The sequence below is a fragment of the Chlorocebus sabaeus genome, chromosome 23 (assembly GCF_047675955.1).
Source record: "Chlorocebus sabaeus isolate Y175 chromosome 23, mChlSab1.0.hap1, whole genome shotgun sequence".
In the NCBI taxonomy this organism is placed as follows: domain Eukaryota; kingdom Metazoa; phylum Chordata; class Mammalia; order Primates; family Cercopithecidae; genus Chlorocebus; species Chlorocebus sabaeus.
This window is the reverse complement of record NC_132926.1, coordinates 31,518,139-31,647,017: the sequence shown is the minus strand read 5'-3', so window position 1 is coordinate 31,647,017 and position 128,879 is coordinate 31,518,139. Positions and strand designations below refer to the sequence as shown.

Here is a 128,879-nt window from a genome sequence, read left to right as displayed (position 1 = left end):
CCGCCTCGGCCAGGGCAGGTACACGTGGAGGATGGAGGGTGGGCGGAAGGCGCAGGGTGAGGCGTCTCGGTTTCGAAGCCCAGAAGATGGTTGGAACGTCCTAGGATGTGGTTGTGATGTGGCGACGGCCTTGATGTACATTCTCCCTTTGTGTCCCATTACACCCTGGGAGCTCAGATTGTTATTCACATTTTACTAAGCGAGAAGCTTTAAGTGGGAGGTCAGGGCTGCGCCCAGGTCACTCAGCTGGTTCAGGGTGCAGTAAGTGGACAAAGATGGCACCCGGCCTCCGTGCGCCCTGCCTGCCGCAGGCCAGCTCGCAGAGGACCTGTACTTAGTCCATCCAAAGGGAAGGGCAGGACCCGATGGGCTGGCAGTGCCAGGGCATGGATCCCGAGTCATTTATTCGTTCAGCGGGTTTAGGGAGCACCTACTGTGTGCAAGGCACTAGTGAGCGATAAAGCAATGGATAACACAGACATGGGTCTCCTTCCCCACAGAAGGGACAACCTAATGGGGAGACAGCCAGGCATTGTACAAATAAGCCCGCCAACAACTTTATTATTAGAGATTGTGGTAAGGGCTATGAAGGAAATATGCACACCTGAGAAGGTTCCAAGGTAGGCTCACTATCGAGGTGGGCAGGGCTCAGGCGCAGGGAGGGCTCAAGAGGAGATATAGAAGCTGAGACCTGAAGTTTGAGAGGTGCAGTCATGAGGAGGGCTGGAGGAGCAGCCTTCGGGGCAGAGAGGACAGCCGTGCACAGGCTGCCAAGATTGGGAGGACCCTGAGGAACTGCAAGGAGGCGGGGCTGGGGCCAGGAGCGAGGAGGTGGTAGGGCTGTCCCTGAGGGTAGGGGCCAGATCCTCTAGGACTGCTAAGGCCTGCCTTGTCAAGGAGTGTAGATTTATTATTATTGTTGTTGTTATTATTTTGAGACAGGTCTGCTCTGTCACCCAGGCTGGAGTGCAGTGGTGCGATCTCGGCTCACTGCAACCTCTGCCTCCCGGGTAGTTAGGATTGCAGGCACGTGCCACCACACCCGGCCAATTTTTGCATTTTTAGTAGAGACAGGGTTTCACCATGTTGGCCAGGCTGGTCTCAAACTCCTGACCTCAAAGGATCCACCCTCCCCGGCCTCCCAAAATGTTGGGATTACAGGTGTGAGCTACTGTGCCCCGCCCAGTGTAGATTATATTCTAATTGCATGGGAAGGCAGTGAAGAGCTTTAAGCAGGGAGCCACATGTTCTGATTTGTCTTTAGAAGTCCACTCTGGGCCAGACATGATGGCTTGCACCTGTAATCCCAGCACTTTGGGAGGCTGAGGTGGGAGGATCGCTTGAGCCCAAGGGTTTGAGTCCAGACTGGGCAACATAGCAAGCAAGACCTTGTCTTTACAAAAAAATAAAATAAAATAAATGAAAGTCTACTCTAGCTTTAGAGAATCGGCTGAAGGTGAGCAAGAGGGAGCAGGAGGAGGTGGAGATGGTCATGCTGGTGAGAGGTGACCGGGGGGCTCATACTGGGATGGCAGCTGTGCAGATGGAGAACAATGGTCAGATCTGAGAGATACTTTGGAAGCAGAATCTGTAGAATTTTCAGATGAATTGGATGCAGGGGTGAGGATGATTGTAGGTTCTAGGTTTGAGCAACGGGTGGATGATGGGGCTATTAACCAAGGTGGGGAGGGCCAGGGGAGGTCACAACTTGGGTGGAGGCTGGAATCAGGCTCAGGCCCTGCTATTTTTGGAGCCTTCTGTGTGATATCTTAGTAGAAGGATGGGGCAAGCAGTTGGAGCTCATTGGAAAGCTCAGGACTGCTGATGCAACTTCAGAAGCCTCTAGGTTGCATTTCATGTCCAGGGATTGGATGAGATCCCTTCACGCAGCCCACAGTCTGGGAGGTAGTGAAGGCCCCATCACTGGAGGTATGCGGGACAGGTTGGCTGATGCCAGTCATGGCCACTAGAGAGAGGAGGCCTCTGTGAGGGGAGGTGGAACAAAATAGACCCTGAGGATGCCAGAGACCAGGACTCAGTGCCCCTGGGGCCACACAGAGGAGCTGGACATGCTGGCTCTCTCTTTGTCTGATTGAAGCCTCCTCTCCCTTTGGCACCCTTCCCCCACTACCATCTGGCAGGGCCCAGAGACACACAGACCCTGGGGTGGGGTGAGGGGCAGCCTCAGGGATGGGGCTGTAATTTCAGCTGGGGGCAGGGCTCCTGAGTCTCAGCCACCTGGTGTGAGGTTCCTCTTTCCGGCCCCTCCCCATGACTGTCTCGGCTGACAGCCCCACCCCCCACAACTGCAGCTACTCAGTACCTCTCAGGAGGAGGCCCAGCCCAGGGAGCAGCTCCCTGCTGTGTCCCACCTGGAAAGGCATTGAGTCAGGTGGCCCAGCATCCCTGGGGGTGGGGGAGGGAACTGGAGGGGCTGCCAAGCTTAATTAGTAGTTGTGAATCCCCGAAACCTGCATCTAGAGAGGCCCCCCAGACTTTCATCTTCAAAACCTCCCCACCAGCCTGGATGAAAGGGCCAGGGAGGGCCCAGTAAAGTATTAATGGTAATTATTAGTTTCACTAATAAGAAATGGGATTATCACCACGCTCAACAAGTTCTCCCCTCTTTGTCTACCTCTTCTCTCCTTCCTGTGGACTCCTTTTTTCTTTCCTCTCTTCCTCCTCCTTTTTTATTTTTCTCTTTTTTAATTTGTAGAGATGTGGTTTCGCCATGTTGCCCAGGCTGATCTTGAACTCCTGGGCTCAAGCAATCCTGCCTCAGCTTCCCAAAGTGCTGGGATTACAGGCATGAGCCACTGGGCCCGACCCTTCTTTCTTTTCTTTCTTTTTCTCCTCTTCTCTAGGCCTTGCCACTTCCATCTGTCCTTGTTTCAAGGCCTGCCCCTCTCGGTTCCCTTGCTGTCTGTTGGGGTGTCGTAGGTACCAGGACATTCGGGGAACACCTGTGCTCGTCTGGGTTGCCAAGGGAGAGACATAAGGGTGAGAGAATATTGTTAGGATGTTGATGTCCATTCATTCATTCATTTACTCATTCACTGTTTTATAAATAATAATTATTATTTTATTTATTTTTTGAGACAGAGTCTCTATCCCCCAGGCTGGAGTCCAGTGATGCAATCTTGGCTCACTGCAACCTCCAACTTCCAGGTTCAAGTGATTCTTCTGCTTCAGCCTCCTGAGTAGCTGGGACTGCAGGTGCCTGCCACTACTGGCTAATTTTTGTATTTTTATTAGAGGTGGGGTTTCACCATGTTGGCTAGGCTGGTCTTGAACTCCTGACCTCAAATGATCCACCCACCTCGGCCTCCCAAAGTGCTAGGATTGCAGGTGTGAGCCACCGTGCCTGGCCACAAATAATTATTGAATACATACTGTGAGCCAAGCACTGGGTTGGGCGCTGAGGATTCGGTGCTGAATAGGACAGATAGCAGGGAAGTTGGACAGTAAACAGTAAACTGACAAATAGACATAAGGTCACAGATTGTGGTGCAGACTATAAAGGGAATAAATTGCAGACAGGATGGAGAGCTATGTGAGTGGCTACTTTAGCCTGGGGCAGCAGGAAGGTGACATTTCAGCAGAGACCTGAATCATAAGGACTCAGTTATGAGGGAAGATTGGGAAAGGGTTCCTGACAGGAAGAACAGTCTTCGCAAAAGCCCTGAGCTTAGCATGAGGATGTGAAAGGAGGAGAAAGTGGCTGGGGGTAAGGGGGAGAACCAGGGGGAGAAGGAATGAGATGAGCTGGGGACAGGGCTGGCACCACGGGCCTGTGACCTTTACAGTTGCACAGGGCCCATGCTTGGTTGAATGCACTGTAGTTGCTGTCCTGAAATTCTGTTTTTTTTTTTTTTTTTTTTTTGAGATGGAGTCTCGCTGTGTCGCCCAGGCTGGTGAGTGCAGTGGCATGATCTCTACTCACTGCAACCTCCACCCACAGGTTTGAGTGATTCTCCTGCTTCAGCCTTCTGAGTAGCTGGGACTACAGGTGCATGCCACCATGTCCAGTTTTGTATTTTTTGTAGAGATGGGGTTTCAGTATGTTGGCCAGGCTGGTCTTGAACTCCAGACCTCAGGTGATCTGCCTGCCTTGGCCTCCCAAAGTGCTGGGATTACAGGTGTGAGCCACTGTACTAGGCCCTGAAATTCTTAATAATGATGGAACAAAGGCTTCTACATTTTTATTTTGCACTTGGGCCCTGCAAATTATGTAGCTTGCCGTGGTTGGGAGGTTGGCAAAATAACTGGGTGTCTGTGTGTAGAGATGTGAAGGCTGCTTGGCTGGTATTGAGTGAATGAATGAATCTGCTTTTGCAGAGTTCATCTGTGAGGCTGTTGGAGGGCCACCTTTGCCTAGACCAGGGGCTGCTGCTGTGCAGAGAGGGGTCACACTCAGACATGGCCCCAGAGTGTCCCCCAAATCCTGCAGTAGCTGTTAGATTCTCCAGGGCCCACTGCCTGCAGGGTTCCCAGGGCTGTGTGCACCAGGCCTAAAGCAGCACCACGAACAGGTGGGTGAAGTCAGGCTTACCCCATCCCCTGCACTGGGAAACAGTAACTCCTCCACCTGAGGTGGAATCTGGCCTGTGAAGCCTCAGACTTTAGAGCCAGACAAACTTGAGTTCAAATCTGGCTTTCACATTCTGATTAGTGGATGTGACAAGTGTACTTTGTGCGGGTAATTTGCTTCTCTGAGCCTCAGTTTCCTCATCTGTAAAATAGAGATCACTACTACTTAGAGTTGTTGAGAGGATTAAATGAGGTAATAAGAGGAAAGCTTTTGGCACAGTCAGAACTTAGAAAATATTTGCAATAATAATAGTATTATGGTGGCGCACGCCTGTAATCCCAGCACTTTGGGAGGTCGAGGTGGGTGGATCACCTGAGGTCAGGAGTTCAAGACCAGCCTGGCCAACATGGTGAAACCCCATCTCTACTAAAAATACAAAAATTAGCCAGGTGTGGTGGCAGGATTAGCTGAGATTGTGCCACTACACTCCAGCCTGGGCAATAGTGCAAGACTCTGCAAAAAAAAAAAAAAAGTATTCTTATACAATCTTTGCAGAATTGGATAAACATTTGCTTTTGCCCCTAAATGTCTACATAGTCATGAACAGGTCACTAAATGCTCCTGAGCCTGTTTCCTCTTCTGTTCAATTGGGATGATAACAAGCTAACCCCTCTCTAACAGGCATGGTTGGGGATGAACCAACTGTATCACTGTGGAGCTTCTTTGTAAATTGATGTGCAGGTGTGGGCTACTTACACATTCCAGACCCACCCATCTCTCTCCCATCTTAGGGCAGGCTTTCTCCAAATCTGCCCACCCGGAAAGAAAAGCACCCTTCAGTTCTTGGCAGTCTCCGGATTCCCAGCCCTGAGTTGCTGCTGTCACACTGGGAAGTCAGCCTGGAAGTGAAATTAAGTTCAAGGTCCCTGGTTAGGCAAAAAAGAGGCTGGTCCAGAAGTTGGAGTAGGGGAGGGGGAGGATGAGCTGAGTGAGGACAAAGGAGCTGGAGCCAAAATCCCTGTTGGCCTTGCTTCCTGCCTCAGAGTGAGGCAGGAAGCAACCAGAAAGCTGCAGAGAATTAGTCTCTGACAAAGGACCTGAGAAACAGTCTCAGGCTGGGCAGAGCCTCCACTTCATCTGCCACATATACTCCCCAAGGCTGATTTGCAGGAGCCTGTAAGACCACTGGGAAGCCCTAAGCAGCACCAACCTGAGAAAGGGAGTCTCACCCCACAGGAGTCCTTGGCGGAGAAACAGGGGAGCCAGGAAGGGGAGGCTAAAAGCCCCCAGAGCTGGGGGGTGGTGGCTCATGCCTGTAATCCCAGCACTTTGGGAGGCCGAGGCTGGTGGATCTCTTGAGGTCAGAGTTCAAGACCAGCCTGGCTAACATGGTAAAACCTCGTCTCTACTAAAAATTACAAAAATTAACCAGGCATGGTAATGGGTGCCTGTAATCCCAGCTAGGGGGGCTGAGGCAGGAGAATTGCTTGAACCCAGGAGGCGGAGGTTGCAGTGAGCTAAGATCATGCCTCTGCACTCAAGCCTCAGCAAGAGAGTAAGACTCCATTTTAAATAAAAGTAAAAGCCCCAAGAGCCATCCCAGAGCAAGGAAAAGGGACTCTGGGGTCAGGCTGCTTGGGTCCAAGTCTAGGCTCTGCCACAACTAGCAGTGTGACCTCAGGGCTCTGTGGCCTCTCCATGCCTCAGTGTTCCTCATCTGTAGTCTGGGGATAATAGTCATAGCTCCTCAGAGTGCTGCTGGGAAAACCGAGTGCTCTGCAGTTCCCAGCAAAGCCTGATGCGTAGTGAGTGCTTTAGAGAGGTTAATTACGGAGCACCAGGCGCAGTGGCTCACACCTGTAATCCCAGCCCTTTGGGAGGCTGAGGCGGGTGGATCATGAGGTCAGGAGATCAAGACTATCCTGGATAACATGGTGAAACCCCATCTCTACTAAATATACAAAAAAACCAGCTGGGCGTGGTGGCGGGCGCCTGTAGTCCCAGATACTCAGGAGGCTGAGGCAGAAGAATGGCATGAACCCGGGAGGCGGAGCTTGCAGTGAGCTGAGATAGTACCACTGCACTCCAGCCTGGGCGACAGAGCGAGATTCCATCTCAAAAAAAAAAAAAGGCCACCCAACAAGTTGTGTCAGTCTGCTGGGTCTCCTGATAGATGGGTTCAAAGCCTTTCCTTATGTTATGGGCTGGCAGCATTCATTCATTCATTTGTTTATTCAATAATCATTTATGGAGCATATTTATGACAGCAAAGAGTGGCAGATGGGGGGCCCTAGGACCTGATTGGTTCCCAGAGGGGCATTTGAGTGAGAACTAGCATTTATTCAGCAACTATAGGCTTAGCTTATATGCACTGAGATTCTCACCAGAAATGGGCATTGCCCATGTAGAGGGGGGAGCCCAGGTGGAGCCACAGACACGGGGCCACATAGCCACTTAGTAGCAACCCTGGTGACTTGAGTCCAGGCCATCTCACTCCAAAGCTTGTGCTTTTTCAAATCTGGATTCCAGACCTGTCTTCCTGCTGTGCCCCCCATCTCCCTTCCCAAACCAGACTTTGGCTGAGCTAGATCCCTAGAGGCCAAAGGCCAGGCTGTTTTCTGTTGCCCTCTGTGGCAGGATCTCTGTCATTTCCTTCCCAGTTCTCCTGACCATGTGGAACAACCTTGGGGCTTTCCTCTGAGGGGAAACCCAGCCTGGAAGCATCCCATGGAAAATGTGGCTGTCACTGACCTCTGATGTTTGTCTCTTCGGCCGCCAAGGGTCTGGGTGCCTGGGAGCACAGCAAGGTGGAGGGCTTCCTCAATGGGCAATGCCCACGACTCTCAGGAGCTTAGACTCGGCCTCCCTCTGGCTCTGTAGCCTGGAACAAGTCATAGCCCCTCTCTGGGCCTCAGTTTCCCCACCTGTAAAAAGGGGACTAGGCCAGGCATGGTGGTTCATGCCTATAATCCCAACACTTTGGGAGGCTGAGACAGGAGCATTGCTGAAGCCCAGGAGTTCAAGACCAGCCTGGGCAACATAGTGAGACCCTGTCTCTACAAAAATTTTCAAAATTAGCTGGGTGTGGTGGCTTACACCTATAGTCCAAATTACTTGGGAGGCTGAGGTGGGAGGATCGCTTGAGCCTAGGAGGTCGAGGCTGCAGTGAGCTATGATGGCACCACTGTACTTCAGTCTGGGTGACAGAGTGAGACCCTGTCTAAAAAAAAAAAAAGAAGAGGGATGGCATGGAGTTGAGCAGTAGCAAAGTTCTCACACTTGCCCTCTGCCCTCTGGCTGGGAGTTTATGTGCTGATGTCAGGTCCCCCTGCCTTCTTTTCCTCTTGGGTGCTTGTGAAGTTAAAATGGGACTGTGGCTACAAAAGGGTTTTGGAATGGAATCCAGAGCTGGAGAGCACAGCAGATGTAGAAGGAAGCTGATGATTGTTGACTGAGACCCTCAGCACTCAGCTCCAGCTTCATCACACCTCACCCAGGCTGCTGCCTGTGGCCCAGCACCCATTCCCCAGACCGTCTGCAGGACCCATGGTTCCGGGCCAAGGGAGAGCCTGGGGCAAGGTTCTAACCAGGAGGTTTCTGAGCCTGGCATGAGCATCCTGCTATGGTATGAATCTTTGTGTGCCTCCCAAATCCATGTTAAAATCCTAACTCCCAAGGTGATGATGTTAAAAGGTGGGATCTTTGGGAGGTGATTAGGTCACAAGGGCAGAGCCCTCGTAAGTGGGATTAGTGCCTTTATGGAATAGGCCCAGGAGAACTCATTCACCCTTTCCACCACGTGAGGATGCAGTGCGAGGGTGCCGTCTGCAAATGGGGAAGCCAGCCCTCACCAGACACCGAATCTGCCATAGCCTTCATCTCGGACTTCCCAGCCTTCAGAATGGTGAGAAACAGGCTGGGTGCAGTGGCTTACACTTGTAATCCCAGCACTTTGGGAGGCCGAGGTAGGCAGATCACTTGAGGTCAGGAGTTGAGACCAGCCTGACCAACATGGCAAAAACCTGTCTCCACTAAAAATACAAAAAAAAATTTAGGTGTGGTGGTGCATACCTGTAATCCCAGCTACTCGGAAGGCTGAGGCACAAGAATCGCTTGAACCCAGGAGGTGGAGGTTGTAGTGAGCTGAGATTGCACCACTGCACTCCAGCCTGGGTGACCGAGCAATACTCTGTCTCAAAAGCAGAAGAAAAGAAAAAAGAATAGTGAGAAACGATGTCTGTTGTTTGAAAACGACCCAGTCTATTTTGTTATAGCAGCCCAAACCATAAGACACGAAGACATATCCCAAAGCCGAGAAGTCACCCGCCTGGACACAACAGCTATGGGGGGTCTTCCTGCAGCCTCCCTGACGTCCACCATGCTGGGTTTGTGCCTCTACTTCCTCACAAGTGGGGATGGGAGAGGGAGCTTGGGAGTAGGAAGAGAAGCCTGCGGCTACCTGGGGGACATTTCCTTCTGGCAGAGCACGACACTCACCTTGTGCCTAACTCAGGAAACCCCTTCTGTTCTTGGGTCTCAGTTTCCCCATCTGCACTGTGAAAGGAGCCATCACATGCCCCCACAGAGCCCTTCTGGCTCTCCAAGCCCCAGGCTGCGGGCCTCTGACTTCTGCCCTCCCCAGGCTCCTGAGGGATCCAGCCTTAAGCAAATGGAGATCAGTTCCAACCTCAGGAGATTCCATCTGGGGTTTCGACTCCCCTGCTCCATCTGCTACTGCTGCCCCCAGATGCCCCAGAGTGTACAGAAACCAAGGCAAGGAGGCAGGGGCACACCCCCTCCCCAGGAGGACTGGAAGGCAGGAGCCTCACTTCCAGGCACACATGGATGGAGAGGTGCCATGCTAGAGGGATGGCGGGAGAGGTAGTTCTGCAAGGATCATGCCCATCCCCTCTCCCACAGGCTGGCCAGATGGTGGGGGCAGCCAAGGAGGGCTCCTTGCTCCTGCCCCACCCCATGGGCTCTATAGGGATCTGGATTTCTTTCCATACAAAACATGTGTGGGTGGAAGCCTTTAAATGCAGATTTGGGGCTCATGAAACATTTTATTATTTCTAATTTTTTTTTGTTGTTTATTTTTACTTTAAGTTCTGGGATACATGTGTAGAATATGTATACCTGTGTAACCTGGTTTGTTACATAGGTATACGTGTGCCATGGTGGTTTGCTGCACCTATCAACCTGTCACCTAGGTTTTAAGCTCCATAGGCATTAGCAATTTGTCCTGATGCTCTCCCTCCCCCTACTCCCCACCTCCCAACCCCCAACTACAGGTCCCAGTGTGTGTTTTTCCCCTCCTTGTGTTCATGTGTTCTCATCGTTCAACTCCCACTTATGAGAACATGTGGTGTTTGGTTTTCTGTTCCTGTATTAGTTTGCTGAGGATGATGGCTTCCAGCTCCATCCATGTCCCTGCAAAGGACATGATCTCATAATGCTTTTACACTGCTGGTGGGAATGTAAATTAGTTCAACCATTGTGGAATACAGGAATCATCCTCAAGGATCTAGAACCAGAAATACCATTTGAGCCAGCAATCCCATTACTGGGTATATACCCAAAGGAATATAAATGATTCTATTATAGGCCAGGCACGATGGCTCATGCCTGTAATCCCAACACTTTGGGAGGCCTAGGCAGGTGGATCACCTGAGGTCAGGAGTTCAAGACTGGCCTGGTCAACATGGTGAAACCCCATCTCTAATAAAAATACAAAAATTAGCCAGGCCTGGTGGTGTGCGTCTGTAATCCCAACTACTTGGGAGACTAACGCAGAAGAATCACTTGAACCCAGGAGGTAGAGGTTGCAGTGAGCCGAGACTGCACCATTGCATTCCAGCCTGGGTGACAGAGCGAGACTCCATCTCAAAAAAAAAAAAAAAAAAAAAAAAAAATTTTTTTTAAAAATCATTCTATTTTAAAGATCCACGCACACATATGTTTATTGCAGCACTATTCACAATGACAAAGACATGGAATCAACCCAAATGCCCATCACCGATAGACTGGATAAAGAAGATGTGGTTCATGAAACTTTTTTTTTTTGAGACAGAGTTTCACTCTTGTTGCCCAGGCTGGAGTGCAGGGATGCAATCTCGGCTCACAGCAACCTCCGCCTCCCAGGTTCAAGCGATTCTCCTGCCTCTGCCTCCCTAGTAGCTGGGATTACAGGCATGTGCCACCACGCCCGGCTAATTTTGTATTTTTAGTAGAGACAGGGTTTCTCCATGTTGGTCAGGCTGGTCTCAAACTCCTGACCTCGTGATCCGCCTGCCTCAGCCTCCCAAAGTGCTGGGATTACAGGCATGAGCCATTGCGCCCGGCTGGTTCATGAAACATTTTAATCTGGTGGAAGCACAGTTGTAGCATTTCAGAACCTCGGTATGCTGCAGAATTCGAAAATCTCAGAGGCATAGCATCCTAGAATTTTACAAAAGTGAGTCATAGGATTTAAGGTTTCTAAACTATGCTGTCCAGCACTGTAGCCGCTAGCCACATGTGGCCACAGAGCACTGAGAACGTGACTAGTCCACATTGAGATGTGCTTTAAGTAGAATACACAGTGGATTTGGAAGACTCAGCACAAAAAGAATTTAAACATCTCATTAATCATTTTGTTATATCAATTACATGTCAAAATGATATTTTGGGTATGTTGGTTTAATACAATATATTTCTTATTTTTAAAATTTTATTTATGTATTTTTCTGTTGAGATGGGGTCTCGCTCTGTCACCCAGGAATGTTGTGGCACAATCTTGGCTTATTGCAGCCTTGACCTCTGGTTCTCCAGCAGTCCTCCCACCTCAGTTTCCTAAGTAGCTGAGACCACAAGCACACACCACCACACACCACTAATTTTATTTATTTTTTGTGGAGACAATGTCTCACTATATTGCCCAGGCTGGTCTCAAACTCCTGGGCTCAAGTGGTCCTCTTTCCTCGGCCTCCCGAAGTGCTGGGATTACAGGCATGAACCACTGCACCTGGCCTTTTTTAAATGATGAAAGAAATCATTATTTAAAATAATGAGGCTATATATCAACATATAACCTCACTATGTTGCCCAGAGTTTCAAACTCCTGGGCTCAAGTGATCCTTCTGCCTCAGCCTCCCAAAGGGCTGAAATTACAGGCATGGGTCATGGTACCCAGCCCGTATTTATTTATCTTTTTAGAGACAGGGTTTTGATCTGTCACCGAGGTTGGAATGCAGTGACACAATCACAGCTCACTGCAGCCTCAAACTCCTGGGCTCATGTGATCCTCCTGCCTCAGCCTCCAAATAGCTGGAACTACAAATGCTCACCACCATGCTGGGCTAATTTTTTTTAATTAATTTTTTTGTAGAGACAGTGTCTTGCTATGTTGCCCAGGTTGGTCTCAAACTCCTGGGCTCAAGCAAACTTCTCCCAAAGTGCTGGGATTACAAATGTTGGCCACCTTGCCCAGCCAAAATATGTTTCTAAATTTAATTTCACTTGTTTCTTTTTACTTTTTAAAATGTGGCTACTAGAAAATGTGACTGTTCATACGTGGCTTGCATTATATTTCTTTTTTTTTCTCGAGATGGAGTCTTGCTCTGTTGCCCAGGCTGGCGTTCAGTGGTGCAATCTTGGCTCACTGCAACCTCCACCTCAGGGGTTCAAGCGATTCTTCTGCCTCAGCCTTCCAAGTAGCTGGGATTACAGGTGCCCACCACCACACCGGCTACTTTTTGTATTTTTAGTAGAGACAGGGTTTTGCCATGTTGGCCAGGCTGGTCTTGAACTCCTGACCTCGTCATCCACCCGCCTCGGCCTCCCAAAGTGCTGAGATTACAGGCATGAGCCACTGCGCCCGGCTGACATTTCTAATGAACTAAGCAGTTCTAGAAAATTAGAATCATATTTAAAATCTCAGAATCATGAAAAAATTGTGGCATTTCAGAACTTTAATGTGACAGAATTTTAGAACCAGATTTCTAGATCATGACATTGCTGACTGTGAATTTTAGCACTGACTCTCAGAGCCTGGAAGAACTTGAGAAGAATCCTGGTCCCTTGCCCACCCAAGGCAGGGATCCTCCTAGCCCACCCTAAGCAGCGGTGATCCAGCCTCTGCCTACCCCTCTCCTTTGCTGGGTAGAGAACTCCCCGCTGACAAGGCCACTGGGTGTTTTGAATGGCTAGGGAGATTTTCCCAATGCCAGGTGGTGCCTGCTTCCCTCAGCTTCTCCCATGCTCTCGGTGGGTTCCCATACCACCTGTGGGGGCTCATAGGACAAGCCTGCATCTTCCTTCCCAGCAAAGGCAGGAGTGCTGGGTCCTGCCTCTCCCATTCCCCAGGTCACTGCCCTACAGGCTGCAAGGCCTCCCTTGACACCAGTCTCTGCAGGTGGGCTTCAGGGACCCACTCCAGGACTCTCAGCTCCTGGCAGGCCTCTCTGCTTCCCCATCCCTCAGCAAAGCTATTCCTGGGACCCCAGTAGCGCAGAGGTCCCGCCAGCCTCTCCAGATTGGTAGATTACCCTTTCTTTCCATCTGTGTGACTGGCCCTTACCTCCTGGTCTCTCAGTCCTGCCTGTTCCCAGCCCTGGGGAGACGTGGGATGATTGACTACAGGTGCTGGGGTGAGGGGTGGCACAGGAATCTCAGGAGGCACAGGAGCCCCAGGTCTGCCTGAAAAATGCTTTCTTTTTTTTTCTTTTCCAACTGTAAGAGACTGAGGAGGAAGAAGGAAGAGGCTTTCTCACTGACAGAGTTAGGAATTCCAAGGCAGCACTGAGGGGCAGTGACTCACCCAGAGATCTCCACACAGAGCAGAAAGGCTGGAATCAGTCAGGCGGGGTCCTGGCAGAGTAAAACTAGAGCTGGGACTTGAAGGAAAGGGGTGCTGGGACTGTGATGAGGTGGAAGGGAGGGCATTCTGGGCAGAAGGAATGCTGGACACATGACCCAGTCCCAGCCTGCCTGGATAGAGGGTCAGAGGGTGACAGGACGGCCACATAGGTCAGTGACTGAGAGCAGCCTGGGAGTTAGCCTCAGGGGTGTGTGTGTGTGTGAGAGAGAGAGAGACAGAGACAGAGACAGAAAGAGACAGACAGACAGGATGAGAATATCCCAGTGAGCTATAGGGGAGCATTAGGTAAAAGTAACAGTAACAACTATAGTTTGGCTGGATGTGGTGGCTCACACCTGTAATCCCAGCACTTTGGGAGGCCAAGGTGGGTGGATCACCTGAGGTCAGGAGTTACAGACCAGCCTGGCCAACATGCCAAAACTCCATCTCTACTAAAAATACAAAAAAGAATTAGCCAGGCGTGGTGGTGTGTGCCTGTAATCCCAGCTACTCAGGAGGCTGAGGTGGGAGAATTGCTTGAACCCGGGAGGCGGAGGTTGTAATTGTGCCATTGTACTCCAGCCTGGGCGACAAAAATGAAACTCATCTCAAAAAAACAAAAAACAAAACAACAACAAAAAACTCTAGCTATGCCAGGCATAGTGCTAAGCAATTTCCTAATATCTCATTTAATCCTCTCAACAACCTTACAAGGTAAATACTATTATCCTCCTTCTGCAAATAAACAATCAAAGCCAAGTTAAATGGTTAAATGACAGTAAGTGAGGGCTGATCATTGATTCTAACACAAGACAGTCTGACGTCAGAGCCCAAGCACTGGATGGAGGGTGAGTTGCAGAAGGGAGGTGGGATTTGCATGGTGCGTGCAGAGTCTGAGTGTGAGTGAGTGTGACCGCATGCTTTGTATGCTATGGGGCGTATCCCTGCCATTCCCCTCACTCTTCCCACCCCCAGCCCCAGCTCCATCTCACCCAGACACAGCCCAGACAGGTTGGAGTGAAAAGAGGGCCTTGGAATGATAAGAATGTCCATGCCTGTTGGAGCAGAGAGCCCCAGACAAGGGCTGACCACCACACGGGTCCCAGAGCTGCCTTCTCATAGGGTCAGCACTGCTCCCCCACCCCCTGCTGGCTATGTCTATAAGCACCTAGGAATGGTATCTGGGCTCAACCCTGGGGGTCCTTACCAGCTTCTGAGATGTACAGGATAGGCAGAGGGAAATGCTGATAGACACACTTTCAGGGCTAATCCCAGCTCACCTGCTGGCCACCCCTGGTCTAGGCAGGCCCCTCTGACTCCCTGGGTCTCAGTTTCTCCATTTCTATAAGGAGAATTGGATGTGTTTGGGGACAGGAGAATAATGCAGAGAAACAAAGTGAGCTGTGTGTGTATATGGAGTGATGGGCATGGAGAACTGCAGACAACCTCCAGGCCGGGCAACTTCAACCACCCCTTCCTGCTTCACTCGTTGGAAGTATTTTTGAATTCTACTGTGGAGACACTGGAATCCTGAGCCAGCCACTTAACCTTTCAGTGTCCGTTTGAACCCTTCCCCTCTTTTGGGGGTTAATCTCATGTTTTGATTTGAATGATGTCAAAAGTGTTAGTTCTAAAGTGAAGAGAATCAGAATCGCAGAATGAGGAGGTCAGATGGTGGAGGAGTGGATGACAAATAGCCTGTGGTGAGGGCAAGTCCAGGGCAGAGCCCCTCTGACCAGCGGCTGAGAGGATGGGTAAGAACAATCACTGAACAGCCCTTCACACCTACCGCCCTGACGGCACCTGAGCCTAGCACTCTGCTCGCCAGGCCTGTACTCAGCCCGGGGCCCTGGACTAGGCCTTATCCTCAAGAGACTTTGAACCTCTAGATGATAAGGTCCTTTAAAGACCGCTTGTGCTTGGGAGTGTTTTACTTTTGTCAGGTTGTAATTGGTGCATTACAATGAACACAGTCAAAGGGAAAATGAACTAATTGACATTTATTTGTAGAAGCTGTCATCTTCTCTGTGTGAGGATTTTGTAGATCTTTTGGCCTCCATTCCTGTTCTCCTAGTCAAGCTAAATGGTTCAGGGACTGAAGATCCCAGTTTAGCCACAACTTGGTTCTTTTGCAAGGTAAGGGGATCTCCTGCGGGTAGGCCAAAGCTTCATTTTCTCTTCTGCACAATGTGGGTGAAAAAAATCTCAGCTGTGTCTACCTCTCAGGGCTGCTGTGGGGCACTGAGGAATTGATGTACAGAATGAGAAAGTCCTTCCTTTCCTTCTCTTTCCTCCTCTTTTCTTTCCTTCCTTCCTTCCTTCCTTCCTTCCTTCCTTCCTTCCTTCCTTCCTTCCTTCCTTCCCTTCTTTCCTTCTTTCTTTTCTTTCTTTTTTTTTTTTTTTTTTGAGACGGAGTCTCGCTCTGTCGCCCAGGTTGGAGTGCTGTGGCCGGATCTCAGCTCACTGCAAGCTCCGCCTCCCGGGTTCACGCCATTCTCCTGCCTCAGCCTCCCGAGTAGCTGGGACTACAGGCGCCCGCCACGGCGCCCGGCTAGTTTTTTGTATTTTTTTAGTAGAGACGGGGTTTCACCGTGTTAGCCAGGATGGTCTCGATCTCCTGACCTTGTGATCCACCCGTCTCGGCCTCCCAAAGTGCTGGGATTACAGGCTTGAGCCACCGCGCCCGGCCTCTTTTCTTTCTTTTCTTTCTTTCTTGTCTCGCTCTCTTGCCCAGGCTAGAGTGCAGTGGCACAATCTTGGCTCACTGCAACCTCCGCCTCCCAGGTTCAGGCTATTCTCCTGCCTCATCCTCCCAAGTAGCTGAGACTAAAGGTGCCCGCCACCATGCCCAGCTAATTTTTGTATTTTTAGTAGAGATGGGGTTTCACCATATTGGTCAGGCTGGTCTTGAACTCCTGACCTCATGATCCACCCACCTCGGGCTCCCAAAGTGCTGGGATTACAGGCATAAGCCACTGTGCCTGGCTTCTTCCTGGTTTTTAGAAAAACCACTTTCTGTCCAGGCACTGTGGCTCACGCCTGTAATCCTAGCACTTTGGGAGGCCAAGGCTTGCAGATCACCTGAGGTCAGGAGTTCGAGACCAGCCTGGCCAACATGGTGAAACCCGTGTCTACCCCCCTGCAAAAAAAAACAAAAAAACTAGCTGGGCATGATAGTGCATGCCTGCAATACCAGCTACTCAGAAGGCGAAGGCAGGATAACTGCTTCAACCCGGGAGGCTGAGGTTGCAGTGAGCTGAGATTGCACCACTGTACTCCAGCCTAGGCAACGAGAGTGAAACTTCGTCACAAAAAAACAGAAAAACTAGGAAGAAAGTGCTGATGTGAAATGGATTGTGCTAGCAGCTCCCAGGAGTGAGGGATGAAGGTCTGGGGAAGGCATGACATGCATCTTTAGGCTCTGCCTGAAACAGGAAACCTGGACCCCAAGACAGGACTGCTTTGGGAACCCACTGAAAGTGCTCTTCAAACAGGAGCAGCACTGATGAAAGTGGTGTGTAGAAGGAAAGGGCATGAGGGAATCTCGTGGAAGTGAGGGAGGAGGCACACAGACCAGGTAGTCTTGGCCAGTTTGGGGGCTTATGGCCCCTGGTACTGGGAGGTAGCATAAGTAGTGACAAGAACTTCATCTTTTAGTTGGATGGACCCAGATTTGAAATGTCTTCTGCCACCCCTGCCTGTGTGTCCTGGGAGAAGTTGCTGTACCTCTCTGGGTTGCTGAAGTAACAGATACAAGAAAGCAGGTGGCATGCATCAGAGTCAGTAATTAATTGCTGTGAATTACCCACATCCCCTATATCAGATAGTCTTCGGTTTCCACATTTTATATCCATTGTGTGGCTGAAGCATGGCCTGCCCATTTTACAGATTTTCTCTGCTCTTTAACAGATATCAAGGTCTGCCAGGAAGCAAATAATCCTAGCACTTGAAAAGTTCACTGTATGTGTGTGTTGGGGGAAGGGCGGGCACAGTAGGGGGCGGAGGGAAAGAGAGAGGAAACTGTTACAGCATGTGGTCAATGCTGTAATTATGGTGACCATGTTCTCCAAACCACAGATCAGGTCACGTGGTCTGACAGAGGCTATTTTCTGCCTCCCCTGAAGTCCAAACATGAAATCACATGTAGTTACACATTCATTGAATCACCTTTTCTTTTTTTAAAGAAGCAAATGACATGAAATTTGGATTGTCCTTGACAAATCCTGCTATATTCCCAGAAAATCACTAGAGCTGTGACCGGGGCCCATACAGACCTCTAGCAGGAGCAAGAAGGTTTCCTGGACCAAGTGCTACTTAAGTAGCACCTTGAAGGCTGAATAGGTTTCCAGGCAGAGAAAAAGGTGGTGGCCTGGATGCCCTTGGGACAGGACTTACTCTTCCTGCTCTAAAGACAGCCCTGGCCGGGTGTGGTGGCTTACGCCTATAATCCCAGCACTTTGGGAGGCTGAGGTAGGAGGATCACTTGAGCTCGGGAGCTCAAGACCAGCCTGGGCAACATAGGGAGACCCTGTATCTATAATTCTTTTCTTTTTTTTTTTTTTTTTGAGACAGAGTTTCGCTCTTGTTGTCCAGGCTGGAGTGCAGCAGCGTGAATTTGGCTCACTGCAACCTCCGCCTCCCGGGTTCAAGCGATTCTCCTGCCTCAACCTCCAAAGTAGCTGGGATTACAGGTACCCACCACCACGCCTGGCTGATTTTTTTGTGTGTTTTTAGTAGAGACAGGGTTTCACCATGTTGGCCAGGCTGGTCTTGAACTCCTGACCTCATGATCTGCCCACCTCAGCCTCCCAAAGAGCTGGGATTATGGGCGTGAGCCACCGCGCCTGGGTTTTTTTTTTTTTTTTTTTTTTGGAGATGGACGGAGTCTTGCTCTGTCACCCAAGCTAGAGTGCAGTGGTGTAATCTCAGCTCACCACAACCTCCTCTTCCTAGGTTCAAGCGATCCTCTTGCCTCAGCCTCCTGAGTAGCTGGGATTACATACGTGCATCACCATGACCGGCTAATTTTTGTATTTTTAATACAGACCAGGTTTCACCATGTTGACCAGGCTGGTCTTGACCTCCTGACTTCACGTGATCCACCCGCCTTGGCCTCCCAAAGTTCTGGGATTACAGGCATGAGTCACTGCGCCTGGCAATTTTTTTTTTTTTTTTTTAAGAGACAAGATGTCACCCTGTTACCCAGGCTAGAGTGCAGTGGTGTCATCATGGCTCACTGCAGCCTCGATCTCCCAGGCTCAGGTGATCCTCCTACCTCAGCCTCTCAAGTACGTGGGACTACAGGTACACAACACTATGCTTAGAGTGTGTATGTATGAAGAGACGGGATCTCCCTATGTTACCCAGGCTGGTCTTGAACTCCTGGACTCAAGTGATCCTCTCGCCTCACATGAGCCACTGTGCCCAGCCTCTGCAAAATTTTTCTTTTTAAATTAGGTGGCATGTGCCTGTAGTTCCAGCTACTCAAAAGGCTGAATTGGGAGGATTGCTTGAGCCTGGGATGTCAAGGCTGCGGTGGGCCATGATCACTCCACTGCACTCCAACCTTGGCCACAGAACAAGACCCTGTTAAAAAAGAAAGAAAGGGACCGGGCATGGTGGCTCATGCCTGTAATTCCAGCACTTTGGGAGGCCGAGATGGATGGATCATGAGGTCAGGAGTTCGAGACAAGCCTGACCAACATGGTGAAACCCAGTTTCTACTAAAAATACAAAAATTAGCCGGGCCTGGTGGCACGCCTGTAATCCCAGCTACTTGGGAGGCTGAGACAGGAGAATTGCTTGAACCTGGGAGGTGGAGGTTGCAGGAATAGAGATGGCCCCATTGCACACCAGCCTGGGCAACAGAGTGGGACTCCATCTCAAAAAAACAAAAAAAAAAAAAAACAAAAAAAAAAAGGAAGAAGGGAGGGAGGGAGGGAAGGAGGGAGAGAGACAGAAAAGTAGCTTGCTGGGAACTGGTGGTGCTGGCTAAAGCAGGAAACGTATTTGTTTTCAGTTACTTTTCACTTTCACTGTTCCAAAGACCAGCCCCAGCCTCCTAGGAAACAAAACTGTTATAGACTAGAACAATGTGACTGCACTGCACTGTATCTTCCTATGTATTACAGCACCTTCTCACGTGGACTGTAGAGTCTTTGAGGACAGGAACCACATCTGCCTTATTCATCTCTGTGTTTCCCTATTTCCCTTCTGCCACCAGGATGGTGTGAGGAAGACTATAGAAGAGGCACTAATAATTGTTGAATGAATGAGTGAAGTACCATTGATGGGCATTTTGTTAGGTAGACAGTGTCCTCTGTTTCATGATGAACCTGTGAACTTTCACTTCATCTGTTTATTCAGCAAGTATGTGCTGGTTGCCTACAATGTGCCTGGTGCTGTTTGGGGCACTGGGGCTCAGGGCGTCTGAGACAAACACAGTTCTGCCCCCATGGAGCTCACAATCTAGAGGGAGAGAGTGGCAGCTGACGGGTAACTATGGGGGTGATAAAGAGGGAAATGTGAAGTGTATACAGGAAGCCTGGTTTGGATTAGGGTCTGAGGGAAAGCCCAGGAGGAAATGAAGTTTACTCTGAGACCTATAGCTGGGTATGGTGACATGCACCTGTAGTCCCAGCTACTAGGCATGTTGAGATGGGAGGAATGCTTGAATGCAAGAGTTCGAGGCTGCAGCAAGCTGTGACCTTGCTCACTGTACTTCAGTCCGGATGACACAGCGAGACCTCGACACATTAAAAAGAAAAAAAAAGGCTGGTAATCCTGAACTTCGGGAGGCTGAGGCAGGCAGAGACAGGCAGATTGCTTGAGCCCAGGAGTTCAAGACCAGCCTGGGCAACATGGTGAAACTCTGTCTCTATACAAAATTTAAAAATTAGCTGGGCTTGGTGGCATATGCCTGAAGTCCCAGCTACTTGGGAGGCTGAGGTGGGAGGATTGCTTGAGCCTGGAAGGTAAGGCTGCAGGGAGCTGTGATCATACCACTGCACTCCAGCCTGCAGGAAAAAAAGAAAAAAGAAAAAAAGAAAAAAAGATATCAGACCTAAAGGATCACAATGAATCATTCATCTAACATTTAAACAGTCAACCCTCTGTACCCACAGATTCTGCATCTGTGGATTCAACCGACCATGGATCGAAAATCTATTTTTAAAAATTGTATTGAACATGTATAGACTTTTTTTGGGTCATTATTCTCTAAACAATATAGCAACTCTTTGCATACAATTTAAATTGTATTAGGTATTATAAGTAATCTAGAGATGATCTATAGTATATGGGAGGATGTTCATAGGTTATATGAAAATACTAAGCCATTTTATATCAGGGATATCCATGCATTTTGATATCCATGAAAGGTCCTGGAATCATTCCCCCATGGATTCTGAGGGATAACTGTAACTGTACAGTGCTTGTCCTGTAACAGATAACACACTGAGGGCTTTACATATTTAACTCATTTAATTCTCACAACAGCCCTGGGAGGTATGTTGTACTATTATTATCCACACTTTAGAGAGGAGGACTGAGCACAGAAAGCTTGAAAAACTGACCCAAGATCACATAGTTTATATGTGGCAGAGTCGGGATTCAAACCCAGGAAGACTAGCTTGAGTCCATACTCTATTTTATTTATTTATTTTTATTTTAAACTCTAATCTTATGGCATATTATGCCATCCATACTCTACATGGGAAATTAGGTAAAGGGGAAGGTGGAGTATATTGCTGAGAGTGGTGGAGCCAATAAGGCAGGACAAGGCAGATAATTTATCCTGGGAACTATGGGCCATTCTTGTGGTTTTAATTAGGAAATGGTCATGATGAGGTTGCAATAGAGTCAGAGAGAGGGACAGACACAGTGAGGAGGCTGTAAATATGGTCAGGGCAGACACCTGTGCAGCTTGGACTAGGGTGGTAGTGATAAACAAAAGGGCCGGGTGCAGTGACTCACACCTGTAATCCCAGCACTTTGGGAGGCCGAGGCGGATGGATCACGAGGTAAGGAGTTCAAGACCAGCCTGGCTAAGATGGTGGAACCCCATCTCTACTAAAAATATAAACAAATTAGCTGGGCGTGATGGCAGGCGCCTATAGTCCCAGCTACTCGGGAGGCTGAAGCAGAGAATTGCTTGAACGCAGGAGGCGGAGGTTGCAGTGAATTGAGATCACAGCACTGCACTCCAGGCTGGGCAACAGAGCAAGACTTCATCTCAAAAGAAAAGAAAAGATGGGGTTGGGTTAGAGAAAAAAACTGGACACAGGACCTATGGGACTGGCTCATGGATGGGATGTGGGGACGAGTGGAGTGTCAGGTTTTAGGACTGAACATGTGAATTGGACACACTGGGGAAGAGGAGAAGCAGGTTGGTGAGTTCAGCCTTTGACTTATTGGGTTGGAGCTGACTTTGGGACAGCCCCAGTGGGGGTGTAAGTGGGTAGTGGGAGCCACCTGGGGTCGAGGATGGAGTCTAGGCAGGGGATGGTCCTATGGAGAGGGAGGAGCCAGGCCCTCAAGAGCAGTCTTCCTCAGAACCTCCCAGGGTGTGGCTAGAAATGTACGTCCCACGCTTCACCTGGACCCATGGCAACCAGCTCCCTGGGTGGGGCCTGGGCCTCGCCTCCTTATAGGCTCTCCGGGTGACAGCGAGTTGGAAGGATTTGGGCCCAGCTCAGTGATGAGCAACTCAGAAGTCCTGAGAAGAGGAGCAAGGGCTGCCAGAGACATGAAGTCACCCCAACTCACAGGCTGCCTCCAAAAGCTGTGGATCTGCCCCTCCCCTGGTGAACCAGGGAGCTCGGCTCCCTGACCTGACTGACCTGTTGGCTTCCAGCCCTTCCCTTCCCCTCTACATTCCCACAGGTTACTCTTATCACCTCTTTCACCTGCCCACAGTCTGCTCATTCTGCCAGGCCCTCAGGATAAGGTCCAGTCCGTGGACCTTGTCACACACAAGGTCACCCATCATCTGCTCCTGACCACCTCTCCAGTTTTCTTGCTCATTTTTTTCCTTCTTGCTTCCTCCATCCCCTTCCCCCATGCAACACTCTGTTTTTCCTGAGCCTTCCACGTGGCCTTTGTACAAATTGTTCCTTGTGCTGGGAATGTCCATCTCCCCACCCTGATCCCATCCATTCTTGCTGACCCTGCTCAGAAGCTGCCTCCCATAAAAATCTTCCTCAATATGCTCCCCTCTGGCCAGGCACAGTGGCTCCTGCTTGTAATCCCAGCACTTTGGGAGGCCGAGGTGGGTGGATCACTTGAGGTCAGGAGTTTGAGACCAGCCCGACCAACATGGTGAAACCCTGTCTCTACTGAAAAACAAACAAACAAAAAAAACCCACAAAAATTAGCCAGGTGTGGAGGTACATGCCTGTAATTCCAGTCACTTGGGAGGCTGAGGCAGGATAATTGCTTGAACTCAGGAGACAGGGGTTGCAGTGAGCTGAGATCATGCCATTGCACTCCAGCCTGGGGGACAAGAGCAAAACTCCATTTAAAAAAAAAAAAGGAAGGCCAGGTGAGGTGGCTCATGCCTGTAATCCCAGCACTTTGGGAGGCTGAGGCAGGTGGATTGCTTGAGGTCAGGAGTTCAAGACCAGCCTGACCAACATGGTGAAACCACATCTCTAATAAAAATACAAAAATTAGCCAGGCCTGGTGGCAGGCATCTGTGATCCCACCTACTCTGGAGGCTGAGGCAGGAGAATCACTTGAACCTGGGAGGCAGATGTTGCAGTAAGCTGAGATCTCATCATTGCACTCCAACCTGGGTGACAAAGTGAGACTCTATCTCAAAAAAAAAAAAAAAAAAAAAAAAAGAAACCGGGCTCCCCTCTTTTCCCTAAGCCACAGCATTGCACTATATCTCACCAGCAGGCACTCAGCTCCCCCAGCCTCTGGACATAAGGAGGGACATGCAGGTCATCTCCAAACAAATATGGACAGTTATTGAGAGTGCAAGCTCCAGTCTCTTTCAACTCTGCATCCGCCTTACCAGGATCACAGTGCCTGGCACAGAGAAGATGCTCAGAGGGCCTCAAGCAGCTGGAAGGGGCCCTCTAAGGCAGAAATTAGCATGAGAAAGACCCAGACCATCTTCAAGGATTTTAGACTGCTGAGCACAGGAACACAGATCACCAAGGAGAATTTGCTGGTCTATGCTAATTTCCCTCACCAAACTGGTAGAGTGACAGGACCACGTTCTAGGAAGTCACAAGCATATCTCTGTATGTGGCCTGCAGTTTGGGTTCATGGCCATCACCATCAGGTCCAGTCCTATCTGACTATACCCAGTCCAAAGGTGTCACATGGTCACATATGGAAGTCAGAAGCTTGGTCCCATCCCCCAGCATCTCACTTTGTTAAGGCCTCCACTTCTTTCCCCCTCTGAGATATGAGTAGGCTGACAGAAAGCCCTTTTCCTCAACACAAGGAGGTTGGCTTTTGGAGGAAACAGGAGTCTGTCCCACCTTCACGTGTCTGACGTGGCTTCTCTGTCCTCCTCTGCTTTGCTCTGGTGGCTTGTATATTTTTTGAGCTTTGTTCCTACAATTAGATAATCTTGAGCCTCTGAAGGTCCTTAGGATTCCACTGATCCACTGTTTTCCAAATTTGCCCCAGCCTTACCTCAGACCCAGAGACTCAGGGACTCCAGGGACCTGGCGATCTGCATCCTTAGCAAGCCCCTTAAGGGATTCACTCATCCAACCCCACCCAGTCTTTTTTTTTTGAGACGGAGTCTCACTCTGTCACACAGGCTGGAGTGCAGTGGTGTGATCTCAGCTCACTGCAACGGCAAGCTCGCCTCCCGGTTTCACACCATTCTCCTGCCTCAGCCTCCCGAGCAGCTGGGACTACAGGCGCCCGCCACCACACCAGGCTAATTTTTTGTATTTTTAGTAGAGACGAGGTTTCACTGTGTTAGCCAGGATGCTCTCGATCTCCTGACCTCGTGATCTGCCCGCCTCGGCCTCCCAAAGTGCTGGGATTACAGGTGTGGGTCACCGTGCCCGGTATTTTTTGTTTTTTTTTGAGATGGAGTCTCACTCTGTTGCCCAGGCTGGAGTGCAATGGCGTGATCTCTGCCCACTGCAACTTCTGCCCACTGCGACCTCTGCCTCCCAGGTTCAAGTGATTCTCCTGCCTCAGGCTCCTGAGTGGCTGGGATTATAGGTATGTATCACCACACCTGGCTAATGTTTGTATTTTTAGTAGAAACAGTTTCACCATGTTGGCCAGGCTAGTCTCGAACTCCTGACCTCGTGATCCACCCACCTTGGCCTCCCAAAGTGCTGGGATTACAGGCGTGAGCCACCACACCCAGACTTTTTTTTTTTTTGAGACAGAGTCTTGCTCTGTCACCCAGGATGGAGTGCTGTGGCACGGCTCACTGCAACCTACACCTCCTGGGTTCAAGCGATTCTCTTGCTTCAGCCTCCAGAGTAGCTGGGATTACAGGCACCTGCCACCATGCCCAGCTAATTTTTTTTTTTTTTTTTTTGAGACGGAGTCTCGCTCTGTCACCCAGGCTGGAGTGCAGTGGCCGGATCTCAGCTCACTGCAAGCTCCACCTCCCGGGTTTATGCCATTCTCCTGCCTCAGCCTCCCCAGTAGCTGGAACTACAGACGCCTGCCACCTCGCCCGGCTAGTTTTTTGTATTAGTAGAGATGGGGTTTCACCGTGTTAGCCAGGATGGTCTCGATCTCCTGACCTCTTGATCCGCCTGTCTCGACCTCCCAAAGTGCTGGGATTACAGGCTTGAGCCACTGCGCCCGGCCTTTTTTTTTTGTATTTTTAGTAGAGACAGGTTTCACCATGTTGGCCAGGCTGGTCTCCAACTCCTGACCTCAAGTGATCTGCCCACCTCAACCTCCCAAAGTGTTGGGGTTACAGGCATGAGCCACCACACCCGGCCTTGTATATTATTTGAGCTTTGTTCCTACAGTTGGATAATCTAAAATTTTTTTTTTTTTGGATACGGAGTCTTGCTCTGTCACCCAGGCTGGGGTGCAGTGGCACGATCTCAGCTCACTGCAACCTCCACCTCCAGGGTTCAAGCGATTTTCTCCTGCCTCAGCCTCCTGAGTACCTGGGATTATGGACGTGCGCCACCACCCCCAGCTAACTTTTGTATTTTTAGTAGAGAGGAGGTTTCACCATGTTGGTCAGGCTGGTCTTGAACTCCTGACCTTGTGATCCACCCAAGTCAGCCTCCCAAAGTGCTGGGATTACAGGCGTGAGCCACTGCGCCCGGCCCAGTTGGATAATCTTGAGCCTCTAAAGGTCCTTAGGAATCCACCAATCCATTGTTTCCCAGATCAGGATCTCCAGGGGCCTGGTGATCTGCATCCTTAGCAAGCTCCTTAAGGAATTCACTCATCCAACCCCACCCTGCTCATTTTACAGGCTGGCTCATGGGATGGCAGAAAGCCATCCACTGGGAGCAGGCCGATCCGAGTGCCAGCCTAGGCTCTCATTAACCTGCCAAGCCATCTCATCTCTCTGAGCCTCATTGTTCCCATCTGTTTAATGGAGACAACCACTGTCATCCTGCCTAATTTGCAGAGTCCTTGGGATGGTTAGAATAACAAGGGGGGTGGGAGACAGGCTCGGCGGGAGAAGAGATTAGCACAAGGTCATTTACCTCTTCATCTGCTTGTTTTGTGCCAGGAGAGGGGATTCTGCTGGGAACAACTTGTTGGGAGAGATGACATTCTAGTAAACAATGAAACCAATAAATGAACCAGATAATCACGATAAAGGGGTTTTCGAGAGTCAGGGCAAAGGTATGTGTTGAGGGAGGGAGGGTCTGCCCAAGAGGGGTCACTCTGGCAGAGCACTGGTGGTCCGGGAGCTGTCCCAGGAGGTCCTGAGAGCTGTCACAAGCCCAGCGGTGGAAGAGCCTGGAGGCCCTCTCGAGCCTAGCCAGAGCGCTCCCAGGGCCCTCGGAGCCGCGGCGGGCGCGGGTCTTTGTCTCCCACATTCTCTCTGCCGCCTCTCCCGACCCCCAGCGCTGTTTCGTCTCTGACCCCGAATAAGTTGTTGGTTTCCCCCCGGGCTTTGTTTCCCGGGGTCACCACCTCGGGGACGCCGGGCAGCCGCCCCGGCCCTCGTGGGTCCTGCATCTGACACCCCCTCCGGCCCCCGCCCCCTACCCGCTCGGAGATAGGGGTCAAAGGCAGCCCGCGTCACGTGGTCGCCGAGCAGCACCGAATCGGCCGGGAGGGCCGAGGGAGAATCCGGGTGGAAGTCGAGAAATCCAGCCCCGATAGCAGCGCCCGGTCCCGCCCCAGCCCCCGCCCCGGGGCGCTCACCGCACGCCCGCTGGCCGTCCCGGCCCCCGGAACCCTTCTCTGGCCAGCACCCACGCGGCATCACGGAATCGAACCCCGCTCCCGGAGGCCGCGATTCGGGGAGGTAGGTGCTGGGCCGAGGAGGTAAGGGGAGACGGGCTGGGGAGCTCTCGGCGCACGGGTACGCCCCTCTGGGCTAGGGGGCGAGGCAGCGCGCCCCAACCTCCAGTCTCCAGGGAGACCCCTCCCCGCCGCGGGACTAGGGGGAGGCTGCGAGCTGCCCCGGCGCAGCGCCGGGCCGGGACTGGGGGCTGGGCACCGGGAGGGAGCGGGAGGGGGAGGAGAGCGGGCGGGAGGAGGAGGCGGCGGCGGCAGCGTGGAGCGGGGGTGGGAGCGGCAGGAGGCGGCTGCGAAGGGGTTAACCCTGGCCCGGGCCGGAGCCCGGAGGCGCACGCACGGCCCAGGGGAACCAGGCGTCCCGCTTTTCTCCGGGAGCGCCCCTTCCCCCGAGTGGCGCCCCAGCCGTGGCAGGTAAGAGGCCGGGAGGGCCCGGGCCTGCCAGTCCCCTGTCGCCGAGCCGGCGGGGCCCGAGCCCGGCGTGCAGGCCGCGCGGGGCCCCAGCGGCCGCCGGCGCAAGTTTGGTGCGGGCGGGCGCCGGGCGGGCGGGTGGAGTCGGCCGGGCCCCGCTTGCGGGGGTGGGAGGACAAAGGGGTGGGGGGCCGCGCGGGGCCGAGGGCAGGCTGGGGTGCGGGCGAGGGCAGCGCGGCAGCTGTAGGTCACGGATAATGTCACTCACGAGGAATGCCCCCTCCCCCTCCCCTGCTCCCGAACAGGGGAAACTTTTGTCTAGCGAGGGAGGGGGTTAGAGGCCGGGTCCTGCTTCGCGAAGGCTAAGGCAGCCGGACCGGTTTTCTGCGGGCTCTGAGCGGCCTGGTCTCTAACTCCCCTCCTTCCTCAGGGTCTCTGGAGCAAGAAGTTCTCCCTTTGCACGCAGCTCTTTAACGCCCTGGGACAGGGGTGAGGAGGGGGCACCCGTGGGACGGGTGGGCTCTGGGACCGGCCGGGATTCCGGGGACTGGCCACTTGGCTCTTTGCAGACTCGAGTACCCCAGTGTGCCCTGTGAAGCTCAGGGAATACAGAGCCCCACCCCCTGAACTCCCCATTGTCGCCCTCCCCACCTGGAGAGCTTTCAGAATGGCCTGCAGGCGGTTTTGCCCCCTGGTCTGTTCAGAGCAACCTGGCTGTTTGTCAAGTTTCCAGCGGTGTGACCTTGAGTGGGTTCCCTACCTTCCCCTAGCCTCAGTTTCTTCACCTGTAAAATGGGGAGAATAGTATTTGCTAGAGTAAGGATGAGAGGAGTGTGTGGTACCTCAGCAAATGGTGGCATGCTTATATTCAACAAGTACATTTCACGTTTACTGTGTGTTAGGCGCTGGACGAATTCATTGCTTTACATACATTCGCATTTAATTCTCCCACATTACTGTTAACCACATTTTATGGAGGGGGAAACTGAGGCACAGGGTTGTAAAGGTCACACAGATAGAAAGTGGTGGAGCTGGGATTTTACCTCCGTCTCTCAGCCTGTGAGCTCAACCACAGATCCCTACAATGTCTTGCTGTGACAGCTCACAGTTTATTTCTCCCTTTTTTTTTTTTGACTTTGACCTTGTACAGTTTCATTTTCAGTTGAAATTATGGGGACATCTGTCCTCTTCACCATTTCCCCCACCCGCAGGTAATGCTCCCTTCTGCCTGGTACTTGTTCCAAGTGAGGTCTTATGCCCTGGCTCTTGTTAGCATAGGCAGCTGGAGCAGGAGGGAGGTCAGTTGGAGACTGGGCCTGGAGCTCCGTAATGGTCCAAGTGCTGTTGCTGACTACTGGGTCTATGGTAGTGCCAGTGGTGCAGGGAGAAGCCGGTCTCCCTGGCTCTGACTGGAGACAGCTGGTGGCTTTGTCAACAGGCCTCTCTCCCTAGCACCCAGGGACAGCCGAATCTTTACTTTTCATTCAGACCAGGTTACTTTCAGATCAGCGGGGGGCAGAGGTGGGGCAAGGGTGTTCTTGTGTAACTTGGCCATGGCAGGGGTCCTCACTGCTAACTAATGGATGCCCCAGCCCCAAAGTCCTTGAGGGTAGTAATAGTGTCAGGATTGCAGAACCCTAATGGAGAATGCATGTGTGTACAGGTTCCTGAGCCTAGCTAGCTCAGTACTGGGCACCCTGCAGGCCCTCAGTAAATATCCCACAAGTGAATGTGTGAGGTGGCTTAGACTTCTGCTGGCTTTCACACCCTGGGCTGGCCCAATCATTTGGTGAGGGTGACATCTTATGAATACTGATCAGGCTCTGATTGAGGTCCTTGAGTGATTACTTTAAAAATGGAAAACAAATTGCAATTTAATTAACAACATCTTAAATCTCGGGCTGAGAGACAGTGTGGTGGGTGGGGGTAGATAATGAGAGAAGTTCTTGGGTAAGGGAAGTTGTGCATTTCAGCCTGCTCCGAGGGCTGTTCCGGCACTGTGTCTGGTTTTGCAGGGTTTGTAGGCTTTTTGAGGGCCCTGGGAATAGGGAACCCTGCTGGACCGATAGCTTGTAGGAATAAATGTGGAAATTTCATTGCTTTACTGGACATTGAGGGGACTCAGAAAAGCAGGGCATTGAATGGAGGAGTTGGAAGGCTGACTTGTCATATGGTCAGACTGTCCCTTTCCTAGTGGTCAGAGCAAGAAGAAAGGCCTCTGGGGGAATCAACAAGTAGACCCCAGCAAGCAAGAGAAAATGGATAGTGAGCCTCCTGTCACAAGGAGGTATGTGAGGAACAGTTTTGTAATCACAAGTTGAGGATGTGGTCAAGAATTTAAGATCACAGGCTGGGGGTTGGCATCTGAGAAACTCACAGATGGGCTCTGGTCTAGGCAGCCCAGAGCTCTCTCTGCCCTGGGCTTTGGACCTGCTTGGCTGTGCTTTTTTCACCCTTCCATGCTTCGGGACCAAAGCCAGGCCTGCACGTCTCTAGAGGCTGGGCAGACTTCTACTGGCCTGGAATTTGGATTTGAATATGGCTTGAAATATCTGGACTGTTTGGAGGACTTGGACATTCTTTACTTGAAATGGAACATTAGGGTAATTTGTGAAATGTGTATGGAAAATGTCTGTGGCTGAGGGTGACAGGGGACATGAAATGGGGTGCAGTCCTGCTGGATTCTGGAGAGGCTGTTCTGATGGGGGACAAAAGACAAGGATTCAAATGATGGCTATGGGGCAGGATCTGATCAGTTATAGATTGGTTTTGGAAGGTGAGTGGAAGGAAACGCTCTCTGCTTATTCATGTCAGCAAGGCTTCCTGGAGGAGGAAGTATTTTCGAGGGTGCAGACTGGGAAATGGGACGATAGGAGACAAGATTAGGTCATGGGGAGCCTGCAGTGCCCTGCTCAGGAGTTTGGATTTTACTCTGGAGCCTATAGAGAGGACAGAGGGTTGTAAGTAGCTTATTGACTCGATGCCTGTTCCTGTGCCTTGTGTCAGGCACCATGCCAGGCTCTTTACAGACACTCCATTGAAATCTCACAATACCCTGCAAAGTAGCTGCTGCTGCTCCTGCTGCTGCTGGTAACCCCTACCCCTGCCCCATTTTCAGATGGGGAAATAGAGGCTCAGACGGGTAGAGTCACTTGTAGAGCTGGAATTTGAACCCAGGCCTGAATTATTTCTGCCTTGCTGTGTTGCTTCTCAGGCGTCTTTTGACCCAAGATGGTAGCAAGACTGGCAGGGTTAAGACCAGGCCAGAGATGGCACTCATCATGGTCCTGCAGAAAGCTGACCACAGGCTGACGCAGGCAGTGGACTGAGAGGAAAGGAGGGGGAAGCTGCAGGACTTTGTAGCTGTCTTGGCGTTTGGGGTCGTCACAGGTGGTCTTAAGGTTTGGTGAATAACCCTTAAGGGGCAGTATTACTGCTTTCAAATCCCTGAAAGGCCCTCTACAGGTAGGGGCCATAGTCTTGTCCTTCAGGGTTCCTGAGGATGGAGAAAGCAACAAGGGTGACAGCTCCAAGGAAGCTAGCCAGGAAGTAAGCTGCCCAGAAAGAAGGCGAGAACAGCATGGCTGAAGGTATGCAAAGAGCCTGGAGAGCTGCAGAGGTGGCAGCAGGATGCACCAGCAGGGGCAGGCCTGGGTGGCCACTCTCAGTTCCCTTTTCACCCAAGAATCTCAGCATTTGAATGGTGCCCGGCCCACTTCCACCCCCTGCTTTTCTCATAGCTTTGGAGCTGCCCTTCCTGCACGTCCTGGGGAGTTCCATTTGGCCTGGCCTGCAGAGCTCCGCTGGGAGAGTCCTTGCCCTTTGGAATACACTCAGTCCAGCTGACTGTCAAGGGGCCCCTTGGGGATGTCTGGAGCAGTGGCCAGAGCTAGGCTAAGGACTGTGCTTTCACAGAGGATTTGAACCCTCTGCTTCCATTTCTCATCTGTGAAATGGGGTCAGTCTCTCTTTCCTCACCTGTGAAGAAATAAGGCTACATCATGAATCAGGCTGAATCAGTAGGGCTTAGGGCAAAAGGGCTGGTGAGTTTGTGGATTTGAAAGTGAAGATGGGGCGGAGGGGAGGGGTTGTTCCCCTCCTTCCCTGCAGTGAAGGTTAAAGGAGGCTCTCTTGGTTTCTGGGGGTCACCAGCAAAGCTGCTTTCTGTGTCTGTGGGGCTCTTACAAAGCTCTGCCTAGCAGCTTCTGTCTTGGAGATGTGGAGCGCAGTGGAAGGGGTGGATGTTTGGGGCGCAGAGGTCCTGGACCCTGTGGCCTCAGGGCTAAAGCCAATTTGCCGTCAAAATCCTTATCTAGATGGAGGAGAGTTTGTGCTAAGTTGCCTCCTGGCCCTTTTTATTTCTACTCACCTTATTTCTTTAATACAGATTGGATTAATCTAATTTTAAAATGTGCATGGTGAATGAGCATTTGTTTATTTGAGGGCAATGTATGGGAAGTGCCTGCTGTGTGACTGCAGTGCCCCCTCTCCCACTCCCCCTCAACCCTCAAGCAGAACTGGCCTCTTTCCCTCTCCCTGGCTATGCTCCTGGCCCCTCCTGCCTCTACACATCTGCTCATGGTGAACATGCTGCACTCCAGTCACTTCCCCTTACTCACCCCAAAATCCTCCCTACCAGTACCCAGCTCCAGGGTCACCTCTTCCATGCAGCCATCCCTAATTCTCCAGAGCCGGCATTGCCTGCTCCCTCCTTTACATGTGGAGAACCTGTTACCTGGACCTCTCATGGGCCCTTCGGCTCCTAGCTTTGAACTCTAGCTTCCTAAAGACAGTCTCCTCTCCTCTGGGCTCTGTGCTCTGGAGGCAGGGGCTACACGTGACTGATTTCCAGTGGGGGTGGGCATTGTTGTAGAGTGGAATCAAAAGTCCTGGGTTCAAATCCCCATTCTGTCACTATTAACTGCATGATCTGGGGTAAATTACCTAAATCTCCATGGACATCAGTTTCCTTAACTTCACAATGGGGGTAATAATAGTTCTGTTTTGTTAGGGAGGTTACGGAAATCAGTGCTTTGACATAGTAAGTGTGCAGTAAGTAGAAGCTGTTCAAAGATAACAGTTGTTGTGATCATTGTTTGTAGCTAGAGGGGATCTGTCCTTTTAGAGATGAGAGAAAGAATCCCTGGAATTTGAGTTTCTGAACTTTCTACCTAATGGCCCGAGATGGCATGTGCAGATGAGGAAACTGAGGCCTGGAGAGATAGAGCAATTTGCATGGCATGTGGGAACATCTGGTCTCCTCTAGGAAGCTGGACTGGATTTCTTTGTTATGCCTCTGTTTTTCCTCTTGCTTCCTGTCATCAAGCCTAAGGTGCTCAAATTCCACGGGCTCAATCTCCTCCCTGGTGACCATGTTGAAGGATGTCTAAAGCTTACACCAGATAAATTGGTCTGGCTGGGAAGGTGCCACAGGGCTGGCAGCCCTGTGGCTGTCCTTGTAACCAGGGAACCGTGCCCCAGACTGCATGGGCTGGAGCTTTTTGAGGCCTCCCACCCGGTCTCACTTTGCTTGGGAAGGGGAAGAGGATGGTGGCAGAGACAGGTGACATGGGCTTGGTCTTGGGGCAGGTGACTAGGAGATCCAGACAGAGCAAAGGTTGAGAGCCAGGCTCTGGAGCCAGGTGGCCTCTGTTCAGGTCCCTGCTGGGCTGCTTCCTATGTGTGAGAACGTGGGCAAGCTGTTTAGCTCTTCCTCTGTACAAAGGGGATGATAATTGTCCCCATCTGACAGCATTTAGAAAGATAACACACTGTGAGCCCAATCTATGTGAGTTATCATTATTATTGTAGTTGATATTATTGACTAAAGAGCTCATTTAATCCTCACGACAGCAGTAAGAGATAGGCACTATTATTATTCCCTTTTAGCAGATGTAAAAACCAAGGCTAAGAGAGGTAGGTGGCTAGCCTGGAGAAGTTTAGTCCCAGGGGATGACAGTCAGGGCCCGCTGCTGGGGTTGCTCTGGCCAGAAGAAGTAGACTTGTTGTGTGAGGTGCTGGAAGGCATATCCAGTGGGTAGATGGGCCAGGAGAGGCTGACTTCAACTCAGTGTAATGAGAAGACCTAAAAAAAAAAAAAAAAAAAAATTAGAGCAAGCCAAGATGGAAGGGATTGTGTCTGCAGGGAGCGAGCTCCCTGTTTCTGGAGGTGGGAGCAGAATCCTGGAGCTCATGTGATTAAGATGTGGTGTGGATTCTGGCCTCGTTCAGACCTGAGGTCTGGCTTCACGAGGGAGGACTTGGATTCTTATCATCCCAGTCTGTCCAAGGGATTGGCCTGTCTGGGCAGGTCCCAGGGTGGCATTAGGTAGAGGTTTGCTATAGTCATTGCTGCACGGCAGCCACCTCTGGTTTACACTACCAGCCTTGCAAATATGACCTGCCCAGGCAGAGGCCAGATGAGGAGAAATGAGTGTTGTCATAGCAGGGCCTTTACTCATGCTGCATCCTCTGCCTGCATTCATTCCCTCCCCCTCTCCTTATGCCTGGGCAGCTCCTGTTCATGCTTCTATGAGTGTAAGCACCATCTATTCACGGAAGCTCTCCCTGATCCACCTGCAGGCTAAGTCAGTGGTTCTGAAAGTTTGTTTCTGGGCCAGTAGCGTCAGCATTACCTGGGAACTTGTTAGAAGTGCAAATTATCTAGCTCTATACTGGACCTACTGAATTAGATACCGTGGAGGGTGGGATTCAGCAATCTGTTTTAGGAACTCTCCCAGTGATTCTAATGCATGCTGATTTTTTTTTTTTTTTTTTTTTTTTTTAGGCAGAGTTTCGTTCTTGTTACCCAGGCTGGGGTGCGGTGGTGCGATCTCAGCTCACTGCAACCTCTGCCTCCCGGGTTCAAGTGATTCTCCCGTCTCAGCCTCCCAAGTAACTGGGATTACAGGTACTTGCCACATGCCCGTCTAATTTTTGTATTTTTAGTAGAGACAGGGTTCCACCATGTTGGCCAGGCTGGTTTTGAACTCCTAACCTCAGGTGATCCGCCCGCCTCAGCCTCCCAAAGTGCTGGGATTATAGGCGTGAGCCACCGCGCCTTGCTGCGTGCTGAATTTCGAGAAACACTAGGATAGGTCGTTAAAAAAAAACCCTGATGCCTGTTTCCTTGGGCTCTCTTGTTTTCAGCATATTCAGTCACCCAGCAGATGTGGGGGACCCAGAGTAAAGCCCAGCTTCTCACCACCCTGTCTTCAAGGAGCCCCCATCTTGTAACAGCTCCCTATCCCCCAGGAAACAATCTCGTGACACAATGATGGCATACAACAGAACCCCAGCATGATTACAGGAGCCAGTACTGGGGCAACATGAGGAAGGCAGGATTGGGGAGCTGGAAGAGCAGGGGAGATTTTGTGGGTGGCAAGCATGGGTGCCAGGGCAGCTGTTTTCTGGGGCTGGGGCCAGGGCAGGGGTTGGGCAGAGAGCATGGGCTCTGCCTTAAAGAATAGTGTACTTAGAGCCAGGCGTGATGGCTCATACCTGTAATCCCAGCACTTTGGGAGGCTGAGATGGGTGGATCACCTGAGGTCAGGAGTTTGAGACCAGCTTGGCCGACATGGTGAAACCCCATCTCTACTAAAATACAACAATTAGCTGGGCGTGGTGATGGGTGCCTGTTATCCCAGCTACTTGGGAAGCTGAGGCAGGAGAATCCCTTGAACCCACGAGGCAGAGGTTGCAGTGAGCCGTGATTGTGCCACTGCACTCCAGCCTGGGCAACAGAGCAAGACTCCATCTAAAAAAAAAAAAAAATAGTGTGCTTAGGTGTATATATGCAAACGTGTGTGTGTGGGATACACACATGTGCGATTACAATGGTCATATGTGGTCTGAGAGGGCTGAGGGGACTTAGCTGCTATCAATCCAGTGGTTTTAAACATCTCAATAATTTTTTTCCTTTTTTTTTTTGAGACAGGGTTTTACTCTGTCACTGAGGCTGGAATGCAGTGGTGCGATCTTGGCTTGCTGCAACCTCTGCCTCCCAGGTTCAAGGGATCCTCCCACTTCACTACTACTGAGTAGCTGGGATTATAGGTGTGCACCACCAGACTCAGCTATTTATTTTCGTGCATTTTTTGTAGAGATGGGGTTTTACCATGTGCAGGCTGGTCTCTAACTCCTGAGCTCGAGTGATCCTCCCACCTGGGCCTCCCAAAGTGTTGGGATTACAGGCATGAGCCACCATATCCGGTCAGCATCTCAATAATTTCTTTCTTTCTTTCCTCCCCTCCCCTCCCCTCCCCTCCCCTCCCCTCCCCCTTTCTTTTTTGACAGAGTCTCACTCTGTTGCCCAGGCTGGAGTGCAGTGGTATGATCTTGGCTCACTACAACCTCTGCCTCTCTGGTTCAGGTGATTCTCCTGCCTCGGCCTCACGAGTAGCTGATATTACAGATGTGTGCCACCATACCTGGCTAATTTTTGTATTTTTAGTAGAGATGGGGTTTCACCATGTTGGCCAGGCTGGTCTCAAACTCCTGATCTCAAGTGATCCACCTGCTTTGGCCTCCCAAAGTGCTGGGATTACAGACGTGAGCTACTGCACCTGGCCTCAATAATTTTTTTTTTTTTTTTTTTTTTGAGATGGAGTCTTGCTCTGTCTCTGTAGAGTGCAGTGGCATGATCTCAGCTCACTGCAACTTCTGCCTACGGGGTTCAAGTGATTGTTCTGTCTCAGCCTCCTGAGTAGCTGGGATTATAGGCACACGCCACCACGCCCAGCTAATTTTTGTATGTTTACTATAGACAGCGTTTCATCATATTGACCAGGCTGGTCTGGAACTCCTGACCTCATGATCCACCCGCCTCGGCCTCCCAAAGTGTTGGGATTACAGGCGTGAGCCACCGCGCCCAGCCTAATAATTTTAATCATGATGATCATAATTGCTGCTCACATTTATTGACAACTTATAAATGCTTGCTAGGCACTTCCATGTCACCTTATTGGAAGTAATCCCCAGGATAATCCTATAGGTAGGCTCTATTATCACCATTATTGTCCCCGCTTAATAGATGAAAATACTGAGGCCACACAAGAGGGTAGATCTAAGAATTCTATGGAGATATATAGAGGTGCTTAAAGGCGTGATCTCATTGGAAGAAGAGCAGTAGGGGATTGTCATGGAGTGTTTGTATCGCAGGCACAACTTATGGCGGTTTTCTAAAGATGTCTCCAAATGTGTGTGTTGTCAAATGAGTGAGTCAGCCTTTGGAGGAAGGTGGATGGGATTGTGTTGGGTGGTTAGGGCTCCAGCCTCCAAGCTGGGGCTTCCACTGCTGATGTTGTTGTTCTGTTTTGTGGATGGGCTATCTGAGGCCCAAAGAAATTCAGTGGTGAGTTCAAGGTTCCACTGCTAGGGCAAAAGAACAAATCAGAGAGAAAAATAGATCTCTAGCTGGGCATGGTGGCACGTGCCAGAAATCCCAGCTACCCTACTGAGGTAGGGGGTTCGCTTAAGCCCAGGAGTTCAAGACCAGCCTGGACAACATAGTGAGACCCCACCTCAAACAGCAAAAAGAGTGGCTCTCCTTTGGTTCTAACAAGAGGGGGTGTGAGATTCAAGATCAGAGCCCACTGTCCACTCTGCTGTCTTTTCCTGCCTCAGTGTCCCCAAGCTGCTGCCCAGTAGCCCAAGGGTGGGCAGTCTTTCTCTGACACAGGAACCCCTTCACTTCACATTTAGGAGATTGAAGCCTAGTGGAGCAGGGACTCACCCATGGCCACACAGGGGGTCAGAATTACTGTTGAGGCCAGAACCCAGGATTGTCTCGGTTACAACCAGGAAGGGTTTTGTTTCCCAAAACCTGTCCCTTCCCCACCCCTTCTTTGGCAGGCTGAGTAGCCGTTGCCCTCAGGGTGGCCCAGAGCAGTGCTGGAGGTAGAGATGAAGGTGCCTTGTGAAGAGGCTGCCAAGAAAGGGTGGGGCAGCCTCCAAGAGGAAGAGCACCAAGAAGCCCAAACCCCAGACGGAAACCAAATGTATTTTCTGGGCCCTAAGAGGATATTTGGAACAATGGAGGTGGGATGAGGGAAGTTAAAAAGGGCTTCTTGATATCCTTAGAAAAAAAAAAAAAATAGAGGCTTTAGGTTTGACTTTTGTTTCTCTGAAGGATGTTTGTGTAACTTTCTGAAGGCAGGATCCCAGCATTCTGTGAGGCTTGTCAGGTACTGGTTGTTTTTTTTTTTTTTTTTTTTTGAGATGGAGTCTCGCTCTGTCGCCCAGGCTGGAGTACAGTGGCACAGTCTCGGCTCACTGCAAGCTCCACCTCCTGGGTTCGTGCCATTCTCCTGCCTCAGCCTCCTGAGTAGCTGGGACTACGGGCGCCCGCCACCACACCCGGCTAATTTTTTGTATTTTTAGTAGATGGTGATTCACCGTGTTAGCCAGGATGGTCTCGATCTCCTGACCTCGTGATCCTCCTGCCTCGGCTTCCCAAAGTGCTGGGATTACGGGCGTGAGCCACCGCGCCCAGCCTTTTTTTTCTTTTTTTTAAAATTTTTATTTTTTTTTTGAGACGGAGTCTCATTCTGTCGCCCAGGCTGGAGTGCAGCAGTGCGATCTTGGCTCACTGCAACCTCCATCTCCCGGGTTCAGGTGATTCTCCTGCCTCGGCCTCTCGAATAGCTGGGATTACAGGCGTGTGCCCCCACACCCAGCTACATTTTTTTTTTTTTTTCTGAGATGGAGTTTCACTCTTGCTGCCTAGGCTGGAGTGCAATGGCGCGATCTCGGCTCACCGCAACCTCCGCCTCCTGAGTTCAAGCCATTCTCCTGCCTCAGCCTCCCAAGTAGCTGGGATTATAGGCAAGCACTACCATGCCCGGCTGATTTTGTATTTTTAGTAGAGATAGGGTTTCACCATGTTGGTCAGGCTGGTCTCAAACTCCCGACCTCATGTGATTTGCTCACCTCAGCCTCCCAAAGTGCTGGGATTACAGGTGTGAGCCACTGCACCCGGCCTTACTTTTTTTTTTTTTTTTTGTATTTTTAGTAGAGATGGGGTTTCACCATGTTGACCAGGCTGGTCTCAAACTCCTGACCTCAGGTGATCCGCCTGCTTTGGGATCCCAAAATGTTGGGATTACAGGCATGAGCCACCATGCCCAGCCATCAGGTGCTGTTTTTATAGATTCAGGACTTTGGAGCTGGGAAGGACTCAATCAAGTAGTCTGCTCACTTTATAGTTGGTGAAATGGAGGCTAAGAGGTGGGGGGCCTGCTTTAGGTCACACAGTGAGGTAACCGAGGTCTTGGATCTTCTCATGTGTTGCAAGAGGCTGTCCATCTTGACTTACCACCTCCTGGGATGAGGCTGGCGTGGGGGCTGAGCAGTCGCTGATGAGGGGTTCCCTTTGAAATGCTCATTGCTGCTGGGGACGGGGTAAGGCCAGGTCTAGTCTTGGGCGAGATGAGCCCACTGGTGGGGAGAAGACTGAGATGGTGCGCCTGGTAATGCCACCCCCGTCCAGATGCCAGGCCCAGCTGTGCACCGTCTGCCCAGCAGCTGGGAGCTGTGAGTCACACCCAGTGTATACAGAGGCGCAGGCCATTGTGTGCCGTGATTCATTCTGTTCTCCCAGCCCCGAAGGGATGACGAGGCCCTGAGCACGGCTCCATGCCCATGCCTGTGGATGAAAGTTGATATGGGGAGGCCCAGGGGACCTGAGGGGGTCAGCTCCCTCTGCTACCTCCTGTCTCTTGAGTATCCTGTGATTGTGACCTGTCCATTCCCACCGGTTCAGGGGTCCATGAGCCCCCAAAGGTGCAGTGTGTTGTAGGCATTTCTGTGCTTTCTTTTTCTAAAGAAAGAGTTTGTTGGTTTCGTCAGATCATCAGAAGGCTGGGTGTCCCTGTGGAGTGCTGACAGGGGGCTGTGCGCACTGCAGGCTTGAGAAGCAGTGGCAGGCAGCGTGGCGCAAGGAGAAAGTAGCCTGGTGGAGTGTGGCATCGTGGCTCAGGGTGTGGTCTTGGAGACAGGCTGTTGGCTTCTGAGCTGGCTCCTCCACTTAGGAGCTGTGTGACATTGGGTAAGTTACTTTGTCTGTACTTCCTCTGTAAAATGGCAATAACAGTATTTCATGATGTTACAGTGAGACTTTTAGTTAAGATAATGTGTGTAAAGGACTTACCTCGTGCTTGGTACAAAGTAATCATTTGGTAAAAGTTTGCTGTTGGTAGTTCTAGCTCTGCTATGAATTTGCTGAGTGATCTTGTAAGTACCTGACCCTGGGGTCTTAGTCTCCACCCCTGGCTCCGCACTCTGTGTTGGGCTTTCTAGGAGCTGCAGGACCAGCTTGGAGAGCAGGGGTGGGCAGGGGAGGCGGGGGAAACCCTTTCTGCATTTGGGGACTCCCTAGCCCAGGCCCTCCCTGGCTTTGCCCTGAGGTAGGGTTATGTAACCAGCCAGGTCTGGCCAGGCAGGGTGTGATTCTCAACCTCCTTTTGTCCCTCCATTGTGTCTTCCTCTCCCTTCCCCCCACGGAGCTGTTGTTAGCTGACCTGTTCCTCAGGCTCCGAGGATGAAATTGGACCCTTACTATTCTGCCACCAATTGATTTAGTTGAGTCCAGAGGTTTGCTGGGCTGGCGGCCCCCTCCTCCCGCTACCTGGGGACAGAACTAGACTGATGCCTCTATGCCTGCTTCATGCCTCCTTTTTGGGGAGGAAATGCAGGAGTCTAGATGGCTTGGGCTCTTGGTCCAGCCTGCCGGGTTGTGGGGCCAGGATGTTCCTGCCCATGGCCTCTGCAGTTCCACAGGTACGCCCCATGCCCTACCCAGGATTCCTTCCCCAGAAGAGCCTTCTCCATCCTTGCAGCCCAGCACCAATGCCTCCTGTTCCAGGAAGCCTTCCCAGGTACCTCAGCTGCAGGGAAGTTGGCCTCTACTGAGCTCCACAGTGTGTTCTCTGTCCATTTTAAGAAAACAGGGGTCACAAACTGGCAGGCCACATTTGCCCTATGGGCAGATTTTGTTTGGCTCATGCCAAATATTGAGCTGGTTGCCAACCAGAGGTTTTACATAAAAACTCAGACTTCTGGCTTTATTTCAAAAATTGGAAGATAGGAAAACCTTGAGCCTATATTCTCCAGGGGTCATTGCTGGAGGTGAGGCGTGTACACTTCACCCCATCCCTAGCCAGCCATTTCATATGCTTACATGATCTTTCTGGTCACCGGAGGCATCTGAGTTTGCAACCCTGTCCTTAAGCCATGAACCACTTTGTCTCCTACATTGTTCCTTTGTGGGCTCTTCTAAGGCAGGGGGTGAATCACCTTTGTGTCCCTTGAAGCATGAAGCATTGGAGCATCATGCTTAGGCTCAGGACGGTGTCCCCAGTAGGAGCGTAACAAGTGCTTCCTGTGTGAAAGCAGGCGTGGCCATGGTCTGTCCCTGCCAGCTGTGAAGGTTCCATTTGCTAGAGGCCTCCGGGTCAGCCTCTTCTGTGGCCCTCGAACCCTCCCCCAAGATAAGCTCTGCCTGCTTAGCCACTGACCCAGGCGGCTTCTTAAGCTTCGGATAACAGTCCCTGAAAGGGCGGGCCCCAACCTGCAGTGTAACCAAGGAGAGGAGCATCCACCTGCAGCTGTCCCCAGGTCTCACTCTCATGGTGGGCTTGGAGGAGTTTAGGGAAGGGAGGATTGTGCTCAGCAGCCTTCAGAGGGTACCAGGTCCAGACCTCTGTGTGCTGAGGCCGGCAGGGTGAAGAGGGGTGTGGACCAGTTCAGATGTTTACTGGCCTGAGCTTCCTCTCCACTGGGCCTCTCTGTGCTTTCTCCTCCTAGAGTATGTTACTTTATCTGACAGCTCCCTTGTCCAACTGTCTGTCCAGTCAAAGTTTATTTGACTCTTTCAATTGAAAGCTTAAGTATTCCCTAGGGCCTGCTAAGATGACTTCTTCTGGAAGAGGTCTTAGCTGAGAGGTTGCAGTTGTTCTGGCTACAAGAAAAACCTGGGAAGCTTGCAGAAATGAATGCAGATTGCTGCCCCCACCCCCTGCCTCCTGCTCTGATTCTTTCATTCTAGGGTGTATCCTTCCCCTCCTGAGAACATTCAGACCAGGGGGTCTATAGACCACTCTTCAAGGACTCTGTCTTAGTGCATGGAGCCCAGGGCAGGTAGGAAGGAGCCCTGGGTGACTGTTGCGCTGGGCGACGTCAATCATGCCCCTTTCTCTCTCTGGGCTACTCTTTTGCCCCCTGTGCCTATGTTCTGGGCTTCCCCAGTTGTCGTGGCTGAGTGCAATGTGAGCTATCCTTGGAGAGGATAACACAGAGTGGATCGGGGCAGGTGCCAGTGTCTGGGTGTGGTGAGGGCTCCCAGTCCTGGCCCCACCCTAGCCAAGCCCAGAGGAGTTTCACATTCACATTAGGGAACAGATCAGGAGAGGAGGCAGGCTGGAAGCCTGGCTGAAAGTGGGCAAGTGCTGTGCCCCTGGTATCAGGCCCCACAGGGAAAACCTGGCCTGGGTGGCCCAGTGACCTGGCCACAGGCTGAGGGGCTCTCCTGCTATGTGGTCCTGTGGCAGGCAGGCTGAAACATCACGTGCAGGCATGAACAAGCCATTTACAGCTGGGTAAACTGAGGTACATAGCGGGAAGACACTCTCCTAATGTCACATGAGTGGGTGGAAAGCTGGGCTGGGACCCCAGGTCTTCCAATGCCAGGCAAGGCCACACTCTTCCATCTCCACCTCCCTCTGCAGGGCCAGTGGCAGATCACCTAGCTGGGACAATCATCTGATTGTCTATGACGACCTAGTTAGAGCCTGGAAAAATGAACCATCGTCACAGCCACCCCGGAGGCATGAAACCGGTTGGGTGTGCAAATTACCCCTCAAACATCCTCCATCCCATTTTTTTTGTTGTTGTTTTGTCTTTCCTTAAACTGTCTGATGGGCCAGCTGCCTCTGTGCCCGCTTCTGCCTGGCACTGGGCTTCATGCTCTTCATTCTGAGAACAAAGCTTCCTTCTGACCGTCCTCCTGCTGACCACAGGAAAAGGGCAGGCGTAGCACCAGCCTCCCTCCTCTGCCTCCTCTTGCTGGGAGCATGAGGTAGGCAGCCTTGGGTGGATGCTGGAAGGGTCCTGAAGGTGGGTGGTGGCAGTCCAGTCCACATTCCCTCTGGCAGCCCAACTGTCAGGACTCAGAAGTTCTCCCTCATGGCCAAAAGGAGAGGCCAAGGCACTGAACAGGGACAGACGTAAAGTCTTGTCGTCCGTTGGTCCAAGCAGTCAATTGAACTAGAACAGGACTGGGGATTTGGCTGGGAACTGGCCAAATTGCTCAGGGTTTTAGCTGGCCCAGGTAGAGTCTCGTATCGGCCTCTAACCCCTGGTCTGTAGGGGCTGTGTAAGCCTAAAGGTGTGTTCAGATGAGGGAGACAATAGTCCCTCATTCAGCATATTTGTATTAAACATCTGCTTTGGTCCAGGCTCTTTTGTGGAACTGGGATGCAGCGGTGAACCAAACACATGGAGACCCTGTTTCAGACGTGGGGCTGACATTGAAGTGGTGGGATGAAGTGAACAGCCCAGCAAGCTCACTGCCAGGTGGTGGGATGTGCCTGGAAGAAAAAGAAAGCTGGCTTGTAGGTCAAGAGTGTGACTTGAGGGAGTGACCTTGCCATGTTAGGTGGTCAGGATGGTCCCTTGGTGAGGGGCAGTAGACTCCGGGAGGGCAGCCCACGGGAAATTGAGGGAAGAACTTTCCAGGCAGAGGGAGCTGCAGAGCAAAGGCTCTGGAACTGGAGGGCACAGGTGACCAGAGGCAGGGCTGGAAGAATGAGAGGATGGTGGAGGAGAGGGGCCAGAGGGCGTGTGGAGACAGGTAGGGCCTCTTGGCCATGGGGAGGACTTTGTTGTTTGAGTCTGAGTGGAGGAGAAGCTGCTGGCATCCCGGTGTGAGGACTGACTGGTTTGGGTACACATTTTAGAGAGACTGCTGGGGGTGAGGGGTGGACACAGGATGACTGGTTGGGAGGCTGCTGCAGTCTTGCCATGAGAGAGGTCGGCCAGGTCAGTGGTGGGTGGGGACAGTGTGGGAGCAACCAGGGGTTGGTTCTGGATTTATTTTGCAGGATGAGCTGATGGGATTTGCTGATGGATTAGATGTGGGGTGTGAGAAGAGAGTGTTGACCACAAGGTTTCTGGCTTGAGGAACTGGAAGGACAGTTGGACAGTATTGCTATTTACCAAGACAGAGAAGGCTGCGGGACAAGCAGGTTTGGGGAGAGCAATTAAGATTTGGGGTCAGCTGTGCTGGGTTGGGGCCTATGCTGGTGGGGGTGGGGCATGGTGCACATGGGTCCTGGGACCTGCATGTTCCTGTTGCTGTCAGGAATAGCAACAGGGGTTGTGTGAGGGGACCCCAACGCTAGGAGTCTGTTCTCTAAGAACAAGTGTTTCGTGGTCCCTTCACGTCCTTTTCTCTCTCTGCAAACCTCGCTCTGCTTTTCTCTTCCTTTTGGACAGAGGAAAAAGGCAGATTCTGAAGCCTCGTTGTCACTGTGATGGTCCCAGCCTTTCTGCCTGGCACGCCTTCTGGCAGGGAATTCCTTCCTGGGTAGGCGAGGTTGGGGGCAGAAGGTGGGGTAGAAGTTCAGGCCTTATCCTGGCTTTGCTATCAACAGAGCTCTTTGCCTTGGTTTCCCCTCCTGTATGGAGAAGGGTTGAGGTGGCCCCAGGGTTCTGAGGGTGGCAGGGAGTATTTGAGGAGGCCACATGGCACAGTGGTTAAAAATCTGGGCTTGGGGTCAGGCAGGCGTGGGCATGAATCCTTGCCTGCTGCTTGGCTGTGAGACTGGACAAGTAACATAACCTCTCTGAGCCTCAATTTTCTCATCTGTAGAAAGGGGCCAATGATAGTACCTGCCTCACAGGGTTACTGTGAGGTTGAATGAGGAAATGTCCATAAAGCACTTAGTGCCGGGTGTGGTGGCTCACGCCTGTAATCCCAGCACTTTGGGAGGCTGAGGCAGGCGGATCACCTGAGTTCAAGACCAACCTGACCAATATGGAGAAACCCTGTTTCTACTAAAAATACAAATTAGCCAGGCATGGTGGCGCATGCCTATAATCCCGGCTACTCAGGAGGCTGAGGCAGGAGAATCGCCTGAACCTGGGAGACGGAGGTTGCTTGTGGTGAGCCGAGATCGCGCTATTACACTCCAGCCTGGGCAACAAGAGCTAAATTCTGTCTCAAAAAAATAAACAAAACAAACAAAAAAAGCACTTAGCAAGGCCCTGGCATATAGCACACCTGGTTAACAAAGGCCTCTGCTCACAGTGACCCATGCAGGCAGGCAGGTAAGGAGCTTGGCCTAGTGAGTGGGAGGAACTGTGGGAGGTTATTGAACAGGAGCATGCCAGGCATGTGGTTTGATGGGGCAGCTGTGAGTGTGGAGACTTGGGCTGAGTTTTCTTAGCAAGTCCAAGAGCCGCTTCCATTTTCCAGAGTGAGAGCTGCGGGCCGGCCCTAAGGGACCATCTTCCTTTCCCTAGCCAAGGGTCTTCATTGGCTTGGCATGGGTAGCCTCTGTTTTGCACAGGTCCCTTGGGGTGAGGCAGTCATTTTCCTTAAGGCCTCCTATAGGACCTCTTGTCTCTATATCCCAGTGGGCAGACTTGGGGAAATGTGAGGGAAGGGCTTTGCAGGTGAGTGACATCAAAGGGACTTAATTTACATGTAGGTAGGGCTCTGGACAGGGCTGGTGGGTCAGGCGGGGCCTGGAGAGGCAGCCCACTGGGCACTGGGAGTGACCTCGGTTTCTGATCTGCATCCAGACGGGGTGGTGCTTGCTCCAGCAGAGCCGTGGAGAGGTCGACAATGGGCGGAATGTGGCCCCTTCAGAACCCACACTTCACTGGTGCCCAGGCACGCCAGCCAAGCCCTGTGCTTCTGCAAGCCTGTTTCCCAGCAGTTGAGCTGTGCCAGGACAGCCAAGAACATTTCAGAGTCTCCAGGGCTCATAGCCAGGCTGTCACCGAGCATTGCTTATTTTCCCAGGGCCCAAGAGTCTTCAGGGATGGAGGGGGTTCTGGAGATATTCCAAGCACTTTTCTTAACAGCTTGGTAAATTGAGGTCTGGAGAAAGCAAGGCACTTGACCAAGGTCTCACAAGGCCGCCTCCCTCATATCTGTCACTCCCCTCTGTTCCCATGTCCTCTGCACAGACTCCTGGCCTTCTGCCTGGACGTTTGTAACAACCTCCCTCCTGTGGGCTCCCTAAGAGCTTTGTTTGTCCTCCATTATCGTAATCTTGCCATAATCTGCCAGATGCGCACACTATTTGATGTGTCTAACTCCTGTCCCCTGCACTGACAGCCCGTGACAGAGTCTCCCCGACGAGCTGTGCAGCATGAGGTTTAGGCCCCAGGCTCTGGAGCCAGTCTGAACTCTGGATGCCAGCTCTGCCCCTTCCTGGCCTGGTGACCTTGGGCATGATACCCTACTTTCCTGAGCCGCTGTCTCTGTGAAATGAAAATAGTAGCAATACTTAGTTTACAGGAATGTCAGGACAGTTAAATGGAATAACGCGTGAAATACAGAGTACAACACCTGGTACCAAGTAAACGCTCAGAAATGGTCATCATTGTCCCAAAGGCCCATCAACTGGTTGAACAGAAAGTCGTGAGCATGGAGGAGTAGACCCAAGCTTGGACTGGAAGGCAGAGGATATGGTCTCCAAGTTCACCTCCAACAAATTGCATTCCTGTGTGCATGTTGGGAAGCCACTTATCCTCTGGAAACCCCACTTTCCTTTTCTGAGAAAGGGGGAAGAAATCCCTGCTATACTTTTATAAAGTTGGCATGTGATGCCACAGCAATGCCTGTGAAAAAGCTTTGCATCTGTGTAATGATTTAAAAATGGCACAGCAGTGGCTGTGGTATGCTGATGGCGATGAGGGCATTGTAACCAGAGTGGTGGGCAGCTGACCGGGCTGGAGGCTGGTTCATCTGTGGAATGCTCAGTGCCCACACGGACTTCCCCGTCCCTGCCTACCTGCTCCCGGCTGTCCACCAGCCTGCCTTCACATTAGCCCCGGCATTATATGCTAGAAAATGTGGGAGGTGCAAAGAGCTGATGGCATTTCCCCAGCCCTGGTGGGTTTTGTATTATCTGTGGCTGATACCATGGAATGTGGGGGTTAAGAACCAGACAGACGGTGGTTCGAATCTCAGATAAGCACTTCCCAACGGGGGCCTTAAGCAAGTTGCCTAATTTCTATGGACCTCAGGCTCCATATTTGTAAAATGAGGCCATGATCAAGTAGAGGCCAAGCATTTAACAAAGAGTCTGGAACATAGTGGCATCAGGTGGTTGTATAATGTGTATTCTGCCTGGGACATGGTGACTGACAACGTGGTGACTGACAGGTTATTGATGGCAGGGAGCTGGGGCCACTGTGCCCATTTCTGGGGATTTGCTGCAGAGTTCGGTTATGCTCCCTACAGAATAACCCAGCTTAGATTTAGGAGGGTCTATGGAATCATATGGTATGATTCAATTTTTAAAATTAATTTGTTTTTTAAAATTTTATTTTTTTTAGAGATGGGGTCTTGCTGTATCTCCCAGGCTGGAGTGCCGTAGTGCAGTTGTAGCTCACTGTGGCCTTGAATGCCTGGGTTTCCAGCAATCCTTCTACCTCAGCCTCCTGAGTAGCTGGGACTACAGGCACATGCCACCATGCCTGGCTTCATGATTCTGTTTTATGTGACCAAACTGAGGCCGAGAAAGGAGTGGTACTTGCCTGAGGTCACAGGCAGGTTGTGTAAGGCTGGGCCTAGGATGAGGCAAGTGAGGCATCTAAGTGCAGTGTCTCAGGAGGTGCCCGCTGTGTCCTTGCACTTTGTGGAGAATAAGAGGCTTTGTTTTTGAGAGCGGGTCAGCTGTGTTGCACAGGTTGGAGGGCAGTGGCGCGATCTGGGCTTACTGCAGCCTCAACCTGCTGGCTCAGGTGATCCTCCCACCTCAACCCTCCCATATAACTGACTACAGGCACACGCCACTACGCCTGGCTAATTTTTGTAATTGTTTTTTGTAGAGAAGGGGTTTTGCCATGTTGCCTAGGCTGGTGTTGAACTCCTGGTCTCAAACTCCTGGGTCAACCTGCCTTGACCTCCCGAAGTGTTGGGATGACAGGCGTGAGCCACCACACCTGGCAGTGAGTGCCTTCTTAAGGGCTCCTTGCTGGCCTCACCTGATCCTAGTCCTGGCTGAGTCCCAGATCTAGAACTGGAACCCTGGTCTCCTGGCCTCGTGAACTGTTCTGGACCCCTGCGAGATACTTTCTAGAGTCTCACAGAGGCCCCCTATTCCCCTTTAAAAGGAGCCTCTGTGAAGTAGGTCACCCAGCGCTTTTTGCTCTGTGTTTCTGCTCTCTAGCTGTTGTCTGTGTCCTGAAGAAAGCCAGGCCCACTTACCCCCACCTCTCCCCACCTCCTGCCCCTCCCCCTGCCAGCTGCGCCTCCATGTAAGTACTTTGAGCCCCTTAACACCCCAAGGCGTGTTGGTGGCCAGCTTTTGTCTTGATGACAAGCCCCAGCAAGTCTACAGGGACTGGCTTCTTTCATGTGGGCCCTCAGTGAAGCCTCCTTGGTCTCAGCAGGCCCTGTGTTGTGCCCACCAGGCCTCTAGGAGATTAGGGGGCTTCTGTGGCTCCAGATGGCTCAAAGCTTTTCCCTTCCTCTGTGTTATCCCTAGCCCACCTGGCTTCCGTCCTCACTGGCCACGGGGTTGGGGGATTTTCACTCTCTCCAAGGCTCTGGCATCTTCCAGAGTGGACTAGTTGTGGGGTGTCCATCTGAGCCTTTCTCCCTGTCACCACTGCTGGACCTGCCTGCTGGGCCTTAGGTGACTTCTTGAGAGGTGGCCAAAGCTGCTAATCCCTGGAAGGGGCTCCTAGGATTTCCGTGTGGCTGGCAGGACCCTTGGCCACCCATGTGGTGTGACATGAGGAGCCTGGAAAGCCAGTCCAATCTCCATTCTTAAGCCCCACATATAAACATACCATGTTTTTTTTTTTTAAACTGCAGCTCTCAGAGCCTGCAATTCTACCATTGTCACGTTGCCTTGTGCTCTCCTTGGCATCCTCTAAGAAGGCAAATACCTTTTCAGCTGGGTGCTTTTAAGCATTTGCTGTCAAGAAGCAAGCCCTGGCCAGCCTGGCCCTTTTCCAGTGTTCTGTGTGACTGTGGCCAAGTTGCTTCTCCTCTCTGGGTCTTGTCTTTGTAAGACCCTTTTCAGCTCTAGTACTTTGAGGCTCCAGCATGGATTCTCACACCCTCCACACCGTTGCCAGTCACCTTTCTTCCTCCTCTGCAGGGTGGGGCACAGGGAAGGGCCTGGGAGCTGAGCTGGGTGGGGCCAGGGGCCAAAAGCCAGCATCATAGACACTTTTCCCACCAGCTGGGCATACCAGTCCTTCCTCTTCTTCTGAGGACAGGTGGGGAAACTGAGGTCTGAGGGGGAAGGGCCAGGGCTGGAACTGGGACCCAGTTATCCTTATTGCCAGTGAGTGCTCCTCCTGCTGTTGGCTGCTACCTCTCTTGAGAGGGTCAGAAGACCCACTGGCATGAGGGTCAGGGACATACTTTTTCCTTTCCCATGGAAGGCTCCTCCAGGCAGGGCTTGGGTGAGACAAGCGAGGTGCCGGTGGTCCCCTGGGCATGGGGCAGAATCGGAGGAGGACATCCTCTTTCTGAGGTTAAGGAGATAGGGGCTGGAGGCCTTGACAAGGGAGGTGGCATGAAGGGGCGTGGAGGTGTCTAGGAACGTGGTTGGTGGCGCAGGGTGCTCTAGGGCCACCTCCCTCCCTTCTGCCTTCCCTTTCTCCTGGGGAGGGGACTGGGCCAACAGTAATGCCATTTTTCCTGGCCCTGGGATTAGGTGCGGCCGTGTTAAGGAGAGGACGTTCGAGAGGACGTGGCGAAGTGAAGAGGATCTGCATGCCACTGCCTGGAACTCTGGTGGGTCTGGGTCTGGTTCTCTCCCTGGCTCCTGTCCCCTCTGACCACTGTCCCTGGCCCCCTGCCCTGTCCCATCCTTCCAGGTCCACCTGAGTGTGTGTGTGTGTGTGTTTGTGTGTGTGTGTTATGTGTGTGGTATGTGTGTGTGTCCCCCAGGAGGGGCCTGGGGTACAGGTTGGCCCTTGAGCCTGGCACTGGGTCCTACCTTCATTCCAGATCAGAAGCAGCTCCCGGAACTGCCCCAGGGAGAGGTCCAGGCTGACCTGGCAGATTCCTGATGGAGGAGAAGGAGAGGAGGCTGAGGGATGGGAAGGAAGGGCTCAGTTTCTCTTGTGGCTTCTCTCGACAGCTGGGCACGTCCACAAATCCACCTGAAGCCAGCAGGTCCAAGAGTTAAAGATTTACTTCAGGGCCATGGGGGAAGCTGGAATGGTGAGATCCCGGGGCTCCCTGATGTTGTGTTTGTGGCTTTGGTCCTGTCTAGACTGTGAGAGCCATGGCTTGTCAAAGCCAGAGGGGCCCCTAGAGAATTTCCATGTTCTTAACTTGGCTTTTGATGGGGGCCAGTCACAATCACTCTGAATTTGTGTGTCTGGGGAGAGAATCTGCTGATAGCCATCATTAGATTCTCAAAGGGTTCTGTAACCCCCAGAAAGTCACAGACGTCTCCTCTAGTCCATACCCCTCACTGCAGTTGCCGAAACTGAGGCTCAGAGAAGGGAAGGGACTTGCCCAGAGACTCACAGGCAGCAATGGAGGCTGTGGCACCCCCCGCCTCTGTCTTCCTGGCCACATTCTGCCTGACCTCACAGGCTGGGGGAGCTTGGCTCATTCAGGGGACAATGACCTCTCATCCCCTGAGTGTTCACGGCCTCAGGAAGGACTGGGAGGCTGTTGTGGTTTCCAGGCCCGCATGGATTTTGGCTTCTGCATCCATGAGATGGAGGCCCCTGAGTCTGCCTGTGCCTTGGAATCTCTCAGGGTGTATTTGAGGCCTGGAGTTGGGCATGAGGAGGGTGGGGGCTGGTGGTGACCCACATTTCCCAGCTCCTCTGCAGGGGAGGCAGATAGGGGAGAAGAAGCTCAGGGTGTGATAAAATTGTTTTCACTTCACTGGGCATAAATGACAAATAAGTGAAGTGAGGGTTGAGAAGTGCTTGGTAAAGCGCCTGGCATGTGCCAGGCCGTGAGGTGAGGTGCTCACCATTGTCCTTTGCGGTGCCCTGCTAGCTGAGATCTCCTGCTTCTGACCCTTGCTCTTGTCTCTTCCTTAGCATGAGGCCTCTGCCTGGGGCAGGAGGTACCCCCCCGCCCTTTTTTTTTTGAAATGGAGTTTCGCTCAGGCTAGAGTGCAATGGCACCATCTCGGCTCGCTGCAATCTCCACCTCCTGGGTTCAAGCGATTTCCTGCCTCAGCCTCTGGAGTTGCTGGGATTACAGGCATGTGCCACACATATGGCTAATTTTGTATTTTTAGTAGAGATGGGGTTTCACTGTGTTAGCCAGGATGGTCTCAATCTCCAGACCTTGTGATCCGCCCTCCTCAGCCTCCCAAAGTGCTGGGATTACAGGCAGGGGCCACTGCGCCCAGCCACCCTACCCCTTTCTTGTATTGGGGTACCTGATGGGGGCATGAGGACCCAGTGGCTGAAGTCCTGCCTTGCTGGGTCCCATGGGGCACCTCTCTGCAGTGCAGGCTTTCCCAGGAGGCTGAAGCTCAGCTAGAGAAGCGGGGTCAGCAGCCCTGGGGCTGGTCGCCTGCAGGAAGCCTTTCTCCTGGGCTGCAGACCTGGCTTGGGAATGGTGTGGAAAGTAGGACTGCAGAGGGGTCATGAACAGGGGCTCTGGGGTGGGCTGGGAGGGGCATCCTAGCTCCACCTCTGCCCAGCTGTGTGACTTCGAGCAGTTACTTACCCTCTCTGAACCTCCATTTCCTTGTCTGTAAAGTGCTCATAGCACTGACACCTCTTTCAGGGTGTTAGGATTGAGCGTGCTGGAGCAGGGAAGGCTCCTGGCACAGCCCCAGATGTTCACAGGAGCTTAATGTTGGCCACCAGTGAGGGAGGTTATGATATGTGTTTGGATATGCTGCTTTGTTCCTTTTGAGTGTCTGTGATCTGAGCCTAAGAAAAAAATAGTTCTGGATGGATTTGACTCTGTCATAGGCAGATTTGGGGATAGGGTGGGCAGAGAGCCCCGTTTTGAGAAGCTTTGTGGCTATTGCATAACATTCTATGTGAGGGACCTGACAACTTTGGTGTGCATGAAGAGCCTCAGTAGGACTGTCAGGACTGTCCTGACCTTGGGACGGGAGGGTGGCAGGTGACCTGCTGTGCTTCCCACATGGCCCCGCCCCCAGGCTGTTTGGTATGTTTGCTCGGTAAGCCCTTTTTTTCAGAGCTGGTACAAAGGTAAACTCGCAACTCAAGCCCTGTTGGAAGAAGGACACATTCTCAACAAGTGAGGTCTAAGTTCCTGAGGTTTTCTGTTGGGCCTTCCCTGCCAGGTAACCCAGAACAGATTCACAAGTTGAGAACCAGGGAGTGAAACAGTAGTGCTTAATGCTTTGTTTCCTTGTTGATTGATGGGTATCTATGGGCTACTTCCAAGAAAGATCACAAGAGGCTGCTTGTGATACTAAAACACATATAAAATGGATGAAAACAAACACAGAAAACTATTCAAAGGGAATGGAGAATGGGATGTGCAGGGCATCTGGCAAGTGTTAGCTGTCTTAGGTGATCACAAAGGGGCTGCGGAGATGGGGGTTGAGGGGCCCAGGCTCTGGAGTCCAGCAGCTGTGGGCTGAAGTTCCCATTCACCCTCTTGTTAGCTCTGGGGGCTGTAGCAAGTGACTGGCCTCTCTGGGCCTCAGTTTCTCATCTGTATAATGGGGGGAATCTAGGTCATGGTGCTGTGGTAAGGTTGAAATAATGGCACGTAACACAGACATGGCATGTCTCATAAATGGAAGTTAATGTTATTAATGCATTTAGCTTGGAGATGCTGCGTAGCAGATTCACAGAGGGGAAGGTAATTGGCAAGGGCACAAGGCTTTTGAGCACCTGCTGTGGGTAGGAGACGGCTTGTGCCTTGCAAAGCTTTCAGTGAAGTTGGGAGCCCCGCGTTCTAGTTGCAAGGACAACTGATACCTGGTGTTGCGTGGTGGGATGTGGAGCAGGGGAGCTCAACCAGGACTTTAGAAATCCAGAGCAGGCTTGTTCACTTCCCTGCTGAGGCTGGCATTGGAGGAGGAGGGACAGGGTTTTTATGGACAAGAAAATGGACCAAGGTAAATGAGAGTGGGGCACACCAGATGGCACAAGGCCAGGAGGTCCTTTCCTCTCTCTGGGTCTCAGTGTCCCCAGGGGCTTACTGCAGGGCAGACTGTGCTCTCTGTGGCCCTGCGCCTCTGAGCCAGACCTCCAACAGTCTCTTTCCTGGTGGTGGTGGTCCTGGACTCTGGGGTGACAGGCGGCAGCTTGGCCCCCAGCCAGGCAGCACTGTGGGAGTGATGGGGGATGGGGCATGCAGCAAATTACAGCAGAGGAAGAGATTTGCTTCTGGTCTCGGCCTCCCGGGGGTGTAATCACGCGGAGAAACTCCCGCACAGCTGGGAAGCAAATGTGGAGGATTTTCCTTGCTGGGCTGGATGTGGTGGGTGGGGCAGGCTGTGGTAGGGTGGCTGGTGGAGCTAGGAAGCTGTGGGGTGTGGCTGGGTGGGGGGTGATGATGTGACTGTGCTGGGGCTGTGACCGGCTAGGAGGGGCTGGATCACCTATGGGCAGTGGCCCTGGGTGCATGTGGGGCTACCTGTTCCCAGGCCTGCAGCCACTGCTATGCTCTCCCCTGCTCAAGTCCCTGCCCAAGCCCAGGTACCCATTCACATCCTTCTGAGGCTGCTGGCAGAGCTCTTTCTACACTGACCTCCTCTCAGCCCCCACCCCCTGTGCATGTGGTGCAGATGTCTATGATGATGCCGTTTGAGCCTGTCGTGTGCATGTGAGTGTGGTGTGTGTGTTGAGGGAGTGGGGAGAGGTGTGTGGTCCACAGAGGGCATTGTCAAGAGTGACCTAGGCTGGAAATAAAATGTGGGCTGGGTGAGCATTCAGGGCCGTGGGCATCTTCCCCCATTCACTGCAGCCATGTCGTACCAGAGACATGAAACCTTGGGTTCCAGATACCTCTAGAAACCCTTGAGGTAAGGTCATGGTCGCCACTGCATTTTCAGTGCCTAGTGGCATGCTTGGCACCTAGTGGTGCTCAATAAATACAGGATGAGGAAACAGGTCCTTTGCTTGTTCCGCACTCCCAGAGAGATCTCAGACCTCCTTCCTGGATCCCATTCTCTTGCTCCTTCCCTCTGGCGTCAGCCTGGCCTCCCTTCCTCTCTCTTTCTCAATTGACTACTAATTTGATATGTGGCCTTGGGCCAGTTCCTTCCTGAGCTTCACTTTCCAAATCTGTTACTGAGTAATCATTTTATTAGCTTATATTACCGTGTGCCAGGCACTGAGCTCAGTGTTTTACATGCCTCATCTCTCTTTGTCTTGGCAGCCGCCCTGCAAGATAGATAAGTGTAAACCCCATTTTAGAGTTAGTGAAACTGAGGTTCAGAGAGGTTGAGAGATTTGCTCAAAGGTCATGAGGCTCGTAAACAATGGAGCCAACATTCAAGCCCCAGCTGGGTGCAGTGACTCGTACCTGTAATCCCAGCACTTTGGGAAGCCAAGGCAGGAGGATTGCTTGAGCCCAGGAGTTCAAGACCAGCCTAGGCAACATAGGGATACCTTGTCTGTATTAAAAAATTAGCTGGGCATGGTGGCGCAATCCTGTAGTCCTAGCTGCTTGGGAGGCTGAGGTAGGAGGATCACTTGAGCATGGAAAGTCAAGGCTGCAGTAAGTGTGATGTGCCCCTGCACTCCAGCCTGGGCAACAGAGAAAGACACTGTCTCAAAAAATGAAAATATGCTGGGCACAGTGGCTCATGTCTATAATCCCAGCACTTTGGGAGGCCGAGGCAGGTGGATCACTTGAGGTCAGGAGTTCGAGACCAGCCTGGGCAACTTGGCAAAACCCCGTCTCTGCTAAAAATACAAAAATTAGCTGGGTGTGGTGGCGGACGCCTATAATCCCAGCTACTCAGGAGGCTGCGATTCAAAAATCGCTCGAAGCTTGAACCCAGTAGGAGGAGGCTGGAATGAGTCTGGGCAACAAAGCAAGACTCTTAAAAAAAGAAAGAGAAGATTCAAAGATTCAAGCTCAGGCAGGCTAGCCCCAGTCTGGGCCTTTAACTGTTATGCTAGCTGTCGCCACTAGAGTGAAATAGAAGGGTGTGCACAGCCCTTCTCAGGAGGCCTGCTCGTGCACAGAAGGCACTGTGTGCATGTGAGTTGGGTTACTGGGCACAATTTACCGTGAAAGGCATGGCTTGCTCTGTCTCCATACCTGCTCTTATGGAGCTCTTGGGCTCATTCCTGGAGCCCATGGATTCATCACAGCCCAAGCTGGACCGCCTTCCCTGGTCCCAGTCTCTGGACAGCTTGCTCCTTGTACCTCTGCCCCTTTTCTCTTATGGGTCCAGGGGAACGTTTTCAGGTGGGGATGTTAGATAGAGGGACTTCAACTCCAGAGCAGTGGCCACGGTTACCGTGGTATTTCCCGAAAGTGCAGCGTTGCCATGGCATCTCCATGACAACCAGAGCATCTCATTCATTATCCTCAGCACCTTGGCAGGGAAAGCTGGGGCTAGGGCTAGGGGAGTGCAGTGGGAGCCTGGCTGAGGACTGTGGGCCACTGGCCTTTGTGGCTGAGGTTCCCCTCATGCCCCTGCCTACCCCAAGCCAAGGTTCCTCTGAAGGCTGTGGAGTTATCTCCCCCACCCATGGGGTCTGGGTTCACATTTCAGCTCTGCCACTGACTAGATGTGGGGCAAGTGACTTAACCTCTCTGAGCCTTATTTTACTCAACTGTAAATGTGGATGACAATATTAGTTGTAAGGATTATATGAAATGAGGTGTAAAAAGGGCTGGCTGGACGTGGTGGCTCACACCTGTAATCCTAGCACTTTGGGAAGCCGACGTGGGTGGATCATCTGAGGTCAGGAGTTCAAGACCAGCCTGGCCAACATGGCAAAATCCCATATCTACAAAAATACAAAAATTAGCCAGGCATGATGGTGGGTGCCTGTAATCGCAGCTACTCGGGAGGCTGAGGTGGGAGAATTGCTTGAACCTGGGAGGGAGAGGTTGCAGTGAGCCCAGATCGTGCCATTGCACTCCAGCCTGGGTGACAGAGTGAGACTCCGTCTCAAAAAAAGAAAAAGTGCTTAGCACAGTGCCAGGCTTATAGTATGTGCTGAAGGTATGGCGGCAGTATTCATAATGATGATAATTATAACGTTGTTGGTGTTACTTTTATTGTAGAAACCCTTGGGTTTCATGGAGGAATGAAAGACCAAACTCAAAGTCAGGAAGGAAACCCATTTGAGTCAAGATTTGGTGGTTTCCATGTGACTGTGGCCAGTCACTTCACCTTGAAGTCTTTGTCTTCTTATCTGTAAATTGGAAATAATAACAGCTGCTCATTCATTCATATCCTGAGTATTCAATAAGGACCTGACCCTGGGAAAAGTGGGAGCTTCCACGATGAATGAGACTTAGTTCCTGCCCTTGAGTGGCACCCGGGCATGGGGGGAGGAAGAAGAAAGGACATGTTTTGTGCTGAGGGCTCTGTGCCGGGTGCCGGTGAGGGCCTATGCAGAGGTCAGTAAGCCCTGGTCTTGTCCCACAGATCTGCAGGCTAGAGGTAGACCCATGTGTAGGAATGCCCCCAGTTTACTCTGCACAGACCACATGATCAGGTACACCCAGGGCCTGGGCAGGAAGCCAAATGAAGGGAAGAGGTTGGCTGTGAGACTGTACATAGAGATGCTGATGGTGTTAACTGCAGGATACACGGCCCATTTGAGGCTGGCACTCTTAAGTGCCTCAGCTGATGGTGGCGGGTGAGGATGTGTGCCCATTGTCACCAGAACTTGCCCTCTTTAGAGAAAAGTTGGAAGTTCTGACTTTTATGTAAAATCTCCTGATTTAACAATGTTGCTAACAAATCCCAAATTAAAGAAAAATACTGTGCAAGCCAAAGAGCACAGTCTGCATTTTGTTTGGACTCCACGGTCCTGGTTTTCAGCCTCTGCACTGTGGAGTGGGGATGAGGCGGGGGAGCCTGAGGAATGAGACTTAGGAGTGGGAGAGGGGGCAGTGGTTGGAGATGACTTCAGAGGGGTCATGACTTTGGAACTGGGATCTTAAAAGATGAGTAAGTGTCCCAAGGGGTCGGGGGAGACATTCCAGGCAATGGGAATTTCATCAGCAAAAGCCTCGATGCTTGCCCGAGATTGGTGACTATCTGGGTGAGGCTGGAATTTAGGAGAAACTGCTGGTGATGTCTGTGAGGCCTAGCAAGCCCAGGGTGGTGGGGGTCATTGAGGCCTCAGCCCCAGCTGTCCTTGAGGCCTTGGTGGCTCCTGGGGGATTAGGAGCCCCTCAGTTATTTATCCCTTGAGCCTTGGGAGCTCTGGAGTGCAGGCGGGTGAGGAGGGCCTTGGGTGGAGGGTGGCGGCGTCTGAGTGGGTTGCAGAGGGGCTGTGCTGGAAGTCCTCTTTGCCGGCAGGCTGAGTGGCCAGCACTTTGCTACAAAGCAATTGACTTCCCTCCGCCCACCCCCACCCCAGGGTATTTGGCCTTCTCTGAGAACAGGGGCTACCTTGCTCTCCCTCTGCCCTGCGTTTTGCCATGGCCTTATCTTTAGCTTCCTGGCTTCTATCCAGGCAGCCAGCCAGCTCCCAGTAAGGGCCACAGCTCCCAAAGATAGGGCTGCTTTTCAGGCATGCTGTGAGGGGAGGACAGCAGCCCTGGCTGTCTGGCCCTCTGTGTAATAAGTGTGTTTGGTGCCTGCCTGCCTCAGCCCTTGCTCTCCCTCTGTGAAATGAGTTGCCCTCCCCTGCCTGAGTCCTAGGGCTGTCAGACTCTCAAGAGAGGGATGAGCTTGAAAGCACTTCGTGAGCTAAGCTGTGATCCGCATCGTGAGGGATTGTCATAAGTATGTTAAATAAGCAACAGGGGTGCGTGATAACAGCAGCTGTGTGCCGGGCATGGTTCTGAGCATCTTATGTATCAACTCATTTAATGTTCACAACCGTGGGAAGTAGGTAGAATTTCCATTTTACATGCTAGGAAACTGAGGCACTGAGAAGTTAAATAACTTGCCCAAGATTACACAGCTACTAGGTGGTGGAGCTTAGTTTTGAACCGAAGCCACTTGGCTCCAGTCTGCATGTGTAACCAGTAGGGTCCATTAGTCTAGGACTTTAGGTCTGTGGATGGGTGACAGGGAGGCTCTGAACTCCTTGAAATTATTATGATATATATTTTTTTGAGATGGAGTCTTGCTGTATTGCACAGGCTGGAGTACAGTGGTGTGATCTCGCCTTACTGCAGCCCCTGCCTCCCGGGTTCAAGTGATTCTCTTGCCTCAGCCTCCTGAGTAGCTGGGATTACAGATGCCTGCCACCATGCCTAGCTAATTTTTATATTTTTAGTGGATATGGGGTTTCACCATGTTGGTCAGGCTGGTCTTGAACTCCTAACCTGAAGTGATCCGCCCACCTTAGCCTCCCAAAGTGCTGGGATGACAGGTGAGAGCCACCACACCATTATGACATTTTCTAGCATATGTATGTGTGTGTATATATGTGTGTGTGTGTGTGTGTGTATGACTTTATTGTTTAGATTTTTAGTTTTACATTCACAGCAAAATTGAAAGTAAGGTACAGAGAGTTCCCATATGCCCTCTTCCCCTGTACACACACACAGCTTCCCCTATTATCAACATCCCCCACTAAAGTGGTACTTTTTTTTTTTTTTTTTTTTTGAGATGGTGTCTTGCTGTGTCGCTCAGGCTGGAATGCAGTGGCACAATTATGGCCACTGTAGTCTTGACCTCATGGGCCCAAGTGATCCTCCTGCCTCAGCCTCCTGAGTAGCTGGGTCTACAGGCACAGCTCATTTTTTTTCTTTCTTTGTAGAGATGGGGGTCTTGCTATATTGCCCAGGCTGGTCTTAAACTCCTAGCCTCAAGTGATCCTCCTGCCTCCACCTCCCAGGGTCAGGGGACTACAGGTGTGAGCCACTGTGCCCAACCCAGAGTGGTAAATTTGTTACAACAGATGACCCTGCATTGACACATCATCATCACCCAGAGTCCATAGTTTACTTTCGGGTTCAGCCCTGGTGGTATGCATTCTGTGGGTTTGGACAAATGTATAATGACATGTATCCACCATCGTTGTCTCATACACATAGTTTCACTGCCAAAAAAATTCTCTTTGCTCCGCTGATTCATACTCTCAACGCCCAACCTCTGGCAACCATGTGCATTTTTTAATGTGCATATTTTTTATGTCTGAAAAATGTCAGATTCCCACAGGGGTTCGTGGCTCCCACATTCTTGAGATTCTGAGCTGCATAATTCACACTCTGGAAGGTTGTTAATCTGATAGAGGGTCACTGACCACCGCACTTAGGCCTGCGAGGAGTGGCTGGTGGCTGCTCTCCCCCACTTCCGTGGGGTTGGGTGGCCAACGTGGGTGGGGCACCATCAGGGCATCCCCGCCTCCTCCCCACTGTGCTTCTGTCCTGGCCCTAGGCCAAGGGGTGGGGCTGGGCTGCTGCCACAGGCTGCCCTTATCAGTGGTAAATGGGACACCTGGGTACCCTGAGTATAAACAGGACCAGTCACCCCAGCCTTCCTGGCTCTGCCCAGGACACCTGCTCCTTCTTGCCCTGCTCTCAGCTAGAATTGCAGGGAGTCCCTGGAAAGCGCCACACATGCTCTTATCTCCAAGCTGTGGTATGTGCCATTTCCTCTATCCACCCCTGCCCAACCCTTACTTATTCTGGTCAGCTTAGGTACCCTTCCTCCAGGAAGCCTTCCCTGTCCCCTCCTTCTCCCTGCCAGAAGAGTTAAGGACCCCTGAGTTCTTCTGAATACCCCTCCCATCCCCGCCTGTCACACTTATCCCACTGCATTGCAGATGCCCATTTTCTTGGCTGCCTCTGGTTCCTCAGGGTACTGGCACTGAAATGTAGAATATCAGAGGTGAAGGAGCCCCCAGAGATCATCTGTCCCAACCCCCTTCTAACATGCAGGAAGCCCAGAGGGGGTCACACAGTGCATCATGGCAGAGCTGAGACCAGATCTGTTATCCTAGTCACCTCCTCATTTCACAAACAAAAAACGGAAATAAAAATCACCCAGAGATAATCACTGTTAATGTTTCTTTTTCTTTTTCTTTCTTTTTTTTTTGCATTTAGCACCGGTTTCTAGCCTATGCACAAAAATGTTTAACAAAATTGTGACCACACGTACAAACTGTTTTATAAATTTTTTTTTTTTTTTTTTTTTGAGACGGAGTCTCGCTCTGTCGCCCAGGCTGGAGTGCAGTGGCCAGATCTCAGCTCACTGCAAGCTCCGCCTCCCGGGTTCACGCCATTCTCCTGCCTCAGCCTCCTGAGTAGCTGGGACTACAGGCACCCGCTACCTTGCCCGGCTAGTTTTTTGTATTTTTGGTAGAGACGGGGTTTCACCGTGTTAGCCAGGATGGTCTCGATCTCCTGACCTCGTGATCCGCCCGTCTCGGCCTCCCAAAGTGCTGGGATTACAGGCTTGAGCCACTGCGCCCGGCCTATAAATGTTTTTGACTTTGACAATTTATATGGTAATTATATTTCTATGTCAGTACATGTCCTTCTTCAACATATTGTAAATGGCTGCCTAGGATTTCATCGTGATGCTTGTATTATAATTTCCCTCTTTTTTTTTTTTAGATGGGGTCTCGCTCTGTCGCCCAGGCTGGAGTGCAGTGATGTAATCTCGGCTGACTGCACCCTCCGCCTCCCAGGTTCAAGTGATTCCCCTGCCTCAGCCTCCTGAGTAGCTGGGACTACAGGTGTCTGTCACCATGCCTGCCTAATTTTTGTATTTTTAGTAGAGATGAGGTTTCACCATTTGCCCAGGCTGGTCTTGAACTCCTGACCTCAAGTGATCCACCTTCCTCGGCCTCCCAAAATTCTGGGATTACAGGCATGAGCCACCACGCCCGACCCTTGTGTTACAATCTCCCATTGTTTGGGATTTGCTGTTATAAGCAGCAGTAGGATTTGTGTTCTTGTGCAGACATCTTTACACACTTGTGCAGTAATACCTCTAGGATAAATTCCTGGAAGTGCAGCTGTTGGGTCTGAGGCATGCTGTACCCATGCCAAGCACATCGTGTGGTCTTGGGGCTGGAAGGGATTTCAAAGATCTTTACCCCCTAGGCTGGGCTCAAGCCTTGAAGTCCCCCCGGCCTCTTTAGCCCTGGCTCTTACACCTTCCATCTAGACCTGGGCAACTCTCCTGCTAGCTTTGAGCCGCTGTGACTGATAGAAAATTGCTCCTTGGGGACCAGGTGTGGTGGCTCATGGCTATAATCGCAGCAGTTTGGTAGGCCAAGGCGGGCGAATCACCTGAGGTCAGGAGTTCGAGACCAGCCTGATCAACATGGAGAAACCCCATCTCTACTAAAAATAAAACATTAGCTGAGCGAGGTGCTGCATGCTTGTAATCCCAGCTACTCAGGAGGCTGTGGCAGGAGAATCACTTGAACCCAGGAGGTGGAGGTTGTGGCAAGCCGATATCACACCATTGTCCAGTCTGGGCAACAAGAGTGAACTCTGCCTAAAAAAAAAAAAAAAAAAGAAAAGAAAGTTGCTCCTTAGGTTGCTGGGAAATCTCACTTTTTGTGACTTCATTACTATTTAAGGGAGACTGGAAGGCTGTGCTTGGGGTTGCTGTTTGGGATGAGAGAATTGGGGCCTTTGTGTTGGGTATGTGGGTCTTCATTAACTCTTTCCAGTGAGACGAGTCCAGGAGGCATGGCCTGGGTGCGGGGGGTTCAGGCTGAGGGGGAGGCTGGAACTGAGAGTTTTGGCTGCCTGGGTGGACAGAAGGTCCAGGGCAGGGGAGGCCTCCCCTCTGCATCCTGTGGCAGTATAGCGATCCTCAGGAAGGCTGTTTGGTCACCTGTTGTCCTGGGCTGTTGTGTGCACCTGTGGGTACATACCCCGAGGATGAGAGATGCCTGGTTACATGAGGGGCAAATATGACAGCTGCCATGTTTCTTGTGTCAAGCTCCTCAGACACATTTACTTAACGCTCAGCTACAGCCATGAGCTGCGGGGGTGCTGGTGTTACAGATGAGCTCACTGATGCTCGGACGGTGTAATGGTCACCTGGGGCCTTCTCACACTGATAAGTCACACATGCCTCGCAGCCCACTAATGAATCCTGGCTTGGCTTCGTTCTGAGCCTTCATTCCTCGGATGGAGACTCAGTCTTTCCATCTATCAGATGGGGCTGCTGGGCTCATTCAAAGAGAGCAACAGGTTAGGAAGGGAATGGAATATGGCGAGGATGTGGTATTCAGTCGTGATTTAGAATTCTACCTCTAGTTCCCAGGCTGTGCAAATGTTTATCATCTCTCCCCATCCTTCCTGCTCTTGGATTTTCCTTGGCCTAGTCTTGGACTCTGATAATGATCAAAAATAGCAACTCCCATTTGTGGATACCATATGCTAGGTACTGCTCTAAGTTATTTACAAATGTTGTTGGACTTAATCCTCCAACCCCTCGTGAGATGGGTTCATATTATTTATTGTCTGCCCCATTTTACAAGTGGGGAAACGGGGGCTTAGAGATATTAAAGAGCTTGCTGCAAATCATGCAACCTTGGTTTAGCAGCCGTACTTGCACTTGGGCACTCTTAGGTCACCTCCCATGTGTCCACAGTTAGCTGAACCCTGAAGCCCACACTCTGACGCTCCTGTTCTCTCCACTCTCCACAGCCTTAGTCCCGTGGGCCTCAAGGAGTGAGCGGCATGCGGCACCCCCAGGCCTGCCCAGTGTCCTCTGGCCTGCTGCCCTGCACCCCCAGAAGGCCCTGACGCCCTGGGGCACTTCTGCTCTGCACAGGACCACGCGGGGGTTTGCCATGGTGACATAAAGGGGCGCGGAGGAAGGAAGGAGCGTGACCAGCCTGTGGACTGCGCCCCTGGCTGGGAGGAAGGACTGGGGGCCCAGATCCTCCACTCCCAGTGCCCCACAAGGGCCTTGCTTCCTAAGTCTCTGTGAATTTGTTGGTCAGTGGACGATTCTCGTGTCTCCTCCTGTGTGGGGCCTTGGGGTAGCCAGGGCAGGCCGGGCCTCCGGTGGCCAAGGTCTCGGAGGCCAGGATGCCTGCCCTGGCATGCCTCCGGAGGCTGTGTCGGCACGTGTCCCCGCAGGCTGTCCTTTTCCTGCTGTTCGTCTTCTGCCTGTTTAGCGTTTTCATCTCGGCCTACTACCTATATGGCTGGAAGCGAGGCCTGGAGCCCTCGGCGGATGCCCCCGAGCCTGACTGCGGGGACCCGCCGCCCGTGGCCCCCAGTCGCCTGCTGCCGCTCAAGCCTGTGCAGGCAGCCACCCCTTCCCGCACGGACCCGTTGGTGCTGGTCTTTGTGGAGAGCCTCTACTCGCAACTGGGCCAGGAGGTGGTGGCCATCCTGGAGTCCAGCCGCTTCAAATACCGCACAGAGATTGCGCCGGGCAAGGGTGACATGCCCACGCTCACTGACAAGGGCCGTGGCCGCTTCGCCCTCATCATCTATGAGAACATCCTCAAGTATGTCAACCTGGACGCCTGGAACCGGGAGCTGCTGGACAAGTACTGTGTGGCCTACGGCGTGGGCATCATTGGCTTCTTCAAGGTACACAAGAAGCAGGGTCCTTTAGCAGTTCGGAGCCCCCTCTCCAGACTCACAGCTCAGTGCCTGACTTCTCATCTGTGAAGTGGGTGTAATGGTAGCACCCGCCTCCCGGGGTTGTTGGGAGGGTTAAATGAGTGAGTATAGGTAAAGCACTGGGAGCCTGTGGTGCCCACTGCCTGGCAAGTGCTTAGTAAGTATTAGGGGAGCGTGCCAGGGGGATCGCCTGCTGTGCATGGGGTCCAGCACACAGCAGGTGCTTGTGTAAAGGAGGCCACAGGGATAAGTGTGAAGTCAGAGGGGCATGCTCTGCTAGGTGCCCCAAAACCTGTCAAGGCAACCTCCCCTAGGGAGGGCGTGTGCACCCATATTTCAGATGAGCGAACCAAGGCTCTGGGGGTTAAGTTACTTATGTAAGGTTATGCAGCCTGTAAGTGGGGAAGCCAAGATTTGAAACTAGACATGGATAGTTTGGGCTCTCTATCCCATGCTCTTTCCTCTTGGTGGTGGTGGAGTACGGCGTTAATGTACCTCCTGACCCAGAGCCATTTTGCATGAGGAGAAAGAGAAGAATGAAATCCCGCTGGGCAGATGGGGAGCTGCTCTGGGCTTTATGGGGCTCCCAGAATGACCGCTGGGATTGGGGTCCTTGTAGAAAGGGTGTCACAGAGAATCTGTCCTTGGGGCGGGGAGGTTGGGAATGGCGGGGGATCCAGAGGCTGTGGTCAGAGAAGTCTGACCTGCAAGATGAAAACAGACACTAGTTGGGACTCTAGTTGGATGCTTTGGAGGTGGCAGGGAATTTGTTCCTTCATTCAACAAATATTTACTGAGCACTCACAGTGTTTGTGGTCCTGTGCTAGTGGTGATCGAAGTAGTCAAAGTTCCTGCTGTCATGGAGCTGGCATTTCAGTGCTGTGGTAGGGGGTGGGTGACAGGCAGTGAGCAAATAAACACAGGATGGGGCAGGTGTGATCAGTACAAAAAGCAACAAAGCAGGGAAAGGGCACAGAGGGCAGTGGGGGTGGGAGTTTGACATTATTTTGGGAAAGTCGTCTTTGATAAAGTGACCTGAAATAAGTGAAGGGAGGAGCTCTGTGGCTTTCTGCGCAAAGAGCCTTCCAGGAAGAAGGGACAGTAAGTGCACAAGTCCTAAAGCAGCCTCTTGCTTGGTGTGAGCCAGGAGAGGAGAAGTGGGAGAGGAGGAGCGGGAGATGGGTCAGAAGTGGCCTGTGTCTGCTGCTGGGTGCCCGTTTGTGCCAGGCCTTCCTGGTGTGCTTGTGCACTGGGCCCTGTCTCCTGCAGGGTTTCTCATGGCATGTTCTTTCACACACTAATACAGCAGGAAGCTCTGCCACTGAAAGGTGTTGTGAGCCAAGGATTTGAAGGCCCTTAGAAGTCCTGCAGTAGAGCAACCAGTGAGATTTGTTCTCAACTGGCTTGATCACAAAACCCTTTCTTTTACAGAGTGCCCTCAGGGGAACGCTGGCCTGATTTATGGCTTTACAATGACATCAAGTCAGACTATCTTCATTGTCTGTTTTTCTCTTTTCTCTTGGACTCTGCACCCTTTCCTGCCATGAACTTCATTAAGTTCTATTCAGAGCCCCAGGCCTGAAAAGCGTCAGGACTGCTGGCGTTTATTGAGTGCTCACTCAGTGCCATGCACCATCTACATGCGTCATGCAGATTCACACACTTCACACCAAGGCAGGTGGCTAGCAGACTGATTTAAGATAGGAGGAAACTGAGGCAAAGAGAGGATAAGCAGTGTGTCCAGGCTTACGCCTCTGATGAGTATAGGTCTGGTATTTGAACTCAAGCAGTCTGGCCCCAGAGGCCTTAGTCTTAACCACGATGTGATGAGTCCAGGAGCCTCACATGCCATTTATTCAGGAGAAGTGGCATCAGAGGTCACACCCAGTGCACAGAGCTCCCACTGTTTCTGGGGACCAGGCAGTGGGCTGTGGTCATTGGGCATAATTGGTACAGTGGAGCTGGGTGCTGTCTGGCCCCAGTTCCTTGCTCTGCAGAAGGTGAACAGGAGACCCAGAGAGGGGTGGGGACACATTCAGAGTCTCACTGTGGGCCAGTGGTAATTCCAGGACTTGGTGCTCTTCCTACCCTGTTGCCTAGGACAAGACTATCCTTGGTTTTGAGGAGAGGCCTGTGATTTTCTGCTCAAATGCATGCCCCCTGGTGGTCAAGGTACATCTCTCCACTCTTTCCGCAAGACCAGCTTCTCTGCTGTGTGCTGAACTTGCCAAGTGGGGAGTGTTTGTGGGCTCCAGGGATCTGGAGACTCATTTTCCAGTTCCCACTGATGCTGGATTCCCAGGGCAGTGTGAGAGCAGGGACTTAAAAGTCCAGACAGGTTCAGATCTCTCTGTCACTTAGAAACAGAGTGACTTTGGGTAAAAATGCTCAACTCATCTGCAAAGCGGGGCCAATTACAGCTCCTGCCTCACTTTTCTGTGTTGAAAACAAGATGGTGGGTGGGGAGCACTGAGCCCATTGTCTGGTACCGGAGCCACTCAATAGATGGCAGCTATCATGCTTTGTCATCTCCAGGTTCAGCATACAGCGGTGGTAGCGCTGTGTCTGTCTTGTGGTCCTGACCAATGTGTGCCCCTGTGAGATCTTGGAGGGTGGGAATAGGGTCACCCTCATCTGGATCCCTACTTCCTGGCACTGTCATGCCTCGTCCTTGAAATTCCAGGTGACCTGGAGCTAAACACACCCTGGCAGGGGTCTGGCAAGGACTACCTCACCTTTTCACTGTTGTGTCCCAGTCACTGAGCTCAGTGCTTTGCAGGCATTTCATGGCTAACTCTCATAGCTATTCTGTGAAGTAGGCATTTTATTTTCAGATAAGGACCTGAGGTTCAAAAAGTTAAATGGTTTGTCCAGAATGACATAGCTACAGGTTGAGTGTCTCTTGTCTGAAATACTGGAGACCAGAAGGGTCTCAGATTTTGGAATGCTTGCATTCTACTTACCAGTTGAGCGTCCCTAATCTGACAATCTGAAATCCAGAATGCTGCAATAAGCATTTCCTTTGAGCATGACCTTTGGGGGTCACACTGGTGCTCAAAAAGTTTTGGATTTTGGAGCATTTTGGATTTTCAGATTAGGGATGCTCAACCTGTGGTAAGTCATAGAACGAAGATCTGATAGTCAAGCTTGTTGTTTCTAACCCAGCCATAGGAGATAATATAAGAGCAAGTGGACTGACAGGGAGCCTGAGGCTCAGAGAGGAGATGTGGGATTCCCAAGGTCCCCCAGGTAATGGTGAGGTCTGTGCTTGGCCTCCACCTCGGCATTCCCGAATCAGGGCTCCTCCTCCCTCTGCCTGGCAGACCCCATTGGAAGATTTGGTGTCTCCGGAGTGGGTCCTCAGTGGTGAGGAGCAAGAGGGATTTCCAGTGCTGTGGGGTGAGGCCTGCAGTGAGGCCAGCCTCTCGGTGCTGAGGCCCTCCATTCCCTTCTTGGCTGGTTCGTTTCGTTGCCAGCGGATAGGCCATCAGTGGCTTGGCTTTCTGCCTTCCCGGATGGCTGGGCAGCTGACTGAGCCGCCAGCACCTGGCAGTCAGCTCAGGGTCGGGACTTTGAAATGGGATCCCTCAGCACCCGCGGTCCTGTGTGGCATCCCAGGCCTCAGCAGGCAACGGACAAGGCCTGAAATGTCTCAGGGCCCTACCGCTTTTGTCCCCACGCAGCCCAAGTAGTTCCCATCCTTGGTCAGGGCTGTCTTAGGAGTCGTGAGCAGCCTGGAGCTGGGGAGGTAGCTGAGGATTGGGCTGTGCGCTGGGCCTCAGCACCTGAGGCTGGCTCAGGACAGGGTGGGGAGGTACTCTTGATGTTTGGAGAATCACATGCAGGCTTCTTAATGTGGTTTATGAGGCCAGGGCCCTGCAGAGCCTTTTTGGGAATTAGAGGAGATGAGTGAAAGGCACTCTTCTGGACAAGTGCAGCTCTGCAACGGGCACAGGCTCAGCCGAGACTTTACCCCGCGCCCACCACTGACTTGCACGCCCCTGTGAGTGCCCCCTGAGCAGCTCTCCTCGGGGGCCCACACGTGACCCCATCTCCCCCTCCAAAGTCATTTTGCTTTGCCCTGCCCCACTCACTCTCCACGCAGCAGCCACATGGATCTTTTTAAAATGCAAATTGAAACCTATCATCCTTTGATGGAGTCTTTGAGGGCTTCCTGCTGCTGCTTCAAGCCTCCAGCACCCTGCAGGTCTGACTCCAGCTGACCTAACTGCCTCAGCTCCTCCGTTCCCTCTTGTTCACTCTGCTGCCTTCTTGCTATTCCTTGGCCACGTTAAGTCCTGTCCTACCTCAGGGCCTTTGCACTTGCTATTCTTGGCCTCTACCTTTCCCTTTGTTTGTGCTCATTTGTTCTTTAAATGTTAGCTCAAAAGTCCCTTTCTTCAGGAGACCTCCTGAGCCCACTAACTGTGCCCAGTGGTCTACTGTTCCACAAATATGAACCTCCTCTGTGTAGCATGTGCCACACTGAAGTTTTACATTTATTCCTGTGATTTTGGTGAATGTCTCTCTTCCCTCCTTGATTTTAAGGTTCATGAGAGCAGGGGCCAAGTCTTTGTTTTTCTCACTGTATCACTGGCACTTAAAACAGTGCCTGACACAGTGAATAGTTGTAGAATGAACAGATGAAACCTGTGTTGAGCATCTATCATATGCCAGGTACTGGAGAGCTGGCTGTTCCTCTTTTATTCCTTTTAAAAATCCAGTTCTGCATTAAATTGTGTGTGTTCCTGCTGGGTATCAAGCTGGGCACCAGGGATCCAAAGGTGAAACATCATAGCCCCTGAACTTAAGGGGTTGCAGGCTGGTGGGAGATAGAATGCTGAAAATATAATATTGCAGCTGAGGTGAGAAATGCTGCAGCTGAGGCTTTAACATGGTCTCAGGGAGGCCAGTGCAGAGAAGAGGATATATGCATTGGGTTTGAAGTATGAGCAGGGGTTTGTCAGGCCAAGAAGACAGAATGGAATTGGCACAGGAACAAGGACAAATTGTACCATATTCAGGGGCAGGTAGCTGAGAGGGTGAGGAAGGAACAGGGGCTGTGAGCCTAGGGAAGATGGGACTGGGGCACACTGACTTCAGACTTCCAGGGAACTAGGCAGCTGCATACCTTGAGAGAAGGGAGGCAGAGACTTCACCACTGATGGCAATGACCAGGCAGGCACCATGGTGAGGGAGTGGCCTCTGGAGTGCTAGGAGCATATGGGGCACCCCCAGCAGAAACCTCCTCTTTGAGCGTCCGCATTGGCATCCACGTTAAGATGTCTCCTGAAGAAAAGGTTGCGTGGCCAGAGCCAGTTTGGAAATCCCAGGCAACCACACCTGGTGGTTAGGTGTGTGAGTGCTAGGGCTCGATCTCTTGGCAGTGATTCATAGCTCCTGCCAACCACTGTGCTACTGAGGGCAGCGTGCCCCTCCAAGCCTTGGTTTCCACACCTGTGAAGTGGGATACGCAGGCTGATATGAGGACTGAATGAGCAGTTTCTGATCATGCCACAGGCCCTATTCTGAGCACTTTGCTGGTATTGATACTGATCATCCTCTACCATCCCTGGAGTTATTTTCTGTTCTTAGCCACATTTTACAGCAGAAACTGAGGCACAGAGAGGTGATATAACTTGCCCAAAGTCAGGCAGTCTAGCAGGATTCATGTTCTCAACTGCTAGATTTTCTTCTGTGTGGTTTAGCCTCTCTAGGCCCCATCTCCTATGTGTAAAATGGGTATGAGAGCAGTGTCTCCATCATGGGGTCATTGGAGGATTAACAGCATTCCTGTCTGCAAAGTGCACAGCACCGAGTGCCTGACTTTGGTAAGTGAGTCATGTGTGTTTGTGAGTATATTATTGTGCAGGGTGGAGTGCAGGGCCAGGGTGGTGAGCCTTCCATGAATATTGGTGAATACTGATACCACTGTTATGGTCCACATGTGAGAGTCTGTGTCCTTTAGGTTCTGGATATGACAGTTCTGTTCCCCCTCCTGCCCCCCATTGACTGCAGGCCAATGAGAACAGCCTGCTGAGCGCGCAGCTCAAGGGCTTCCCCCTGTTCCTGCACTCAAACCTGGGCCTGAAGGACTGCAGCATCAACCCCAAGTCCCCGCTGCTCTACGTGACGCGACCTAGCGAGGTGGAGAAGGGTGTGCTCCCCGGCGAGGACTGGACGGTGTTCCAGTCAAACCACTCCACCTATGAGCCGGTGCTGCTGGCCAAGACGCGCTCATCCGAATCCATTCCACACCTGGGCACGGACGCCGGCCTGCACGCCGCACTGCACGCCACTGTGGTCCAGGACCTGGGCCTGCACGATGGCATCCAGCGTGTGCTGTTTGGCAACAACCTGAACTTCTGGCTGCACAAGCTTGTCTTCGTGGACGCCGTGGCCTTCCTCACAGGGAAGCGCCTCTCCCTGCCATTGGACCGCTACATCCTGGTGGACATTGATGACATCTTTGTGGGCAAGGAGGGCACACGCATGAAGGTGGAGGACGTGAAGGTATGACTGGGGATGCCAGACTGGGCAAGGCAGGCAGGGCCTGGCAAGCTTCAGCCTTCAGGTGCCCCGTGGTGGATGTGCCCTGTCTGTATCTCCCCTGTGCTGAGAGTTACTTAAAAAGACAGTCCCACCCTACTTCCTATCCTGCCAGTTGGTTTTTATTAATGGTCTTATTTGAAGCAAGTATCATTTAAAACTTGATTGAAGCATTGGCCAGACATGGTGGCTCACACCTGTAATCCCAGCACTTTGGGAGCCTGAGGTGGGCGGATCACTTGAGGTCAGGAGTTTGAGACCAGCCTGGCCAACATGGTGAAACCCCATCTCTACTAAAAATACAAAAAGAAGTAGCCAGGTGTGGTGGCGTATGTCTATCATCCTGGCTACTTAGGAGGCTGAGGCAGGAGAATTGCTTGAACCCGGGAGGTGGAGGTTGCAGTGAGCCGAGACTGTGCCACTGCACTCCAGCCTAGGTGACAGAGCGAGACTGTATCAAAAAAATTAAAAAGGCCGGGCGCGGTAGCTCACGCTTGTAATCCCAGCACTTTGGGAGGCCGAGGTGGGTGGATCACGAGGTCAGGAGATCGAGACCACAGTGAAACCTCGTCTCTACTAAAAATACAAAAAATTAGCCGGGCGTGGTGGCACGCGCCTGTAGTCCCAGCTACTCAGGAGGCTGAGGCAGGAGAATGGCCTGAACCCAGGAGGCGGAGCTTGCAGTGAGCCGAGATGGCGCCACTGCACTCCAGCCTGGGCTACAGAGGGAGACTCTGTCTCAAAAAAAAAAAAAAAAAAAAAAAAAAATTAAAAAAAATAAACCTTTATTGTATTGGAGTACTGAATATAGAGGAATTTTGCATCTGGAGTGTGGAGTTTAAGTTTGTATAATATCTATGGAAGAAGACATCCAGACAAAGATGGGAGCTATACAGTGCTGTTTATCCGCCTTTAATTTAAATATGATTTTTAACTCTTAAAAATGTTTATGTTAATGTCAGAGCGCCTACAAAACTCTTAAAATAAGGATGAGAGCTTGAATCATGCATGAGGCAGATTTTAACTGAGGTGTAAGTAGACAGTAGAACGCATGTGTTTAATTCAAAAAAGGTTTGCTGGCCGGGTGTGGTGGCTTGTGCTTGTAATCCCAGCACTTTGAGAGGCCCAGGCAGGAGGATTGCTTGAGCCCAGGAGTTTGAGAGCAGCTTGAGCAACACAGGGAGACCTTGTCTCTACCAAAAGAAAACGTTAGCTGGGTGTGGTGGTAGTAGTCCTGTAGCCCTAGCTATCTGGGAGGTTGAGGCAGGAGGATTGGTTGTGCTTGGGATGTTGACGCTGCAGTGAACCGTGATTGTGTGTGGCGTTGTCCAGCCTGGGTCATAGAGCAAGACCCTGTCTCAAAAAAAAAAGAAAAAAAAAAAAAGTGTTTACTAAGCAAAACTATGTAAAAGCACTTTGCAGACCACAAGGTTTTACACACATGTGAACTGTCATTGTGACAAAGAGCCTACAAATTAAGACCATTAAACAATCTTTAAAACACAGTTTTCATCTACTCACTATTTTACTTAAAGTTATTTGCAAAGGAGATGGCATCCTAGTGTAAATAGGAAATCTGGATCAGTTGCCATAAATAGAGGGCAACCATAACAATAAATCCAGTGAAAACAAAACAGGGGGATTAAATTCTAGAGACATTCTGCTGTCTGCTGATAGCCTGTCCTGTCTTATAGGAGATTAGCAAGTGTTAGAAACATATTAACACCAAACCCAGGCTTGACTTTGATGTTAGCAGGAGGCTTTAAAAAGAGACTTGTAAGAGGAATACTTTTCTGAGTAATTCCAAAATCTCTGGTAGGGGTTGGCCCTGGGGCCTGGAAGGAAGTTCCTGGTGGCATTCATCCCCCTGCCTTGGTCAGGAGTGAACTCTCCTTTTCCTTACACTTCTAGAGAAGAGCAGAATGGATGGCATTCGGGAGCAGGCACTGTCTGGGGAGTTAAGACCTAATTTGAGTCGAGTCCTAATTTGACCCTAATGGACTAGGTGACTTGGGCAGGTCCCCTCCCATGCCTGAGCCTCAGCAGTAAAATGATGAGATGGGGTGGATGGGAGGTTTTCAGGCTGTTTCCTGGTACCCCAGGGGTCTCCCATAGGTGCCTGGATAGGGGGATGTTTCAGTGCCAGGTTCAGCCCTCCAGGCTCTGCCTCAGTGGCACCAGCAGTGCTGCTTTGGGCTGCTTTTACGCATTGTGTTTCCTCCTGAGATTCCATTCTCTTAAAGGCTGTCCTGTTTAAAGACCATTTTAGCCTTCCCGTCTAAGTCTTCACGCGGTGCCACCACCTGCCTCTGGCAAGGTAGATTGCTCTGCGTTCTGCTTCAGGGGTTCTTCCAGTGGCCTATGCTCGTTTTCTCCTGCAGGAACCTGGGTTCTTGCTGCCTGTCCAGTGGGTTCTGGAGAGACTGTGGTCCAGGGTCAGGTTGAGCCTGAGGAGTCAGGCTCCTGGGCTCACTGTCTTCCTATAAGCCCTGAATAGCTCTCTCTCATTTATTTTCCCTATTCTAATTTTTTTTTTTTTTTTTTTTTTTTTTTAGATAGAGTCTCACTCTGCCACCCAGGCTGGAGTGCAGTGTCAGGATCACAGCTCACTCAAGCCATCTGAGCACAAGCAGTCCTCCCACCTCAGCCTCCTGAGTAGCTGGGATTACAGGCACATGCCACCATACCCAGCTAGTTTTTTGTAGAGGGCAGGTTTCACCATGTTGCCCAGGCCGATCTGGAACTCCCAGAGTCAAGCGCTGCGCCCACCTCGGCCTCCCAAAGTGCTGGGTTTATAAGCATGAGCCATCGCACCTGGCTCTATTTTTTGTATTTTTAAAGTGAGAGGAATGATAGCAGTCTGAAGCCATTTCTATAGAACAATAGAAATAGAAAAATAGAATACAAACCAAAAATACAAATAGAGGCACCGTCTTTCACGCACTCAGCTCAGTTCAGATTGCAAAGTGCTTCTCCAGCCATAATCCTACTTGCCTTAAACATTTTTGTGAGTCAGAAAGGGCAGAGTTTTTTTTGTTTTGTTTTTGTTTTTTTTTTAATCCCAAGCACAGCCTACAACAGAGCCCTTCTTTCAGAGACATGAATGTTACCTCATTAGCTTGTACAGTACAATTTAAATAATACCAATAGCAGCTGCCTATTCAGGGTTTGGTGAGTCCCTGTGCTTAGCCCTTTCTGGGCATTGCTTCATTGGGTCCTTATAGCAGCCCTGTGAGGTGGGTATTGTTCTAAGTCCCATTTTACAGAGGTGGGCACTGAGGCTCAGGGAGCTGAGGTAACTTGCCTAAGGCCACACAGCTGGAGCATGCGTGTCCACCAGGCAGTGCACGGCCCTGGCAAGATGCTGGTGGTGACTGCATTGCCTGGGGAGGGCCAGGACTTTTAGTTTGTAAAGTGCTCTCATAGCTGGCTCTTACAGGTTTCTTTTTTCTTTTCCTTTTCTTTCTTTTCTTTTTTTTTTTGAGGCGAAGTTTCTCTCTTGTTGCCCTGGCTGGGGTGCAGTGGCGCGATCTTCGCTCACTGCAACCTCTGCCTCCTGGGTTCAAGCAATTCTTCTGCCTCAGCCTCCCGAGTAGCTGGGGTTACAGGCGCCTGCCACTATGCCTGGCTAATTTTGTATTTTTAGTAGAGACAGGGTTTCACCATGTTGGTCAGGCTGGTTTTGAACTCCTGACCTCAGGTGATCTGCCCGCCTTGGCCTCCCAGAGCTCTGGGATTACAGGCATGAGCCACTGCGCCCGGCAGCTCTTACAGGTTTCTGAGCCGCTTTGTGGCTCATGCGTCCTAACCCCAGAGTGCACCTGTATGTTTGTTTTATAAGTGTTAGTGTCCCTTCATTGACTTGCAAAGTACTGGGTACGTGGCGCATGGGAGGACTGCATTGCTGGGCGCACAGTGTCCCATCCTTGGAAAGATCATGGCCCTTTTAATGTCAGCCTTGCATTCCATCAGCAAGGAGAAATCCTCCACATTTCATAGGTGAAGACACAGGCTCACAGCGGCGGTGACCACAGACATAGCATTGGCCACCATTTTTCGTCACTTACCAGATGTCAGGCAGTTTTACGTAGAGTATCTTTTTTATAATTGTTTAATCTTTTTAGAGCAGGGTCTTACAATTGGACCCATGTTGGATTCTAACTCCTGGGCTCAAGCGATCCTCCTACCTTAGCCTCCCGAATAGCTGGGATACATGCAGTTATCTTACTTGATTCTTCCAAGAACCTTATGAGGGAGATATTATCATCCCTGTTTTATATTTGACGAAACCGAGACCTAGAGGAGTGTGAAACCTTTTCAAGGACGCATAGCAGAGCTGGCTGGGAGTCTAGGTTTTCCCTTGTCAGAGGTCTGGGGGAAGGCAGCGTAGGGCTGGCTTCAAGGGTATGTGTGATCTGTGCAGGCACACAGAGCCCCGTGCTCAGAGGGAGCCCATTACGTGGCTTAATGCCTGCTGTTGCCTTCTCGACATTCTTTTTTTGTTGTTGAGGCGGAATCTCGCTCTGTCACCCAGGCTGGAGTGCAGTAGTGTGATCTCGGCTCACTGCAACCTCCGCCTCCCGGGTTCAAGTGATTCTCCTACCTCAGCTTCCCAAATAGCTGGGATTACAGGCTCGTGCCACCATGCCCGGCTAATTTTTGTATTTCTAGTAGAGACTGGGTTTTACCATGTTGGCCAGGCTGGTCTTGAACTCCTGACCTCAAGTGATCCACCCGCCTTGGCCTCCCAAACTGCTGGAATTACAGGCATGAGCCACCACGCCGTCCTTGACATTCTTTATAATTTTTGAACAAGGGACTTCCACATTTTTTCACTGCCTTCAGTGGGAGGAGCCGGGAGGTCCTGGCTTTCCCTCACTTCTTCCTTTCTCCCCTGCCTGTCCTAGGCCCTGTTTGACACACAGAACGAACTACGTGCACACATCCCGAACTTCACCTTCAACCTGGGCTACTCAGGGAAATTCTTCCACACAGGTAAGTGGGCCTGCCCCTGCCCTCACTAGCAACTACCAGGATCCTCAGCACCCAAACCCTCAAAGCATCCATCCACGAGGGCAGCAGGTGGGCTTACTGGCCCACATTAGGGGCAGATGTGACCCCTTTGCCCCCCCGGAGCCAACAGCCTACAAGAGCAGTCACAACCCAGGCAGAGGCCATCTGGGGACAACAGCAGCGGCAGCAACAGCAGCTGCTTGTCCCTCCCTGGCCTTTCAGGCTGTGCTGGCCTGGGTGGGGTATCTTCTCCCTCTTACCTCTCTCTCCTATCTTTTAAAATTATGTGTATTATTTCTGCTTATGAAAGAAGCTGGTTGAATTTTAAGAACATTACAGAAACATGTAGCATAGAAAGTGAAGATGCCCTGTAATTGTACCCACCTTAGATGACCAGTGTCCTGGGGTTTATTTTAGAGTCCTAAGGGTTGAGGGTGAGGGCTATAGGTTGCTTGGTGCACACTTTCCTTCCTCTTTGGGGCTCTCTCACTTACTGTTCTCTCCTCATCTGCTGTCCTTCAGGGACTGGGCAGGAAGAAACAGCCCCTGAGCTGGTCATCTGCAGTGACCGTTTCCCCTAGCTGCCTTCTGCCCAGGCCTCAGTGAGACAGCCTCTCTTGAATTCTAAGAAAACCATTTTAGTCAGTAATTCAGCAGATGGAGGGGTATATGCAACATAGCCCCAAAGCCAAATAGGAGTGATCCTGGGTTGTCTGCATTTTTTATATTCTTTTTAAAATGTTTTATTTATTTTTGGCCAGGCGTGGTAGCTTAGCCTATAATCCCAGCACTCTGGGAGGCTGAGGTGGGCATATTATTTGAGGTCAGGAGTTCAAGACTACCCTGGTCAACATGGCGAAACCCCATCTCTACTAAAAATACGAAAATTAGCCGGGCGTGGTGGCATGCACCTGTAGTACCAGCTACTTGGGAGGCTAAAGCAGGAGGATTGCTTGATCCCAGGAATGCAAGGCTGCATTGAGCTATGATCACACCACTGTACTCCTGCCTAGGTGACAGAGTAAGACTGTCTGAAAAAAAAAAGAAATTATTTATTTTTAGAGACAGGACCTCCCTCTGTCACCTAGGCAGGAATACAGTGGTGCAATCATAGCTCACTGCGGCCTTGAACTCCTGGGATCAAGCAGTCCTCCTGTCTTAGCCTCCCGAGTAGATGGTACTACAGGTGCATGCCACTATGCCTAGCTATTAATATTTTAAAAATTTTTGTAGAGATGGGGCCTCGCACTATGTTGCCTAGGCTGGTCTCAAACTCCTAGGCTCAAACGATCCTCCCACCTTGGCCTTCCAAAGTGCTGGAGTTACAAGTGTGAGCCACTGTGCTTGGTTGTTTTTTATGTTCGTAACCCTTAGCATATCAGAGGTGGTTGTAGTAATACATCTGAGACAGAGGGTCAAACATCCTGGATATATACAAAGAGCTTCCATAGATCATTAGATAAAAGACAAGTGACCTGATTTGGATCATTGGAATAGAATCAGAGCAGGTATGTCAGAGGTAGAAGAAACCCTTGAGATCATTGACTCCAGACCCCGAATTGTGCAGATGGGCCCAAGGATCTAGAAAGGAGGTAGTTTTGGTGTAGGTCCCCCATTGAGTCAAGGGCACACTTTAGACTAGAACTCAGGGCTCTGGGCTGGGGCTCTGTCTGCTTCTGTGCTGTAGCCCAGATAACTCTTCCAGGCAGCTCCTGAGTGGACTGTGGCCATGTGCTCCCATCCCCAGGCACAGGCCCAGGTTAGAGGGCCTCATGGCCCAGTGGGCGGGGCTGAGCTGCCTGTGCTGCTGCAGGTACCGATGCTGAGGACGCTGGGGATGATCTGCTGCTGTCGTATGTCAAGGAGTTCTGGTGGTTCCCTCACATGTGGAGCCACATGCAGCCCCACCTTTTCCACAACCAGTCCGTGTTGGCCGAGCAGATGGCCTTGAACAAGAAGTTCGCTGTCGTGAGTAAGATTCCCTACAGGGCAGAGCGGGGTGGGTTAAGGGTTGGGCTGGAGGTCCAGACTACTGGCCTCTTGCTGCTTTTGCAGTCTGCTGTGATGGATTTTTACTAACACCTCTGGGCCAGGGCCCAGGGAGAGCTGCCTTTATAACCACTGTCTCCTTGAAGCCTCAGGAGAATAACCCCTTCACAGACAAGAAACCAAGACTCAGGGAGGTCACATCAGCTACTAAAAGGTCCAGCTGGGACTTAAACTCAGGCCATTTGTTTCCTGTGCCCAAGCTCTTATTAGAATGGGAGGCTCTGGAAAGCTGGAAGAGGTGCTCAATGAGGAGGGAACGAGCCCTGGGTGCTAGGTAGAATGAAGAGAAGGCAGGAAAGGCCCTCATCCTTGTCCCTTACTACAGGGTACTTGAGTCCTTTGTGCTAGAGGTGTGTGCACCGGACCGAGAGTCAGGAGACCTGGGTTCTAATCCCAGCTCTGCCAGTTGCCCACACTGAGGTTCTGGGCACATTCCTTGCCCTCCCAGGCCTCAGCTTCTCCATCTGTACCATGAAGGCTCAGACCAGCAGCCCTGCTGACCTAGCCTCTGATTTCTCACTCCCATTCTACAAAGGGGGAATAAGGCCCAAAGGGGAAAGACCCCTATGCTCATCCTGGCCTGGTCATCTTCTCCCTAGGAGCATGGCATTCCCACAGACATGGGGTATGCAGTGGCGCCCCACCACTCGGGCGTGTACCCCGTGCACGTGCAGCTGTACGAGGCTTGGAAGCAGGTGTGGAGCATCCGCGTGACCAGCACGGAGGAGTACCCCCATCTGAAGCCAGCCCGCTACCGCCGTGGCTTCATCCACAATGGCATCATGGTGAGTGGGCCCCTGAAGCCCGGGAGGTGGCAGAATGGAGAGCACACGCTGTCCTGGGAAGCATGGCTCTGGTTTGCTGGCTTAGGGTTTGCAGATCAACTTCTGCTGCCTCCTCTGGCACCCGAGGCTCTCTGTCCCAGGGAGGGTGGGCTGCCACTCCGGCCCCTTTCATGAGCTCTTTCTTAGCTTTTGTGACAGAGGATCAAGCAATAGTGAGCATTCTCGAAAGAGGTTTCTAATGAGGACATGGGACAGGGCTCTGTTACAGTCTTTTTGCTGATTAAAAATTTTTTTCTTGTCTGGGCGTGGCAGCTCACACCTGTAATCCTAGCACTTTGGGAGGCTAAGGAGGCAGATTGCTTGAGCCCAGGAGTTTCACACCAGCCTGGGCAACATAGTGAAACCCCATCTCTACTAAAAAAAATACTAAAAAAAAATATACCTGATGATTAGCCAGGTGTGGCGGTGCACGCCTGTAGTCCCAGCTACTTGCAGGGCTCAGGCAGGAGGATCACTTGAACCTGGGAGATCGAGGCTGCAGTGAGCCAAGATTGTGCCACTGCACTCCAGCCTAAGTGACAAAGTGAGACTGTCTAAAAAAAAAAAAAAAAAAAGAAAAAAATCCTCCCCCTGGGGCTTCTACCATGCATCTATCCCTTTTTTTTTTTTTTTGTTCTTTCTTTTTTCTTTTTCTTTTTTTTTTTTTTTGAGACAGAGTTTTGCTCTTGTTGTCCAGGCTGGAGTGCAGTGGTGTGATCTCAGCTTACCACAACCTCCTCCTCCTGGGTTCAAGCAATTCTCCTGCTTCAGCCTCCCAAGTAGCTGGGATGACAGGCATGCACCACCACGCCTGGCTAATTTTGTATTTTTAGTTGAGACAGGGTTTCTCCATGTTGGTCAGGCTGGTCTCGAACTCCTGACCTCAGGGGATCCACCCACCTTGGCCTCCCAAAGTTCTGGGAATTACAGGCGTGAGCCACTGTGCCCAGCCTTGCATCTATCCCTTGGCACCACTGGGGACACAGAAATGCACAAAACAGAGGAAAGTTCCTGCCCTTGTAGACCTGACATTCTAGTGGCAGGAGACAGACCATATGCTCATGCGTGTATAAAGTATACAGTGGTCAGATGGTGATGAGTGCCACGGACAGAGTTAAGCAGGGAATGGAAGGAAGGAATGCTGGCAAGAGGAGAAGCTGGTTTAAATAAGGTGGCTAGGTGGGTCTTCCTGGAATAAGCCACGCTGCCTCATGAGGAAGAGCACTCAAGACAGAGAACAGCAAGTGCAAAGGCCCTGAAGCAGGCTGTGCTGACTGTGTTTGAGGGCCAAATAGGAGGCCAGGATGACTGCAGGGGAGTGAGGGATGGTGGTAGATGAGGTCAGGGGTGGGTGACGGACCAGATCGATAGGGCTATGTAAGGCCAGCCATTGGATGGCCATGGACTTTTAGGCTGAGGTGGGAAGATTTTGAATGGAGCATGATCTGACTCATCTTTGAAAGGGATTTCTATCATTCTGGCTGTTGTGTGGAGCAGAGACTGTAGGGGACAAAAGTGGCAGCAGGGAGACCAGTTAGGAGGCACTGTGGTCTTCCAGACCAGAGCAGGCAGCAGCTTGGACCAAGGCCCGGTGTTGGGACTTGGCCATACTCTGGGCTTAGAATAGTTAGGCCCATGGTTAGATGAGTTGGATGTAGGGTGTGGGAGGAAGAGAGGACTCCAAGATGACTGCAGGGTTTTTAGCCTAAGGTGCTAGAAGGATGAGTTGTCATCAGTTGAGCTGGGGCAGCAGTGGGTAGGCAAGGTTTGTGCATTTGTCCATCAGTCCATCCATCCATCCACCCACTGACCTCAGCACCAGGCCTTTGTGCTAAACTCTAGGCACTCCTTCAGGTCCTCAACCCTGAACTTCAGGGATGAGGTGGTGACAAGGCAGGCACATTCCCTGCTCCCTTGGAGCTCACAGTTTCGTGAGGGGAGACAGATGACAAATGGCTAACCCAGTGTGTGACAACGAGTGTCACCAGGTGAGGTTCTAATATTGCAAGGGGGCTTGCAGAGCGTGTCCGGGAGAGCTGCTTCAGAGAGGGCCAGGCAAGGACCGTGGCTGCAGCAGTCCAAGTTTCCAGAAGCATTCCCACTCTGTTACTTTGAGGTCTGCTCATTTTGTGCAGAGAATAGCAGTGAAGTTTGTAAAATGGCAGTGGCCTGTAGTTCACCGGGGGGAACGCTGTGCTGTAGGCTGCACCCAAGGGTCGGGTCTGTGCAGCCACATAGAGACTGCCTTTCTGAGGAGCAGCTAGGCCTTCCTCTGAGGAAAAGTCCTCCCACCACCACCATGCCAGAAGGCACCATAGCTCCTCTCCCCCACCCCCTCCTCAGGTTCTCCCGCGGCAGACCTGTGGCCTCTTCACACACACCATCTTCTACAACGAGTACCCTGGCGGCTCCAGCGAGCTGGACAAGATCATCAACGGGGGCGAGCTCTTCCTCACTGTGCTCCTCAATCCTGTGAGTGCCCCACAGCCTATGACTGCTGGTGAGAAGGGGCTGCTGTACAGCCCGCCTGCAGCTGGCGCAGTCTTCCTGGAGCCAGGAAAGGGCGGAGAGGCATGAGTGAGTGCCTGGCAGTTGGGAGATCCACTCACAGTGCTGGCCCTGTCCTGCCTCGGCTGTGTGACCTTGGCTAAAGAATCCGAGCATGCTTTTTTTTCCTTTCCTAATCATGTACTTTAATACGAAAGCATGCTTTTTTTTTCCTGTCTTAATCATGTACTTTAATACGAAAGTGTTGGCATTTTTATGCATGTTCCCTTTGAGTCTCTGCTCATGTGTGTATACACACATACACAGATACACACACATATATAAATGGCATTTGAGTTTTCTAGGTCTCGCTTTCCTTATTTGCAAAATACAAACAATTACCTCTACTTTAATAATATGAAATAAACTTCAAGTGGTGGTTGTTAGTCAGCTCTGTGGGCTGAGTACTCTTCATCCTCCATGCACCCCACCCCTAACATTTACAAAACAAAACCCGAATAGCTCCCACATTTGGATCTGCTTTCCATTTCAGGACTGTAATATTTGGGGTCAGTCAGGCCTGGTTCGTCTGTTGCCTCATCTAAGTACTCACAGCAGGTTTGTTGAGAGCCCCAGCGTAACTTCCGCTGGTCATCAGGGGCCTTGCAAGCTGAGGCAGGGTCAGAAGGATCAGAGTTGGCGGTGAGGGTGGCTCAGACACTGATGGGCCTTGCCTCTCTCCTCCCCTCCCCTGGAGCAGATCAGCATCTTCATGACGCACCTGTCCAACTATGGGAATGACCGCCTGGGCCTGTACACCTTCAAGCACCTGGTGCGCTTCCTGCACTCCTGGACCAACCTCCGGCTGCAGACGCTGCCCCCTGTGCAGTTGGCCCAGAAGTACTTCCAGATCTTCTCTGAGGAGAAGGACCCACTCTGGCAGGTGGGGGGCTGGGCAGCCTGGGCACCTTGCTGCAGGGATGGAATGCCACCATGCACAGGCATACACTCCAGATATGGACTCAAGGCTCAGCCATCATGCCCTCACACTCTCGCTCGAATGTAAACTCAGGTCTCCGTCCACTCACCAGTATGAGTGCATTCACTCCTTTGCCCACATGCATGTTCATACATGTACATACCTCCCCATGCAGACCTACATGCATGCAGTCATACATAGCCTTGGAAAAAACAGTGTTAAAAAAAAACGAGTGGGCTGGGCGCAGTGGCTCATGCCTATAATCCCATTACTTTGGGAGGCCAAGGTGGGCGGATTGCTTGAACCCAGGAGTTCAAGATCAGCCTGGGCAATATGGTGAAACCGTGTCTCTACAAAAAATACAAAAATTAACCGGGCATGATGGTGCGTGTCTGTAGTCCCAGGTATTCAGGAGGCAGAGGTGGGAGGATCAATTGAGCCTAGAGGTTGAGGCTGCAGTGAGCTGTGATCATACCACTGTACTCCAGCCTGGGCAACAGAGTGACACCCTGTTTCAAAAACAAAAAACAACTCCAAGTGAACACAGTGCAGACAAAGTATAGAAAGTGACTGCCCTGTCTTGATCAGACTCTTAGATAATCTCTTGTATCTCTTCTAACTCCAGCAGGCTCTGAGCGGGAAAAGGGACTGATGGGAGGGTTTGGGGGCCAGTTTTGGGGAAAATCTGCTCCTATGGGCTGTTAAAAAGTGGAAGCAGAAGCTGGAATTGGTGACAGTCTCATAGTTCAGACCAGGAGTCCACAAACAATGACTCATGGGCCAAATCCAGCCTGAGACCTGTTTTTGTAAAGAAAGTTTTATTGGCAGACAGCCACGCTCATTCTTGTATGTACTGTCTATAGCTGCTTTTATGCTATGACGGCAGAGTTGAGTAGTTGCAGTGGAAACTTCCATACCCCAAACCTAAAATATTTACTAAACACTTACCAAAGATTTACTAAACTTTATAGAAAACGTTTATTGACCCCCTGGTTCAGACCGAGCTTGTCCAGTTAAATTCAACAAGTGCTTGTGAGTTCCTGTTACGTGCTAAGGGGCATTTTGCCAGGCTCTTTGGGGGACGTGAAACTGACCAGAAGTGGAGCCTGCCTGTCAGCAGCTCCGTGTCTGGGAGTGGGGATGTGACAAGGACACATGTAGCATGTAGGTATTATGCCTGTTGGGCTGTAAGGGCCACATATCCATGCGCAGTGAGAGTCCGCTGACTGGGTTCTGGGGCGCCCCACACGTCCCTTCCACTGTTGTTTTAGGACCCCTGCGAGGACAAACGTCACAAAGACATCTGGTCCAAGGAGAAGACGTGTGACCGCTTCCCAAAGCTCCTCATCATTGGCCCCCAGAAAACAGGCAGGTCTCTCTGCTCTTGACCCAGCTTCCCCAACTGCCTGCTGTCTCAGCCACAGAATTCTGAGGACTGCCTCGCCCTGGCCCCACTCCCGGATAATTTGCTCCCTCTTTCCCAGGAAGTAAGAGTGAAGTTGGGGTGAACACAAATTGCCTGTCAGTATGGAGGGGAAAGAGGTGGAGGAGGGGCCTGGAGTTCTCCTATTTATCCCGAACCATAGCCTCAGGGAGCTCTCTCTGCATCATCCTGGGAAGTCTCCAAGTCTAGTCAGAGAAGCCCAGATCAGTTGCTCTGCAAGTTTGAGTAGTGCCAAGCAAAACTGGTACAAAGAGGACTGTGATCAATTAACCATGTCTGCCAGAGGTGCAGTAGGGAGAAGCAGTGACATGATGGCTAAGCATTTGTCATTCATACAACCCTGCAAGGCACAAATAGGCACTCCCATTTTTTTTTTTTTTTTTGAGGCGGAGTCTCGCTCTGTCGCCCAGGCTGGAGTGCAGTGGCCGGATCTCAGCTCACTGCAAGCTCCGCCTCCCAGGTTCACGCCATTCTCCTGCCTCAGCCTCCCGAGTAGCTGGGACTACAGGCGCCCGCCACCTCGCCCGGCTAGTTTTTTGTATTTTTAGTAGAGACGGCGTTTCACCATGTTAGCCAGGATGGTCTCGATCTCCTGACCTCGTGATCCGCCCGTCTCGGCCTCCCAAAGTGCTGGGATTACAGGCTTGAGCCACCGCGCCCGGCCTGGCACTCCCATTTTATGGACAGAAACTCAAGGTTCAGAGAAGTCAAGTGACTTAACACATTCAGTTAGGTAATAATGGCAATTCCAGGTCCCGAACTCTGGTCTCTGTGACTCTGAAACACATACTCTTAATCGCCAAACTCTATAGCTTCGTTCTCTTCTGGGCTCTCCCATTATAGCATGTAAACTATAGATTCATACCACAGAAAGTGAATGAACTCGCGGAGGAGGAGGTAGGGCAGGGTGCATGAGTGAGGAGAGGGTATTGGGAAGAGGAGACATGGAAACAAGATTTCTTAGTTCTTTAAGAATTTCACATTAACAGAACTGGAGGGTCACAAACTCCCTTTTCCCTGAGCTCCTACCAAGTGCCAGAGGACAGAGGCCCAGAGCTGGAAAGGACCACCTCTTCTGGGATGCTGAGGGGACAGCAGTCAGTTAAACATGGCTACCAGAGTGCAGTGGTGAGGAGGATTCTGAGGCCAAGTCCTTGTTTAGTGAAGAATGCTGTGATAGATTAGTGATGTCTGCAGTAGGTACAGGAGTTGCGGTGTCCACATGCATGCCATATATTTACCACCTTGGATTTAGTAATTCCTTCATTGCACTGATGAAGAAGCTAAGACCCAGAGAAAGGCAGAGACCTTCCCAGGATCCCTCAGTGGGTCGTGGGGAGCTAGGCCCAGAACCCAGACTCTATCTTTGGCTGGGGACTGGGCCCTGGGTCTGAGGTGTCTATCCTCCCCACAGGCACCACTGCCCTCTACCTGTTCCTGGGCATGCATCCTGACCTAAGCAGCAACTACCCCAGCTCTGAGACCTTTGAGGAGATCCAGTTTTTTAATGGCCACAACTATCACAAAGGCATCGACTGGTGAGTTGGCCTTTCTGTCCACAGCAGGACGGGAAGGCCATCCTGGGGCCTCCCGGGAGTCTGCTATGGCCACAGCAGGAAGCAGCTGGAACTTGCTCACACACAGCTGTAGTTCCTGTAAACAGGGACAAAGTGCGGTGACCCTTGAATCATGGTGTGAAAGCGTTGTCATAGAGAGGACAGTCGATGAGGAGGCCCTTTGCCCCTTTGCTCTACTGCCTGCGGTCCTACGCTGAAGTCGAAGTCCACCCTTCCCTTGCTCACAGAGAAACATCCTGAGTCTTGGGGAGAAGAAGGGTTTGCCCAGGGTCTCAAGGTCTGAAATCCAAATGTTCTGGCCCTCCTCACTGCGTGTGGCTGACTGTGAAGCAGAGGTGTTCTTGCGCGCCCTTCAGGGACAGGTCCCTGGTCTTCAGGTATCACCTGGGGAAGTCATTAAGATTGCCGCTTCCCACCAGAGCCTGCAGAGGTTACCTTTGTAGAGGTTTCCAGCAGAGGGTCCTAGTAGAGGTTCTCTTAAGGGTGTGGGGGCCAGAGCAGAGATGGTTTTACTTTCCACCTTTTCAGTTGGCATCTTTCTCTATTTGACTTTTTTTTTCTTTTTTTAAAAATTTTCATGTCAGGCAGGTAATGTGCCAACATCATAACAAGGTTCAAGGTGGGTACACCTCACGTGTGTGAACACCCAATCATCACGTGTATGGACTGCAAAGTTTGCCTTTTTAAACCTTGTCCATGGTATTACCATTATTGATTATTTTTATGTCAGTGGGTTCCCTGGGTGGAGAATTTATGGGCCTTCTGTCTGTTTTTTAGTATTTTTCTGTGCATATTTCTCTTTTTTATCTGTGTATCATCGTTTTTTCTCTCTGTCTTTGTATCTATTCATCTATCCATCTGTCCATCCACCTACATTTCTTTCTTTCTTTTTTTTTTTTTTTTTTTTTTTTTGAGCTGGAATCTCGCTCTGTCACCCAGGCTGGAGTGCAGTGGCATGATCTCGGCTCACTGCAACCTCTGCTTCCTGGGTTCAAGTGATTCTCCTGCTTCAGCCTCCCAATTAGCTGGGATTACAGGCGCCCACCACCATGCCTGGCTACTTTTTGTATTTTTAGTAGAGATGAGGTTTTACCATGTTGGTCAGGCTGGTCTTGAACTCCTGACCTCGTGATCCGCCTGCCTTTGCCTCCCGAAGTGCTGGGATCACAGGTGTGAGCCACCGTGCCCGGCCCATCTACCTGCATTTCTAACATGTCCACAGTCTCTTATCTAAAATCTATTGTGGCCAGATGGATTATTTGAAGTCAACATTTTTCAGATTTTAGAAAGGAAATGTGGTGCGAAACCATATATTTAGTAACATCTTCAGCTACGCCTGGGGCAGTACCCGGTAGCAAATTCATTACTATGTAGCAAAGTATGTGAATATTTACACTAAGTAAGAGGAATAAGTCAGGTTTGGTTGCCAAATGGCTTTGCTACAAACCTAGGAAACAAAGCCTGTGTTTTCAGAGCTTTCTCAATTGAGATATTGTAAACAAAGGACTGTGGACATGCAAAGAAAATTCAGAAAGATGAGAGAAAGCGTGATTCCTTGGCCTGATTCCTAAGAGCTGGATTTTGTAGGTAGGTCTAAAGTGGGGTGTAGGAATCTAGCAGGCCCCCAGAACGCTCTGATGAAGGGCATCCTTGGGACCACCCTAGAGCAGCCCTACCTCACAGGATAGGATAGGGACCCTGTACCCTTCATGAGAGTGGACTTTGCTTCCCACACGCCCCAGAAGCTGGACTCTGATTTTGCATAGGTAGGTTCCCCTGGGAGGGTCTGGAGTGTTCATTTAGTTTCCAGAGGTTCCTTCATCCAGAGATGGCCGTTGCTCTGGTGGGATATGGGCATTAGTCTGGAAAGCCGTGCTCACCCACAGCAGGCTGGAGAGGCGTTGTGGGTAGCAGGAAGTCCTGGTCCACAGTGGCGGCCTAGGTGTTCCTCCAGGTCAGAAAGAAAGCCCGCCCTCTAGAGGCCTCCTCTGCTCTGTGCCACCCTCCCTGTGGCAGCCCTGGAGCCATTCTGAGCCCCAGCTTGCCCCCTAGAGGCAGAGAGAGTGACAGCCCTGGGAGTTTAGCCTGGAGCCGCTGAGGGGGCGGGATCCTAGAGTTTAGGATTGAGGGGCATTACCCCCTCCCCATGACCTGCAACTGACGGCACACCCACAAGTCTTCAGATCCTGCCAACTCCAGAATCTTCTGGAAAACGAACGAATTTGAAACAGGGAGGCCGCGGAGAGGCCATTCCCCTCCAGAATCCCTACTGGAGGCAAGTCCTTGTTTGGTTGGGAGCAAAGTGTCCTGCTTGTTCTCTGAGGACATTCGACCCCAGTGCCTCGCCCTCGTGCTGCGTTCCCCTAGCCCACTCCTCATGAGTTTTGTCTGTGAGCCCCCTCTCTGGGCTTCCTACAGGTACATGGAGTTCTTCCCCATCCCCTCCAACACCACCTCTGACTTCTACTTTGAGAAAAGCGCCAACTACTTTGATTCAGAAGTGGCACCCCGGCGGGCAGCAGCCCTCTTGCCCAAAGCCAAGGTCCTGACCATCCTCATCAACCCCGCGGACCGGGCCTATTCCTGGTACCAGGTGAGTGGGACTGGGGTGGAGTCCCTGTGTGGGGGACACAGGGCTCCATCTGACACTCAGTTACTCACTCAACGGATGTTAGTAAGCACCTACTGTGTGCCAGCCCTGAGCCAGGTACCTGGAGCATGGTGGTGGCTGAGAACAGAGTCCCTGGTGGAGGAGACAGGTGGAAATGGAAAGCCAGCCACCAGTTAACTGTCCACCCTCCTAGTGTCATGCGGGGTCCTGCCTCTGATTCTGACACTGACAAGAGGTGGAGGCTGGTTACACCTTGAGGAAGCTTAGATTTGGTGAACAGCGATGCAGGATCATACTGACTGTAGCTTCCTCGCTGGACACGGGTGGGAATGGGAGCTCAAGGAAGGACAAGACACAAGACTGCCATTCACAGTGGAGAAGGCGGGCACCTGACCAGGTGAGGCAGTTACCTGGACTGTGATAGATGAAGAGGGTGTGGAGCCGAGCCTCTATCTGGGACATGTATGATCCAGAGCTGTCTTTTTTTTTTTTTGAGACAGAGTCTTGCTCTGTCGCCCAGGCTGGAGTGCAGTGGCACGATCTCAACTCACTGCAACATCTGCCTTCCGGTTTGAAGTGATTCTCCTGCCTCAGCCTCCTGAATAGCTGAAATTTATAGGTGTGCACCAGCACACCAGGCTAATTTTTGTATTTTTAGTAGAGACAGGATTTTACCATGTTGGCCAGACTGGTCTCAAACTCCTGAAGTCGTGATCTGCCCGCCTAGGCCTCTCAAAGTGCTGGCATTACAGGAGTGAGCTGCCGCGCATGGCTGAACCAGAGCTCTCTTTAATGCCTATGGCCTGACTTAATTTCCTGCCTGCCAGCCCACGGAGCCTGCAGGAATGCTTTCAGGCCTTCCCTGGTGGGGTAGGGGTGTCCCTCCCCTGGCTGCCAGCATTCCTGTGATTATGCCACACAGCCAAGAACTGTGATTCAGAAGTGGTGCCCCAGCAGAAAGCCACCCTGTTGTCCAGGCCAAGGTCCCGAGCATCCTCATTAACCCAGCAGACTAGGCCTGTGCTTGGTGTTGGGGAGGGGGTGGGGCCCTGGTCTTATAGCCCATGGTTGCCAGAGAAGTGTCCCCTGTCCTGGCTGGGACAGCCTCTTCAGGCCTGGCCTGACCCACCACTTTGAGGCTCTTTTCTCGGATGTGACAGTGGCTGCCTCCCGCCTGGGACCTCGTAGTCTCGTCCATGAGGCTGGCACCTGCCTCCTCTTTGCTTCCATGGAAGTGTCTCCTCCTGCCACTCGCTGAGGCTGGTGGGGAAGCCCCTTCTTACTCTTGTTCTCTAGGGCTTCTGTTTATGCCCTGATGTCTGCTTTCCTGTGGCTTTTTCTTTAGGAGAAGAAAACCGAGAAACCCTCGTCGAGTGTTTCTGTTTTCTGCCGTGCCGTGCCCCCGCCTCCTGGTGCTGTGCAGGGAACGAGCAGTCTGCTTTCATGGGGGAAAGTAGGGTGGAGAGGGAGCGCCACAGGTTGGGTCAGTCCCTGTTCTGCACTGACACTGCTGTACATCTGCCACCTCACTGGAGAGGCAGAGGAGGGGTTTCATGTTTGTGTCCCCTTCTCAAAGATGAGAAAACCAAGTTTCAGCAAGTTTCATGTGGTGGCATTTGAATCCAAGTCTTCTAAATCTAAGACCCTATTCCTTTTTCTGTCCATGGTCAAGAGGGGTAAGGGAGAGAAGGAGAAGGGAGACTCATTGTCCCCAGGAGGACCTGGGAAGGTACTGGAGCAGAGGAGGGGCAGTGGCCTATCTCAGAAGGAGGTTGGGATGAGGAGGAGGCTGCTGTGCACCATATTGTCTTGGCCCGGGCTGTGTGTGATCCTCAGGGGAGGGGATTGGCGGCTGGGGGGTAGTGCCCGTTGCACAGGTGCCCGAGCTCTGAACTTCTGGACTTAGTGAATTCTGCAGATTCGGACCTCCCATGGCATTATTTTAGGTGGTTCAGACCAGCCAGTCTCCCTTTTATAGTTCTTTCCCAATCCTTCTGATTTCCATAAAGGAGAAATGCTCACTTTAGTGCAAGTGGTCTTTTGGCCTTTCTAATACTACCAACCTCTTCTTTCAACAAAGAAAGCAAGTTCAGGGCCTGTTGCAGACATTTGTGTCTGGCTGGAGTTTGAGAACATTGCTTTGTTTTTATTGCATTTATGAGTAGTTGCCTTCTATATATGACAACAGTGCAGCGGCGTGATCTCGGCTCACCACAACCTCAGCCTCCCGGGTTCAAGCAATTCTCATGCCTCAGCCTCCCAAGTAGCTGGGACCACAGGCGTGCACCACCATGCCGGCTAATTTCTGTATTTTTAGTAGAGATGGGGTTTTGCCACATTGGCCAGGCTGGTCTCGAACTCCTGACCTCAAGTGATCCACCTACCTCAGCCTCCCAAGTTTCTGGGATTACAGGCGTGAGCCACCATGCCCGGACTCAGGAAACCCTGATTTAGTCCAGCTCCCGTATTTCGAAGATGGAGAAATTGGGGCTCTGGGAGCAGTGGCTTCCCCTGACACAGGACACAGTGAGAGGCAGAGCCAGGACTCAGACCCAGAGCTTCTGGGTCCAGCTGAGGATCTTCTGGTCACCCTGCAGGTTGCTGTCCCTCTGAGGCCACTTCCTTTGTGCCCTCCATGTGGCATGCTGACCCTCTTTCCTTGCCTGCAGCACCAGCGAGCCCATGACGACCCAGTGGCCCTAAAGTACACCTTCCATGAGGTGATTACGGCCGGCTCCGACGCATCCTCGAAGCTGCGTGCCCTCCAGAACCGCTGCCTGGTCCCCGGCTGGTACGCCACCCACATCGAGCGCTGGCTCAGTGCCTATCACGCCAACCAGGTAGCTGCCTGTCCCTGACCCTTGTGAGGGCAGTCGCAGTACTGGCTTGCTGTGGTTAGCGGAGAGCCTCCAACTCTTTCTCACCAGCCACGGGGACAGATATGCCCTCCTTGGAGAGCTAGACCCTTGGGTCTATAAAAATATTTTATTATTATTATTATTATGTTGAGACAGGGTCTCACTCTGTTGCCCAGGCTGGAGTGCAGTGGTGTGATCTCAGCTCACTGTAGCCTCGATGTCCCGAGCTCATACAATCCTTCCACCTCAGCCTCCTGAGTAGCTGGGACTACAGGTGTGAGCCACTGTACCCAGCTACTTTTTTTTTTTTCTTTTAAGAAACAAGGTCTTACTATGTTGCCCAGACTGGTCTCAAACTTCTGGGCTCAAGCAATCCTCCCTCGGTCTTCCAGAGTGCTGGGATTACAGACGTGAGCCACTGTACCTGGCCTAAAAAGACTGTAGACCTGTTTACCCCAAGGTTGAACTCCCCAAGCCTGTGTCCCATCACCATAGACCCTGTAGCCCTAAAGGGACCCAGAAAGCCCTGAGGCAGGCAGGTGGGAGTGAGGAGCCTGGGCGTGGTGAAGTAGGGAGAGGCTGATTGGAGGGTTGGGCAGGAACCCAATTATACCAGCTATGTATTTATTTATTTATTTAGAGACGGAGTCCCGCTCTGTCTCTCAGCCTGGAGTGCAGTGGCATGATCTCGGCTCACTGCAACCTCTGCCTCCCGGGTTCAAGCGTTTCTTCCACCTCAGCCTCCCAAGTAGCTGGGATTACAGGCATGCGCCACCACGCCCAGATAATTTTTGTATTTTTAGTAGAGACGGGATTTCACCATGTTGGCCAGGCTGGTTTTGAACTCCTGACCTCAAGTGATCTGCCCACCCCAGCATCCCAAAGTACTGAGATTAAAGGTGTGAGCCACCGTCCCCGGCCATACCAGGCCTTTTAGGCAAACTTGTGGAGTGTTTGAGCAGGAGAATGACGTGGACTGGAAGCTCAGAGAGAGGCCAGAGAGGGACATTTGTAGGGACCTGAGGGGCAGGCAGAGTTTTGGTGAGAGCTTAAACTCTAGGAGAAATGGCATTGGGCAGCAGAAGCTGGTGGAAAGCAGGCATGAGACCACAGAGGCCTGAGCTTGGGGATACCTGCCCTTCAGCCGGGGAGGAGGAGCCAGATTCTAGAGGGTGCAGGGTCCTGTATTTATAAGCAGGCCCGTTCCTGCTGCTGTGGCTGTTGCCCTTGTTTGCCACCGAAGTCAAAGCAGGTCCCGATCCCCTTTCTCCCTTTCCTCCTTTCCAGATTCTGGTCTTGGATGGAAAACTGCTACGAACAGAACCTGCCAAAGTGATGGACATGGTGCAGAAGTTCCTTGGGGTGACCAATACCATTGACTACCACAAAACCTTGGCGTGAGTGTTGCGTTTACATTTTTGCAGGTTATTTCCCTGATTAGGCACCTGGGCCAAAAAAGCCGAAGGCTTGAATAATTATGAGAGAGGTTAATTAGAGTCAGCAAGTATGAAAAGTTATTAATATGACTTAAGTCATATTAATAAAGGTATCACTTTAAGAAAAAGGGAGGTGATGGATCTGTTCTACTCTGGTCAGACCATCCTGGGGTATTCTCTTTAGTCTGGGCTGAACATTTTCAGAGTGTTTTATGTAAGTAAATTAGATCAGTAGTGAAGCAGCCCCAGTTCCCACAAGGTTTTCTTAGCATTAGGTTTTTTTTTTTTTTTTTTTTTTTTGAGACATGGTCACTCTGTTGCCTAGGCTGGAGTGCAGTGGCATGATTTTGGCTCACTGCAACCTCAACTTCCGAGGCTCAAGTGATCCTCCCGCCTCAGCTTCCCAGGTAGCTTGGGACCCCAGACATGTGCCACCATGCCTGGCTGATTTTTGTATGTTTTGTAGAGAAGGGGTTTCACCGTGTTGCTCAGCCTGGTCTTGAATGATCTGCCTGCTTCAGCCTCCCAAAGTGCTGGGATTACAGGCATGAGGTACCGCCCCCAGCCAGCATTAGATTTTGACTTATAATTTCAGGAAAAGGAAACAAATGTTGTTGACGGTTAATAACCTTACTCACTCAGAACGTGGTGCAAGTGCGTTGAGAATGCCCTCCCGCTGTGAGTAAGTGCCTGCCCACATTGCATGGGCTCAGGGCTGGGAGAGGCTGCTTTCTTGTGCTATGTCACAGATAAGTGACACACTCAGCTGAATGAGGGGACCTGCAAGAGGAGGAATCAAGTCACACTCCCTGGCTCCATTCTTGGGAAAGTCTTGCAACAAGAATATTCCCTCTTCACTGTCGTGGGAGTTGAAGGTAGAAAAGGGAAGTCAGTCCTTCACCTTGAGGGAGAAAGGGCCACCTGCTGAGGCTGTGGGCCATGGTGTCAGAGATGCCTGGGTTAGGGCCCCACATCCATTTCCTCAGCCTTTCAAGCCTCACTTTCCTCATCTGTAAGTTGGGGATAAAGATAATCCCGGCCTCCTGAAGGTCATTGAATTGAATGAAAGCTTCATGTGGGGCTCTTAGTACATGCTTGGCATGCTCTTAGCTGAGTGCTTGGCACACACTAAGTGCTAAGTAAACGGTAGCTGCTGTTGTCCTTGTCATCATCATCATCAATATCATCACCATCGTCTATATCTATCCTGTGACCCATTCAGAAGTCTCTGTTCTCCTCTGCTGTTCATGGGAATTCTGTTTTCTTGATGACCTCATGCTCAAGGATCTCCTCATAGTTCCTGATCTAAATTCTGATGTCAGTATTCCTCCCTTCTCATAACAGCTTCGGATCTCATATCCCAAAAATGCCTTTGACGACAGGATGGTGTTGGCAGTCTTGCTGTGTCATTTCTGAAGTTTACTCCAAAAAATGAAACTCTCCAGTGATAGGCATGCTTAAGTGTAGCTGTGGATACTGCATGTTTTGATAAAGACGAAATTTATTAAAAAGCAAAAGAACCTCCATTAAATGCCCCCCTCCCCCATGGACGCTGGGAGGTTACGGTAAAGAAGGCTTCTTGGGTTTAAAAAAAAAAAAAAAAAAAGAAGTTACTCAGCATTGAGAATGCTCAGAAAAGATTTCCCAGAACATTGAAGGATGGGAAGCTGTTCACGTAGTAGCTTGCTGAAGGGACTGTGGCTGCTTGGGCTGGAGAAGAGAAGACTCAGAGTGTGTGAGCTGCCCTTTGCCGGGAAGTAGGGCAGGCACGTTTAGTGTAGCCTAGGACACATTTGGTCCCACAGATGGCACACAGCCCCTGACAGTCCTTGTGGGTTCAGGAGCAGTAGATTCCCTGGACTCAGCCATTCCTGGGGTCCATGAACATAGCTTTAAGGTGGGAAGTGGGTGGGCTGAGCCAGCTCCCATCCAGAGACTTTCCCACCTCCGCAGGTTTGATCCAAAGAAAGGATTTTGGTGCCAACTGCTCGAAGGAGGAAAAACCAAGTGTCTGGGCAAAAGCAAGGGCCGGAAATATCCCGAGATGGACTTGGATGTAAGTGGTGGACGCACTACCTATGGTATCTGCATAAGCATAAGGGATCCCTGTATGGGGTTGAGGGGGGTTCTCTTCCCTTTACCATGCACTCAGCACATTCATGGCCTTAGCATTTCTTGGACAGTATTTGTAAGAGGAGGAAACAGGGACTGAGACATGGTGGGTCAGAACTGATTTCATCAAACAAGTGTTGGTTACCTTCTACTAAGGGCTGAGTGCTGTGGGGTTTTGACGATGAGCCAGAGATGTTCTCTGCTTTCAAGGAATTCCTGGCCTTGGAGGGGGATGAGTCCCAACACCAGTGAGTAGAATACAGGCAGAGAGTGCTGCGCGCAGTCAGAGAGGACACACGAGTGCTATGGGAATTCAGAACAGGGGAATGTCACTTAAAGCTGAGAGGGATAGAAAGGCTCCTTAAAGGAGGGATGGGGGTCTCCGGAGTTGCGCCTAGAAGGATGAGATCCATTTTATAGGATTTGGACTTATGGAATGGGAGGGTAGGTAAGAACAGCATGTGTAAAAACATAGGGGGAAGTTTTAAAAAATATATAGGAAAAAGGTCACAGACTGTGGGTCTTGTTATTTCCTCCTTCTGTTTTTTTTTTTTTTTTGAGACAGAGTCTTGTTCTGTTGCCTAGGCTGTAGTGCAGTGCCATGATCACGGCTCACTGTAGCCTCGATCCCCTGGGCTCAATCGATCTTCCCGCCTCAGCCTCCCATGGTGCTGGTATTATAGGCGTGAGCCACTATGCCTGGCCCTGCCCTGCCTCGGGTTTTGATGATTAATTCTGTCTCCTCTCCCTATCAGAAGAATTTTGACCTTGTGAGATGTATTTTGATGCTCCTGCCAACTGGGAGTTCCCGATTGGAGGCTACCATTTAGAAGGATATTGTGGATAAATAAGAAGTGTATAGAGGGTGGTGCCAGAGGCGTGGTGTTTGTTTTTTTTCTTTTGAGACACAGTTTTGCTCTTGTCACTGAGGCTGGAGTGCAATGGCGTGATCTTGGCTCACTGCAACCTCCGCTTCCCGGATTCAAAAGATTCTCCTGCCTCAGCCTCCTGAGTAGCTAGGATTACAGGTGCCCACCACCTCACCCAGCTAATTTTTGTATTTTTACTAGAAACGGGGTTTCACCATGTTGGCCAGGCTGGTCTTGAACTCCTGACCTCAGGTAATCCACCTGCCTTGGCCTCCCGAAGTGCTGGGATTACAGGCATGAGCCACTGCGCCCGGCCGAGCATGGTGATTTTAAAGAGGAGGTCACTCTTAAGTCAGCACGCAAGGTCTGAGCTTTCCTTCCCGTTACAGTCCCGAGCCTTCCTGAAGGACTATTACCGGGACCACAACATCGAGCTCTCCAAGCTGCTGTACAAGATGGGCCAGACACTTCCCACTTGGCTTCGAGAGGACCTCCAGAACACCAGGTAGCCGCGGCCACCACAGCCAGACTGAAAGTTTGTGACAGCCGGGACGTCCCGCCACGCGCTGAGCCAGACTGACCTGCAGAGTGGGAAGCTGGGCCCGGGCGGCCACGTACTTACGAGCAATACTCTGTGGAGGCCTAGTGGGGCCGGGGGAGCACCCAGGTGGGTCTGCAAGCGCCTCGGAGCACCCACCGCTGGGTCTGTGGCCTACGGGACCTCCCTCGCCAGCAGAGGTCCATTCCGTTCCCAGCCGCTCCTGGGGAGGTCGCTTCCTGGTAGGAGGGCGTCCACGAGGCTCTTTTCTGTCCCTCACTGTGTTCCGCCGACCGTCCCCTCTCGTCACCCATCACTCCCTGCTTCCGCAGGGTGCCCCTCAGTATTCGCTGCCATATGTCCCTGTCCTCCAGGCTGTAGGGGAGGAGAGCCTGGCGGGGGGAGACAGACTGGACATTTCTCTTACTGTTTCGAGCCAGGCTCTTCCAAGTGGCCAGCTGGGTCCCCAGAGTCAGTCCTAGGCTGGATGGGAGGGTGGCCACCTCGAGAGGACTCCCAGCCTCCACATCTGGTTCCTACCTTCATATCTCACCCTCCTGTTCTGGGGAAAGAATCTCTGGTTCCTACAGTATCCACCCCATCCTCAAGGCTTCCCATGGGGCCTTGGGGCACTGCCTTGCCATGGGGCCCAGTTCTCTGGGCCCCACCTGCACCCCTTTCTTCTCCCTGGGATATGACATGTGTGGTGTTTCCTGTGGTAAAAGACTGAGGCAGGCCAGGGGTCTGCCAGTAACATGTTCCCATGTACAGATGCGGTCCCCACACCCTCCCAGCCTCAGGCCCAGGCAGACGTGGATGAGCTGGCGAGACTGCCGGCTGTGGCTTTGCTCGGCCACCTGTGGCCGAGGGCTCCCAGAGACCCCCTTAACCTCCCAAATACTAAGAAGCTAAAGTATTTTAATATTTTGGTTTTTTTTTTCTTGGTGCCAGAGTTTATACCCTGGGTGCTGGGGTCGCACTGTGTTATATATATATATAATGTGTATATATATATATTCTATTTTTTTTGGTTGGGTTTGTTTTTAATTCAGTCATACAAAGTGGTGGTAAGCCCCAGTCTCAGGGGGCGTTCTGTCTTAGAGCTAGAAATGAGGTGGCAGGGAGGGAGGCTGTGTCCTCAGTGGCCTGGGGCCTGAGGAGACAGTAGGAAGGGGCCCTCCCCAGTGCCATGGCTGCTCTGGGGCTACCCCAGGTGAACAGAGGTTGTGAGATGCGCAGGGAAGACCAGCTCTCTCCAGGACATTGGGCTGCGTGAAGTCCGGTAACCCTGAGGGGATTTTGGCCAAAGGAAACAGCCAGTGCTGGGCTAGGAGAGCTGGGGTCAAAAACTGGCCCACCCCCTCTCCCTCAATGGTGCTAGGCTGGGAGCTGCCCTGAGAGCTGGAATGCCCACCAGGGCCCACAGAACTGTCTCCAGGCCCCTTGTGGACAGTGGGATCTCTGGGCTGATTTCTGGTTGGGGTCTGCTCCTACCCCACCCCGTATAACAATGTGAAGTGACTGAGGCTGAGGTGCCTCTCCCTGGCCCCCTCTGACTGCCAAATTCTGCTTCCCTCTGACCCCCAGGAAATACTTTCTAGAGAGCCTTGTCTTATTCAGAAGACTCTAGCATCTTGGGGCTGGAAGGTCCTTTGACGGGTATGAAACAGGTCCAGAAAGCGGAGGTGGCCTGCTTGGCCGATGTCATGGAGACAGCTGGGAGCAGGGCTGGGCATTGAACCCAAGGCTCCCGGTTTCAAGTCCCGTTGTGCTCTTCCAATGCCACACTGCCTCTGAGCCCATCCTTGGGACCCTACTCTGTGCCAGGTTCCTGTCCCTTCCTCCGTCACACCATGGTCATTCCAGGATATGGGGACAAACCACTCCTTCCCAGCCAGGGTGCCTTTGAACCTTCTCATTCCGAGGTCTGCGTTTGCATCCCTGTCGTGTTCTCCCGCGAGGGGTCCTTCCCCAGCCTGTGGGGGCCTGGGTCTGTTCTGAGCTGATTCCGTTTTCTCCAGTTCACTGCTGGGATGAAGAAGTTGGACACTGAGTGGGACCAGCTGCAGGTGGTTTCATGGTGTACAGAGCAGTGTCTCCATCATGCCTCTCAATGGGGCCTGCAAGCCTGGGAACCTTGGGCATTGTTGGGCCAGCAGGGATGAGCAGCAAAGGGTCTGAGGACAGGGTGGCATGTCTGCTTGTACACTCGTGAAGACTTGCCCATGCCATGGAGCCAGGGGCTCCTAGAGAGGGGCAGTGACTTCCAGAGTCCCATCCGTCAGTGAGGGGACCGGGCTGCGGGATGGGTGAGGATCTTACAGCTCCCAGGTTCTGAAATCTACCCTCTGGGCCTGGAGGCCTCTGTCACAGAGCCTGGAAGGCAGGAGAGGTGGGCTGGCCTGGGGCAGGAGCTCCACTTCTCTCTGCCTCTGGCTGTGGGAAGGAGCAGGCAGTTGGAAATCCTGTGACAACAGAGATCTTCTGGATTTTTGCCTGGGCCCTTCTGCGAGCCTGGGGACTGGACCTGCCATGTGTTCTAAGTCTGTCTGCCTGGGTCACTGCTGCCACCTCCCCTCCCACTAACAGACCTTTCTTGAAGACCCACTAGGCCCAGACACTGCCGGGACTTGCAGGTATGGGGGGGTAGAAGGAGAGGCAGATAAGCTGCCTGAGGGGCTGTCAGCTAATGGGTACACGGACACCCCCTCCCGAGAAGAGAAAGCCACAGATGAGTGGGGCAAGCGAGGCCAGTCTTTAGTGTCCACCAATTCACTCTAAGCATTTGGCCAAAAAAAGGGAGAGAGAAATAGCTGAAATTGTTCAGGTGGCTCCACCATCTATTCTGTGGTCCCCTCCGTGAGCCTTTGCCCCAGGGTGGGTGCAGGTGCGAGTGTCACCTGCAGTTGCCTGTCATTCAGGGTTCCGGAGCCTCCTGTGGTAGAGCGTCCTGCTTCTTGGAGGATGAGTCTGAAGTTTAAAAATGGGCCTTTGCTGAGTCCCCCGATGAGCAATCAGTGCTTCTGGGCCCAGCTAAGGAAGCCATCTGTTCCCAGCAAAGGAGTACTGCTGCGCTGACCTGCAGAGGCTGGTGGTCCCAACACAGAGCTGTGCCCACTGGCTTGTTAGTGGCAAGAGCAAGTACAAAAATGTTTTACCAAACATTTAATTATGAATGCCCACTCCCCAGCATCTATATCTAAAATTATTAACATTTTGCCACATTTGTTTTTCTCTGTCTGTGTACATATATATTTTCTCTGTCCTAATTTAAAAGTACATTGCAAACACCATGAAACTTGAGGCCTGAAAGCTTCAGCCTGCATCTCCTAAGCATTAGGGCATTCTCCTACACATTGGCCCAGTATCACAGCCCAGACAAGAAGTCTGCTATCCAATCTGTGTTCAAATCCCCCTGGTTGTTTCCCAGGTAACTTATGTCTGGTTGTAGAGTCAGCGTCCAGTCGCAGTGCACACTGCATTTTCTAACTATGTTTCTAAAACCCCTTTGAATGCTGAAAGGTCTTCCCTCAGCTCACTTTGAGGTTTTAAATGATGTTGTTTTTGAGGCCCTCGGCCTGCTGTCCTGTTGAAGCCCCAAATTCTGAATTTGCCAGCTGGTTTGCTCATGGTGTCACATAACCACTTCTTCTATCCCCTGTACTTTCAAGGATAATTTAGGCTACATGAGACTTTGCCTTTTGTGCTGGCTTGACAGCTTCACTTCTGCCTAAGGTGCGCCTCCACTGTCACCTGTACCAAGTGCCAAAACAGCAGAGGGGCAGTTAGAGCAAGAGCTCTGGGGAGGGCCCGGAAAGGCTCCCTGGAGAAGGCCGCAGTATCTGGGCCTCGGAAGGAAGGACTCAGGGCTCTGGAAGGAGGAGGCTGCATGCCTGAAGGCTGGGCCATCGACCCTGGGGATGGGCCGCAGGGCACCAAACACATCATATGTCTCTCTCTTTCTGTTTTGGGGTCCCAGGGTTCTCATTTCCTGGAGGCCCATGGTCTGTGTGCACTGGAGCAGAGCCAGGCTCTGGGACGCAGCAGGGAAAAGCCTACCGGGGGAACTGCCTCCCACAAGCTGTGGTGTGAGAAGAGCCCTGGCTGGCAGCAGGAGCTGTGAAATTTCATCCCAGCAGGGTGCATTTAGTGACTGCCTGACCATCTTCCTCCCAGGCCCTCAATTTCTTCATCTGTAGAATGAGCAGATAGGGGCCACGGCAGGGGTTTTCACACATCCAAGGAGGCAGCTCCGCTCTACTTGATGTGAGGATGAGGGGGGCCTAGACCCCCTGCTGCCCAGGCCCTTGAGGCAACACTGGGTTCCTGGCTTGACAGCTCTGGGCTGGCTGCCCTTGCCAGCTCAGACGGCCAGAGAGTTTTCAGCTCCCCCAGGGAACGGGCATAGGGTTTGTGTGGGGTCAATGCCAAGAACCTGGGGGAAACTGGCTGCATTTTATCCTAAGAAGTTCATCCCTCCTACTCTTCTTCCTCTTTCTGGCCGTGGAGGAGAATGAGGGAGGAGAGGCTTTTCTATGACTGTGTTAGCTTTTATTATTAGCAAGAGGGCTCCTTTTGTAATTTGTGCATGAAATTCATGTCATTTCCTGGGAGAGGAGAGGGCCAACTGGAGAGGGTGGGGGGCACATTGGGGAAGCAGGCAGAGGTTTCCTTCCCTTGTAGGGGGGTGGGGAGAGTGGGGGAGAGGGGGTGCTACCCAGTTCGCCTGATGAGGGCTCTCGAACCAGCCGTTTTGGGTTGTGTTAAAAGTGAGACCTTCCTCCATTAATGTACAATCTCGAACTAACTGCTAATAAAGTGGGGTTCTGTTTGTACACCTTGGTCCTGTCTGTCTGACCTTTTTGCAAGGCCTGCAGGGGAGGGTGGAGTAGGGGTGTTTGCATGCATGGCCAAAGCCCACTTGTCCCCGCCACCTCAGGCATGCACACGTGCCCACACGTGTGCACTCACATATGCACATGGTGACTTGGTCGGTGCAGATCATTTCCACTGGGTTATGAATGGAAGATTTCCCAGATAGAGCAGAGGCCTATCCTGGGGCAGCCACAGGGGGCATCTCAGATCATGAGCCCTCAGACAAGCTGGATTGCACAGAAGCCCTGGGGGTCGGGCACTGGACCGAGAGGAGATTTGGGAGCTGGAACCATTTCTGCTACTAATGTATATGGTAGCTGGGGGGCAAGCCACTTTTACTGTTTTATCCCATTTCCCTTACCTTTTAGATGCATGGAGGGAGTTGGACTCTGTGGCCTCTCTTGAAGAACTTGCCTAAAAAATACAGATTCCCAGGTCCACTTTCAGAGATTTAACTCCAGCAGATGTGGGATGGGGCCCAACATCTTTAAGGAGCCCTCCAGTACACTGAGGAGTTTTTAACGAGCCCTCCAGTACACTGAGGCAGCCCAGTGTAACTCGGGCTCACAGTGGGAAACTCTGGCTCAGATCCATGGTTCCTGTGGGTTCTAATTAATGTGGAGAGCCCCACTGTTCAGGAAAACGTAGGGTAAAACAAATGACTTTGAAGCCCTCACAGCCTAATTGAGGGCCAGACTCGAGATTTGCCTGGAGAAGGAGAGTTATCACAGGTAGGGGCCCAGGCCAGTGTCTGCAGTGCAGGTGATCAGACCTGCTCCTTCAGAATGCCCTTGGGAAGATTGAAACAATATACATTCCTGGGCTCCCCCAAAATCTGCTCACTCAGGACCTCTGACGTGGGACTCAGCACAGTGTACTTTAACAGACTCTTTGGTGTTCAGGGAAGTTTGGGAACGCCGAATCAGGCCGCCATGTATGTCAGAGACGGTACCCAGAAATGTACACAGGTTCTGAGGGGCAGAGGAGGGGCATGCTGGAGACGCAGCTGGGCAGTCCTGCTTCCCAGAACCCAGTATGTTCAAAGTGAATGTACCACAATGCCACCTCTGATGGCACAAGGGCAGCACCTGCAGAGCCCTCTTTGGAGTTCGTCAGCTGGGAGCTTGGTTTGGGTCGGGTGGCCCTCACCAGCAAGAACACAGCTGGGGGCTGCATGGGCAAGAGCAGATCAAGAGGCATGGTGCAGAAGGGTGATTGTGCCAGCTGAGGGGTCAGCCTGCAACGGGGATTTTTGAATTTAAATACAGCTGAGATTCTGTTTTGAAAGAATCACTTAATTGAAAACCAGGTTAAGGTGGGGGTGCTCTCTGGTTGGAGTGGGAGTGAAGCTCTGGACTCCTCCCAGCTCACCTCCTCCCTGTCTCTCAGCCTATCTTGGAACCTTAGGATTTTTTGAAACACATTGTGAAAACCCAACCCAGTTGCTTCCAGAGGTCCCAAAATTCCTGCAGTTCTAACAGGCTGAATGAATAGCAACCCATCAGCCCCTCCTCACTCCCCACGGGGATGTCCACCCAGGAAATCTGGTGCCCCAGGAGTGGTTCGGGCTTCTAGAGGTGGGCAGTTCCCTTGGAGAAGCCTGGATTTTGTGTGTAGGGCAGTGTGTTTCATAATAGCAAAATGCTGGGAACAACCTAGATGTCCATCTACAGGGGATCAGCTAGGTGATCTCCGTTGTATCCATTCACTGTAACGATGATTCAGTTGAAAGTAATGAGCTCAGTCTCTAAGGCCTGCTGGGGAAATTTCTATGACAGACCTATACAATGTGACCGTCATGGAAAGAGAACACTACAGTTTGTATTTTTCCTGGGGTTGTAGATATATGTATCTCACATCAAACTGCTAGTAGGGGAGGAAAGACTGAGAAGGGGGACTTTCAAAGGGGACTTCAGCCTTGGCTGAAATATATATAAGACAAGGATAATGTATTTGCATATCATTTGTGGAATGAAAACGTCTTAATGAAAAACAGAAATGGACAAAGCGGAAAGGGGGACTCCAAGCAGCTAGAATTCCACGACCATGCGATGAAGGCCAACACGGCTTTACCCAGCCCTTAAGCTCTTATGGAGTTAAGGTCTGGAGAAGGCCTAGGGTGCCGGTGATGAATTTCTTGCCTTGCTGCATTTGCCCTAAGCATTCGTGAAGACCCTGAAGTGAGGAGCCTGACTTTCCTGTGACAGTAGGCCAGTCTTAACTCCTCTCTGGTACTGGGAGCTTGGCTTCCCTGAGCTGACAGACGGGGGAACTAGGGTTAATATCACCATTGCTGGAACAAACTGACACCATGTGTCTCCCAATATGATGCAATGGGAAGGACCCAGTGCAACACCTGGGAGATTCCTAACAAAAACACAGGACATGAATCCAGCCAAGGGGAACAGACAGACACATCCGTATTGAGGGCCATTTTGCAAAATAACTGGCCTGAACTCCAACAATGTCAAGGTGATGAAAGGTACAGAAAAGCTGAGAAATGGTTCAGGATTAAAGGATACTGGAGAGATGTGGTAATCAAATGCCATGTGTGACCCTGGAGGGTCCCGGACCATGAAACAATTTGCTATAAAGGATACCACAGGGACACCTAGCAGAATGTTAAGATGGACTGTGTGGATTAGATAATACTATTCAACCGATGTTCAATTTTCTGGTTTTGATTATTTTACTGTTATAAAAGAGTATCTAATGAAGTACATGTGAGCTATTAGTTTTTTGCAGTTACAAGTAATTGCCGCAATTACTTTTGCACCAACCTAGTATTTAGGGATAAAAAGGAAGAAATGGAACTGAATTTTGACTCCTGTTCTTTAATGGTACTAGATGATAGGTACTCATCAGATGCAGTCCAAAAAGTGTCCACCAGGGGGCACTATTATCCCAGCCTCTCACAGTGTAGTCAGCGTGAATGCCTCCCAGGCTGGTGGTTAATGGTGGTGTGGCAGTAATATTATCAATATTAATATCAATAAATTAAATAATATAAATAAAAAGTATTTCTTATCCTGTGTCAGGCAGACCCTCTGCTTATCAAGTGCTATCTTTAAAATTTTTTATTTATTTTTGAGACAGTGTCTCACTCTGTCACCCAGGTTGGAATGCAGTGATCTCAGTTCACTGCAGCCCGAAGCTCCTGGGCTCAAGCCATTCTCCCACCTCACCTTCTGAGTAGCTGGTATTACAGGCATGCACCACCACGCCTGGCTAATTTTTGTATTTTTTGTAAAGATGGGGTTTTGCTATGTGGCCCAGGCTGGTCTTGAACTCCTGGCCTGAAGTGATCCTCCTGCCTCAGCCTCCCAAAGCGCAGGAATTACAGGCATCAGCCACCTTGCCCGGCCTCTTTTAATCCTCATAACAATCCTCTGAGGTAGGTATTATCATTCCCATTGTATATTTGAGGAATTTCAGTTCAGAGAGGTTAAGTAACTCTACCAGGATCACAGAGCTGGTAGTCATTGGCCCATGAGACTCCACAGCTTGGAGTCCACTAGACTGTCCTGCCCCCTGGGCCTGAGGCTGAGAATGTGTCCTGGCATAGAGAAGTGCCCATGAGGCCAAGTGGGGACAATTCACTGAGCCTGGCCCTGCCCTTTTCAGGGCTGGGGACTGGGTGGTCCTGGGAAGCTGTTAAAGGTGCCTAAAAGTATGTGCACCTACAAATCTAAAACAGAACTACAAACGGAATGGTGTGAGAAGCAAGTCTCCTTCCACTCCCTGACCTTTGTCCTCCAACTCCCTTCCTCAGAGGAAACCACCATTAGCAGTTTCTGTGGATCTTTCCAGAAATTGTTTTACATATACAAACAGTTGAGTGCACGTGCATGCCCTGCTGGTGTGTACCCTCAGGCTGTTCTGCACTGTGCTTTTCCGTGGGTGCCTCTGGTCAGTGGGTGGAAGGTATTTACTGCTGTGCATGGCAGCACAGGGCTCCTCTACGTGGGTACTTGGGTGGAGGGTATTTGTTGCTCTGCATGGCAGCAGATGGAGGGCTCCTCTGCATGGGTACTTGGAGAAACTCTGTTCTATTACACCTTTCAGGGAGTGGGGGTAGAAACTGGAGCTTGAATTCTTTGGCCTTTGCCACATTCTGGGGTGTTCTCCCTTGGGAAGGAATAGACTGCACAGCACAGTAGTCAAAATATGCACGGCTGGATAGATCTGGTTTCAAATACAGGCTCAGTATTGGCTGTGTGACCTTGGTCAAGTACTTCATGTCTCTGGGCCTCAGTCTCTGCTTTCGTGAAGTGGGGATACTTACAGGACTGAGGCGATAGAGATGTTGTGAGGAGTGAAGAGACAGTGTCTGGAAAGCCCTCAGCAGGAGCCTTCTACACAGTGAGTGCTCAGTAAAGTCTTTGCCAGTTCCTGGTATCACACATATACAGACCCCATTTCTGAACCTGAGCCTGGGGGTGGCACTGCCACCTTTGTCCTGAGGCTGATGATGATCAGTCCTGGGCTGAGGAGTCAAGCGGCCCAGTCAATGTGGAAACTCATTACATTTGATTGTTCTTCCTGGGACCTTGAAATGGAAATGGTGGGTGATCTGGGGCACTGAGAATGACTCTTCAGAACACACACACACAACACCAACTTCACGGGAAAACAAGGAACACGAGAGACTGCTATAAGCAGCTGCATGTTAACAAATCAGATGCTCTAGATGCAATGGACAAATTCTTAGAGGCACACAAACGACCAAAACTGACTCAAGAGGAAATAGAAAATCTGAATAGACCTATAACAAGTCAGGAGATTAAATCGGTAATCAAAAAACGCCCAGCAAAGAAAAGCCCACCACCAGATGGCATCATCGGTGAATTCTACAAACCATTTAAAGGAGAATTAACATCAATCCTTCTCTTAAACTCTTACCAAAAATCTAAAGAGGAGAGAACATCTCCCAACTCATTCTGTGAGGCCAAGCATTACCTTGATACTGAAACTAAGACTCTACAAGAAAAGAAAATTGCAGGCCAGGCGCAGTGGCTCACGCCTGTAATCCCAGCACTTTGGGAGGCTGAGGCAGGTGGATCACCTGAGGTCAGGAGTTCAAGACCAGCCTGGCCAACTTGGCAAAACCCTGTCTCTACTAAAAATACAAAAATTAGCCAGACATGGCAGCATACACCTGTAATCCCAGCTGCTCAGGAGGCTGAGCCAGGAGAATCACTTGAACCCAGTAGACGGAGGTTGCCATGAGCCAAGATTGCGACAATGCACTCCAGCCTGAGTGATAAGGTGAGACTTCATGTCAATAAACAAACCAAAACAAACAAAAACATTATATGCCATGATCAAGTGGGTTTTATTCCAGGAATGCAAGGGTTGTTCAACATATGAAAATCAAAGTAATATACCACATTATAAGAATGAAGGGGGGGAAAACCACATGATCATCTCGATGCAGAAAAAGCGTCTGACAAAATTCAACACCCTTTCATGATATAAACGCTTAACAAACTAGTACTAGAAAAGAACTCTTTCAACATGATAAATGCCATATGTGAAAAACTCACAGCTAACATAATTTTTTTTTTTTTTTTTTTGAGACAGGATCTCGCTCCATTGCCCAGGCTGGAGTGCAGTGGCACAATTGTGGCTTACTGCAGCCTTGACCTCCCAGGCTCAAGCGATCCTCCCACCTCAGCCTCCCAAATTGCTGGGACTACAGGCACGTGCCATGCCTGGCTAATTTTTTATTTTTGTTGTAGAGACAGGGTCTTGCCATGTTGCCCAGACTGGTCTAGAACTCCTGGGCTCAAATGACATCATTCTTAATGGTGAAAAACTGAAAGCATTTCCCCTAGGATGAGGAACAAGACAAGGATGTCTGTTTTCATAACTTCTAGTTAAGATTAGAAACTTCTACTCAACACAATACTGGAAGTTCTAGCCAAAGCAATTAAGCAGGAAAAAAACAAAAGGCATCAGATTGGAAAGGAAAAAGTAATACTATCTCTACTTATAGATAACATGATCTTAATGCCTAGAAAACCCAAAAGAATTCATATGCATACACGAACTGTTAGAGTTAATAAGTGAATTTTGTAAAATTTCAGGATACAAAATCAATACACAAAATCCATTGAATTTCTATACACTATAATGAACAATCCAAAAAGGAAGTTTTGAAAACAATTCTACTTATGATAGCATCAAAAAGAATAAAATATAGGCTGGGTGTGGTGGCTCCCGCCTGTAATCCCAGAACTTTGGGAGGCCGAGGTGGGCGGATCACCCAAGGTCAGGAGTTTGAGATCAGCCTGGCCAACATGGTGAAACCCCATCTCTACTAACAGTACAAAATGAGCCAGGTGTGGTGGAACATGCCTGTAATCCCAGCTACTTGGGAGGCTGAGGCAGGAGAATCACTTGAACCCTGTAGGTGGAGATTGTGGTGAGCCAAGATCGTCCGCTGCACTCCAGCCTAGGCAACAAGAGGTAAAGTCCTTCTCAAAATAATAATAATAATAAAAAATAAAAATAAAATATATAGGAATAATTTAATCAAGGAGGTGAGAGACTTGAATACAGAAAACTAAAACATTACTTGAAGAAATTAAAGATCTAAATGAATGGAAAGACATCTCATGTTTGATTAGAAGACTCAATATTGTCAAGGAATATACAGTTTTTTTTTTGCAATTCCTATCAAAATTCCAACAGATTTTTTTCCAGAAATGAAAAAAGATTCCTAATATGAAAATTCCTAATATTCACATGGAATTTCAAGAGACCCAGAATAGCAAAAACAATCTTGAAAAAAAAATGATACAGTTGCAGGACTCATGCTTTCTGATTTCAGAACTTACTGCAGGCCAGGCATGGTGGCTCACACCTGTAATCCCAGCACTTTGGGAGGCTGAGGTGGGCGGATCATCTGAGATTGGGAGTTTGAGACCAGCCTGGCCAACACGGTGAAACCCCGTCTCTACTAAAAATGCAAAAATCAGCTGGACATGGTGGCACGCGCCTGTAGTCCCAGCTACTCGGGAGGCTGAGGCTGGAGAATCACTTGAACCCGGGAGGCAGAGGTTGCAGTGAGCTGAGATCATGCCACTGCACTCCAGCCTGGGCAACAGAATGAGACTCTGTCTCAAAAACAAAACAAAACAAAACAAAAAAACTTACTGCAAATCTACAGTAATTATTACAGTGTGCTACTGGCATAGGATAGACATGTAGACCCTGGGGTAGAATTGAGAGCCCAGAAATAAGCCCTCACATCTATTGCCAATTGATTTTTGACAAGGGTACTAAGAAGTTTCACTGGAGAAAGAATAGTGCTCCACAACCTGGATATCACATGCAAAAGAATGAAGCCGAACGCTTACCATACACCATAAGCCAAGACTAAGTGAAAATTGATCAAAGATGTAAATTTAAGAGCTAAACTTAGAACTATTAGAAACATAGGTGCAAATATCTATGACCTTGAATTTGGTAATGGTTTCTTAAATATGACACGAAAAGCACAGGCAACAAGGAAAAAAGATAAATTTGTCTTCATTAAAATTTAAAAGACTTGTGTGTGTCAAAGGACACCATTAAGGCCAGGCACCGTGTCTCACACCTGTAATCCTGGCACTTTGGGAGACCTAGGTGGGTGTATCACCTAGGTGATATCAGAACTTCTGAGACCAGAAGTTCAAGACCAGCCTGGGCATCATGGTGAAACCCCATCTCTACAAAAACTACAAAAATTAGCTGGGCGTGGTGGTGTGCCTGTGGTCCCAGCTATTGGGGAGGCTGAGGTGGGATGACCCCTTCAGCCTGGGAAGAGGAGGTTGCAGTGAACCAAGATTGCATCATTGCACTTCAGCCTGGGTGACAGAGTGAGACCCTGTCTCAAAAAAGAAAGAAAGAAGAAAGAATACTATAAAGAGAGTTAAGAGACAATCCACATAACAGGAGAAAATATTTGCAAATCATATGTCTTATAAGGTCCTCATATCCAAAAAATATAAAGAACAACTCAACAACAAAAAGACAAACAACCCAATTAAAAAATGGGAAAATGACTTGAATGGATGTTTCTCCAAAGAAGACATACAATGGCCAACACACTCGTGAAAAGGTGCTGAAAACGTTCGTCATTACTGAAATGCAAATGAAAACCAGTTCTCATCTACTAGAATGGCTGTATTTTTTTTTTTTTTTTTTTTTTTTTTTTTGAGATGGAGTCTTGCTCTGTCACCCAGGCTAGAGTGCAGTGGTGTGATCTTAGCTCACTGCAACCTCCGCCTCCCGAGTTCAAGTGATTCTCCTGCCTCAGTCTCCTGAGCAGCTGGGATTACAGGCATCCACCACCAGACCAGGCTAATTTTTGTATTTTTAGTAGAGATGGGGTTTCACCATGTTGGCCAGATTGGTCTGGAACCCCTGACCTCAGGTGATCTGCCCACCTGGGCTTCCCAAAGTGCTAGGATTATAGGCGTGAGCCACCACACCTGGCCGGCTATAATTTTTTTTTTTTTTTTTTTTTGAAGGAAAATAAGTTTTGATGAGGATGTGGAGAAATTGGAACCCTTATACATTGCTGGTGGGAATGTGAAATGATACAGCTACTATGGAAAACAGTTTAGTGTTTCATCAAAAGGTTAAACAGTATTCACAATAACCAAAAGCTGGAAAGACCACAGATGTCCATCAATAGATGAATGAGCCAATAAAATGTGGTATATAATACAGTGGAATATTATTCCACCACAAAAAAGGGAGGAAGAAATTCTGATATATGGTACAACATAAATTAGCCTTGAAAACATTATGTGAAATAAAATAAGCCAGACGTACAAAAAGACGAATATTGTCTGATTTCCTTTATACTAAATATCTAGAATAGGCAAATTCATAGAGATAAGAAGTAGGTTAGAGGTTACCATGGCTGAGGGGAGAGGGAGGCTGGGGAGTTACTGCTTAAGGAGCACAAAGTTTCTCCTTGGGTGATGGAGAATGTTGACAGTAGATAGTAGCGATGATTGTGTAACATTGTGAATGTACTAATGCCACTAAATTGTGCACTTTAAAATGGTTAAAATGGCAAATTTTATGTTATATGTATTTCACCACAATAAAAATACATATACGGCATTCAAGGCAGCTCTGTTTTCTTAAATTGAAATATAATTTACATACACAAAATAATACTTTAAAGTGTATAATTCAGTGGTTTTTAGCAAATTGTGCAACCATCACCACTATCTAATTCCAGAACATTTCATCACCTCAAGAAGAAACCTCATAGCAGGAAGTGGTCATTCCTCATTCTTCCCTTCTCTCAGGCCCTGGCAGACACTGAACCACTTTCTGTTTCAATGAATTGCATATTCTGAACATTTCCCATAAATGGAATCCTTCCATATGTGGCCTTTTGTGCCTGGTTTCTTTCACTCAGTGTGCTTTCAGGGTTCATCTATGTTGTAGCTTGTGTTAATACTTCATTTTTAATGACTGACTGCGATTCCATTATTGGTATGTTTGTTTATCCATTCATTAGTTGATGGACATTGGGTTGTTTCCACTTTTTGGCTATTGTGAATAGTACTGCAGTGAATACTCATGTACAAGTATCTGTTTGAAATTCCTTTAGGTATAGATGTAGGAGGGAAATGTTGGGTCATAAGGTAATTCTATGTTTAACTTTTTCAGGAGTCACCAAACTTTTTGCCACAGCAGTTGAATCATTCTGCATTTCCACCAGCAGTATACAAGGGTTCCAATTTCTCCACATCCTCGCCAAAACTTGTTTTTTTTTTTCCACTTTATTTTATTTATTTTTGAGACAGAGTCTCATTCTGTTGCCCAGGCGAGAGTGCAGTGACGGGATTATGGCTCACTGCAACCTCCTCCCCTCAGGCTGAAGGGATCCTCCTACCTTGGCCTCCTGAGTAGCTGGGACTACAGTTGTGCACCACCATACCCGGAAAATTTGTATTTTTTGTAGAGACAGAGTTTTGCCATGTTGCCCAGGCTGGTCTCAAACTCCTGGGCTCAAGAGATCTGCCCACCTCAGCCTCCCAAAGTGCTGGGATTACAGGCGTGAGCCAATGTGCCTGGCCTTATTATTAGTATTAAAGAGATAGTGTTTCACTCTTGCCCAGGCTGGAGTGCAGTGGTATGATCATTGCTTACTGCAGCCTCTAACTCCTGGGCTCAAGTGATCCTCCCCTCTCGGCCTCTCAAAGTGTTGAGATTACAGGCGTGAGCCTGGTCTTATTTTCCATTTAAAAAAAAATTATAGCCATCCTAATGGATGTGAAGTGTTACCACATTGTGGTTATGATTTGCATTTCCCTAATGACTACTGATGTTGATTATCTTTTTATGTATTTGATGGACATTTATATGTCTCTTTGGAGAAATGTTGGTTCAAGTCTTTTGCCCATTTTCGAATTGGGTCATTTCTCTTTTTGTTGTTGAGTTGTAACAGCTTTTTATGTGTTCTGGATACTAGACTCTAATCAGACAGTTCATTAGGTCTTTGATCCATTTTGAGTTAATTTTTGTATATGGCGTGAGGTAGGAGTCCAACTTCAGTCTTTTGTGTGTGGATATCTGGTAGTCCCAGCATCATTTATTTAAAAAACTATTCTTTCCCCCATTGAATTGTTATGGCACCCTTGTCAAAAATCAGTTGACCATAAATGTAAGTATGTACACATATGCTCAATTCTATTTTATTGATCTGTTTGTCTATCCTCAAGCAAGTTTCATGCAGTCTTGATTACTGTAACTTTGTAGTAATTATTGAAATCAAGAAGTGTGAGTCTTCTAGATTTGTTCTTCCTTTTCAAGATGATTTTTGGCTGTTTTGAGTTCTTTGCATTTCTTTGTGAATTTTTGTATCGACTTGTCAATTTCTGCAAAAAATGTACCTGGGATTTTGATAGGGATGAGTTAAATCTGTTGATCAATTTGAGTAGTATTATGATCTTAACAATATGAAATCTTCCACTCTGCGAACACGGGATGTTTTTTCCATTTATGTATATTGTCCTTAATTGTTTTCAGTGAGGTTTTGTGTTTTGTATTTTTTTGTCTCCAGTTTGACTCTACTGTTTTTGTTGTTGTTGTTGTTTTTTGTTTGTTTTTGAGATGGAGTCTCACTCTGTCTCCCAGGCTGGAGTGCAGTGGCACGATCTCAGCTGACTGCAACCTCCACATCTCAGGTTTAAGTGATTCTCCTGGCTTAGCCTCTCCGAGTAGCTGGGACTACAGGCATGTGCCACCACACCTGGCTCATTTTTGTATTTTTTGTAGAGGTGGGGTTTTGCCATGTTGACCAGGCTGGTCTGGAACTCCTGACCTCAGGTTATCCACCCACCTCAGCCTCCCAAAGTGTGGGATTACAGGTGTGAGCCACCATACCCAGGCGACTCACTATTTTTATAATCACATAGAAAATGTTTAGAGTGTGAAGAAGGGGTATGGGTAGAAATGGCAACTGGGACTGAGTTGGCTTGGGGAGATGTGACCTTGATCAGAGGTGACTTGGCTTCAGAGGCCCCTCTGGAAAAGGAGATTCTGATCTTGGGGTCAGAGTTGGAACTTGCCACTCTCCCCTGCCCATGCCTGCCTCATGTGATCCCAGATGGGGGAACTGGGAGAGTCACATGGCTGGGCCTGGTGGAGGGGGAGAGTCTCCTCCAGGTACATGGGGGAGTCCCAGGCTTGGGCTTTTTCTTTGGGACCTTGGGCCAGCTGCCTATGACATGGGAGATGTGCTCTCTGGTCCCCTGGCCCAGGCTGTTCACCACATTGCCTTTTCACAGTGCCCAACAGAGAGAGCCCCTGACAAACCATATGACCATAAAATGGTCCCCACATGTTTTTTACCTCTACTGCATCTGCACTTCTCGCTTTTGATTCCGTCATCCCCTCCACCTAGCCTGTTTGTTCCTTTCCTGTTCTATCACCCGAATCCTCTCCGTCATTCAGGGTATCTTCTCTAGAAAACCTTATGTGGTCCCCTTCCTAGTCCTGCTTTCAGGGGTTTGCTTTCGCTCCTCTGGGCTCCTCCAGCATCCACCCTTTGGGCTGTGCCACCTGAGAAGATTCCAACATCCAGCACTGAGCTCAGATGGCTGATACGGGGGTCTGGGCCCCTCACTAGGTGATGAGCTTCTCAGGGGTCTCCAGTCCCATCAGGCCCCAAGCATAGGGTGGCACCAGCTGCCTGGCAATGACTGTACCCTGTGTTGGTCGATCAGACACAGGACAGGATGTGAAAATCATGGGTGACCCTCCTGCCCTACATCCAATCCACAAACACTGAGAACTCTGGGCCAGAGGTTCCCAAACACCCACCTGTAACAGACTTCTAGCCTCAGAATTCACCAGGGAATTAATAAAAATTCAAATATTCAGACACTACTGTCCTAGATTCTGATTCAGGAGCCCCGGGAAGGGCCCAAGAGTCTGTGGTTTACCAAGTTCCCCGGTAGTCCTGTTATGTAACCAGGTTTGGGAGCTTCTGGGGCTGGCAAATCTTAGTCACTTCAGTCCAGTGTGCTTTCTCCCTGCCCTCTCCCGTGCCAGAGCTTTGTTTCTAGGGTGGAAGATGGACATGGATCCCTTCCCTGGATGACCCTCAACAGCCCTATAAATCCCCTCACACTCAAATCCCTCCCTTCTCCTCCATTATAACCTTTTTGGAGGCTCATTCTTCTTGCCTGTTGAATTCATAGGCTTTAAGTCTCCCTTCTCCCAGGAGGTCTTCCTGACTTGCCTCCATAGATTCTCTGATCACAGATATCCAGAGATGGTCATTAAACATTTAGAAACATAACATTAAAGAGGCTGATATAAAACATGTAATACGTATGGGGTTATAATACAGATAAACATTTGTTTATGTTCTCGCATAGGATATAGTTTTGTTATATTACAGACAGATACATGACAGGCATTTAGGCCTAGTGTATTGATTTATGGATGGGTCATGATGTAGTAGAGCTGAGAAAGCCCATCTAGTCCGTTACTTCTTTTCTTCCCCATTTTCAGATAGGTAAATCGAGGCCCAGGTGCATAGGTAATGGGGCTCAGGTGCTTGAGAATCCTTGGCCCCCAGACCTCTGCTCACTTGCATGTCATCTCAGTTAGGCTTGTGCAGACCCTCCATCCTCCAGTTCTCTAACTAATGGTGCCCACCCGGATCCTGGCAGCTCGTGGCCTAAGAAGGACAGGCAAAGGGCAATTCCTCAGTGGCCAGCCCAGCCCCCATCTGCCCCCCAGTGTGGCCAGGGCTCATCTGCACAACTGGAGTTGGTTACCCAGCTGTTTATGGGTCTCTGCCTCTGGTGTTTATAGTTCCGCCGTTGGGTCTGCTTTGCATCCCCACTAATGAGAACAATGCCCCAGGAGGCGGCGGCGGGTGACTGGGGGACCACTGGATGGGGAGCGGTGGGCTGGGCCTGTGTCCTGGCTTCTGCCTTGCCTGGTTCTAACAAGGATTTCAGTGCCTTTACAAGGACACAGGAAGAACAGCAAGGTGGCCCATATGAAAGCGGGTGGGAAACAGACACGGCCAGGTGAGGAGCGAGGAGGCGAGAAGGCTAAGAACGAGTCTGCTGTGACTTAGGCACTCAGGGCAGGGGAGAGCTGGGGCCAAATCTTTCCTTTTAAGAAAATGCATTTTTTTTCTTTCATCACAAGAGTTATAAATCTCCATCGTGGAAACTTTAGAACATACAGACACATAAGAAGAAAATTTAAATGTCTGTATCCCACCAACCTGGTAACCATGGTTCGTGTTTTAGGACATTTCCTTTCTGTCTGATATATAAAGTTGTTTTTGCAGAAAGGATAATATGCATACACTGTATTTTACAAACCCCCTTTATTTTTATTCTTATTTTTTGAGACAGAGTCTTGCTCTGTCACCCAGGATGGAGCACAGCGTTGCGATCTTGGCTCACTGCAGCCTCCGCCTCCTGTGTTCAAGTGATTAGATTCTCATGCCTCGGCCTCCCACGTAGCTGGGACTATAGGTGTGTGGCACCATGCCTGGCTAGTTTTTGTATTTTTAGTAAAGAGGGGGTTTCACAGCTGGGCGCAATGGCTCATGCCTGTAATCCCAGCTCTTTGGGAGGCTGAGGCGGACAGATCACGAGGTCAGGAGTTTGAGACCAGGCTGGCCAACACAGTGAAACCCCTTCTCTACTAAAAATATCAAAAAATTAGCTGGGTGTGGTGGTGGACGCCTGTAATCCCAGCTACTCAGGAGGCTGAGGCAAGAGAATCGATTGAACCTGAAAGGTGGAGGTTGCAGTGAGCCAAGATAATGCCATTGCACGCCAACCCAGGCGACAGTGCGAAACTCCATCTCAAAAAAAAAAAAAGGGGGAGTTTCATCATGTGGACCAGGCTGATCTTGAATGAACTCCTGGCCTCAAATGATCCACCCACCTCGGCCTCCCAAAGTGCTGGGATTACAGGCGTGAGCCACTGTGCCCAGCCTACAAAACTCTTTTAAATCATAATAAATTGTCAACATCTTTATGTGTTACTAAATATTTTTCTACTACATCAAATTGTGTTATTTCTATTTTGATTAGAATACAAGATTATTGTGAAAGAATTGCAATCGTTAGTGAAGTGCACAAAATTTAAGGCTCAAGTGTCCCCCTCCTTCCTGTCCCCCAGTAATACTTCTAACTCTTCGGTGGAAATCTGTCAGACATTCTCCCGTGTACATGAGAAACTGGTGTACATGGTAGAGCTGTGTCATAGTTTATTTAGATGATTCTTTCACATTGGGCATTGAGGTTAGTATACAGCTGTTTGAAGCCCACAGGCAGCCAGTGTGACCAGGGAAGCCTCCTGGTTCTGAGAGCAGATCATAGTTTCTCCCAGAAAATCTCACTAGGGCAGCATAATGAGCAACGTCCTTAACAACATGCTGGCCATTAACACAGGAATGAGTTCCACTGGGCTGTTTCCTTGTAAGGTCATGTTTGCTTTTACTTTTAAGTTAATACAAGTAATAACATTCATTGCAGAAAAATTTAAAAATACAAATAGGCAAATGTAAGAAAATGAAAATCACACATAATATGGAAATAAGCCCTTGCGTGATGTTTATAATGTCTGTTGCATTAGTCTGTATGTCTGTTGCTGGCCACACACAGTGTGCTAAGTGGCTAGTATATGTCTGTAGGTACAATATGATCCCACTTGTACAGATGGCCACCTCTGGCTCTTTAGGTTTGGTGAATGGCCCAAAGTTTTTTGGCTGCAAGGGGGCAGAGGCTGCCAGAGGACCCAGGCCTCCAGCTTCCAAGTCTGCACTCTGAAGCACCCCTCATTCTACACCCCTCAGTTTCGTTCACTGAACTGCCCGGAGGTTTTTCTCTTCCAGCGTAAGATGTTGTAAGATGTTATCATCTGCTTTTTTCACTTACAGATAAATTGTGAGCATCTCCTGGTGGTGTTAAATAACCCTCTTTATGGAATTCCATTTTATGGATGTATCACACTTTATTTAATTGTTGAATATGTGGGTTATTCTAGGTATTTTTTTAGTGTCATAAACAAAGCTATGCAAAACATTTTTGTGGCTTAACCCTTGAGCATGTTTCTAGTTATTTCCACAGGACTGTTTCCCTAATGGCCCTCGCTGACCCGTCATACAAAGGGCAGGGAGGTCGGGGAGACTCTGGGTGAGGGGAGCACCCAATAAGGTGTGCCCACCCGGTTCTTAGCTGGGTCAAGTCAGCTTGAGGGAGACATCCTAATCTATGTAGAAGACAGCAGGATGCCTTATTCTTTAAACACCTCCTCTAGAAATGGTCTCAGCTGAGTTCAGAGAACCACTGAAAGGCTGGGAGCTTAACTTGGCAAGTGATACCCATGTGGGCATGTGAGTGCAGCCCCCGCGGCTCTGCAGATAATTGAATTTGAAGAGGAACGAGACAAAACCAGTCTGCAAAGGTGATGTCCTCATCTCCAACAGAGGAAAGAGGATGCAATCCTTCCTCTGCAGAAATGGACTCTGAAATTGGAGCAACTCCCAGAGGTCCCAGAGCTCTACTCCCAGAAGTGCTCCAGGGGCTGTTCTAGCGGGTGGGGGTGGAACGGAGGGGCTTCACACAGTCTTCCTAGTATGTGGGGCTTGGTGGAGTCTTGGACCACCAGTTAGCCAGGGTGGAAAAGGAGAGGATACCAGGCAGGGGGAAAGATGAGCACAGCCTGGAGATGAGCGGCAGAGCCAGTGCTGCAGAGGACCTGAAAGCCTTAGTCCGCAGGGTAGAGGTTAGGGGCAGGGGTGCAGCAGGGGTGACAGGAGTCTGCATTTTACCCCACATGACAGGACCACCATGATGGCTCAGTGAGGAGACGTGTGACAAGGTTTGGGCCCTCTCTTGACGTTTTCTCCCTCCCTCCCATAATTTCTCAGACACCCAGGAGCCAGGCTGCGTGGGTGCTGGGAGAGAGGCAGGGAGGAGGACACGGGTCCTGCGCACTGGGAACGGGGTCTTCGGGGGCCCTGTGGGAGGGAAGGGAGGCTGAGTAGGGTTGCCAGTGAGGGAGACAGCTCCGTCCACTGGAGGCCCAAGGAGAAGGCACTCTCCGCTCCCTGAGACAGGCTGCCCAGTGCAGGCCACCCCTGTGGGAAATGGTGCTCCCTCGACAGGACACAGGGTGGGTGGAGTTGAGGCAAGAGCAGGGACAGGGCTCCGCAGTGTCATATCCCAGCTCTGCCTCTCCTTGGCTGTGTGGTCGTGGCCTGGTTGCCTACCCTTTCTGAGTCATAGTTTTGTTATACATAAATGAAAACAGTCATAAGAGGAGGATTAGATGAGCTTATGCATGAAATGCCCGGGTGCAGCACCTAGTAAGTGCTCAATAAACATTAATGAGTACTGTCTGAAGCTTTGCCTGCCATGGAGGGAGGTGAGGTGGGTCCTTCGAGGAGCTGAGGTCTGCCCCCCTACCTCTCTTTGTGAGGCCCTTTGAAAGGTGGAGGGAGCAGCGGAGGCCGAGGTCCCGGAACTGAGGAAACCAGAGTCAACCGTAGATGCCACCCCTAGCTTCTTTGGAGGTCAGCCACCTTGCTCCAAGGTGAGTTCTCTCCACTCTTCCATTAAATCGAAGTGTGAGTCCCCTGCCCCTGGCCCTGAGTTGGCCTCTAGGTACAAAGTGCATACTATACGTCAGGCCCACACTATCCACCAAGTACCCTCAAATGAAATCCTTACAGCCCCCCATAAGGGACTCCGTTTATATGCAGGGTGGGGCCCGGGCTTAGAGAGGTTCCATGAGTTGCCTGGACGCAGACTGTGGGGTGGCAGAGCCAGGACCCCTGCTCTCTATCTGGCCACAGACCCTGGCTTATGACTGCTGTGCTAGGCTGTCCCCCCTGTCCTCCTCACCCCCAGCCTGACCCCCACATGGGGTCCCCCTCACACTCCTCCCTTCTTGAGGCTGCCCCACCTGGCCCGTCCTGGCCCTGCTGTGGAGGTGAGCCCTGTGGCGCTCTCACAAGGCACCATTCATCCAGGCAGGCTGCTGATTAAAACCATGTGTGGTGTGGCCAGCCAAGGTGGCGGCAGCTCCGGAAGTCAGGCCTGGCCCGGAGCTTGTGGGCCTTGAGAAGGTTGGGGGAGGGATCTGACTGACCCAGAGGCCTGGCAGGCTGGGGGTGCTCTGGGGTGGGACTAACCTACCCAAGCCATGTACACACACCAAGGGGACTCTGAGCTGTGATTCTGACTCTTAGGTCCAGTCTGGGGATGTGGGAGGCAGAGAGGCCCCCTCCAGGTGAAGGTGGGAACCAGGCTTGGAATGTCTCAGACCCTTGCAAGGCCCTTTTCAAGGCTGCCTGGGAAGGGCAGGCCCCATCTATGGGGCTTGGTTACCTAGGAAGGCGTGTGTATGTATGTGTGTGCGTGCGTGTGTGTGCGTGCATGTGTATGCGCGTGTGTGCGTGTGCGCAACCATGCATATGTGCTGAAATCCATGCAAGGTGCCTCGGAGTCCTTGGACTCATGATCGCTTTGGGGTTTCCTAAAGGCAGTTTTGTGCAGTGGTTAAGACCATGGGCTCTGGAGGCACAAGACCTGGGTTTGAGTTCCACTTCTGCTGCTCCTGGGCTGTGTGACCAGAGGCAAGCTGCCCAGCCTCTCTGAGCCCCTCTCCTCATTCACCAAATGATGATGGAGGCCTGGTCAATGCAATTGAGCAAAGGTGGGGCTACATTGGCTGGGTAGGCTTTTTGCTCATGGCTGGCCTTGAGGGTGTGCCATCCCCAACCCCCAGCCCAGGGCCCCTAAGTCATTTGGCTGTCACTCCTGACCTCTGAGTTGTGGCTTGTCAGGGAGCTGGGAGGGTGCTAAGTGTGGAGTGTCTGGGTTTCCTGAGGCCAGTTAGAGGGGGTGAACAGGGGATAGGAGAGGTGATCAGGGGTGAGCAGGGGAGAGCAGAGGTGAGCAGGGGAGAGCCAGGGAGAGCAGGGGAGTGTGGGATCTGCATCCCGTGTGAGGTGTGGCTGAAGTAGCTGCCCCTGCCCAGGCCAAGAACAGAGTGAAGCATTGTTCAGGGGCCGCCTCCCCGGGCACCGAGGCTGTCACAGGAAAGGGCGGGCAAGTGGGCTGGGCCATGGCCGGGACTGACCATAGGCTCGGCTGTGTTGGGACCCTTTGGGGGGCCTGTCTCTCAGGAGGCACCCTGGTTTCCCCAGGAACACATGTTCTACTGGGCAATGCTCTCCCTGGCTCTCCCCTGCTCTCCCTGGCTCTCCCCTGCTCACCCTTGCTCACCTCTGCTCTCCCCTGCTCACCCCTGCTCACCTCTCCTATCCCCTGCTCACCCCCGCTAACTGACCCTCCCTCTGGGAGGGAGGCCATCTGAGGGTATTTGGTCCTAACTGAGTAGCCCCCATGAGATACCCTCAGCCCCTTCTCCCAAGGGTAGGGCTAGTCCCAAAATAGGAGCTCCCTGGAGCCAGGAGTCCTGAGATTCTACCCTGTGCTCCAAGGCCAGGGCCCCTGACCTCAAACCTGGAAGGGCCATGTCCCTCTTTACACGGGGCGATGCTCAGGCCCGGAGGGAGGGGTGCCTGTATCACACAGAGAGCTCCTGGGCACAAACTCAGCATTGTCCTTTGGGGTGGACTGCTTAGGGAAGAGAGCGAGCAGGCGACTGTTGTGAGGAGGGGCCTAGAGCTGAAGTGGAACAGCCTCCACCTCCCAGTGTTGTGACTGGGGCAGCCACCTGCCCTCTCGGAGCCTCTGTGTCCTCCAGAAGCAGAGAAAAGATTCCCACCACAGGGGCCTCTATGAGGGCTGGGAAGGTGGGTTAGGGGTTCAGAGCCTCAGAGTGGCTCAGGCTGTGCTCGGAAGGCAACCTGGCTTGTAACCCCAGCGCTCCCCCTGGCCAGCTGTGTCACCTTGGGCAAGACATGTTCTTCTAAAAACATCTTCCTCATGGGATTTTTGGGGAGACAAATCAGCTGCTATGCAGTCGTGTGCTCGCCATCACACTCGGCAGGTGTTGTGGTCATCAGTGGCCAGGCTATGGTCACCAGATACTCAGTCGGACACTGATCTAGGTGTTCTGTGAAGGTATCTCAGAGATGTGATTAAAGTCCATAATCAGTTGACTGTTAAGTAAGGGAGACTATCTGAGATGATCTGGATGAACCTGATTTGAGTGGTTTGAGGCCTTAAAAGCAGAGCTGAAGTTTCCCTGAAGAAAAGTTGTGGACACCAGCTTCAGTGCCTGCTGTGCCTGAGGGTTCCAGCCTGCCCTTCTGGACAACCTGCCCTGCTGTGTTAGTCAGGGTTCCCCTGAGAAACAGAACCAATAGAGGGTGTATGCATGCGTGTGTGTGTGCATGTGTGCACGTGTGTGTTTATGTGTGCACACGTGTGTGCATGTGTGTTGGTGCGTGCACGTGGGTTCGTGGGTGTGTGCATATGTGCAGTGCATTTGTGTGTGCATGCTTGTGCATGTACATATGTGCACATGTGTGCATGCATGTGTGTATGCATGTGCATGTATATGTGTATACATGTGTGTGTATACCTGTGTGTGTGCACACATGTTTTTATATAGACAGATTTGTTATAAGGAATTGACTCCCCAGATTATGGAGGCTGACCCGTCCCAAGAACAGCAGTTGGCAAGCTGGAGCCCCAGGAGAGCTGAGGATGTAATTCTTGTCTGAGTCTGAAGGCCTGAGAGGCAAGAGAGCTATTTCAGTTCAAATCCAAAGGTAGAAAAAGCTAATGTCTCAGTTCCAAGGCCAGCAGGCAAAAATAATTCTCTCTTACGGGAGGGAAGGTCAGCCTTTTTGTTCTCTTCAACTGACAGGATGAGGCCCACCCACATTAGCGAGGGCCATCTGCCTTTAGTGATTCCCATGTCAATCTCACCCAGAAACATCCTCATAGGAAAACCCAGAATAACGTTTGACCAAATTTCTGGGGACCACATGGCCTAGTCAAGTTAACACATAAAATTCACTGTCACACTTATGCATTTCAGACTCACCTAGCCAGCCCCTACAATCATGTAAGCCAAGTCTTTGCAATAAATATCCTACTATACATCTCTTACTAGTTGTGTTTCCCTGGCTGAACCCTGACTGACACACATAGTGAGCTGTGATAAGAATAACAATTGCAATTATCACCTTTTCTGGGAAGTCCCCAGCAGTAGGTCTGCATGTCGTAGGCCCTTGGCAAGTGCCAAGGAGTCCCATTTTATAAGTGGAACAGAAGTCACAGCAGTTTTTTGCATGACTCCAAAGGGCTCTAGGCAGCAAGGACAAGTCCGGTCCGAAGTACCCAGCACAGATAGCCTCACCTACACTCCATGGCACGACAAGGCTGGCTTCTCAGGGTGCCAAGCATGCAGAAGAGGGACCTACTGGCATAGCTCCATTGCATGCCAGGCCCTTTGCCACAAGCTTCATCTATTAACCAGTCATCTAATCCTCACAATAGAGCACCAAGGTGGCTACTGATGGCGCCGGCAGCCCGTCCAGAGCAGCCGCTGCAGGAACATCAGCTGCAATGGGGGAGCCACCACCAGGGCTGCGCGTTCTGCAGAGCCAGAGGGGGCCAAGAACAGGTGGGAGCCCCGCCCCCTACCAAGTAGGCAGGATGGGAGCCCCATGGTCCCAGGCACAGCCGCTGCTCTGGACCAGGGCATCGCTGTGTGCTCAGGGGCCTGGGAAGTCCCCCTCCCCCGACAGGCTCCGATATACCTGCTCCTGCTCCCTGGCCTCTCCCTGCTCCTGGCACTGCTCCAATTTTGGAGCAAAGCTGTGGCTGAGCCCAGGTGCTGGTCACAATCCAGCCAGGTGTGCACGCACTCGAGGTAGCACTGACACACCGGCACCCCCACCGCCTTGACCTCCTCTGGGCACCGACGAGCATGGGAGGAAGGCCAGGGATGACTGAGGGCAGCTCGGCACTGGCCTGCCGGCACTCCTTGCCATGAACAGCCTGGACACCATGAACAGCATGTTGATGGCAGAGGCAGACAGGTCCCTGGGCAGAAAGGGGCAGGTCCCTGGTGAAACCCCACTTTCAAGCCAGGGATGGCCTGAAGCCTGGGTGCTGGGCTGCCTGTTCTGGGTGAAGTCCACAGCCCAGCCCAGAATAGCTTCTGGTGCTTTTTCCAGGCCACCTATGGCTGCCCATGGATGAATCAGCAGCACTTTCTCCCTTCTAAGCCCATAGAAACCCAGACCCAGCCAGACCACACAGTCTGGACTACCAGCTGCGGGTCTCCCTCCACTGCGAGAGGGACCCTTGTCAGGATGACCTGTCTCCGGGAAGGAGTTACCCACTGTGGGTCTGCTCTCCGCTGAGACCCGGACACCTGTCAGGATGACCTGTCTACGGGAAGGAGCTGCCCACTGTGGGTCTGCTCTCCCGAGCCGCCACTTCTAAAGAGGTTTAGGAGCAATAGCGACAGGTTTCTTTTATGCTTCCCTCCTTTCCAAGATGGTAGTGTGGGTCTACTTTCATCCCAGTTTAAATTCCAGTTTTTGACCTTGAGTTTCTGATTCATCTTTGTATTTTGCATACTTGGCGTGGAGTAGGTGTCCAATAAATGTTAATTGTCACATCTTTTTATCTGGGCCTCTGTTTTCTCAGTTATACAGTGGGGATCCTGATACAGTCTTGAGACTTGTAGGTGTCTGATAAATTGTTTTTTTCTTTCTTAATTTATTCTCGCCACTTCCCTTATATAGACTCTCTTCTCTGCTAATACCATTCCCACCCCACATTGGGTGGAAGGAGACGAAAAGGAACTGTAAGAAAGGAAGGACATAGAGAAGAAAGGGGCTAAGATGAGGAGGCCTGCTTCTTCTTCTCCACATGTTCTGGGTGTTCTAGTCAAGGTAATTAGGCAAGGAAAATAAAAAGTCATCCAGATTGGAAAGGAAGACATAGGCTGGACATGGTGGCTCGTACCTAAAATCCCAGTGCTTTGGGAGGCCACCAAGGTGAGAAGATTGCTTTAGGCCTGGAGTTTGAGAGCAGCCTGGGCAACAAAGCAAGACCTCACTTCAACAACAACAACAAAAAAAATTAGCCGGGTGTGGTGGTATGTACCTGTCATCCCAGCTACTCAGAAGGCTGAGGCTGGAGGATTGTGTAAACCCAGGAGTTCAAGGCTGTAGTGAGCTGTGATCACACCACTGCACTCCAGCCTGGGTGACAGAGCAAGACCCTGTCTCTATAAAAATATAAATAAGTAAAGGTAAAAGAAAAAAAGAAAGGAAGCAGCAAAGCTATCTCTAGTCACAGATGATATGATCTTTCACATAGAAAATCCTAAGAAATTCACTAAAAAACTATTAGAACTCATAAATGAGTTCAGCAAGGTTGCAGGATATAAGATTGATATACAAACAGTTGTATTTCTACACATTCACAATGAACAATCCAGAAATTAACAATTCCACTCACAGTATCATCAAAAAGAATAAAATACATATAAATAAACTTAACAAAATAAATGCAAATTTTATACTCTGAAAACTACAAAACTGTTGAAAGAAAGTAAAGATTGAAACAAATGGAAACCACTATATATTCCTGGACTAGATGACTCAATTAGCATTGTTAAGATGGCAGTACTCCCAAAATTGATCTACAGATTCAACACAACCCTTATCAAAATCCTAGCTGATATAAATTATATAAATTGACATTCTATTCTTAAAATTCATACGGAATTTCAAGGGATCCAGAATAGCCAAAACAATACTGAAAAAGAATACAGCAGGAGGACTCACACGTTGAGATTTTAAAGCAACTGCAGAGCGACAGTAATCATGACTGTGGCACAAGGATATGTATTTATCAAGTCGAGAGTCTAGAAATAAATCCATACATCTATGGTCAACTGACAAGGGTTCGAAAAAAGACCATTCAGTGGGGGAAAGAATAGTCTTTTCAACAGAAGAAAAGAAAGAGCTTGGGCTTGGGAATCTGGCAGATTCTGCCATTGCCTTTCTGTGTGACTCTGAGCAAGTGGCTTAACATTTCTGAGCTGAAGTTTTCTCATCTGTTAACACAAGGATAAGAGTGCTCATATCACGGGCATAGACACTTGAGATCTCCTATGTGAGTGCTTAGCAAAGCAGACCCCTTGGGCAAGTGCACGAAGGCAGAGGAGTACTGTGGGAATCTGCTAGTGGCCGTTAGGGTCACTCCTTCCAGGTCCCCCCAGGAACCCCTTTTGCCAGGAACAAGCAGGGTTGGTGGGGATTGAGTGTGCAGACAGGGCTTGGCGGGGTTCTGCGGGTTGGTAATAAATGAACAGGAAAGGAGATTCCATTACGCAGGAATGTCTGGGGAGGGGGTGGGGAAGGAGCCGGCTCCTCTCCCAGCACCAGCCAGCTCTGCGGTCTTGATTGATGTGCCTCGCACCGCGCGGCAGCGGCGGGCCTGGTGGAAAGAGGCCCCTTCGCTCACCCTTCCTGGAGCTAGGCCAGCAGCCAGATGTTCCTGGCCTTTGGGGAGCTGGGGTGGGGGCAGGGGAGGCCGGCAGCGGGCCAGAGGGCAGCTGCCCAGACGACGAACCTCTCTACCTCCTCCTCAGCAGCTGGACCCAGGTGGCGTTGGCTGTACTGCTGACCTTTGGCTGATGACTGTGTCTCCTGGACTTTGGCTCTGTTCAGGATTGGGGTGGGGTTCTCACCCACCCTGTCCTGCTGGGGGAGAGACACACAGCTGCCCAGGAAAGGGCTTCGGCTCCAAAAAGGAAAATGTCCCACCTGCCCGAGGTGCTTGTGTTACCCTGGCCAGAGGCACAGGGAGAGGTGTGACTGGCACCTGAACCATCCACAGAGGAGGAAAATCCAGGTTGAGGCCCCTGGGTGAGTGGTTTGGGGAGAGGGTCTGAAAGCAGATTCTGGACTTCTCAGAGAAAATCCCTCCAGCAGGTGCTAAGATGAACCCAAGGCACATTTCCTCATGAGCTCCTCTCAAGTACGGTGATTATAGCAGAGAGCTGCAGGCCACCAACTCTAGCCCTTTCAATGGTTTTATTATTATTGTTGTTATTGTTATTATTTATTTTATTTTATTTTATTTTATTATTACTACATGCCAGGCCCTTCCCAGGCATTGTGTAAGCTTCCTTTCATCATTTGTTTTTTAAGAGACAGGGTTTCAAACTCCTGGCCTCAAGAAATCCTCCCACCTCAACCTCCCAAAGTGCTGGGATTACAGGCGTGAACCCTGCACACAGTCAATGATTTTATTATTAAACACATAATAACTAGAAGAGACTATAACAAAAAAGAGAACTAAATATTACCCCAAAATTACCATGTAAAATGACTAACTGCCAATATGTTGGTGTCATTTCTCCTATTATTTCTATCCTGGGTCTATGTAGTATTTATGTATGTTTACTCTTCAGGAAGGTGAGCTTATCATACCCATCTAGCTTTGTCACGTTCTTTCTTTTACTCAACACCAGTGGTGCACACCTGGCCATGCTAGGACATGCAGATCCACTTCAACCTTTTTAGGGCTGTTCCATCGTATAGTTGCCCAATGTTGTCGAGCTTTCAGAGGATTTTCAAAATTTCCCTTGAATGGACAATGCAGCATTGAATCTCTTGGTACCTGCACCTTCGTACACATGTGAATTATTTCCTTGGGAGAAATGGCTAGAAATAAAACTGCTCAAAGGGTAAACCTATGAACCAACTGAACTCACACACGCCGGCCCTCATTCTTCCCTCTGCTTATGTCCTTCCCTCAGAGCTGCCCGCGATGTCCACCATGCCCCTACCCCACCTTGGAAGGTGGTTAGTGGTACTGCAAGGCCCTTCACCTTCACCTGTGGCTGGGGTGGCACTCTGGCCAGACAAGGTTGGCCTGGGAGCCCAGAAATATCTCGCCCCATTGATCTCTCTCTAGAGGGCATCTCATGGTGGGGAAGTCCTGGAATGGAACAGAGGGGACCTTGGCTGGGTCCTGTCTGGTCCACACTTTACCCATTGGGAGTGACGGGGTGGGGGGCAGTACCACAGCCTCCTTCAGTTTATACAGTCTGTGAATGACAGCAGGTCCTCTACAGTATGCCCACTGCAGGGACTTCTGTGACTCACGTGGGGACTGTGAGAGGCACAAGGGCAGGATGTTCATGTCACGGGCACTGCTCCAGGCAGGGGACTGTGCAGTGACAGCCCAGCTTCCTACCAACAGACTGGAAACCCTGGCCAGGGCAAGAGCAGCTCAGCCCTGCAGTGAGCAGCTAAAGAAGACTTGGTTGCTTCTCTTTGAGGACGGGGATGTGTGACAAAGCGGCATGAGCTGTGGCTACTCGGAGAAGGCTGGAGGAGTTGAATGGACTTGGGGGTGACCTCTCAAGGCTTCCTGGAACCCGAGAATCCCAACTGCATGGAACTAGCAGCTTTCTTGACATTCACATGCAGACGTTCATTTAACTTTGCACATAAAGTCAACTACGACCAGCAGCATTCTCTACCCTACACACACACACACACACACACACACACACACTTTGTCTCCCTCTCTCTTAACTAAAGACTGCACCTTCATTGCTTCACACATGCAGGTCACATTCAGACACACAATAATAATAATGTAATAATAATTTTAATAACACCTATCGAGCATTTACTACATGCCAGGCCCTTCCCAGGCATTGCGTAAGCCTCCTTTCGTTAGCTTCATTGCAAGCATGAGGGAAAGTCACTTGCCTAAGGTCACAGAGATGCTGAGCAGAGGAGCCCCACCCTCAGCACACACTGCCCTCCCACCACTCGGACACAACCTGGCCCCTCAACTCCCTGCATGCTGCCTTCCTGCCCGGGCTGCAGTAGCTGAGTGTTCACCACATGAACCCCCAACACCTCACCCAGCCCTTGGTACACAGTAGAACAGACCTGGCTTGTCCAGATTCAGGCAGCTGGAGACACAGTAAGTATAATAAACACAGGCTGTAAACCACCTTCTTGGCTTGTATAGGTGCAGAGTTTTCCCCAGGTCTGCGCTTCTGAACTGGATGGGCGCAGCCCCTTGCCCCTCTCCCTGAATCCTTTTTCTTTCCCTCTTTTTCCCTGTCTGCTTCTCCCTGCTCTCTCCACCTCTGCTCTCTCAAGCCACTTGAGGACCTACCTACTGTGTGCCTGGCACTGAGGTCGCCACTGGGGCTGTGGCGGGGTGGGTAGCCCAGGTTCCAATCTTTTGGGAAACTGAGAGCTCATCCCATCATGTGAGGCCTAGAAGGAGGGGACTTGTCAGGTCACATGAGGAGGGAGCATAGAGCCAGGCTTCATAGTTGAGGCTCCCTGTGCCCAGGCCAGGGCTTTTATTTGGGGAAACAGCACAGGCCACTGGGAGCACTAATGGTCTAGGGTGGCATGTGCTGCACTCCAAATACATGGCTCAGACGTGGAATCCTAAGGGAGTTCAGAGTGGCCCTGAAGTGAGTTGTATCTTCCATGTGCTGGGTGCTTGTGTGCACCAGGCCCTTTATATACATTCTCTTATCTAGCCTTCCTGATAACCCAACAAGTAGATACTATGATTGTCATCTTTCCCCCATTCTACAGACAAGGAAACCAAGGCTCACAATCGTCAAGATTCAAACCTAGGTCTGTTTTCTCTAAAACCTCAGCTATCCCAGCAGGCTGACCTGCCTTGGGTGAGGAAGGGACTGGGGCACCCAACGGATAAAGGCTTTGACAAGGAGTTGGGGTTTCAGCAGACCTTGAAAAGGATGGGAGGAAAGAGGGGGACAGCGTGGAAAGTGGGCACTGTTTGAGCCAAGGTATGGAAGCCAAAACATACCCATTGAGCCCTGGGACCAGCAAGGTGACAGCCTGATCAGAGGGAGGCTTCTGGCTAAAGAAGCCATTTGAGCTCTTGGCGTCCTGCAGCTTCTTCCTTGGAGGAAGGGCTGACAGGTGAGCCTGGCCCAGGAACCCGTCTGGGGAGCTCTTGAAGGCTCTGCCAGGGTTGGCCCCAGAGGAACTTGGGAGGTCCTGAGCTGGGCAAAGTTCTCCTTGGCGTCATAAACCAGGCCCCATGGAAGGAGGAGCCAAGAGGCTCCTAGTGACTGTGCCATCCCCAGCGAGGGAAGCTGCCAGGGTCCGGCACAAGTACCAGGCTCTGAAGGTCCTCAGGATGCACTGGCATCAGGTTCCCTGCTGTATGGCACAGCTGCAGGCCCTCATGCAGGACTGGCAGAGGTGAGTGCCAGGCAGAGGCTGCCCTCGGCCTTGGCAGATCTGGTGGGGCTGGAAAATCGGGAAGGGAGAAGGGAAAGCCCATGCTTGATGGCTGTCTCTAGGGTGAGGCAGCTGAGGCCACTGCTGTGATAAGCTCAGTTAAACCACAAATCACGGAGGTTAGAATCAATCACGCTGCAGTGGAGCTACCAAAAGCGCAGCCCGTGGACTCACCTGCCTCCTCAATCTCCCTCTCATTGTCTTCTCATCTTTCGGGTCTTAGCTCCAGGTACTCTTCCTTAGGGAAGCTCGCCCTGATACCTAACCCCTAACCCCCACTATAAACTGGAGCTACGGTCAAACTCCAGAATAGCACTTCTAAAACTGAGGCTTCTCCTACGCTGGTTAGGTAGGTGGATAAATAGACGGACAGATACATGGATGGGTGGACAGAAGGATGGATGGATGGATGGATGGATGGATGGATGGATGGATGGATGGATGATGTCTGGGCGGAACTTTAGTTTGTTATTATATATTTATTTGTGGAATTATTTGATTGATATTGTGCCCCTTCTAACTGCAAGCCCTGAAAGGGTAGCAGTTGTGTCTATCATGTTCACCAGACTATCCTCAGGCCTTGGAATATAGTAAAAACCTGATAAATATTAGTTGAACAAATGGATGCTTGAGTGGATGTGGATGGGTAGATGTATACATGGATGCATAGATGGATATTTGGATGCATGGATGTGTATGTGGATGCATGTATGTATATGTGGATTCATGGATATATGGATTCATGGATGGATATATGGATGCATGGATGAATATTTGGATGTATGGATGGATATATGGGTACATGGGTGGATATATGGATAGATATGTGGACAGATATGTGGATGGATTGATGGATGGATGGATGGATATAGGGATGCATAGATGGATATGTGGTTGGATGGATGGATATATGGATGCATGGATAGATATGTGGACTCACAGATGAACATGTGGATGGATGCATGTATGTGTATGTGAATGCTGCATGTAGGTATATGTGGATGCAGGGATGAAGATGTGGATTCATGGATGGCTATCTGGATGATATGAGTGGCAGGATGAATGAGTGGAAGAATATATAGAAGAATGGATGCTGGGTAGATAGGTGGATAAATAGGCAGATGGATACATGGATGGGTGGATGGAAGGATGGATGAATGGATGTCTGGGCAGAACTTTAGAATGTTAGACTGTTAGAATGTTCATAATCATGAAACTCTAGAATGCTAAAGACAGGTACCTTTTATTTATTATATTGTTAAAATAAAACATAGCATTATAATTAGAAGGGACAAGTAAGAGCTCAATTCCCTCTTATAGGAGATGAGCAGATAGGCTCTGAGAAGTGAAATCGATGTGTCCAAGGCCACACAGCAAATTAGGTGTCTACAAATCTGTTTTCGCACTGCTGTGTGAAACAGCCTCTGGGAAAGGGGTCAGAAAGCTTCATTCCAGTCCTGTCTCTTCTGAGGTTTCTGTGTGACTTGGAACAAGTTATTGGGACTCCATTTTCTCTTTAGAAGAAAAGATTGGGTCTCTCCCAGGGGCAAAATCTAGCTATTCTGTTGCATTTTTGGGAAGGTCAGCCTTGCTGAGCTGTGTCGGATATCCCTCCCCATACCTTTCTCAAAGCCCAATAGAGTTGTCAGGGTAGATGCCAGGCCCCTGGGAGTAAAGTGAAGTGATTTTACAATGAGTCAGTGTACAGTATGAATTTTTTTAGTTTCATAAAAGTGTGAAAACATGGTTCCATATTCCATAGAGAATAAAGTCCAAAGGCCTCAGCCTGACTTTATGGACCCTGGGAG

General features: G+C 50.7%; 1 protein-coding gene and 1 pseudogene across 10 annotated transcripts; one reads left to right on the top strand and one right to left on the bottom strand.

Moving 5' to 3' along the window:
• Nucleotides 1-26,653: 26,653 nt before the first annotated feature.
• NDST1 (N-deacetylase and N-sulfotransferase 1) lies at nucleotides 26,654-99,262 on the top strand. 10 transcript variants are annotated; one of them, XM_073010579.1, is made up of 17 exons: nucleotides 26,657-26,808; nucleotides 34,000-34,122; nucleotides 49,121-49,200; nucleotides 62,149-63,048; nucleotides 69,100-69,594; nucleotides 74,538-74,625; nucleotides 76,457-76,611; nucleotides 77,292-77,477; nucleotides 79,860-79,988; nucleotides 80,764-80,946; nucleotides 82,254-82,350; nucleotides 83,841-83,964; nucleotides 86,422-86,596; nucleotides 89,284-89,454; nucleotides 90,760-90,869; nucleotides 92,862-92,964; nucleotides 94,279-99,262. In XM_073010579.1, the coding sequence occupies exons 4-17, from the start codon at nucleotides 62,536-62,538 to the stop codon at nucleotides 94,396-94,398; spliced, it is 2,649 nt and encodes an 882-aa protein (XP_072866680.1). In that variant the 5' UTR covers nucleotides 26,657-26,808; nucleotides 34,000-34,122; nucleotides 49,121-49,200; nucleotides 62,149-62,535; the 3' UTR covers nucleotides 94,399-99,262. The 10 variants fall into 10 exon arrangements, with proteins under 10 accessions (XP_037861890.1, XP_072866680.1, XP_037861875.1 ...); XM_073010580.1 differs by lacking the exon at nucleotides 26,657-26,808 and adding an exon at nucleotides 27,074-27,215; XM_038005947.2 differs by lacking the exon at nucleotides 34,000-34,122.
• LOC119618413 (small nucleolar RNA U13) lies at nucleotides 84,582-84,679 on the bottom strand (annotated as a pseudogene).
• Nucleotides 99,263-128,879: the final 29,617 nt, after the last annotated feature.

Bases quoted from the DNA above. Each gene is read 5' to 3' on its own strand.
- NDST1 (XM_038005952.2), top strand. From the start codon at position 62,536: ATGCCTGCCCTGGCATGCCTCCGGAGGCTGTGTCGGCACGTGTCCCCG. The intron at 76,612-77,291 runs GTGAGTAAGATT...TCTTCTCCCTAG, and splicing joins TGAACAAGAAGTTCGCTGTC to GAGCATGGCATTCCCACAGA. The intron at 86,597-89,283 runs GTGAGTGGGACT...CCTTGCCTGCAG, and splicing joins GGGCCTATTCCTGGTACCAG to CACCAGCGAGCCCATGACGA.